Consider the following 144,179-nt stretch of genomic DNA (forward strand, 5'->3'; position numbering starts at 1 on the left):
CCTTCACGCAGCAGTAGATAAAGCATGGATGTGCGTCAACAGGGGCGTTCTCTATGTAGATAAATTAACTAATTATTCGAACGCACTGCCAAGTTTAGAAAATGCGTATTATGTTGATGTATAATTGTTGTCACAAATTGTCCACATAATATGTTCCTGTATTGTACAATACAAATCACATTGTGTACAATATTTCAACAGGAAGCTAAGCAGGATTTGCCTGGACAGCGCTTGGATGAGTGACCCTAATGCGTAATCGGTGTTATAGGCTGCTGTGCTACATGGTAACAGAAAGAGCAGTGCTGCAAAAATCCATTGTACTCTACCTCCAACCCGCATTGGCCAGCGTGGTGAAGTATGGTCAATCCCCATGATCCGTACAGCCTGAGTGAGGAAGCATCCGGCAGTGGATTGTTCAAAGGGCCGCTCATGTGCAGTGTATTGCATAAAAGGTGGCGTTTTCCCCCATCAAGCTGTAACATGGTTAGAGGACTTATTTCACACAGACGTGGAATTTCAATGGGGCTCTCACCTGGATTAAATAAAGGACTTGCAGTATTTTCAAAGGCATTGAGTGTTCATGGGCTCCCGTGTGGATCGAAGAAAGGACTTGCATGACACAGACGTCTTTGTTTATCAGGATGGTTCTCACTTTGCCTCGAACCTGGTGGGCCACCTGAGTGCAAATCCAGGTCATGCCCAACGTGGGTGACGTTTGACATCTGAACCGTCAACCTGGTCAAACACCCAACAATGGAATGTGTGTCAATGATCCTTGGCCCTCATTAAAGCCATAGTGTCTCATAGGCTCTCATTTGGATTAAAGGATATCATTGGCAAATAAATTATATCGCAATATGCTTTGGCTTAAATATAGTACTTAATTTACCGACACGATGCTTCTCAATGGGCTCCCACTTGGCCTAAATGCCTTGTGTTTAAGACAATGGTGTCAGTCGTGCCTCGTTTGCCTCTAAAATACCAGACACCACGTTATTGCAAGACGTTACTGTCTCCGTGGATACCTGAATTATACAGGACAATTATTTCATGAGATTGACAACATCCCAAACTGCCACTGGATAATAATATTAGCAGAACAGTGACTAGACGCTCGAGGGAGAATAAAAATCACTCGATACCATCACAGAAGACTGTATGGAACTCAAGACTCGCAGGTCCAGATGGGGATCGTCAAAAACTGGTTCCCAACATTTTTTTTGGACCTAAGAACCCCCCCCCCCTACGATGAAAACTAAAACTGCGAACCTACCATACGCAAAATAGTATTGTCTTATGAGGAGAGAAAAAAAACGTGCTTGCAACAGTTCCCGCTGACCACTTGCCACGAGGCCTTGCACAGAGCACCCACCAGGTTCCTCCACAGACCGACCATTGGTTAGGAGCCACTGGGCTCAAACGATTAGTCTGGAACTGAGAGAATTCGCAACTCCGCAGCATCAGATGGGCTATTGCCAGACGGACACAGTTGGAAGCTGGCCAATGGAAGCCTGCTTCGAGCTTGAGTGACCTTTTGATGTTTTGCGAGACCGCGGTTTTCGTTCCAAATAAATAAAAATTGGCAAATAAAAAATGTGTGCAGCGGGCACTGCCACTGCGCGCTGTCACCCTCCCCACATTGTTGCTCTCCCAGGCGCTCGGTCAGCCCCCATGTTGCACGACTCCTCGGTGCTTATTGCTTTCTGGAGTGACGTGATCGCGGGGTGACGTAATGCTTTGGGGGTGCGTCCCGCAGCCATGGTTAGGATTCTTAGATTCCGTTGGCAATGACGGTGGCTTAGAGCCAATGGGAACCATAACAAAACGCTGGTAGAGGGCACTGCACATCACAGTCAAACAGGACAACCGGCGCATAATAATGGAGGCAATGCCACCGATACAAACAACACAAGCTTCTGGCATGAATGCAAATTCGTTTCTATTTATAGCGTTATAATACGTACAGAAACTACCGTTGGGGTAACACACTATGAAAAAGTAGCATGCACCGGCAGCTAGAATTCCTAGCATCCCAAAACACCAAGGACAGAGTACTCTGTGCATTGCCAGCAATATTGATGCTGTTTCCACAACCAGCTTGAACTGGGATAGGTTATCAAGGTAAAGGGGCAATTGCAGGGGCAGCCCTGCATCTGCTGGATCATGCCACTAATGGAGAAAGTGTTCTAGAAAACCCTGTTCGAGGGTATGTTGGCCTCTCCCATGCTGGCCAGACATTTGGTGAGAGGTGAGAATACCCACTATTTACCACACGTATTGATGGTCTCAGCCGACGTGCCGAAGAAAGGAATAGGAATTGATTAAATTTGTTTGAGTAATTTGGTTCAATTCCAGCTCTTGGAATCAAATGGTTTATTATGATTACTGTCAGTGACAGAGCGGAGTGGGAAGGTGCTGTCCCCCCTACTCTGGACCAACACTCACTTGAAGGGATTTCAGAGGTAGCTCTGGGATATTTACTTCTGTGGGTCATTTTATGCTCTACAAAAACTCCGAATGTATTAGTTGTTTCATAACATGACGTCAGGAGCACAAATCAGAAAAAATATGGCTTTGGCCCCTTTAGAAATAGTACATGGAAACAACTTGTGCTTCGGGTGTCAGTATAGGGCCAGGTCTATTTTGATGTGGTTTGATTTGGTTGTCACGCAATTTTTATTATAAAGATGGAACGTCTCACTCACATATACAAATAAAAATATCCCAGTTAAATGAACTGCTGAAACAACGTAAGTGGTTTGTTACATTACAGGCTCGAGAGAGAGAGAGAGAGATCCCTACATATTTCAGACCACTTCATCCTGCAGATTATGGCTGATGATGATAATGCACCACAGATATGTTATTAATGAGTTCACTATTAGGTGTAAAACAACTTGTCAACGATCATCACTGCCATGAATATGAGGGCAAGGACATAACAGGTTGACAGTTCTATCTCGTGGTATATTTTTAAAGCTTATTTCCAGACTTGGCCACGCGTCTACACGGTCTATATATATATTTTTTTATATTTAATACCGAAATTGAAAATAACATGCTGGTTCAAGTACCAAATAACAACTAACCATCGTAAAATATAATGCACGTTGAAGTATTTTGTAATTGAATCTAGACTTTTAAAACAAGCTCAACACAGTGGCATGCAATGCAACATGATGCAATTTACAAATGACTGTGCAATTAAAAGCAGTCTGCAGCGGAAATGTGGTGGATGTTGGTTTGTTGTAAGTGCAGCACTATATTGCTAAATAGAAATACTATATTGCAGGACTATATTGTAATAAATAGCAGCCTAGCACCATGCCTTTGACATGTCCATATACAGTATCTAAATTCTAAGAAATATCAATTAATTCTAGATTTGAAGCTTTCGTGACTGCAAGGATTCATATTCTAAGGTTTTCGGTAAAGTCACGTAGGTAAAAAATTTTAATTAATAAAAGTAAAATTAAAATAAAATAAAAATCACGGCGTTTTTACCTACGTGACTTTACCGAAAACCTTAGAATATCAAAATATCAATTAGTTCGGATAATGTACTTGTTGTACGAAGTTTATTAACACCGATGCGGTTAGTGACACTTTGACGTTTACATACCTGTCAACCCCTTACCAGTGCCCTTCCTTACTACAGACCAATTCAGACCTTCTTGGTCACCCCGTGCCCTGAGAACTATCAACGTTCGTCCTACAAAGTTTCATCACAAGGGAGAAACACAAACAAATCGATACAAAAATGTGCCCGTATTTAAACGTCTGTATGCCGTATTAACACGAAAACTCACTTTCCTTGTACAAGAATACGGATACACCGTATGGGTTGACAGATATGCTTTTACCCGTGGTTGTTTCCATATTAGTACAATAGCCACCCTTTATAGTATTTATAATGTTTCTCTAACAATCACAATATGAACAGTTTTAAAAGTATTTGTCCCCGCCGACTTTTATTTATTTAATATTGGCATTATGTAAAATGTCCCCTGAAATACGGTTATTTTTGTCAGGATTTATATTTAGTGGTAGCTTTGATTACTAAATGCGTCACTGTAGTGTGTCATTCTATTGTTTTTGTCATTGATAACCCAAATCACTTGCAAATGAGACTCACCCTGGTCTCATGAGTTCCCACGTGGCTAATATACTTGAAATTGCTTCGATCTGCATCTGTCACTCTATTGACAGTGTATCCCACATTACACATTGAGGGTGAAGCTAAATGGGGATAGCATGCCCATATATGTATTTTTGATCTTTTTCTCAGCCCCCTCTAAATGGTGGAATTATATGTTTTTACTAGTACAGTGTTGTAGTCAACCCAGAAAAGTCCAAACGGTATCTGTTTAGTATCATTGGTAGGCGTACCGTGTTTCAAAATCACTTCCCAAAATATATTAACGTAATGCAAAGCTATATGCCTAACTTGTATTACCATCGGGGGAGTGGTGTTTTGTGCACTCATGAAGATGACAACCTTATTTAAATTACTGGCCACGTGGGGAGTGACATGTTAACCAACCCGGACTGACCAGCGTAGTGAAATATGGTGAAACAACCTCCATGACCAACACAGCATGGGGCAGCCTTCATCTCGCAGTGCATTTACAAAGGGCTGTGCATTATTTGAAGATTGTTATTTTGCTATCATATTTGCGCTCAGTTACATCCACCCCCCCCCCCCCCCAAGGATAAATGCAGCTGCTTGTAAGTTGTAAACAAAACTCAAAGCCCAGAAGACACATGCCAGCGGTCACATGGGACATGTCACGTATGTGAGACGTGTGATGGGTGGGAAATGTGTGATGGGTGGGAAATGTTTCAGAAGTAAACGTATCGATTGCCCCTGCTGACAACTACCAAATAGCGTATAAATAGCCGCGCTGGTGACAGGTCAGCCACATCTCATGTGCCTCCCAATGTCGTACTTTGTGACCATCCCTGATTACATGTTACGTTACACCAACAACAAGTCACCTTCATCATCATCATCAGCCATGCTCTAGCCACTGTTGCATGAGGCCTCCTCACATCGTCGCCATCCCTCGTCGCGTGATGATGCCATCGTTTATTACCGTAATGCTTCTCCGCACCAGCTGATCTCATCTCCACGACGGCCCTTCTGTCGGTTGGCGTGCTCTCTCCTTTGGCTTCCATTCCACCACCACTCTCGTCCTTCGATCATCCCTTCTCAGCAATGTGTCCTGCCCAAGCCCACTTAGGTTCCTTAACAGTTAACATGATGCCCTCCCACCCACCCCTCCTCGTTCCCTTTACCCCCTTACATAAGTTATCCCCCCCCCCATCCTTCCCTCCCCATATCAACTCTCATGTTCTCGCTCGGGGTCCTCACTTTGTGGGGCAGTGAGCCCAATGTCTCCCCCTTCCTGGAATTTTGTCCGCGGGGTCTCTGTGCCCCATCCCCTCCCTGCGACACGGGTTGTGCTCCGTACCATCCTCATGTTGAGTTACAATCAAAACAAGACAAGTTAACATGATGTAACAATTTGTATCAGAGAGTTCGTGCTCTCATCCAAATGTAAAGGCTTATAAGCTGTCACAAACTGAGGCCTTCAGAGTTAATTAGTAAAACTAAAATTAAACCCGGTAACAAAGTGCGAACAACTACACTCCGATTTTCAGCACTAGGAGCTTCCAAACACAGTCACGATTTCACATTATAGATTCTATTCATGAAAAAAAAATCGAGATGTTAGAGCTCATAGTTTAAGTGCATTAATTAAATACACAACACTATCCTAGCCCAAACATGCTTTGGCCAACTTACGCATCTACTACTTTGTTACACTGACGTAAAATATTAATCGCATCTCATCATTGAATAGTTTACATGTGGGCTGAACGAATGACAAATGAGTGGGAATTTGTATTTGTCTTACGTGGCATTACGCTTGTCCACGTAACAAAACTTTCTGTAACTTTCTTCTAAATGCCAAATGTTTAAAGCAGAAGGAATTAGGAACCTGTCAGTAGTGATAAAATCTGATTTAAAATTACGTTCGATTGTGTAGTCATAATGTACTTTTTTTCATAAATTGACAAATAGATAATGTAGATAAAATGGCATTTTTTAAAATTTAGCTTATGAATAATTTACATATCGACACGATCTATCTCAAAATAAACTCTTGAACAAAATATGGGTAGTGAAAGCCTACGTATACAATTGATGATAAAATAATTTTCAATCACCATTAAATAGCACGGAAAGATTGCGTGGTTCCGTGTCGATTGCGTTTGTAATGTCAATTAAAATAGCTGCACACAACTCTCGCGTTTCGCACACAGATCCATCCCATTCATCCAGCTTTTATGTTTTGCAATTGCACTGCTGAGCAAAAGTGTACTTAGCTCTCCGATGTTATCAGGTTGTACCGTGCGGTGTCCAACATCTCCTCGAACTGAATAGAATTTTAACTGAAAACAAAAATCACTTTCTGAAGATGCTCCCAGCATGCTTCGTGAAAACGTCTGCCATCGCGCGAAACAATCCACGGCAAATGACCCGAAAACACATCGGAGAACTGTAGGGCACAAACTATTAAAAATGATAATCTGATGTTTGATTTTCTATCGCGTTGTTAATGCAAATTGCATCTCATGATCAGTGAGGAGCCGGACAAGCTGGAAGGCTGCCAGACGGTGAGCCGGCGCCAACAATTGCTCTGCAGTTCTCTCTATATTAAGATGTTTCAGCCAATTAGTTTATATGTGTGGGAGGAAACCGGAGCACCCGGAGAAAATCCACACGAGTGCGAGGGGGCAACGCTTTATCGCATACAGAAGGGACATTATATGAGTCCGCCTATTGCTCTACTGCCCTCCCCTGGCGAGCCAGCGCATGGCACCTCATCGACAACCGCGGGAAGGGAGATTCACAAAGTGTGTGCGTCTCCACCAACCCTCGCCTCCACAGTGAATATGAGGCATCTCATGGCTGGTGTGAGGGTGGTGGCTTCATTCCACTTGCAAGAGGGGTTGGGGGGGGGTAGGCGATTGTGTTTAAGCCCCCACACTCCCCACCTTTTCTCGTGTCTAAAATGTTCTGCTCACCTCATGACTCTTGTCCTCATCTCGGTTGTCACAACCGCCCAGAGACCTCCAGAATGTTGAACTTCTTTCGCACCGTACGTAGCCAACCCGTGTTCATCGGGACGTGGGGAGAAATCTGCGAGTAACCTACCTCCTCCGGACCGGGGGTTGGGGGTGAAACAAACGGATGGAGGCGGACACTCGACGGCCGCGCAGTCCCAATGAGACAGAGCGCCACGTGGCAACCACGTGGCAACCAGCCAATTTAAATGCCCGACGTTGCAAGAATTGAGGGCGACACTCCAGCACACCGTTGCCCTGCCGTTGTCCATCCGGGCAAAGAGTGCATCAGGGCCGTCTCCGTCACGGCGCCGTTCGGAACGGCCAGTCGAAGGGGACACGTGTTGGTTCGTCTGGTCTGTCGCGACCCTGCAGGAGGAATTCGACAACTCGGTGGGACGTGGGCACTGTGGCTAGCGCAACGAGCACTTCTCCCGTCGGCTGCGTGTTTACAGATGATGATGATGAGTGTGACTTCGATTGTGACGAATATTGCGATATCCATGGGTTTTTTTTTTATCACAGACTGTCTTGTAAAAACATATTCACTGCAGTACTGTGATATATTTGAAGGGGAGTCAATGGCATTGTGTTCATCCTTTGCCATGTAAATAATACAGCGCGAATAAATATGGGCCAAAAACGATGTCTTTCTCCTTTATGCATTCACTCGCATCCGTATTGTCGGGAAATGCTACTTTACACCATGGACCAATTGTTCCATTGCAATATGCAACAGTACAGAACTAGGTGACGTATCCAACCCGCTGGGGGACAAGCTATAGGCGGACATGTGGACTCGGTGTTGCCCCATTATGTCAGAGGCTGGATAATGTTATGGTTTCATTACATTACATGAATGTCTGTGACCGTGTTTATTGACGGACTTTATTTAATTTATCTTATAGCACTTTGGGCTGTTTTGCAGGCAGTTCCGCCGTGGGGGCCTCGTGCGAATAACGCGTTGAGAGCTCTTGCTCGTGGGCACATTGCCATCGCCTGCAACTTTCGCCGCTCTCCACGTCCCTGGACCAGTCGTCGTCCTTGTGGGAGAGTTGGCCTTTCCGCTCGATCGTGGGCCTTCTCGGCCACAGCCGAAGTCCGTGTGGACAGGTCAGATGTGCGATCACTTGTGGCAAACGACGGCTGCCGTGCACGAAGCAAGCGACTTGGACGCAAAGGAAAAGCGCACGCGCACGCGTGACTGTTTGTGCGAATGTCAGATTTGAGAACGTCCATGGAAAGTGCGCAGCTGCTGAATAGTCCACTGGGCCGTGGCGGGCAATCGGTCAGGGCGGACGTGTGGCGTACGGTCTCGTGGTGGATTGAGCGAAATGGCATTGTGGTCGCTAAAATAGACTCACTTGTTCATACGAGCTCACTGCTGCTGCTGCTCCTGCTGATGTTGTTGTTGCTGCCGTGTGCTGTTTGAGCCGTACATTATTGCCCCTCATTGATGTTGCCCATGTGATGTGTTTGTAAAGAGGATCGTGGTGAATGACGACGTGGAAGACAGCTCAATGCTGGGTCTGTGACAATGCGCGTCTGGAGGCGCGCGGCTGCTCGTGTCCGAGTGCGCTACAGTAATTTAGTACGATGCCGTGTGCTATATTTGATCCATTTGAAGCTTGCGTGTGGGTGTGAAGACTCCATGATCTGCTATCAGATGTTTACCAAGTCACACAATGTCCCCCTGTTTGATGGATTAACCTTTCAGAGAACACTTTGCTCTCATAGGCTCTTTTTTTCTTTCCCCACGCTTGTTATAACCTTGATCAATTAAAGAAATGTTGTTAGCTCTTCACTCATAATCAACGTTTTGGGGTTTAGATCGCGTTATTTATAAATGTGTCATAACCCTCCACCACCCGACACGGCCAATCAGTAAAAAAAAGTGTCACGTTGACAAAAGACAAATAGTTCACTGCTTTAGCCCACCGGTGTTTTGAAGCGTGAAACCACAACATTTACAAAAGCGTGAAACCACAACATTTACAATTTTTGAGTACGACGTTTCGCTGGTTATTGCATCCAGCATCATCGGGCAATTCGCCAGAATTGCCCGATGATGCTGTTACAACATTTAAAGCGCTGCTTGTTGCTGGCTGATTGACATGTTGGGCCTATGTTCAGCAATTGTGTAAAACAAATACTATCCTAATCGTGGTCAGCACTCAAAGGCACAACCAAAAACTCATCAGGCAGACTAAAATTACATAAACTGTTGTAAACAATGCATCTTATATACTTGTAGAGGAGCGTCAACAAAATTAATTGTTATCAACTGCATACAATCTGCATTCTTGTGGAGACGTATGGGTGAAACATTCATAAGCAGTACACAGTTATGTGCTTCCACTTATAAATTAAATACATTTTTATTTTTTCCAGACCAGTTAATATGTGGAGGAACAGAACAGACTTCTACTTATAAAGAAATTACATTTACATGCATATTAATAGAGCTTTAAAAATGTTCACTATGATCAGGCACCAAAGAGAATATTGGGAGCAGATTCCCAGTAATGTAAAGTAAATGAAAGAATGTTTATTACATTTAACAGAAATGTGTAGTACTGTTCTACAACTGACAACATAACAGCATGTACACATCATGATGTCAACTTGAAACACACCGCACACTATCCGCTCACTCTCTTGGAGAGATAACGAGTTAGAGGCTCGAGGAAGATGTTATTGATCAATTAATGAATGCTTACATGCGGGAGGGAACCAGAGGCACATAGAGAAACACTATCCCAGACAGAGAGATGGAGTACATCTAAATACAATGACTCCTCTACTTACGAACATTCGACTTACGAGCGTTCAGAGATACGAACAAAACCTGTCCATATGCCCAGTTGCCTGTTCAGACCGTAAGTCGTAAGTTCAACCGCCGCGCAATAGATGGCGGTGGTGGCATCTACATCTGCAGAACGTGAAGAACCAGTGGCATCTACATCTACAGGAGATTATACAACTTTTAAAGCCACTCCCCGTGTTTAGTGTACACGCCGTACAACGCGTTTGGAATCGATAGGAGTAAAGTTGGACTTACGAACAATTCGACTTACACACAGACCTCTGCAACCTCGCCCGTTTGTCAGGAGACGAGTCCCTGTAGTCGTTCTACTGCCTTCTCCTGGCGAGCCAGGGTCATGGCTCCTTCCTCGAGGCCAACGGGCAGGGAGCTTCACGACATTTGTATGATCCACCAAGCCTCGCCGCTGCCTCCACAATGCTGGCATCACGAGAGTGTGCCACAGCAGGCCCTGGCTGCTCAGGAGTAAAAACATCGATGAGGAACTTGCAAACAACTGGCGTCACTGCCAAAAAACGGCACAGTGATTCCATTGGGTGTGTCCAGATGTCTTGTGACCCCCAATGCATTGACCCCGAACATTTTTTCCCTTTCATTATTTATATTTTAAATTAACCTTACTTTAACTGTCGAACATTAAATGGGGGACACGAGCTATCTGGACCACCCTGTAGAATATGAAGTAATAACGATCTGGTTTTCAAAGTGGACTGCCCCTTAACACACAGGTTTTTTTCACAGCCAATTTAACGATTCATAATCGATTTCTGGGTTAGGCCACGTAATGGGCCGGCCAAAATATTTATCGGAAGATCCTCCATCACTCGACGTAGCCAAACAAATAAAATTGTCACGTGCACAGTGTTTCAGCTCACTGTGAATAACACTTCTCAAAACCAACTTAAGCAATTAGAAACCATTTGAACGCGACTGTTTTATTTAAACTCTGAGCCCTAATTGCCTCACACTCAACGGAAGCCCCCTCGTTGCTGTATTACACTCTGGGCGAGGTTCGGGGCGTGTGTGCAGGTGTCCGTTGTGCCATGTTGTACAGCGATCTCGCTCAATTATCCATTATATTATACGCATTATTTTCAAATGGCCGGCCCAGTGGTTCACGCACTGTGCTACGAACCCAGAAGTCCGAGTTCGATTACCAACCACGACACACACCAGTGGCATCTGTCTCCACGCTGCCCTGTCCCCACGCTCTCCCTGTCTCCACGCTCTCCCTGTCTCCACGCTCTCCCTGTCTCCACGCTGCCCTGTCTCCACGCTCTCCCTGTCTCCACGCTGCCCTGTCTCCACGCTCTCCCTGTCTCCACGCTCTCCCTGTCTCCACGCTGCCCTGTCTCCACGCTGCCCCGTCCTGCGCCATCTCTCTTTCCCCTCCTCGTGCCACCGTGCCCGATCGCACCATATCGCCCCCTCTCTTCTTCTGCCTTCCTCTTGATCTCTGTCCTTCCACTTTCATCACTCGCCACCTTCTGACCCACGCAGTTTTCCTGTCGCCTCTCCACATCACCGAACCACACACAGAGGCCTTTCTCTCTCTCATCTTCTTTGTGTTTCTACCACCTTGAGTCTTCCTCTCACTTCTTCATTTCTTACCCCCCGTGTCCTTCCTTGTCATCTCTATGACTGCCATAGATTGGTCCTCCCTCTTTCTCGTGCCCCAGCAGCACTCGGCGCATACAACAGCAACGGCCTCACCACCGACATAAACTTGCACTCTTTGCGCAAATATGTAGGATGGACAGCAACAGGAACATTAAAAGTGTGTTGTTGTTCGGGAAAATGGAAGGAATCGGAAAGAGAGGAAGACCTCAGAGAATGGCTTGACAACGACGTAGGAGATTGGTGCTACAAAGATGTTGCGCTACTTGAGCATAGTGCCACAAGACAGTTGAAATTGGAAACAAATTATGAAATGTGCAGTGGACACCTACGGGATATCTGCCCATGGATCGTGAGCATGAATGGTTTTCTGTAAGTATATCTATTTTTAAAGTATATTTATGAATGCGTCATTGCATCAATAAATACAAAATACGACAATTCGCATTGCACTCTGCAGTTGTGAATGGGTGCAGGATGTATAGTTTTACAGCAGATGGCAGCAGAGATGTACGAAGTTTAATAACCAGTGCCACGTGCATGTGCGTACATTGAAGCGTCTTTACAACACGGTATTGTATGCCGCACAAACATAACATACCCCGTACGTCAATGAGCATAAACCATCACACAAACTCCGGTCATCCTCGCAGAGGCTTTTGGGTCGCCATCGAACAACGCTGGTCACTGCATCGCGCGCTTTCAGATGCGCTTCTGCGGCCGTCTGGAACGCTCTTCCTTCCGATATTAGGACGCCACTCTGGAGTTCGGCACTTTTAAATCATCATCTAGATTGACAAACTCTTGATTGTTCTTGCCCCGCCCCTCAGATTCGCACAGTTGGCTATGTACGGTGCGAAAGAAGTTCAACACACATACATGTGCTATGAAGAAGGCCACTTACCTGAAATATCACCTATGTTATATTTTCCCATTTAAGGCCACCACAGTATTATTGACCAATGTGTTGAATGTTTTTTTTCCGTTAAATATTGAGCATGGTTGACCCATATCCCTGGCAAATACATCGCGCACTGCTGTTGCTGCCTAATGCTGTGTACACTTGCTGTGCTCTATGGGCAGGGATCAGCACGAGTCTGCAGCTTGTTCGTGGTGGAAGAATGTCCTATTCGCTCACCGTAATGTACCTCGCAAAATCGCCTTCCGCTATCCCCACACAGCACACTTCTGTACTGTGCATTCATAACACAGGTATTAATTAACGCAACAGTGATAATTCAATTGGGGTGCACCAAAAAGCACTTTGAACTTCATGGCCAACTATCACATACTTAAATATTTGGCGTAATTTGAATGCAGAACCGAATAGCAATTTAATCAAAATTATTTCAATAAACTGTCAAGTTTCTGTGCTTTGCTTTGTCTCTGTCCACTCCTTGGCTGTGTCTCTCTGTCTTTTTGCGTCAAATTTTTACGTGTATTGCAGTGTCGTTGTCTCTGTATGTGTCTGTCTCATATATTCCTTCTATCTAATCTTTCTATAGATCCTCCTTTGTCTCCCTCTGTCTCTTCCCTTTATCAAGGCCCCTAATAATTGTCCTGGCCTAGGAACCCTAACTAACCCTAATTTTAATAAAAAAGTTTTACGCGAGTGTGGAATTGAGATAAAAAATGGTCCTTGAACAAGTAGCCTAAGAATGGCTTATCAGTACCAACCAGGGTGGCACGTGCTGCAAACGATTTTCATGACACATTTGATCTCTAGATCACAATTATTTATGATAGCAAGTGCACAGTGCAAGCTGTTTATGATCATTTTTGTCCTTAAAATAGTCGCATCGTGTGTGTTTACGCACAGTATTGTTTTGGAAGCTATACAACCGAATGTGATAGGACATCTACAGAATGCGAACATAAATATGAAGAGTGTCTTTGAAATGGACAGTATCTGTGCCAAGCCTTCTGCCCATGGTGGATACTATCCATGGCAGATGTTGCCCGTGGTGGACACTGGTGGCATTTACCATCCTAGGTAGTTACTGATCAACCCCCTTGGCTGATGGGCTAAAACACGCGCACACACATTAAATAAGGATGGAATGGGCTGCCATACCCTCTCGGCGCAAGCCATGCCCAAAATCGCGATTGAGATGAAGTTGTACAATGGAGAAGGTTTAGCATCGATGGGTTATCAACTTGGTTTTTGCCCTAATCCCACCCACTTTGAACCATTCTGCTGCATAAGTGTAAAGAGCGGCGGTGCAATTGGTTGCGTCAATATGCTATTCCGCAAAAGCGTGGTGGAATGAAGGCTGATGTAGTAGCTGCATGGAACAGTCTTCGCATGCTCCTGCAGAGTGGGATATGGCACGCAACTTCTTGAAGAGCATCACCCGGTGGCTCAAGCCCCTTCTCGAGCACTCCTCGCCAAGGTAAGAAAGCAACATTGTGGACACGAGCGTGCGGAGATGCCAAGTGCGAGGTGAACACACATTTACTGTCGGTAATTGTGGGGAATGATGCGATATTAATTTTGTATGCATGTATGTGGAACTTCTTTTGCGCCGTACATAGCCAACGGTGCTAATCAACGGTGCTAATTTTGCCAGTTGGTTGCGTCTGGTGACGGAAGTAGAGGCGTACGCTGTTTGGCAACATTGGGGGTGTTGAGTGAAAATGTTGGTGAGCAATTCTTGTGAAATACCTGTAAGTGACGTACTTTTTATATACATAGTTTAAACATGTGCTGTTAAAATAGCAGATGGGTTTGTGAATGGGCCAGTGTAGCTGCGACGCCTCTTGCTGCACACGTGTTATATACTTGGCTTTGTATCGGAACATTGCACGGAGTTCCTCAACCAAGTGACGGCCATCGTGAACAAACAGTAGCTACCAGTGGACGGCGGTATCGTCTAGACTCTAGACGAACACGTCTTCATCCAGGTACACCACTTTATTTGTTACTGCTGTGTCCAGTATTGAACAAACAAGAAACAAGGAATAACGAAGGCGGTGGTCAGACAGGTTGGCATGATTTAAAAAAAAATCTATGTTATGTGAGGTTCTTCTTTTATGGCTGGGATCCTGCGATAATGGAATAGAATAACAATGTAGAGCCCATCCTCAAGCTACGGCCCACTGTCAATTAAAATGCATCGCTGTATCATTATCTTAACAGGGTCTATCAGCAGGTTCTCATCTGAAAACTCGACACAAATTAAAGTCACAGTGCACGGCCCTCTTTGTCAATGCACTGCTGGATGAAGGGCCTCCCCGTGAGGATTGTTCGACCACAATCACCACGAGTGTCATTGCGAGTTTGGTGAGCCGGGTGGTTGTGGCCAAGACCAGTTCGAACAAAACAAAAAACCACACCTGTCACTGAAGTCAATCTCCCTGGCCAGGAGTCGAATTCGAGTTAACAGGGCCCACGGCGGGGTCGTGCTAACCTCTGCAATCTTCGCCGCCGCAACCACAGTAGGGATGTAGGTGTAGGGGGTGGGGTGGATTAAAGAGGACTTTTTTTTTCTTCAGAATATGACGCAGGCCGCTAATGTGCTGCAGAACACTTAAACGCGAGCGCTACAGTTCCCCCAATAAACATTAACTAAACGAGGCAATGTTCCCCAGCACAGAATTAGTCTCTGCACGCAAACAACGCGCATCACTGTGTCGCGAAGCCATAAGGTATAATAATATAACAATCTAGTCGCGCTGCTTGTGCTCCGAGCACACACAGATATTAAATAAATGCACATTTTCTGAACCACAAAATATGTGCAATGCATCTATTGTATATCCTGATGTATGACGATTGCTTGTAATAGTGCTTGGATAGTGTTGTGATGGGCGACCACCAGGCATTACATTGTGACATAGGTTGCAGGGCGACATGCCGGGCAGTTGCAGCAATTTCCACGATGTAGTTGTACTGCACTTCTATACTCCCACATCAATGCTCCCTACCTTCACCTACCCGCACTGCCCAGTGCGGTGGGATCCAGCCCAAATAACCCACTCAGGGAGGGGAGATTCACCAGCAGCGGATCGACTCAAGCGCTGCACTTGTAATGCCCGATGATGCTGGATGCAATTACCAGCAAAACGTCGTACTCAAATTGTAAATGTTGTGGTTTCGCGCTTCAACACACCGGTGGGCTAAAGCAGTGAACTAATTTGTCTTTTGTCAACGTGACACTTTTTTACTGATTGGCCGTGTCGGGTGGTGGAGGGTTACGACACATTTATAAATAACGCGATCTAAACCCAAAAACGTTGATTATGCTTAACTTAGTTGTTCAGCCGGAGGAGTCGTTAGATGCGCTCCCAATCCAATCGCATTTGGCTTCTTGTGCCTCGAGCTTTGCCCAATAGGAACGGAGCCAAGAATACCCCGCGACGTAAAATGAAAATCGGAAGCAGCGGGCCCGCGTGCAATTTGGCTCGGTGTTCCGCAGTCGCGCCGAGGAGTCTGTGTCCCGGATCGGCCGGGGGGGGGGGGGGTCCAGCCGCACACAACGAGGGTCGGCAGTAGCGGAGCTTTTGGAGTAAATGCGGCAGTGTGGCCAGGGCCGACTTAGCGAAGGGCGGGTTATTTGGACTGGATCCCACCACACTGGGCAGTGCGGGTAGGTGAAGGTAGGGAACATTGATGTGGGAATATAGAAGTGCAGTACAACTACATCGTGGAAATTGCTGCTTTAAGGCCCGGCAAACCCATGGCCTCGCATTTTGAGACCCTCCACCACCCCCACCACCCCCACCATTGTTTTTGTTTTATGCAGCTTTGTGAACGTTTGAATTTAAATACTATGCATTACTATTGCACTGCAACGAATTCTGTTGGTAATGTGATGGTGTTTGCTGCTATTAAGTCCCTCCTGATGAGCCACTTTGTTTAGGTATCATTTGTGGCCAGGCCGCTTCCATAAAATAAGTTAATAGCTCAGTGGACTTTACCTGGTAAGATAACAATATAGTTCAGTTGTATTTGTATATATTCTATACTTTGCACTCCGATATTGTGTTTCTGTGTTGTTTGTTGTTGTAACGTTCTGACCCGCCCCTACTGGACATCTGTGAAAAAGAGCTTCATAGCTCATCGGATTCTTCCTCCTGTCTAAATCAACATTCTGATTCTGATGTGCATTATCTTGGAAAATGCAAATCTCCTCGTGTGCATATAGACATCAAATCCCCAGCACCCTCTGGTCTGAAATCCAGACGGCCACTCTAGAAGGCACGGCTCGACTCTTCTGTCAGCCGAGCAGGACCCTTGAACCACCCAACGACAGGAGACGTGGGTGGGGGGGTTACGGTGGAGTTCCCAACAAGAACCGCACTGAAGACCTGGCGAAGGAGCAGCTCTGGGTCGTCTTTGCAGGCCTGACGACGGTGGGGACCTCTCCCAAGCGCGTCTCAACAACAATGACAGCACGTGGAGGAAGACGGTCTGCGGGATATTTATTCCATTGATGGAGGAGTGCAACCCATCAGGCGTATCTCGACGATGACTGCTCCAATACAAGGTACGTGCTCTGGTGGAGCGAGCGGTCTCCACTCAGCTACCCCAATACAACGAGCGGAGTTCACTCAGCTTCCACCTCGGATGCAGTGGATTGGCTTACAAAATCAAAATGACAATTATAGCCTGCTGATTTTTTTTTTCAAACGCCATATGAAAGAAGATCTGCGAGTGTATGAATTATATTGGCATCAAGCCACATCCATTTCACCTTAATATGTCCTCATGATACTCCTGCAAGTGGTGTGTTGGTATACAGGGGACGATAAGACAGGATTAGTATGGATGTGGGGTAGCTTGTAGTCTCGTGGAAGTGCCGAATGCTGATAATCCCTACACTAGGAACCGGCCCAGCAGCGTTATGAAAAATATCGAGTGAGACATTAAGCCCCTTTGACATTACAAGGGAGCTATGTGCTAAAGCGTATTTTTTTTACTTTAATGTTGAGTTACAATTCGTATCTCTTTTTAAAACCGGATCTGAAATGATCAAGGCATTTTAAAATGCATTGTTTGGCATCGGGCGTGCAATGGTGGTGGTGGTGGTGAAACATTAAAGGAAAAGTAAGTTAATATATTGTTGGTGATGTATATCTGTTGGGCTCCCTGGAGGTGCACTTGGAAGGAAAACGAACCCAATCAGGCAACTGGGTTGAAGATCCGCATCCTGACATGGTTCATGCACGGAGCCTCTTCCCTTCTGTGCTACGTTGGGCATTCAGACACGAGTGCAGTGGCTGAAGAAGCGCTGTGCCGTGTCGTGGTGGCTGTGTTGGTGGCCTCAAGGTGCACGTGGCCTGGCACAAGCGTCGTGGTAACGTCACCGCCACTTAATGGCGAACGGCGGTTGTTGTTGTGTGTGTGTGGTGCTGTGTGTGTGGGGAGCGGTTAGCGCTACGACCCGAGTTCGATTCCCGCTCAGGGCCACCAACACCATTGACGATTATCGGAACGGGTCCTGGGCCTCACCCTAGGTCGACTCAGCCTCAAATGAGTATCCGGTGCAGTGTGTAAACATCGCCACTCGGGAGACAAAGGCCGACTCGGTGTGATGCTGCCCACCCATTCCCTTGTGTGCCGTGCCAGCCTTCACAAGCGCTCATTAACAGCACTTACACCTACAGTATTTCAAGGCTATACGGGGAAATATTTGTCTTCGATGTGTGTTTGTATGAGTGTGTAAGCTGCGTGTGTGGACACCCTGGCAACCCTTGCAAACTAGATGTCCCATATATAAGAATAGGTTTTACCTTTTCTGTCAATAAAACAGGAGGTGTTAAGATGTTCAAACACCAAACAGAAACCTTTTACAAGGAATCATGTCCGCATTAGCCACACGTACTTCTGGCGAATATGCAAACAAAAACATGCTCTGGTAGTATATGCAGTCTTTGGAACTGATTGTTCTGCACCAGAGACAGCCTTCTTCAGGGCCTAGTCTCAACCAGTGTCAGCATGTTCACCACAAATACGCGTGGTTAAAGCAGACACGATTCATTGCAAAACAATTGTCTTGCCAGAAAGGGCAAAACCTATTCGTATACTTTGATACTGGCGAGAAAAGTCCCATGAGATGTTCCATATCCGATGGATAATTCCAGTAAAAAAAAATTACGAATACAAATTGGAGACAATTGGAAACCCCACGTCAAACTTCAACTGGCCCTCGTCTCCGCCAGTCACTCCGAGCCACGAGGGCCGCACTTGTTACCAATTGTAATCAGATGGCGGTGGAGAGTTGGAGATGACAAATTGGATGTTGACTGCCGGAGCTGAAACTTCAATTGCCAGTGCTGTGGAGTGCGTTGCCCTGTTTGCAGCGGCTAAGGCGCCGCCCACAGCAGGCAGCGTGAATCACGCTCGTACAAAATAAAACATAAAACACTCTCCCCCTGCTCAGGCAAGTGTTGGGTGGTGCTGCAAATCCATTACTGGTCCTGAACCAGCGGTGGAAATTCCACATTCCTATGGCAGGGCCCGCGGTTAGCTGCGGTGCTCTGGTTAAATGTGCTGCGCTATGAACCCTGCGACCTGGATTAGATTTGATTCGTACCGACGGCGTGTTCGCGAGCAGCTCTTGACAGCCATCTGCGCATGTCCAACGCGTCCATGGGACCTGCGCTACTTCGTCATTGTCATCATCAGCCGCGATCATCCACTGTTGGACGAATGTCTCCCCCCCCCCCCCCCCAAAACCATTGGCATCTTTTACGATGCCATCCTTCCCTCCATCCCTAGGTACCCACCGTAATTCCCGTACCCACCAAACCTCCCTCCCCATACCCTTGTCAAGTGCCTTGGATGAAATCGCTATGTAAATATGAGACGAGATCTAAAGAAACTTGCTCAGTTTCGATTTAAAGCTTTCGTGACTGCAGGGATTCATCTTCTTGGTTCTTTCGGTAAAGTCACGTAGAAGGGAAGTAATAAAATAATAAAAATGAAACATAATAAAAAAATTCTCACGACGTTTCGGCCACAACGCAAGCAGCCGTCCTCAGGTGAAGACCAGGTCTGTCGGGGAGACACCGTCTGAATGATACAACACCACGCTTGGAGCGTATACGCTCCAAGCGTGGTGTTGAAGATCAGGTTTCATTTTTAATTATTTTATTACTTCCCTTCTACGTGACTTTATCGAAAGAACCAAGAAAACTTTCTCAGTGTTTCAGCCGCCGTGCTGGTTGAGGAGCGAGTCAAATGTCCTCACCGCCGTGGCAGCATCCGCCCTCTGCGCAGGTGCCTCGATCTGATTGACGGGCGATGGGAACTCGGCGAAGACGTGACACTGACCTGCGCGTAAATAAATATTGTTTTTTGTTTACAACGGGAGGCGAAGGAAACAAATAATGCACACCGCGAAACGGTACCACGGATATCGCTGTTCAACCTTTACTGTCGCCCGGATGTAGTGACACACACACACACATCCAACTCATCGTCATATTCATGGTAATATCACGCCGGCGGATTCGCGACAGAGACGGCTTCAATAGCGCTCCCAACGACAGAGATAACCGCACGTCGAAACGAAACAACCCTTTTTATTAGAAGCCACTGACGTAAAAACCTCCGCACGCTGCATGGATATAATCGCGTTCCAATATCGGTGAGCGCTGCAGCTGGGATTTTTTAAAACGAGCACGAGAACGGACACTCGACGGGGTAACGCACTCGACGTTCCGGAGACACCCTACGACTCGCGTGTCCAGGAGCGACGTCTGCGCTTTGCTTGCGATTGCGGAGAGCGGCAAGCGGCAGCTGCGCTACGAACCGCCGGGGACCCGGGTTCTAATCCCGCTCGCGGCCAACGCCGGTGACGATTATCTGGACCGGTCGTGGGCCTCCCATCGGTCGACTCTGCCTCAAATGAGTAGCCGGTGCGATGCGTGACCATCGCCACTGGGGGAGACAAAGGCGGCCGGGCGTGGTTGCTGGCCACCGACCCCCTCGTGTGCCGTGCCGGCCTTCATAGTTGCTGCTCGCGAACAGCACTTGCCCCAACAGTCTGTTACAGGCTATACGGGGGATCTTTGTCTTTGTGAGGGCGTTTATATAGTTACGCATGGTTATGAACAGCAGACGTCGCATATACTCTACATCAATACACGTTCAATGAATAACCGTGCTCACTTATTGACTGGCTTAAGAAATATATATTATATATATATAAAAGCGTCAAGCTGTTCGCGATCAACGGCGGCTCGCGCTCGAGTGTCCGTGACCTGCGTTGGACGGCGACAATGAACATGGAACGCCGCGAGAAACGTGAAGTGCCGATGAGTGAACGTGAAGATTGAAGAAAATCTCCGCTGCACACCCCAGCACGCTCGTGCGTCTCAGCATTCGACGCCTCGCAGATGTGCGCGCAGGGAACGTTTCGTGCGAGTGCGTTGTGGCCCAGCGGCGCAGTGGGTGACAAGAGGGGGAGTGTGCAGGCGGTGTGACTGCGCCGTGAACCCGTGGGCTGGAAGAGGCCAGGTGACGGGTTATGAAGGGGAAAAGGGGAGGATGGGGTGGGCAAATTGCACAGAGGAGGCCCCATTTAATTCCCTGCGCCCTGGCCCATGCCAACCACACTACCCCACTGATGCTGCCATATACATTTGTGTTGCCCTAGATATGTTGAACGCGCAGGATTTCGCGAACAATACTATCCACAATGGAGGGGTTTTTTTTGGGGGGGGGGGGGGAGATCGCGTGAATATAAATGTAAACCCGCCACCAACTGACACAGCCAATCAGAAAGTTTGTCACGTGAACAAAACGTGCCAATTAGTTTCTAGTTCTTAAATAGACGAAACAGGAGGAGAATTTCTCCACAACTCTGGCTGGCGCCTGATGATGATGGTTGTAATTACCGGCAACCCGTCACGGTAACTGGAATGGTAAATGTTGCGCTTTTACTCTCCAACACACTGGTGTGCTGAACTAGTAACGATTTGGTCGCGGGTTTTACGATATTTATATTTACGCAATCTAACCCCAAAAAAACTCATCTATTATGCCCCATGTATACTCGGGAAAGCCTCACTTTAGACGATTTATCAGTAGTGTTCTGCTACACGTTTGGCCAATTGCGCTCGCGAGTGATTCCCTTCACATTGGAGGATTCCGGAGAAACCCCACCGCGTTCCCGAGGGGGTGACACTTGATTAAAGAGCCTGCACAGATGGATTCAATAATCCGCTATTGGCTATCTCGTGAGAATTTACGTTTTCTTCTCCTCCGGCGGGGGGGGGGGGGGCAATATCTAGTCTGTCATCATGTCTAGACATTTTTTTAAATCTTGAAAGCACGTAGCAAGTTTTCTCGCAACAAAAGTAAAGGCGACGCAAAAACAATAAATACGAACGCGATGTAAACATTCCACGCGACGGGGAACACGCGATCGTGTAATGTACAATAGCTGCTTGAAGTTCAACACCGCATTGGAGAGTTCACACCGTCGGTCTCTTTGTACATTTGGGATTTTAAAGAGGCAAAACAACGAAATGGCTTCCGTGTCGGACATCTATCCCTGCCGTCGGCTCGTTCGCAAGCAACGGGAACGAGCAAACGCTCGCCCTGGTTCTCTTTGACTCCAGCCAGACCGGCGGAGTCACTCAACCTCAACCCCTCCTCGTCTTGTTATCGATCTCGTACCGATACGTCTATCCGCCTGGTTTTCTAAACTAAAACTAAACTGTATTCTTGGGTCTTTTGGTGAAGTGACGGAGATAGGTTCAAAGAAAATCATCAAAAATAACAGAAACTTGTGACGTTTCGATCGCGACGCAAGCGGTCGTCTTCCTTTTCCTGAAGGCGATCGAAACGTCGTAGTTTTCTGTTATTTTTTATTGTTTTATCTTAACCTATATACGTGACTTTACCGAAAGACCCAAGAATATGAATTCCTGCAGTCACGAAAGCCTTAAGTTAAAACTAAACTATGCTTTCTTTTATTTGACCAGGTAAGGCCCACTGAGCTGTGTAGCTCTTTTACAGAATCGACCTGGCCACGCCAAATTACAGTTTAACAAAGCGGCTCACCACCTGGACATTTATCGCAGCCAACTACTATAGATTCAAGTTGATTCTAAATGTGGAGGGAAAAGCCGGAGGACCCGGAGAAAAATCCAAGCGACCACGGGGAGAGAGACACGCACACTCCAAATATACAGCAGGCGTCAGGGTCGGGATCGAAACCACGACCTCCTGCATACCTGGCGAGGTAGTGAACATCTCGCCACCGTGACACCCCTACGTATCTTGCACCTCCTCTCGTTCCCTTCTTTTCCTTGAGCCACGATTGCTGCTTCAGTCAGTCTCGACGCTTTCAGGATTGCGACCGAATGAAGCATTTGATAAAGTCGTTTAGTGCCAGGTGGCAGCGTTGAGACCTTTCCACGAACGTTAACTTCCAATATCCGCGTTGGGAGTTAACATGTTACAATTTCTTGATGATGAAAAATAATATTAATGATAATAATCTGCACGTGTAACTAAGCAGATGAAAGAGTAATACTGTAACAATAATAATAGCGTGATTGTATAAAAAATAAAGTATACATACATACACACAATCACTTGGCCTATCGAGTCACAACTTTTACGTTAAGAGCACAGGTGAACAATAACAACTGTATCACAATCCCGAAAGGGGCCAATAGACACACTTTGGTGCACACAACATTAAATTGACGTCGTCAAAGCCCCAGTCGGTAGGACCGGTGTCCTCTGATGTCTTTTTCGTGTTGCGCTGCAAAAACGCATTTTGACAGCCGCACAACACAAACGGGAACCCCCGTGCAGTTAAATCGAACAACACGGGTGCTCATTGAATATGTAGCATATTTGTGAGCAAATCATGTAAAAAATACATTTCTTGTCTTTTTCTGAACTATCACATATATATATATATATAATTGGGGTTAGGCCACGCAATCGTCTGGCAATATTTGTGTCACAAGACCCTCCACCACCCGACACAGCCAAACAAATTTGACTGCCACGTGCACAAGCGTAATTAACGTGCCAATTATTGTGATTTCCGCTCGCCGATGAGTCGCAAATACAATTTTGGCAGGCAAATTCAGCAATTAGATACCAGGAAGTTTCGCTAGAATCTGCATTCGGCATTTTCAAGGACCGAATCCAGCCATGGAATATACCATAAGTGACAAGCTCTGCTTTACATAAATAAACCATTTGTGGTTCTACGCTCTCTTCCCCAATATTAAGTTTGCCAATTGGTTTTACGCAGAGCAGGGGATCGATAATATAATTACATCGCTGGATCATTCGAGGCGACAGGCTGTGGCTTGGGGAAGCTTTAAGTCAGCAAGTGGATTGTGCATGGCTCATGATGATGGCAATGCAAACATAGCATTAAACTATTAACGTGTTGGGAAGATTCGCAAATATCCCCAGGACTTCCACCTCAAAAACGATCCTAAAACAGAAGATTAGTGCTGGATGCAATCACATTTGCTCACGTGATTTGCAACTTTGATCCTTATCCGTGTATTGTTAGTTAATTTTTAATGTTCCATTTTATTGATGGACTGTGCATTGTCTTGGTGTGGTCTGGGACTGTTTTTTTCTGTTGTTTTACTGCCTTGCCCAAGTTTGAGAATTTATGTACTTAGGAATTTAAACTGGTATACTTTAGTTGTTTATATTTATTTATATTCAGTGATTTTCTACACTTTGCACTCATATCGTGTTTTTTTGGCATTGTCTGTTGTTGTAACGTTCTAACCCGCGCCTACTGGACATCTGTGAGAAGAAAAAAAACAGCATCACAGCTCACCGGATTCCTCCACGATAAATACAGATTCTGATTCTGAAAAAAAGAAGAGGACATCTTGGGAACACCAAGACAGGTGGCAACCCTAGGTTCAAGACCCTTGACAAGCTTCTGTTTCAAGCCAAGTGCAATCACTCTCAGTGACAAGGGAGGAGGTACGACCCTTATAGAAACATGTTTTTTTTTCCGTCAACGTTTGTACTTGACCATGCTGTACGCAGCACGTGGGAGGAGTGGCCGTGCGGCGGTGAGCACACCGCACTTCGAAACAAACCCAGGGGGCAGCGGTTCGATTGCTCTTACTGCTGTAACCCAGAGGTCGACTGCTTTCCTTAGCGATGTTATTCCTCATCAACTTCATTGTTGACTTCGTTCACGTAACATCTCACACAGGGACCCCAACCGTCAATGGTCAACCATCAACCGAATCAGGACCGGGGGCCCATGTGGCCGATGCGGCCTTCCGATGCCACAAATGGCGCCGTCAAAAAGATTTGGCGGCCTGCGAGTGGTGCGGCCACAAATCCCAAAACCGTCGACCGCACGGTAAACACTCCGCCGCTGCCGCTGCTGCTGTCGTCTTCACTGCTTTAAACGAGGAACGGACGAGATCCACTCCGCGTCTGAACAATTGAGTGAGTGATACATCTAAAATCACGTCTTTCATCTGCCGCTATTAATCCATACGAAAGATAAAGACCGGTTTGATTCCTGGCGCGGCAGGCTCGAACAACGGGGCAAAGGTTTCAGCAAAAATGTCATCCACCCTCTGTCTCCGCCCGGAGCGGCCACACCACAGTTTGTCGCGGACGGTGCGGTCGAGTGCGGGCTACCCCCGCCTCTTCCAACACATCGTGATCAGGGTGGAAGATTAGACCAAACACCCTCTCAGAGCTCCCGATAGTGGAAGCCATTCCGCCAGCAGTTGCAGCGCAGCAAGCAACTGCAGGCCTGCACCTTTGCCTTTTAGCAAGCACGTGAAATATTTGGAACATTTTTTTTTTGCATCCACGGTCTGAGGATACCGCATTCACTCCGCCTAAATCACGTCATTGCCCAGGGGTAGCCGGCAAAAAAAAACCTGAAGCCCATGGCTGATAACAGTATAATGCAGAGAGGTTGACTCATTGGCTATTAATATATCGTCGTCCACACACCTTCAACGGACGGGGGAATATCCACAACAGAGTTTTTTGGGTTAGATCGCGTAAACATAAATGTGTCGTTAAACCCGCCAACACCCGCCACAGCCAATTGGTTAGGTGTGTCACGTAAACAGAACGTGCACATTGCGTCACTCGTTCAGCAAACCGGTGTGTTGGGGAGTAAACCCACAACAACATTTACAATTCTAGTACCGTGACTTTTCGCCGGCTATTACAACCAGCCTCACGAGGCGACAGCCAGAGTCGTGGAGAAATCCTCCTCCTGTTTCAGACTCAAGCAAGAGGGATACACGTGATGCCGTCGCTTTGCGAGCCAGTCAGGACCTCGACGTGGTCATTCAGCTCGTGCGCGTGTCGCTGCTGCTGCTGCTGCTGCCGTCACGCGCGATGGATTCAAATGCAATGAAACAATTGCTTGGGACAATAAAAAATGGTACGGGAAACTGTGAATGCATATTACGTAACTGCACACAGGAGATCAAGTGTGTTGGATATGATTTTTTTTTTCAAAAGCACGGCTTGTTTGATTGCTAGCAATGAAAAGATGGGACTTGTTGATTTGGAATGTCAATGAGGCAAGCGTGTTATTGTTGTTTAGTTTACATTGGCTGTAAAACGTGTATTTTTCGCCATGGCTGCAGACACACTCTTTAACCTACACATTGCATAACGTGTTTATGTCATACCCCGGTTCTGCCGTTATCCTGTGTAACCGGGTTGTTATTGAAAATATAAATGATGAAATAATCATAATTTAACGTCACGCATTTTACAGGGGGTTGCAGCTGGCGCTGCTGTAGATCACTGCCAAGGACTCTACAACAAACAATCAAGAGCACAATGTCTCTTTTTGATGGTCGGATGAGAAGAGTTATGGCTTTTGCGAATGTGGATTGATATAAGTTAAACTAAATATGATAATTGTTTTTTTACCCTTCTATCTGGCAACAAAACTGACACCTTGTTTTTACAAGGAGTCATGTTTACATAGACCACAATACCTGCAGTCATAATGCAAACAAAAAACATAACTCTGATAATGTGCACTGTCCTTGAAGTTGATTGGTCCACACCCGTAAAAACAAGGTGTCAGTTTTGTTGCCAGATAGAAGGGTAAAAAACCAATTATCATATTTTTACTGGCAAATGAGGTTCCAATGGGGTTAAACTAAATATCCAAAGTAATCTCTTTTTTTTTCATCACGTTGCACTCTGTCCACGGCCCGCGTTACGACAGCGTCGTCCAATGGTCGTGCTCCTCCGTACTACAGCTCGCGTCGCAGAAAAGCGTTTCTACACGCGTGTCTATTTCTACACACGCGTGTATATTTCTACACGCGTGTATATTTCTACACGCGTGTCTATTTCTACACACGCATGTATATTTCTACACGCGTGTCTATTTCTACACGCGTGTCTATTTCTACACGCATGTCTATTTCTACAGGCATGTCTATTTCTACACACGCATGTATATTTCTACACGCGTGTCTATTTCTACACGCATGTCTATTTCTACACACGCATGTATATTTCTACACGCATATCTATTTCTACACGCGTGCATATTTCTACACGTGTGTATATTTATCTCTATTGAAAGCATTTTGTGTATAATATAAATGCAGAAGAAACACAAACCGATAACAATTGAGCAAAATTCCATTTGTCACTGCAGCATTGTGATTCAAATGAATTGCCATCACAATGCTGAACATCTGTTTAACAGCCAGTGGTGGAAATTTACTATTCCAATAACAGGGGAGGGGAGAACCTCTCTATAAAACAATCACGTGACTAGCCCACAAAGTGGTACTTATTTTATCGACTGCTGGGGGATGATGGGCTGAGTCAAACCCCCCAAATCAGGATTTGAACTCTCAACCTTTCGACTGTGAGCCGTCTCACTCTGCTGCTGGATCCACTCGGTCGGGATTACGCTCAAGGATTCCCAACTGAAAATCCAGTGCGCCGTGAGCTGTATGACTGATGGCAGATTAATACATTGTAGGGCTTCCTTAGAAACAAAATCAGGCTCAGATCCAAAACGATGGCACCCTGTAGAGACCCACTGACAGACCGTGCCCTCGTATTCTCGATGGGACACGGATTACGGTGCCGAGGAAAATTAGAAAATTAGCATTTTGATTGGACAGAAAATGAGAATGACAAAATTTAAACGTGTAAAAGACAGGATGAAGAAGAAAAAATTATAACGAATAAGAAATGTTGAAAACACTTACAAAATTCCAAGTCAACATAACATGACAGCTTAGTTGCATTCATGCAAATTACTATCACCAAATAGTGCCGAAAGTTGAAAAACAATTCAAATACTCAGCCTCAACTTAGCCTCAAGTGTGTCACTGATGTAGACCCTACCTAGTACAAAGTTACCCTTGCTGACACAGCAATAGTTAAACATTTTCTAAGACTGCTCGAAGATCTTTGCCTTTTGGCGTCATCTGGTCCAACCCATGTGAGACTAGGCTCTAAGGAAAGCTATCTCGGGTGTGGACCAATCAACTTGAAGGACAGTGCACATTATCAGAGTTATGTCTTTTGTTTGTATTATGACTGCAGGTATTGCGGTCTATGCAAACATGACTCCTTGTAAAAAGGTGTCAGTTTTGTTGCCAGATAGAAGGGTAAAAAACAATTATCATCTTTGTCTTTGCTTATACAGGTTTCCCTCACATTATGCGGGTTTGGTTTCTGCAATTTCGCGAACATGCGGCTCATCCATTTCTCCCTAAAATTTGCGATACGCGGGTTGAATTCACTCGTGAACGGCTATGCGGTCAGATGTGGGACAACACCGTGTGTACTGTGTGCGCTACTCGGCAGGCAGCTGTCTAGTGCAATGCATTGTGGGTTAGGTGACTGTGGGGGTCTATGCTATGCGATTTCACATTGTGCACCATTTTCGTGGAATTCAACTACTGCATAAGGCCAGGGAAACCTGCACAAAGACCCACAAGTCTCTTTTAAAGCTCATAATTTAACGTTCAAACTATCCCCGTAGAATGTCTGCAGTCGTCTAGTACGAAGAGTTAATTCCATCCATCATAATCATGAGCCCTTGACACCTTTTGATCCACAGGGAGAGTGAGTGGGTGGAGGCAGAAGCGGGAGGATGATTGAGAGATTTTGTACCGAGCTGGGAATTCCCCCTCAGCAGCTGTAAGCATCAGAATCAGAATATTTATTTATAATGGAGGAATCCTATGAGCTATAAAGCTCTTTTTCACAGATGGGAGCGGCATGAACGATGCACGCAGTTGCACCGGGCAGGTGGCTCAGCTGCAGGAGTGCGGGCTCGCGAACGCAAGGCTGCGAGTTCAAATCCTGATTGTGGGTTGATGAAGCACAACATCACTCCGTGGTCGATCAATTATATACCGTCTTGCGTACCATGTTATGGGGGAGTCAAAAGTGGTTGTTCTAGTGGTAAACTTGCCCCTGCCATACCACTGTGGAATTTCCGCCACACGCTTTGGGCCGTAAATGCGAGACGAGCAATTGCCCCAATGCTCATTTGAGCAGGAAATTATTTCGTTTTTTTTTGTTACAAACCAGTGTGCCTTCTCCCTCTCCGCCTGTTAACCCCCGCCCCCTACCTGGGGATTTTTAAGAGTCCATGATTTTCCATGTCCGCTCCGTTACGATGGACTACTCGGCACTGCTGTCACATCCTATGGACGGTGATGCTCGCAGCCAACTCGCTGTCTCGGCAATCTTATTCCTCCACATCTGCGCATATTTTGGCGGTTTAAATAACAACGGGACTGCGTCGTTTTGAAAAGCGTGCCGAGATACATCGCTGCCAATGCAAAACATTGTGAAGGTGCAGCCCTCGCGATTGCTTACTCAATGCCACTGCTGACAGAACAGCCAGCTGGAGTAAGATCCAGAGACCCTCTCTAGAGGGCAGGCGGTTCATTATTCGATACCAGCCAGTCATCGTGGAAGTACCCACTCTTTACCCCACTGCACGCGACATGCCGATCGACTAATTGTGGTGCAGCCGTTTAGACCGCTGGGTGGACAGATGCACCGTTGTTTTGGCTGCCGCGCCGGGAGATAGAACCGGTCTAATGTGCTCACCACGATAACTTTCTTGTGCAACTCAGATCTTGTACTGGAAAACCTCTGTACGGCCGCCGCAGGACACTCATAACACAAAGGCCTAGCAGTTCATTGGGGCCCTTCCTGCTGGAAATAAATAAAATCTATAAAAAAATATATCCATCGCTGATGCACACGCCTCTTATTTCATGGCCTGTACAGAAGGTGGGATAAACTCATGAAACAAACGCAAACAGTTGGAGGCCACTAATTTCTTATTATCCAAGCAATGACGTTAGATCATTCGGATCGAGGGCATGGCACATTCCGCTTTTTCAATTCCTTCTGTCCTTCTTTCTACCTACTCCTCACTCCATCAGTTTTCAATCAATAAGTATTGTATGTTTCAGCCAGAATGCACAGGTGAGGAATAATATTTTTACACAGCGTGGTCTTAAATTATAACGGCATCGCCTGGGTTTGCTGTGTTGATGGGGTAGGGCTGTGCCCCACGTGGGAGGGGGTAATAGATGCACACAAATCTAAATTGAGACAATTTATTTGAGGCGAGTATGTCTGATCGTCTGCTGATGACAGTGATAGAGGAATGTCGCGTGCTTTCGCTGCTGGGTTTTTTTTGTAAGTTTTGTTTCATTGTCGAAATGTTTCTTTCTAGACCTGTATGTTAAGACCAGGCTGGAATTTGATTTTCATCTGCATAACCAGGTTTCTCCATTTATGTTTGGCAAACATGATTGAAAAATATGTTTAAGTAAACATATTTCTCTTTACTTGTTTAGTGGACGTGTATGTGGATTATATGAACCTCATGGCGGTACCCCGGGGTACCATAGTACCCCGGCTCTCGCTTAATGTCCGTGGTGCAATCATTTTTAGTCTGTTGATGGTCGGCCATGCGGCAATCAACTCATCTCGACGAGCTATACATGATGCACCACGACAGTGTGTACGAGCGTTCAGGGTTTAAGCGCAATCGTCCTCACTGCGTTTCGACTGATTCCGGATTGATTGGTACCCCAGTCGTGGAGTTAAGTACATTCCGAGAAAAAATGGTGTCCCAGAAATAAAATATTTAATTGCCTCGGCCATTTTGTATTATTTAGTACCCCAGGTTACCGCCATTAGGATCATATCATCGATCTCGCGGTTAAAAACACGCCAACCAAAAACATATTTATCACGTACATTCATCATTACCATCATCGGCCTTGATCCATGCACCGCTGGATGATGGCCTCCCCCAAGCCGCAAAGCTACTGCCACGATCCCGCCACGTGACAGCGCACGCGCACAGGCCGATTTCGACAACCGTATTTGTATCACATTTAAACAAAAACTGTATCCTGGTTATGCAGTGTCAGAATCATCTCTCGAAATGTCACAATCACACCGGGGCTTTAAGCACGGAGCTGGTCAGTCACTGATAGGGGAGAGGAGGGGCGGGGGAACGACAGGTAAATAAGGATCATGCCGCGGCGCTGCACTCATCAACGAACCAACACAGGCTGGACGCTCAGGCGAAAGGGAAGGTGTGTCGGTTGGGGGGGGGGGGGGGTGGCGGCCGCGCTCAGTACTCCTCCGTGGACGTGTGCGGGGATGAGTAGAAGCTCGACGAGCGGGAGCCCGGCACGGAGCAGGCCGCCTCCGCCGTGAGCGCCGCCATTTTGGGCGAGACGCTGTTGGGGTCCCGTGCGCCGCCACCGCCACTCGTGAGCGAGAATCGGCGGGCCGCGTTCCCGCGCCGCGCGCTCGGGCTCAGCCAGCCGTCCCTGTCGGCGGCCTGGAGCTTGAAAGGCCCCGCTCCTCCTCCTCCTCCACTCGCCGCTCCTACCGCGGCCGCCATCGCCGCGGCCGCGGGGCCGCCCTCCAGCTCCCCGGTCTCGGCCACCAGCGTGAGATTGGACTCGATGCGTGACACCGTGTAGGTGCTGCCGGCGCGCGCCTGGAGGCAGCGCGTCGACTTGAGCTCCAGCTCCTCGTAGCTCGACACGTCCACGAAGGGGCACCAGCGGAAGGCCCGCTTGAAGCCCACGCGGAACCTGCGGGGGCGGCGAGACGTCACGCGGGAATTGTCAACGCTCCGCTCCGCTTTTAAATTGGGGGCTTTTACCCCCCCAGCCCCACCTCCGGCCCCCCAAGCCTTCCCCCCGCCCCTCCCCAGCTCCCCCAGCCCACCCGCATGGTGACTTGATTTGTTTCGCTTTGTTGGGAGAGTGGAGGGTGATAGTTAACATGATTCGACATCATACCTACGTCGTCATCATCATCATCACCACGATCCATGGGCAGATAGCCGCGTAGGTGTCCACTGCACATTTCGTCATTTGTTTCCACATTCCTCTCTGTCTTGTGCCACTATGCTCAAGCAGTGCCACATCTTTCTGACACCAATCACCTACGTCGTCGTCAAGCCATTCTCGTTGAGGTCTTTCTCTCTTTCCAGTTCCTTTCATTTTCCCGAACAATACACTTTTAATGTTCCTGTTGCTGTCCATCCTACATGTGTGACCAAATAGCGGTAATTTATTTCTCATCACTGCCTGCATTAGGTCTTCTTCTATGTGCAACCTTTTTCTTCAATGTTGGTCATCACAACATAGATGTACCTACACCATTTGGTTTAGTTTGTTGTCCTTTCCCCGTACATACGATTAGCATGGTTGGCTACAAAAGGTGCCAAAGAAGTTCAGCAGACATACATTGAACCCAAAAGAAACCAATTGTGAATTAACAACCACTGTGTTTGCCGCACGGTGCATTCAAAAATAAATAAGAGGTTAAGAGCAGCTCAAAGTTGGATCACAAGACGCCCCGAGAGATTTGAATGTGTAGTTCGTTGTACATTGTAACGCTTGGACTGATGCTTGGGCACACTTGCGCTGGTGCCACATTAAACAATCCCCGTCTGTCGGGGAAATGTCACGACTCGGATTTCAAAGGAAGAAAAGAAAAAAAATCTAATTACATTTCACCCTTCAATGGGAAATCCCACCACGTGCCCTCATTCCCTTGCCACACAGCTCTTCCCCATTCCAACGTTCAATTCGAGTCTTCTCTGTCTAGAACGGTTGGCTACGTCCGGTGCGAAAGAAGTTCAACATACAACCCGTCCGAGTCACTCATTCTAAGTGCGGTCGAGTGTCAATTGGAATCCCTCGTTACCAATCATCGCCGCCTCCTGAAAAAATAGTCATGCCTGAGGCTTTCCTGGGTTAACAAGCATCGTAATAATAATAATGAATACTCCACTGGTGATGCACATGGAGACAATGCTGATGCGATAGCGAGACGAGGCTGGCAGCCAGGGCTGTTTTCATTCGTTAGGTAAAGAGCTCGCGATCGCATTTTGCCAAAAAAGTTTTAGTATTGACATTGATGGACTTCCTCAACTTGTGTAAGCATTTCTCCATTATATACCTGGGCACTAAGCTGTTGCAATACAGAATAACAATAGCCCCCTGTGTTGGCTCACTGCTGAATGAAGGCCTCCCCACAATCCTGTCCCTAATGGAGATTGCTTGACCACACAGCGCTACGCTGGTCTGTGTGGGCTGGTGTGTGGACAGCATAAACAGACCGTTTCAAATATCAAGCATCGCTCGCCAATGATGTTAGCCGTTCGCCTTGGTGGCCGGGGATCAAAGTCAGGTCCGCCCGAGTCATTGGCACAGTCGAGGCTAACCACTGTGCCACCGCCTTTTACATTCATGTCGTGCCTTTAAGGTCCAATACTTCACCCCGTTCTCTCAAACTCTGTGAGCTCAAGAGTCTGCGTGGGATGCTGGGTGAGCATTGCCCTCAGTGTGCGGCGATCACGAAGATTTCGGTCCAGCCCTGGGTCTTTCATCGTGAGGAACAATTTGGCCTTGAATCATGTGCCCCGCTATTGGTCACGCCAACATATTGACATCTGTGAAAAACAGCTTCACGGCTCGTTGGATTCCTCCAGTATAAATACATATTCTGGTTCCGAACGCGGTCCAATCGATCGTCTGGGTCTCGGTATAGCCAAGGGATCGGTAAACGTGACTCTTGCAAAACTCAGCATCGTCGTCATCGCCATTAATTGCCAGGAATCATAATGCAACACCCTCTTCAAAGCTGCTGCCGCTGCTGAATCATGCTACATCAATGAGCATAATCACCAAGCTATGGTTACAGGCAGCCCAAAAAATGTACACATTTGCATGTCAAACGGTAGCAAGAGGCAATTGTGCATTCTCACATTCAACGTTTTTAAACGTGAAAGTGATTTCCTGCCCAAATGAGCGTAGAGGCGTTGTCCATCTCCCATTTGCAGCCATGAGCCAGCGGTGGAAATTCTACATTCCCATGCTGGGAGCAAACTTCATCCACAGGACAACCACTGTTGACTTCCCCATAAAGTGGTAATTGGTATATCATTAAACACTCCGATTAGCACGGTTGGGTATGTACAGTGCTAATAAAGTTCAACATACATACATGAACGCCAGGGGGATGATTGGCTGGGTCAACGCGCAACCAGGCTTTGAACTCGGAAACTTTCGATCGCGAGCCGCTTGCTCAACCGCTGAGCCACTTGCAATGCCGCTATGCCAGCGGACTCGGGTCACTCTTTGCGAATGAGGCCCTGTCCTTGTCTCTCAACTTCTCGCCCTGGCCAAGCGAAATGACTTGAAACGTACATTGCAGATCATTTGGCTGGGGTGCGCTTGTAGAGAAGACAGCGTCTTAGAGAACATTGGGGCAATGATATGTAAAGAATATGAATAATAATGAGAATCAACATAGCAATGTGACTTAACAATAACGTATTCAGTCGGTTCATATCACCTGTTACGGGACGTGGATTGGACTCGAATGAGAAGTAGCTGCAAAGTGTCCCAAGTAGAAGAAGAATAATTATCTCAGTATTTGCCAATTCTCGATGAGAGGGAACTTATGAGAAGCCCGAGGAAGAACGGCAGACAAGCGGGAAGGCAGCCAGTTGGTGAGCCGGTGCTACCAAGCTCTGCGCTCCGCTGTATGTTCAGATGCGAGCACACGGCACGTTAGCCAACTGCCGTAGTCGGAGGTGCGGGGGAAAGGACAACAACAAACTTGACACAAAAAGCAGTTCCGAAGGAAAATCAAAAATGAGCATTCGCATGGAGGGATACGTGCCGGAAATCACGATGGGAGGCAGAAAGGGGGAAGACGTGGATCGGCTCGTGAGTGCAAATGTGGAGACATGAAATTCACCAATAACGAAAACAAAGCGGGCTCTGATGGGACACATCACGAGTGGTGCCGCTGAGGTGGCATTGAACAACATCGATTGACTCTCCACTTCAAAAAAACACGATCAACATTTCGACGCGTTCATCTGACGTTGCTCGCCGCGCGTTGATTTGACAACGGTGCAATGAGACATTTAAAATTCCGATTGTAAATTGTACGGTAAATCAGAGCCTCTCACGTGAGTGTGTTTCTTCTGCCTTGTGGGCAGCGGTGGAGTCGAGGTTGGCATGGTGTGCTACAAGCCCGGCCACCCGAGTTCGATTCCCGCTCATGGCCAACACCAGTGACGATTACCTGAACCGGTCATTGGCCTCCCCTAGGTCGACTCAGCCTCAAACGAGTACCTGGTGTGGTGTGTACACATCGCCACTGGGGAGACAAAGGCGGCCTGGCGGGGTACTGGCCACCCACCCCCTTGTGTGCTGTGCTGGCCTTCATAAGTACTCGCTAACAGCACTTGCCCCAACAGTCTGTTGAGGCTATATGGGGGATCTTTGTTTTGTTTCTTCTGACACCGTTCTGTGGAGGCATGCTGAGCACTCTTACATAACTTCGAGGTAAATTCTACACGTGTACCACACATTTACCAATGCAGTAGTCCCTCGGTTAAGGGTTTTAATCCGTTCCACGGAAACTACTGTGAAACCGAAATTACTGATGATCGAATTCACTTATAATTTGAAAAGTAAGTAAGTCTGCAAGAGAGCTGCTTCCACTGCCAAGACAGAAAACGCAATGTCAATTAAGCCAGTCGATGTGTAAACCCTCATAAATGGACTTCGCTTGTTGGCTGAGGGCATACCTCAGCTCCATTTACAAGCACTGTGATTGGCCGAAATTGGTGCCACGCGTATATAACTTAAACATACCGTTAAACAAAATTTTTTGACGTTAGTCGAAAACCATGGGGTGCTATGAGAGGCAAAACGTTAGCCTAAAACCCGTTAACCCAATGTCACTGTTAACCGAGGGACTACTGTATCAATGCAAAGGTTATGCAGGCGCCCATTCTATATAGGAGAGACTGGCTCCCACCGGAGCAATGCGCAATTCTCCAACATTCACTCCGAGCCTGTCGTGATGGGGTGAGCGCGCAAACCCTCTGGCGCCTTGTTCCCACCTCGACGAGAAAGCCGACACATTGGGGTTGTGTTGTTCCTTTCTCCTCCCCCGTCCACCCATTGCTGGTAATAGAGACATCGGACGTTCACGGAAAACGCTTCGCAAGTGAACGCTCGTCAAAGGTGAGGTGGCTTGGGTCGCCAGGCAGCTCCTCAGAGGTCAGAGCGCTCAGCCGGCACAGCTGAGGGCCCTGGGTTAGAATCCATATCTCAGCTGCGTGCGACTAAAACTGGTTTCATCAAAGTGTAGGGAGTTGATGGTTTTATTCCCCGGTCAACATTGGCTGACATTGAGGCCCGTCGAGACCCATAGACTTGCACAGAAACCCATTGATTCAAATAGACTGAGTTGTGGTTAAAATGGATTCTCAAGCATAGTGAGTTGGTGATCTCAGCTGGGTCAACAATGGCTCGCATAGAGGTCCATCGAGACACATAGACTCACACAGAGACCCGTAGACTCACACAGAGACCCATATATTCACATAGACTTAGTTGTGATTAAACTGGGTTCTCACGCATAATGAGCTGGTGGTCACTGATGACTTTGTTCCGCACTTAATTGGACACAAGTTCTGAGAATAAAAAAATCAGCATAGTAATACTGCACGGTTCAATTCTGAAGATCAATAAACAAGAGCTCCACGTACGCTCCAATTAATCTGCGAATATTAAACTTTAAAAATTCGCCCGTACGGTAATGAGCAAGGGCTTCAAGGACTTGTGGCCATGATGTTTGCGCCGTAACATGGCGCACGGCAATGTGATCCGAGTGAATACTAATTACATAAAAAATATGAAATTTATAACGGACGGCTGTTAATCCACCAAAAAACGGCAATATCCACGGGAGGTACAAAATTACAATTGCAGATCCGCAGATTTGGAGTGGTGCTGCCGTGCGTTTACTTTGCTTGTATAATTTTCGCTCGCTCGCGCACCGATGCGATTTTGAGAGCGCGTTTACGGGCGCGAGGCCCCCCGCGTAGCCAACTTATTTCTGCTGAGATTCTCCGAGGAAGCGTATTCTGTGTTCGTTCCACCAGCTCTCGAGAGGGCAGATGCAACGTGCAAGCAACTCCCCACCCCGTTCGGTCCTCTAACCCCTTCAGTGCAGAATACCACTGAATGCAATGCACACAAACATACGCTTTGTATGTTTCATTTTAATATTTGACCAGGTAATGTCCACTGCTCTTTTTTTTTATTAGTTTAATTATGGGTAGTGTTAGGATAGATATGCGATGAAATGAAAGAATCATAGGAAGTGCAGAGCATATGTACTGCGATACGATATGGCTCGCGATAGAAAAAAGGCAGCGTGATACAGTACTGAGAGAAAACGGTAGGGGAGGCACAGCTATTGCCGGCAATGGGATTTTACGTTGATTTTGGGGCAACATTTTTCAGTTTCCGACATACGGAAAATTTGGGTTACGAATCGTTCTCGGGAACTGTAACCCCTTCCGTAACCCGGGGACTGCCTGTATAGCAAAATAATGTGGACTCCACCTGTTCCATCTGGATGGGATAGGGGTGGTCCCCCTCGCACACTGGGTTTTCTCCGGGTGCTCTGGCATTCTTGCCACATGTGAACACTCATTAAATGACCGATAACACCTGAACACACATAGAGGCCCGCAGAGCTTGGACAATTGTTGGTGCTGGCTCATTGGTTGGCTCCCTTCCCGCTTCCCTGTAGCTCCTCGCTCGCCTGAGTCACACACTCTCTCTAGGGTAGTGAGCAACTGCTGCGAGTGTTGAAAGGTTACAATTATTGTAATTACGTCACCATCTCAGCGTGGATGAAAACGTCAGTTGGTCAGAACACATCTGATACCGTGGCATTGCATGAGCATGTATCCCTTATTAAGAAAAGTGGATGAATGATTTCTTCTATGTGAATGACACAACTCATTATCGGTTGACACGCTTTGCTCGAGTCAGAAGCCACTTCATGATCACATTAATATTGTCCGCGCCTCTAAAGTGTTGCAATGCACATCCACAAGTTATGGTAACTACCTTGCTTATTTTCCAAAATGTGCTAGTCCTGCGGCAAACCCGAGGTAATTGAATTTGTCAGCTCAAACCTTCGTGACAAGAATCGTAACGTTGGTGAAATAAATGGGCAGCCCGATCATCTCCGTGTGTGGGGTGTCGACAATTCTCAACTGGATAAAAAAAAAAGTGACATTCACGTTACTTTCACAACCATACGGAGAATGTTTAATCGTAACCAACGGAGTTATAATTTCCACAGGCAACAGTGAAGTATGGCTGTGCACTGTTAATAGCATTTGCTTTTTAATTTGACATTTTGGATACAATGCAAGTGAAGTAATTGTGAAATTAGTCAAATCCTGCTTGGAGCCGCAGGCACGCGTATTAAATCCACTGTGACCGCCATGAATCGGCAGGAGTGGATTAGGTTCTTCCTCGACCATAATCCAGTGCCGCACATCGCACTCTCTAGGATGCCTTTGAATCTGCGACCATAAGGCCCAATTTAGAACCCCAGGGGCTTGTAACAACATCCGGCTTTGGCTGCTGGTTAATCAGTCCCCTCGCAAGCGAGGCTTACGATCGAGGGGTTGCTGCCACCTGCCCTCGTTTTCCCAGCGTCGTCCCCCTTTTCTTTTAAAGTAGCCGTCCTGGGAAATCTACATTTTCCTTAGTTTTGTTTTCAGTTGCGTAATGTCTCTCGCTCTCTCTCCCATGTGTGTAATGTCCTGTCTCGGAGACAATCGGTGATCATGGCCTTTCTCCCATTTAGCCCTGTCCATGATATATATAACTTTGCAGTATATATTCCCAGCTGTATTCAATTGTCAAAATGCCTTATGTAACATAACGGGTTACATAATACTGTGATAATGCACCATCATGGGACCTCCCTTGCCAGTATCAAAATATAAGAGTAGGTTTTATTGCCCGAAAGGGTAAAACCTATTCTTATATTTTGATACGGCCAAGGAAGGTCCCATGATGTAGCTGCTTAACCAAGAGCTATAAATGCCCTGATAGTAGCATTGTCTTTGTGGGGTTCGCCTTTTGGCGTCTCTGGTGTGGACCAATCAGTTTCAAAGACCATGCATATACTACCAGAGCATGTTTTTTTGTTTGCATGTTCACCACAAAGTATATGTGGTTAATGCAGCCATGATTCCTTGCAAAAGATTTCTGTTTGGTGTTTTAACATCTTCACACCTGTTTTATTGCCAGTAAGGGTAAAACCTATTCTTATATAATGCACCACTCAAGACAACGCGTTTGCACACAGTCCTCTTCCATCACTGTGAGATATCCTTCATGCAACGATATCTCAGGGGGTTTTATTTTTTTTGCATTTCAGCGTTCGGCAAGCGGACATGCAGGCATCTCTCTTTCACCGCGGGATCGCCGATCGTCGTGAGAGGCGTGCGAGCGACGAACCGCATTGCTGCGGATTCCGCAGAGTCAAACCGGGCTCCTCTGTGCGACGCAAAAAACCTGACACCACGAATCATCCAGGTCGTAGCATCCGGATAAGGAAGTGCCCGTGGCCAAGTAGCGCATCGTAACGACGGGAGTTGCCACGCAGGAGGAAGCTAAATCCTGCCGTTACCGTACTACAGTGGGAGCGAACGATTGCAATAAACACACCCTTGTACTGTGGCGTCGCCTCGTTCTGTATCACCAAGAGAGAAAGTTTTCACGCAATAGATTATAACAGTACGCGACAGTGCAAATAACTTGTAAGATAATAATAATCCAGATTAACACCGTTCCCTTAACATAATAAAATGACGATGACCATGACAACGATAGTAATTTTCTGTCGTTGTTTAAACTGCCACTGGATGAAGGCGTCCCCAGATGTCGCGTCAGGCATGGGAGGAATTGTTCCACCAATACATCACCACGCTGGTCACTGCGGAATGGCGCAGGGGTGGCCCAGCATCGCTGAAGATATCACTCGCCACCGACGTTGACCGCGGCCAGGAATCAAACTCCTGTCAACGGGCTCGTCAATATCATGCGCCCCATACCCACTGTTTCTGCTGCTCCCCAAACTGTTTACATATGCTGTGCATTAATGTATCAAGCAACTCCTTTCAAAGATGCGGCGTCTCATCCTATAATCTATAATGTAGCGTATCAAATATTGATTGGTGTGGATTAAATAAAGATTGATTGATAATGGTGGCTTCAGTTGCTCAGGGGTCTGCAGCCTCTGCTTAAGAGCCCTCCGCATCAGAGTACATTGGTGCATGGAACTGATGTAACCACATAATCAGCTGTCTGGGAATGAGAGCGTCAAAGGCAGAGAGGATTTTCCCCTCAAAGCATAAACATGCGCAGAGTGTCCCTATTTGTATTGCCTTCTGTCGAAACGAAACCGGATTAAAAGCAAAAGGCCCGTGTGAGTACACATTGGGAAGGATGCGTATTCACACCCCCGAGATCACCGCGCGCTCTGTCGAACGGCAACGCGTCAGATCGAACGCGGTGAGCGGCGTTAAAATGTCTTGCGGAACTAGCGATGGGAGGTTTTTGTCAACGAAGCATTTATAATTTTTTTCCGACGTTGACCCGCGAGTGGATTGAAATCGTCAAAGCCATGGTGACTGCAACGTGCGGCCCAATCGCAGACCGAAGCAGTGGACTGAATATTTGACTCTCCCAAGACGATTAGATGATTAGACTAAGAAAACGACATTATTCTTCCCACGGTTAATATTAATGCACAGCAACAATTCCAATTTTGCAGAGGTCCCACAGTCGGGCGCCACAGTGACGAGATGTTAACTACCTCTCCTGGTATACAGGAGGTCGTGGGTTCGATCCCGACCCTGACACCTGTTGTATATTTGGAGTTTGCATGCTATTCCCGCGGTCGCAATGATTTTGCTCCGGGTCCTCCGGTTTTTCCCTCCCCATGATAGAAACATGTTGTTGAGAGTATTTGGCTGCTCTAAATGTCCACATGATGATGAGCCACTTCTATCAGCTGTCATTGGTGGCCAGGTCACTTCTGCAAAAGAGCTCTATAGACCAGTAGGTCTTACCTGGTAAAATAAAACAAATTTTAGTTTAGGTAATAGCATCAGCAGCAGTGGAGTGTATCATCACTGTGCGCATGCCTCCTCTCTATTTGTGAATTGGGCATTGTGGTCGTTATATGTTTCTCGGGTCCGTGTGACCACAGTCACACAACTGACCGGAGAGCGTTTTAATATTTCCGTTTGTGTGTCATCAAGTAAACGCATCTGCCGCTGACATGGTTTGTGCAGTGGATGCCGTCTGACGGCCGTGGCCCCCGCCAGCATCGCGGGAGAGCGAAGGCCAAGGAACAGGGACAATGAAACCCGCGGCGCTAAGCGTCGACTCGAGCTCCGCAGGTCGCCTACGAATAGACGCAGGCGATGACTCAACACGCAGACGATGTAAACACGGGCAAAAGGCAATTTGTGTAATACAATTTGAATAACGTATTAATTACTTGGCCCGTGGCAAAAAACCCAACGGCACAGCGTTTCCCTTCTCAATGTGAACTCCCCCCGTGGTTTCACACAACGAGCGATCTAATTTGCAGGAGCGTAGAGGAAGCGGCGTCCACTTAACTATGAAACAAAATATTTTTTTACTTTACCAGGTAAGGCCTGTTGAGCTACAGAGGTCTTTTTCGGAAGCGACCTGCCTGTCACAAATGAGAGCTCAATGAAGTGCCTTATGTGGATATTATTTCTTCATAGCAGCCAAATATCCCCAAACGCATGTTGATTCTTAATGTGGGAGGAAAAAACCGGAAGACAATTCACGCGACCACGGGCAGAACGTGCAAAGTCCAAACACACAGGCACCAGGTCGGGATCGAACCCACGACCTCTTGTGTACCAGGCGAGGTAGTTAACATCGGCGTGTTCTACTCCCGTGAGCCGCATAACAGCCGCACGCTGGCATGGCGCGACTTCACTGCGAAGTGCTCCAGTGCGCGGTGTCCCGAGCAGTTGTTCCACAATGTTAATCAGGGAAAAGGGACGAGCAAGGCATCGGCGAAATCCGCTCCCGAGCCGCGTGCGGCACGTTTAAGGGCTGCTTCGTGACGTTATTCACATGCGTTGCGCTTCTTATTTTGGTTGCCGACGCGTGGCAAAGTAACAACCCGATTTAGGTCTCCCGCCCCTTTTGCGTCGTGTCACAAGTACGCCGCCACTTCATGATGAACACCGCCACCCGATTTGCGTCGTCTCAACCCGCACACTCGTGTCGCTGACAGCATCGTCCGTCCATGATCGTTATCTGTCGCCTCCACCACCTACCCCGTGAATCGCTTTGATTGACGTCGTTTCGATATTCGTCGTCGCATGCCTGTCAACCCCTTATCAGTGCCCTACCGTATTACAGACCAATTCAGACCTTATTGATCACCCTGTGCTCTTAGAAATCGCAACGTTCATCCTACAAAGTAAATTCACAAGGGAGAAACACAAACAAATAGACAAAAAAAAATTGCCAATATTGAAACGGCTGTATGACGTATGGACCTGAAAACGGAATTTGCCTGTACAAGAATACGGGTAAAGCGTATGGGTTGACAGCTACGTCGTCACACCTTTCAGGAACGCACAGTCCCTGCAAGGATGTGGTCACACCACTGCCTGGCGGAAGGAAGGAAAAGGGCTTCAACGAGACCAGGGGTTGGCAACCCAAAACAACAAGAAGAGCCATGTCCTCTTCGAATCCGGTAAAAGACTAAATTAGAGAGCCGTGGTGTATGTGAATACGAGACGGCACTAACATCAAAGCACAATTTTTGTAAGCACCATTTTAAGAACAGCACATGCACACAGTGATTTGCAATTACTGCATCACAATGATTTGTAATTTCCGCATTGCAATTATTTGCTATGCGACATTACAAAGCATTGTCGGTCTCTTAGACGTTCACCATTTATTGAAAATAATTCGGAGGGTTTCTTTTTACTTTGCAATTACCGTGTCGGGAGCCGCGAAGCAGTCCTTGAAGAGCTCGCACGCGGCTCCGGATCCGCAAGATTGCCGACAACTGAACTTGAGGGAGCTCTTGAAGAGGCCCTCGAGGGTGAGGTCATTTGGCCGTTCTCTACCACGCCGGCCACAGGCGTCTCGGACGAGGCGGGGGAGTATCCAGGCTTTACGCCACCAAACGCAGGCCTGCCGATCGATCGGTAGCCGCTGCACTGTGGCGCACCCATTTGTATTGCTGGGTGGACAGAGAGCACCAGGGAAGGCATTGAAGAAACCTGCCCCACTGTTTAAACTGTGACCTCTGGCTTGCAGGTCCGGTGTACTAGCCGCTGCGACATCGGTCACTCGGGTACAAAGCGAGTTGATCACGAGCAGTACAACGCCCCGAGAGCGTTTGTTTGCATGTGAGTGAGAAAGAAGCTTATTTAAACTAAAAAGTATTTTTACTTCACCAGGTACGGCCCACTGCGCTGTGTAGCTCTTTTTCATAAACGATCTGGCCAAAAACGATAGCTCAATGAAGTGGCTTATCACGTGGAAATATATAGCAGCCAACTACGCTAAACGCACGTCGATTCTAACTGTGGAGATAAAAACCAGAGGACCCAGAGAAAAATCCACGCGATCACGAGGGGAACATGCAAACTCCAAATATACAGCAGCCGGCGTCAGGGAAGCAATCGAACCCACGACCTCCTGTATACCAGGTGAGGCAGTCAACATTGCGCCACCGTAACACTCGGGGCATCCGCTCAGAAACCGCATCGTTCATGGTAACGGCAACTACGCACGAACCTTCGCGCACTTGAATTCTCTGAAATGACTCAATACGCGCCAACAAATTGCTGGCAAATATAATCACCCCCGACCGACAAGAAAAATCGTTTTCATCAGTGCGCGAGAAAGGAGTTGCGTTTCACAACGGGTATGAGTGTGGCGGTTTGTTATTGCCAGCGATTTGGGTTTTGAAATTCTGGGCAAAGTGTTATTATTATTATCATTGTGGTGTGTACCGGGGAAATCAAATCTGCCAGACTAATACCGGACTGTTATTGCTAATGCAGCAGGTGGCGTTGACCCACGAGTTACCAAGAGACTCGTACATAATGAAACAAAAAAAGACAGAGACTCTTTCTCGCCTTCGGTATTGAAATGCAACGTTGGGGAGCGACCCCTGGATCTAACGCTGCACTGTGGAAGCCATCGCCCACCCGCCTCCTCTCATCGTCGCTGTGGACACTGAACGTACGTCTGAAGCAGAGGTCGCAATCGGGTACCCGATACCCGTACCCTACCCGATACCCGTACCCTCCCCGATACCCGCACCCTACCCGATACCCGGCTACCCGTACCCGGCCGGGTATCAGGTATGGGTACGGGTAACCCGTACCCTACCCGGCCGGGTACGGGTACCCGTTTGCGACCCTGGTGCGGCCGGATACGGGTACGGGTAAGGAATCAAAACCCCTTTGCCACCTCTGCTCTGAAGGTAGCAGCTGGTCCAAACAGCTGATCTCTTTAGCATCATCATCACCCCCTTGTTGCGTCGGGGGTTTGTTACAAGTCTGAGTTTTGGTTTGGGGGTTGACACAACCTATCATACTTCTTGGGACCATAAAATAGGTACTACTTTGTGAGTAAACTTAACGGTGCTTGTGAAATAGATTCTCCAGTACCTGCCATAGGAATGTGGAGTTTACACCACTGGTACAGGGCTGTGATCAAGAATTGATCACTACCTCCATGCCTTGTTTGAGCAGGACATCATTTCGATTTTTGTCCTACCCATTCACAGATTTTAAATTATTGCTGATCACCCCGGCCTCTGCAGAACACCTCCAAATAGCACCTATGCATGGTGCGAAATCAGCTATACATACGTGCATACAACACAGCATCGTCACTACGACAACAACAATAATACAAAACTAACACTGAAAGAAAGAACTTGCCTTGTACTGCATTGCATGTCACCGTTTTTTCCCCACCTTGTTTCCATTTACGACAAAAAAAAAACCACGACAACAGTGACTTGGAATAAGAATACGCTGACGTGATGATGATGATGACGACGACGAATTGTGAAGCAATGAGAGAGGCAAACACGCAAAATTGATGAGGATGAATGGCAGCAGCAGCACTGCATATTGGACTCGGACGTAATGAAGTCAAGCGAGGTGATGGAAAGTCACAACATTTACAATCTGAGTAAATGTTGTGGCTTTGCTCTCCAACACACACCGGTGTGCTGTACTAGTTACGAATTGGCCACGTTCTGTTTACGTGACAAACCCCTTACTAATTCGCTGTGTCGGGTGGTTGCGAGTTTAACGACACATTTATAAATCACCAGCGAAACGTCGAATTCGAATTGTAAATGCTGTGGGTTTTACTCTCCAACAAACCAGTGTGTGCTGAAGCATCAACCGATCGGTGGAGTTTTGATCACATGACAAACCTGACCAATTGCCTGCGTCGGGCGGTGGCGGCGGGTTTTAATGACACACATTTTATATTTGCACGATCCAACCCCCCAAAAAAAACACACTTCGTCATGGCATCGAGATAGAGAGAGAGGGAGGCAGGCGGGGGGGGGGGTACCTCACCTGTTGTTGAGGCAGCAGTAGATGATGGGGTTGTACATGGAGCAGCTCATTGCGAGCCAGAACACGGCCAGGTACACCTGCTGAATGTACTTCCACTGGAAGAGTTCACTGTCGATCCCGTAGACCAGAAAGTAGACGTGGTAGGGCAGCCAGCAGATGGCGAACGTGCACACGACCACGATCATCATCTTCACCACCTGTAAACAAAGCAGCGCGGTGACGGCAAGCGCAGCACACGCAGCCATGGAGTGTTACGTAAAAATATAAATACACACACGCATAATTGGGAGTGATGTTTTGTTGCTCAAATGATGAGGATTGAGGCATCGGTGTTTCCCCATTCGTTGCCCTTAGCAATGGTGGAAGTTCTGTAATCACATAGCGAGGGGCAGTCCACGAATAGGGCATCTGCTGTTGATTTCCCCCACAAATTGGTACTTAATTTTATAGATGCCAGATGAGATGATGGGTTGAGTCCCCCCAACCCCCAATCCCCAAACAGGATGTAAACACGCAACGTTCTGATTGTGAGCCACTCGCTCGATCGATGTACCAAGCTTGACGGTTCAATATCAATTTGGATAATTATAAGTTGAAAGCAAAAATAGGCAGAACACCATTCTCTATCTCCACAATATGAGTAGAATTATATATCAATCCATCTGTCAGCCTATACCATTGGTCTTGAAAGCCAAGAGGCTGATGAACGAAACAATATTTTGTATATTTATACGTGGAAGACAAGAAGGACATCACGTTGCTTGCATCATCGTGGCATTTAGAATGCACAATGTCCCAAACAGCATCAGCCAAATACAGAATGCATTATGTTCATTGTAAGTTCCATCGTTATCATCAGCTTTGATCTATCCACCACTGGATGAAGACATCTTAAGGACATTGTCATCTCTCACGACCTTTGCAATATAATCCACTTTGCTCCGGCGCACGAGCTCCATTCATTGCTCCACATTCAGAGTGAAAATCGTGTCGAGAATGTGCCCTTCCATTCCATTGTAAGTCTCGACCCACTGGCCATCGCCATCATCCCTTCTAGCAACGTGTTCTGCACAAACCCAATTCACCTTTCCTAACTTTCAAGTCGATGTCTGCGATGTCTCAAACTTGCGTTTGTTCTTACCCTAATTTAAATTTCGATTTAAAGCTTTCGTGACTGCAGAAGTTCATATTCTGAGAAGAGCTATATAGCTCTGTGGGCCTTACCTCGTCAAATATCTAGTTAGTTAGTTTTCACGCAGAGGTGCGCGGTGGTGGGGGGGTGGAGGTGAACCATAAAGCGGAATAGGCAGCGAGAACTGGCAGCGCTAGCAACAAATTGCCCAAGCTCTGGGGTCCAATATCGGGATGGTTGTTCCCCTCGTCCCCCCCCCCTCGCCCCAACTCCATCACCTTGCGCTTGGCCCGCAGCTGCTCGTGGTACTTGTCCCCCGTGTCGCCGGGGATCTCGCTGCCCCACAGGGTGATGCCCACGATCGTGTACGCCACCGCCATGGCCACGAGCGGCAGCAGGTACACCAACACAACCACCACGATCTGGTTCCTGGGGGGTGGTGGGTGGAGGGGGGGGGGGCAGCGCCAACATCGCCACCGACAAATGCACAGCAGCAGCAGCAACAATAATAAGGCATCAATTCCTCACGGTGATGTTTAACGCGAAAAAAATCGCTGGTGTCGTTGCGGGGAACACGAGCGACTCAATCAATGAAACGCAAAAAAAATGGTCCAGAGGAAGTTTTTCTTTTTCTTTGCTGGACCCCACTGCTGCTGAAATGATGCACTCTCAGAAGGCCCTGTGGCTGATGGGATGTGTCAAAATAATGAGATTTCTTTTGGTGTGGAGGGACACGGAGTTGGAGGGGGTGTATCGCTTGCTTATTTATTTAGTGAGGCGATGTTTTGCACGTGGAGCTGAGCTATCTAATTAGGCCAGTGATGTCCTGCTCACATGAGCTTTGAGGCATTGGTGCTCATACCCTGTTTACAGCCCTGAGTCACAGTGATGGAAATGCCACATTCCTATGGCGGCGGGAAGGGGAGGGGCATGCCTACCCATACAACTACTTGTTGACTACCTCGCCACAAGGTGACGCTCTTAATCAAATTACTTGACCGGTCATCGGTACAATGACTCAACTGGACGACCAACCTGTGCGAAGTGGGAAGTTTTTGTGTTTAGTTTTTCGTTCCTCTACCCTCCGCACCTCCGATGAGCAAGGTTGGCTACGTACGTTCACCATACACACATAAAATACGAAGTTACAGCTGGCTGAAAACGACAATTAAAGACGCCCAGCTCCTACATAGTTATGCTAATTTATGTTCAACAGCGATGGTAAGCGCCCAATTGGACCCCCGATCCTACTCGTCGATGTATATTGAATAATATTAATGTATAATAATATGATTCGAACTTGTAATGTGCCGCGCGGTATCCGCTCACTCTCGTAGTGAGAGAATGACTCGGAGGTGCGATGAACCGCAGACAAGCGGGGAAAGCAGTCTCCGCCGTGAGCCGGCGCAAACAATTGCCCAACCTCTGCGGTCCTCTACGTATAAAGGTGTTATTGGTTCATTCATGTGTGTTCACGTGTGGGAAGAAAGCGGAGTGCCCGGAGAAACCCAACGCATGCGAGGGGGAAACGCTCTATCCCATACAAACAAAACAGGGGGAGTCCACATTTTTTCTGCACTGCCAGGGTATGACACCTCCTCGAGGCCTACGGGAAGGGAGGTTCACAACATCTATGCGAGGCACCAACCCTCGCCGCTCCACGGTGCTGGATTACAGGCCACGTGCATAAGCCACCACCACCGCCCGGCTATTGCTTCAAGTTGTGCCCCAGCTGCCAAATTCATGCTGCCGCTCAAGACAGCTTGTTGGAGGCCGGACTGGTCACTCGATATAAGCAGAGAATCTGGACACGCGTCGAAGTAATGATGACGTGAAATGTGATCAATTCAAATGTTACGAATCTATAGCAAGTTATGGTGGCCAGAGGATAGTTATTCTAGCAGGTGGAGTTAACAGCCTTTTTTTAAGGTCATTTTCTCAATTTATTATTAACGAGATGCAATATCCTTCGTAAGGGAGACTTACGTGATTATAATAGGTGAGACTATGATGTGTGCTTCTCTTTTGAGTTATGACATTCATACAAATTTGGCACCTCTTGGGAAAGGAAATAACAGTGCTTTTAACATACAATTCCCAGCAAATGCCATATTTACTAAGCATCTATAGTGCTTGTGTACCATAGTGGCAATGTGTTAACTACCTCGCCTGGTATACAGGAGGTTGTGGGTTAAATCCTGACCCTGACGCCTATATATATGGAGTTTTTGCTTGTTTTCCCCGTGATTGTGTGGATTTTTTTCCAGGTCTTCCGGTTATTCCCTCCACATTTAGAAACATGCGTCGAGAGTATTTGGCTGTTATACATTTACACGTGATAAGCCACTTCGTTGAGCTATAATTCGTGGCCAGGTCTCTTCTGAAAAAGAGATATAGCTCAGTGGGCTTTACCTGGTTAACAAATACATAATTAAATCGTAAAAAATATTGAAAAAAATAGGTTGATTGTTAAATTTTAGCCACAATTTCTGTACAACAGGCACCGGTCACCAACCAATAAATCAACTTGAAATGATTATTTTGGAATATGTCATTTAAACGGTCTCGTGATCTCCTGGATGCTACCGTGGTGTCATGATCGGCACACTGGGTTTTGAATCCAGAGGTCACTGGCTCAATATGCCGGCTGCCTCGGTCCACTCAACACACAAATGTGTTCCCCACGCGTGTGATGGTGGGGTAATGTGTCGGTGCTCCCAATTCTTCGTAGGCATATAGTTACCGTTTAAGAGTAGGCCAAATATAATCGCTGTTGGAGTCCCTTCTATTTTCAGTCGTGTGAGCAAGAGATGTAAGGGCTGCAATGGGCTCTCGTAAAACTTGGACTGAAAAGTCTGATCTCACAGTACATAGAGTAAGAAGGTGACGACTTCTCTATCCTAATACCATAAAACAAATATAATCCACTCGTGAGACTTTGAACGTGCATCCTTCCAGTTTAATTGGTGCAAGGAATAACATTTTGGGGTGGCACAATGGTGAACGCAATTCGCCATCAACTTGGTGCCATGCGTTTGATTGCTGACCATGGTTAACACCAGCGGCGAGTGATATCCGAATAAGTCCACAATCAGTCCTCCTTCACCATCCCCGGACAAACCAGGTTGGAGAAGTATGGTCAACCCCCCGCCCACGCAACATGAATTACAAGGCATGGGGGATATCTTCATCCAACAGAGATTGCACAAAGGGATGCAATTTTTTTGTTTATGATTAGTATCATGTATATCTGCCATTTAGAGGCATTAAATATCATCACGGCTGTGTTATTTTCTGTGGGGTGTAGTGAAACGATCACGGGAAATTGCTGTCTAGAATTGTGCAGCGATTTCATACATGTTTGGCAAGTGGTTATTGCATCTTCCTGAGCTCCCCCACAATTTCGAGGTCAATTTATGCTCTGAAAATGTCCTTTAATTTAAATTCGAAGGAAATTAACGCCGGAAAGGGGGGAAGCGAGAATTTAACCGGTGGCATCAACACACAGCGGTGTGTGTCCCACGTTGCCAAATCAGCGATTCTGCCATCGCCAGACCTAGCGACCTTTTGGGTTTCCCTAGCAACAACATTTTGTGAAAGTGGACAAATCTGGCCACTGTCTGGGATGAGGACAAGATGCGGATGTAGAAGCGATTTCAGGTCTGCATTAAGGGTCCTTTATCATTTTCTTGGTTCTTTCGGTAAAGTCACGTCGAAGGGAAGTAATAAAATAATAAAAATAAAACATAATAAAATAATTCTCACGACGTTTCGGCCACAACTCAAGCAGCCGTCCGGTTATTCCCTCCACAGGTGAGGACGTCTGCTTGCGTTGTGGCCGAAACGTCGTGAGAATTATTTTATTATGTTTTATTTGTAATATTTTATTACTTCCGTTCTACGTGACTTTACTGAAAGAACCAAGAAGATGAATCCCTGCAGTCACAAAAGCTTTAAATGGTCCTTTATCAGTTCGCTCTTTGTGACACTTGGTAAAGTGTCTAGTTACACGATGTCAGGTTTTTATTTAGGATTCTGCATCAATCAGTTTATGCTGTGTAGCACTGCGTAAAGTGTCTAGTGGAATGTTTGAAGGTCTTTCTAGAGCGTTTGGTGGCTCTCCGCTCTAAGGAGTTGGAAACTATGTCGTGTGTGCCTTGTGGTTCATAGTCATGTGAACATTGCGGCTCATAGGCTCAGGAAGTTTGTTAAGGGAAAGCTGGTAAATGGTGCAGCCCTGCAATTTCTTGCTCACGTCACTGCTGGCGAAAGAGCCTCTACTAGGCGGGAGCTCGAGAGAGTCTCTCACGGGCATTTGGCCTCCTCTTGCAGGCTGGCCAGACGTCTTGGCTCGAGGTAGTAGCAACCATACCTTACCCCACCACCACACACGACCTGCCGATTAACTAACTGTGCTGCACCCACGTGTACTGTAGGGTGGACAGAGGCGGCAGCGGTGGGTGGCTTTAAGAAACTTGCGACGTGGTTTTCACTACCACGCCGGGAGATCGAATCGAACCTCTGCATCGCGAGTCCAGGAGAGCGCCGCTAACCATTGCACCACGGCAGCATCCGTGCGCACGCGTGTACCTACGCACGTACGCGCGTACGTGCGTAGGTACACGCGTGCACACGTACGCGCGTACGTGCGTACGCGTGCGGTGCGTCAGTAAGCAGGAGGAGAGAAAAAGGAACGGACACAAGTTTGAGGTTCACGTGATCGTCTTTGGGGAAGGAGATGTAGCAGATAAAGCGGCCATGGCTGTCAGCCACCTCCGAGTAGTAAAAGAAGGGAAATGCGAGCACCACGGCCAGCAGCCAGATGATGCCGATCAGGACCTTGGTGGCGAAGGCCGAGAGTCGTGGCCGCAGCGGGTGGATTATCGCCATGTACCTGGGGAGAGAGAGAGGGAAAAGCTTTCAGTCTGTCCTCCTTGGACGCGAGGTGTTTTCAGAACGCGAAATTGACCCAGCGCGATTAATGTATTAGGGAACACATTTCTTATAACGCGCATGCGAATTGGACACAACGCGATTGAGTGAACAGAACTGCGTCGTGTGAGTAGGAGTAAGTGGTCGTATGGCTGCCTCGGCGTAGCATCACACAAGGCGGGATACTGCTTGATACTTCTAGATGCTACCCACGCGCTTCAGTCTTTGTCCAGCCTGCATACACATCTCACGTGTTATCACAGACTGTGCTTTACCCTATATTATTTATTATAACGCGATTTTTCCACAACGCGCCATTCTTCAGGAAGGCAGCTACCGCGTTATAGGAGAAGAGACTGTACAAGGTAAAGGTGCAACCTTGCAATTGCTGGCTCATGCTACTGCGAGCAGAAGGCCCTCAACGAGAGTGCATTCTGACCATCCAGCAGTTTGTCACGTGTGTACATTGCTGCTGTCAGGAATGGGGAAGCATCATCGTCAGAAAAAAATTGAACGTTAATGTACGGATGCTGTCACAGAGGGTGCAACGGTTAGCAGCACACTGAACTTGCTTCCCAGAGGTCGCCGGTTCGATTCCATCTCCCGTAGAGGCAGTTGAAACGTTGGTTGCAAGTTTCTTAAATCCCCACCGCCTCTGATCAACCCAGCAGTGCGAATGGGTTCCACCACAGTTGAGTCAGTCGGCAAGTTGCGTGCGGTTGGGGTAAAGTGTGGGCACTCCCACCTCTTCCTTGACGTGTGGATAGCTTGGAAGAGAAGGCTAAACACCCTCTAGGGGTTTCTCTAGAGTGTGTGTCTTGCTCACACACACAAAGACACACCGAGTGTGTGTCTCGCTCGGCGTGTCTTTGTGTGTCTCTCTCTGCATGTGTCTGCTTATGCTGTTCCTGTGTCTGTGTTTTATCATTCATTCTTACCTGATGATGGTTGCTTGTGTTGCCACCAAAACGTCGTATTCTATTATTTTTTTTATTTTCTGCGTGACTTTACCGAAATAACCAAAGAGTAGTTTGTGAAAGTCCTTATGTGCTGTGCAGTACATCAATGCACGTATGTACACCAGCATGTGATACTGAGTCGGGCCTGTAGGTGGCTGGCAGGGTTATTGAGTAACCTGACCTGTACACCAGTCACGTGGTTAATGGCGACTCGGTTGAAAATGGCTGTGTGTGACACACGTGCTGTTGCATTTTACAGATTACCACAATAAATGTGCTTGCCCTCGATTTGGAGCACCTGCCCACGTCCTTCATTTCGAGTGTGCAACAAAAACAACAACAAAAATCTCGGGAAATCGCGGGGGTGCCAATCGACACGGCCCACGGCACGTGCGTCATTCGTTGACACGACTTCGGGCTCCAGACGTGGCGAGCGGAAAGCGCCACTCGAGGAACATAATTCCACGCTAGTCTGTGACCACAACGGATTTTCATCAATCAGGGGGGAGAGCGTTCAAACCTGGGGCCAAAACAAATCAGCGGGAGCTGTTGGCGCTCTCCGCAACGCTCAGTTAACCGCCCTGCGCAGCAACAAATGGTCCCATGGTAAATTTTAGTTAATTAACCTTGCATGCAAAATATTTGTGCGGCTCAGCTTTGTTTGTGCACCCGTATAATGAAGCCAGTCTCGGGGTGGAGCGGTGGTGCAGTGGTTAGCTCGATGCGCTATGAACCATCAGTGGCGAGTGAAATCTAAGCTGTACCTTGGTCTCTCAGCTCTCGACCAGCACTGACCAGCCCGGTGAAGTATAGTCAAACAACCGCCATGGTTGGCGTGGGATGGCCTTCCTCAAGTAACGGATTGATTAATGGCCATAAATTATTTTGTAAAAGGAGGAAATATTTTTAGTTGTCGTCTCTGTAGGATGGAATGCACGTGCATCATAACGCCACATATGTAGCATATTCACAAACACACAAGAGAGAGTAGCCATTCGTTATTTAATGGTGGTGACAGTCAAAGTGGTGGACACACAGACGAGAGAAAATGCGCAGTGGGGCTTGGGTAGGGCCACGTCATGGCTAGAGGGGGCCGATGGTCAAGAAAAGTGACGGAGCGGCAGGCCAAGGATCGGAACGTGTCCGAGAGAGTACGTCTTCTGGGGGGAGATGGAGCGATAAAATCAGCTCGTGTGCAGGTGCTAGGTGAATTTCGATATTTGCAGCGCTTGGAGTGGCCTTCATCCAGCAGCGGGTTGACAACGGTTGATGATCATAATAATAATGATGGAGCATCTAGCATTCGTGGCAAGTGTGTTGCTTGCATTCCATCCAACGGCACTGTTATTCTTTGGCCGAATCTAATGCAAATATCCGGTGAAAATTGAGAGTTTGGATGTCTGCGTGTGCATTCATGGCTTGTAGTTGCTGACGCTATTACCTCCCAGTTCCATGCACCCGCAATTGATCTCTCTCCTGAGTTGGGATTGTCTCGTGCTCCTAATTCTGGAAGTTCATCGATTGCCATTTTGGGTTTGTAAATGGCACGGTCCCGCAAAGCCATCGCTCACTCTGATTTCAGAGCTGGATGCTGAGCGCCGCAGCACACAATTTCCTGAGAGTTCCCCTATCGTCTGTAATGGCACTGAACTATGCGTGTCACACATACGGAATGACACCAAACGATTAAAAGTGTGGGAAATTTCATGGTGTGCTTGCCACAAAGCGAACCACAATACTTTGCTGCTGATCTCGTCGAGGAGAAAAAACCACCATCAAGCAAACTCCTGGTCATTCTCACAGCAACTTTTGGCGGGCCGTTGAACAAAGACAGTCAACTGCATCGTGGCGCTTTTAGACGCACTTCTGCGGCTGTCTGGAACGCTCTTCCTTCCCACATTAGGAAGCCACTGGAGCGATGCGCTTTAAAATCTAGTTTGAAAACTTATTTCTGCTTTTTTTTGTTTAGTTTGTTGTCCTTCCCGATTACAACGGTTGGCTACCTGCGGTGCGAATGAAGTTCAACATACACACGTACCTACAGCACTGGATGCTATACACTGCCGCACACAATGTTCCGAAGAGTTTCCCCCGTCGTCTGCAATGGCACTAACTATGTGTGTCACATACATAATGGCATAAAATGATTCAAGGGTGGGGAAACCGCCCGATGGCATTTCGGAGTGGTAAGTGTCACTCAGGGTTAGGATGTCACGAGGCGTGTGTTAAAAAAAATATATATATATCCAATCACCCCACCAAATTAGATTTTTCTCTTCATATCCATCACAATTCATACGCGTGTGCGGAAAAGCATTCGTCCCATGACACCCACCGATCGCTGCAATGCCAGAGCCGCCGCATCATCTCGCTGGGAGATAAATCGCAAGCGACATCGTAGCAGGCACTGCATGACATCCTTCACGGTTGCCTCTTTACGCGTGCGCGTTACGCTGCCTCCCCTTGAAGGATCCCTCACCCGCTTTGTTTCCCGTCACATTCTGGTGGGTAATGGGCAGCACACTTGGACTTCCCAGAGGTCTCCGGTTCGCCTCAATCTCCTGGTGCGGCAGTTTGAAGCAATGGCTGCGAGTTGATTGAAGACTTCCCTGTTGAACTTCTTTCGCACCGCATGTATGTTGAATTTCTTTTGCACCGTACGTAGCCAACCGTGCTAATGAGAGGTGCGGGTGAGGACAGCATACAAACTAAACACAAAAAAGTAGTTCTAAAGAAATTAGTTTTTAGTTTAGATTTAAAAGTGCATAACACATTCAGCATTAATGTGTACACCACAATTTGTGGATTGGCAGGCAGTGTGTGGGGCAAAGTGTGTGGGACTTTCCACGTTTTCCCCGGCCAATGTGGAAGAGTAGGCCAAATTCCCTCGAGGGGGGTGGGGCCCTCTAAAGCTCCCGCGAGTGGAGACTCTTCCGGCAGCAGTGGGGTGAGCAAGCAATTGCAGGGCAGCACCTTTACCTTTTTTACACAAATAATAAAATTCAGTTGTCAGTCACGGGGGTTGTTAGAGACCATACATCACCCTTTTGGTCATTGTGGGTTGGTGAAGGGGGTGGGTGACCAGGATGTTTGTCCTTGATTGGAATACAACTCGCCATCTCCTGTGCCACCACTCCAAACCTTTTGCCATCATACACTGCAGTGCAATACACTGCAGTATATTTCACTGACCCTGTAGTATCGAGGAAAACAGTCGCCTTCCCATTCATCAGGAGCTCAATAACGTCCTTCGTCATTGCGTGAAGTAACGCTAGCCCTTTTGGACCCATCAATGTGAATTCAACCCACGATGAAGCTTGTAAAGCTGAATGGAGTTCCAAAGAACTCACAAACAAGCACCTTGTGAAAGACCCAACGCAGAAGATCCATAAAAGTTTGATCTTCTACGAAGCTCATGGTCCACTCTAAACCGCATCTGCACAAACCATGGCAGCAGATGTGGATACCTGATGTATAAATGGAAAATAAAAAATTATCTTGTGCGACTGTGGTCATCCAGAACAGACAAATACGAAAGAAACATCACAGCGATACACCCCACTGCTCCTGACGCCTACTGTAGATTTGGAGTTTGCGTGTCTCTCTCCGTGTTCGTGGGGATTTTTTTCCGGGCCCTCCAGTCTTCCCCTCTACATTTAGAAACATGCGTTTAGAGCATTTGGCTGCTATACATTTCCACGTAATAAGCTACTTCGTTGAGCTATCATTTGTGACCAGGTCGCTTCTGAAATAGAGATATATTGCTCAGTGGGTCTTACCTGGTAAAACATTTTTATTAAAAGTTTATGAATCAGAAGTCCATAGTTTTTAGAATGTGAAATGAGCCACACAGAAGAAAACCCTGTAGTAAGTAAGCCAGGGCTGATATTCTCTCCACAGAATTCTAATTAAGGCTTCCAGCATGTTCAAGTCATGGGCCAGGTTTACTCCTTGGGCAAATAGCCTAAACAAATCACATTGCCAATTTTGCTATTGATGGTTAAGGGAGGCTCTGGGACACTTTGCCCAAAACAACGATGAAAAGGAACATATGGCACCGCGTGCAATCACACACCCTTATATGTAAATCTATACAACAAAAAGGGCCACGGTTCTAAGAGTCCATGCCCAATACTCTACAGACGATTGTGTCAAAGCTACTTAATAGACCGAGCCGACGTGATTAGCCAGCGGCACGAGATGGCACTCACACAATTAGCATTTGTTACTGATATAATGACAGTGCCACGTGTGTACTCCATACGTCTCGAGAGAGCCGGCTCGGAATTAAATGTCCCATTCAGGAGCAAAGCAACATCTTAATTCTCCGATATCTTCCACTTGATTAGGAGCGCGACGGTTAACACGGCCACACGTGCAGTACGATGTGTTACAACAAGGCGTGCTGCATTCAGCAAACGTGATTGTTCAGAGAAAGGGGCTTTAGCAATCAGCCGGCCTTATCCAATGGCCTTCCACCTTACGACCAGTGGCATCTTGCCACTCTAGTGGCCAGTGACAAAGGAGAAAACCTTAGCAACACCCCATCGTCAGCCGTACTCAATCTACTGCTGGATGAAGATATTGCCAAGCCTCCACCGCCACCTCTCACGATCCTTGCCAAGTGGCAATCCACCCAACACTAACAGTGCTCACCTGCTCACTATAAAAACCGTCAAGTGGTGATACTGCAGTGTGTGTCGACATTCTTTCGCATCGTACACAGCCGACCGTGCCAATTGGCAATGGTGTGCAAGCACCAGACACGTGATCTATGTGCCAGTGAAGAAGGGACATTGCCCGAAACGTCGCCTATGAAATATTTGTTGGCCCTTTGAAGTCCACGGTGTTATTGACGAATGTGAGATTGTACTCATTGTGAAGAGGATCAAATGACAAAGTGTGCAGTGGACACCAACTGGCTATCTTCCCATGGATAGTCTGTTAAGGCTATACAGGGGATTTGTGTTTTTGTCTAGGTGTGTGAGTCTGTGTGATGGTCAGTCAATAAGAATTTGAGTGTGTGCAGGTGAAGACTGTGGATGTGAGTGGCTGCGAGTGTGTAAGTGTCACCGGTAGTGTCGTTGTTAGCGCACTGCAACCAATGCCCATGGCGAATATTTCAACCGGTCCTGGGCCTCCCCTAGGTCGAATCCTAACAGTGGCACCTGGAGCAATGTGAACACATCAGCACTGGTGTTGGCCACCAACCGCCCTCGTGTGCAGTGTTGGCCTTCATAGGCACTCGCTAACAGCACATGCCCCAAAAAAGTATGTTAAGGATACACGGGGGACCCGTGTCTTGTCTTTGTGACCGTAGTCTGCAGGATGAAGACATTTCATGCCGACACATTTACGTTCAGGCACACACGGGCACTGACCATGAGTATCGGCGTCTTGTTCCCAGGCTCAGCAGAGAGACAGGGGGTGGCGGAGTGATCCGCGCCAAAGTATGAAGGCGAGGCTCGGTGATGGGCAGTGAAATTTGGCCCGACGCGAGAGAGGGTGCAAATTAGGGCGAGTTCACCGGGGGTCAGCGGAAACTCGCGGTAACTAACAGCGAGGTGGGGTAGTGGGGGTACCAAAACATCTGATTGCTCGGGGAGGGGGGGGGGGGTTCAGTGTGCTCGGTGAGGCTTGCTTCCGTAACCTGGTCGACTCAAAGGCGGCATCGCATCCCAGAAGGGCGTCGTTCAAGTATAGTCCTACCTCAGGCAGAACAATCGTAGAATGAGAGAAATAAAAATTCGGCCAAGGTGGAGAGCAATTTGGGTGTGCAGGTGGCCAACTGTTGACATACAGGGATGAGAAGAAGAAATACATGCCAAGGGAGACTCGGGTTTCGTCTGAAGCTAGAAACTAAACTAAACACTTTTTTTTACCAGGTAAGGCCCACTGACCTGACTATCACAAATGATAGCTCAACGATGTGGCTCATCAAGTGAGAATATTGAGCAGCTGGTAAATATTCTAAAGGCACGTTTCTAAATGTAACCCGAACCATTGTCTGTCTTCTCATCGCACGGCAAAGCTCACGGAACAGAAATCACAACACCAACTGTCGCGTGCCAATGCCGCGGTGTTACCGTGAGCACGGCGGAGTTGAGACCCAGGGGTTCGATCTCATTCTGTGGCAGTTTCAACAGCGGGGGGCCGAGCTGTTTCTTTTCTTTTAAATCCCATTGCCTAGAGACACCCCTTGCGGTGCTGGCTCTGGTTGACACAATCTGCGACGTGAAAGGTTCACGATGAACAAAGTCGAACAAAGCAGCACAGATGGATCGAAGTGATTTGCCGTTTGTAAGATCCCAATTTTCTCCAGTGGTAAATTTCCTTTGTAATTGGAAACTCTCATTAAAATAATTTAGCCCCAACAAAGCCACTCTGAAAGTCTTGACACTGCAGGGCTTCCTTGGATCAAAATGCAATATTTCAACGTACGTAGGTACTGTAATACGCCATCTCTCGCAAATGCATTAATAAATTATGCATAGCAACAGGCAACAGGATTTTGTAAAGTGTGCATCTGATGTTTTAAATATGGACACATAAACGCGACACATTAAACGTATTTGTGATCTCGACTTGCGTTTATTTGATGTTTTCGCAATTTTCACGAGCTTATGCGATGCAACTCTATCCTAATCGCACCAGAGGTGCCTGTTTGTTTGCTAAGGAATTTGTTTTCATGAAATCGCTTAAAAGCCACCAGAAACTCCGAAGCAGAAAATCACAAACACTTCAGGGGCAATACATATGAGGAAAAGATAGCAGGAAAAAAAACATATAATCGAAAAGAAACAAAAATAATTTGAGTTAAATCCTGAAATATTTTCGATTTTTACTCACCAAGATTCCTGATGATATTGCAAAAATAAAATGTTCTTATTCAATTCGGTCAAATGCCATGAAAAAGTGTCTTTGCAGTTTTGCTCATCTTTCGTAAAGTATTTTAGTGGAAGGTATCATCATCATCGTCATCGTCACGATCCTCGGCCTTGGTCTATCCACCGCTGAGTGAAAGCTCTCCCCAGGTCGTTGCCGCCTCTCACAATCCCGCAATGCCACGATCCGCACACAACACCTGCACGCGTGCAGATCCCATTGTTCCCTCTCCCTTGTTGACGAGGGCACGACAGATGACGTCCTCACAATAGCGCACTTAAATCTGAAGGGCCATAAAAAAAAACATTAGAGGCTGTTCAGCAAATAACCTTTGCCCCCCATCTCCCCCCCCCCCCCGCAAGAGTAAATATATATAAAGATGCAAAATTGTATTCAACAATATTTACATTTCAATTCTACAGCAAAGTACCTTTTTTTATGATGATCAGCAGATCCGCCATAGCTTACTATGTGAGCACGAACGCATCCACACTGCAATTGATCAACACTGCAGACGTTCCATCCCACCGACTTCTTCAGAAGAATTGGGCTACGGCCTTAAAATACCTCTACGCGAGCCTCATTGCTTGCGGTTCCGCAATTACTCAGTCACGCTCAGTGCTCGCAGAAGCACTTGCCACTTGAGGAAGCCATAGAGGCAGCATTTGGTTTTACGTTTGGGACCAGATGTCTTGGAGGGTATGTGCGCACACCCGCACCTTAACTCATCACGTGCTGTGTACCCTGGTGGCGGGGGCGGGGGTGGATTTAAGCGGATTTTTGAAACTTTGCAACCCGTTGTTTCAACTGCTGAGCTCGGAAGATTGAGCCGGTGACCTCTGAATTGAAAAACCCAGCGCGCTGAGCATGACACCGTGGTGGCATCCAGGAAATCACGAGACCGTTTAAATTACATATTCCACAAAATTACTGGTTTTGGGTTTATTTCTCGGCTCTTGGTTGGTGACTGGTGCCTGTTAGTTTCGAGGCACAGCGAGGCTGCAATTCAGCACACAAGCACTTACAGGTGCTCAGTAGTTTGGGCGTCTGCTGGGAATTGTGTTTCAAAAGCCGCACGAATTCCTTAACCCAAGATTTACCAAATTTGTATGACTGTCATAACCCAAGCGGCAAGCACGCGTCAACGCCTCACCCGTCATCGTCAACCCAAGTCCCCCTCGCAAAAGGACATTGCGCCTCGCGAATTATGAAGCATTGCAATTGATAAATGAGCTGTAAAAAGAGAAACCAACCTCATTGTTTTGAAACTTCCACACCGGAAGATGGACCCTGACTTGCGGGCCTCGTGCGCCACTGTGGTAGCTCCCCTAAGCTTTACAGGGTTTTTGGAATGTTGCGCAACGCTCGTGTCTCCTTGCATGCCCTCCGCGCCAGTGCCGGATTATCACAGTAGCAAGAGTAGCTACATATGTAGCAAGAGTAGCTACATATGTAGCCACGGGCCCCGCACTTTTAAGGGTCCCACGCTAAATGCTTTCAAGCTATGAATTCCGGTTCAGTGATTCTGCACTTGCTCTATAACTATAGTACTATACCGCGTTCAACTTTTACGAACGACTGGGTTTTTAAGGTTCGCGATTTGTCGTATTATCCGGCTGTATAGCAAACAAAAAAATACAAATTACTTTACTATGCAAGTTCAATATTTGTATTTCATATATTTATGTAGGGCCCCTTTATAACATAAGCTACAGGCCCCGCACTAGCTTAATCCGGCACTGCACCAATCGTGCTCGCCCGTCGGTTTGTTACGTACAGAACCACACGCGCCAAGCGCTCAGCTCCTTTGTCCAGACCGTGGTGAACGAGGCCATGGCTTGTCACAGCCAACACACGCAACTATGCACCTACTACTTTGCCGAAAGTTAATTTCACGTTGAAATTAATGTGCGGGATTAATATGCAGGCCAATCGCCTGATGAGGCTGGTTGTAATCACGTCGTACTCAAATTGCAAATGTTGTGGGTTTACTCTCCAACACACCGGCGTGCTTGGCGCATCTTATTTACGTGACAAACCTTACTAATTGGCTGCGTCGAGTGGTGGTGGTGGGTTTAATGACACGTTTACATTGACGCGATCTAACCCAAAAAAAAACTTTATTCCGAATAATATTGGTCGCGAAAGCCCACGACGTTTTAATTTGTTGTACTTCCGTTAAATCAGGTGGGGGTCGGAGTGGTGGAGCAAGCGGTGAGCGTAACCACGCTACAAACTCGGCAACGTGTGAGCCCAATTCCCGTCCGTGGCTCTCCATCAGTCGGTGGAGCGATGTCAGGATCGCTCCTGGACAAGCCCCCTTCTCCACAAAATCGCACCGACCAGCGTGGTGAAGTGTGGTCAAACAACCCCGAACTTAAATTTGTAATTGTACAGCGAGCAGCCCTAGGGGACAATCAGCCCGAGCCGACTTGCGCTACAGGGAGTTTGTTATTTTTGGCATCGGTTTGTTTCTGTTTCGTGTGCGGTGTTTTCAGCTCTGATTTATATTTGTTTCCTGGCTGCACTTTACGTTATCGCCTGTTTTTGCTTTTTGTCATTCTAGTGACCCCCGAGGTCACGCTTGCAAAAAATGAGAACTCTATCCTGGAACACTCCTGAGATCTCGCCCTGGTTAAACAAAATGAAACTTGAATCTTGGATTAAGTTATTGGTGTAAGGCACTACCACTCGCATACAAGATATGGCCATCCATAATAATCCTACAATAGTCTACCCTATATGCCTATGAACATGTTTGTAGGAATATGGGGTGCGTGAAATTAGGATAAAGTCAGGCAAGATGGATGTGGCTGGGTGCCAAAATAATTCCTGGAAGAGCGTTCCGGACTGTTCCGGATGACATTAAGCACTGGTTGAACCCTGATGATTGACACACTACCTGGGGGTAGAGTTGGGGCTAATCCGGCAGTACATTGACAAAGGGCTGTCGGTTCGCATTGATACCCACGCTCAACGTCGTGAGCCCTGCATTCGAAAAACATGGAACATATATTTTTTTTAAAGAACCTGGCCGGCACGTCTAAGGCGCCACTGGCCTTTATTTTATCAGATTGCTGTATTCGGGGGCATAGAGAAAACAGCGATAAGATCACAGCCGGCTTCCCCACATTGCTCTGGCAGTTTCTGCTTCACGGCACGGTATGCGGCACAGTTCAGCGTGAGCAGCCGCAAGGGAGATTTCTATTTCGCAAACTTTGGTGACCTACTCGAAAGTGATTTGGTAAATCGATGTAATCCCTATGTCATGGGACTTTTATGCCAGTATCAAAGTGTGAAAAATAAGAAAAGGTTCTACCATTTCTGTCAATAAAACAGGTGTTAAGATGTTCAAACAGCAATTAGATTGTAAATGTTGTGGCTTTGATCTCCAACACACCGGTGCTGCTGTACAAGTGACGAATTGGCACGTTCTGTTCACGTGACAAACCTTACTAACTGGCTGTTTCGGGTGGTGGTGGGTTTAACGACACATTTATAGATTTGAAGCTTTCGTGACTGCAAGGATTCATACTCTTAGGTTTTTTTTCGGTAAAGTCACGTAGGTAAAACATTTTTTTTTTAATAAAAGTAAAATAAAAATCACGACGTTTCGGAGGCAAAACAAGCTTCCGTCTTCAGGAAGCTTGTGTTGCCTCTGAAACGTCGTGATTTTTATTTAACTTTTATTTAAAAAAAAAAATTACCTACGTGACTTTACCGAAAAAACCTAAGAGTATGAATCCTTGCAGTCACGAAAGCTTCAAATCTAGAATCATGACAACGTTTGTTAAAACCTTTTGTTTTGGAGATGAATTCATATTTTCACTTATGATATTTAACTTGATCAAACTACCCTAACCCTAAGATCTAAATGCTCTCCGTAAGCAACAACAAAACCCCTTTAACTGCATTAAAACAATAAAATATGTTCCGGCAATATGAATCACTTCGTATTGCTGGTACTTAGAGAGAGAAGTGAATGCCGAGCGGTCCGCGGGCAAAAAGGTTTGAGAAACGCCGCTGTGGAGCAACAACGACCATTTCATCTGACCCAGCACTGCTGTAGGGTGACGACTATCGTCTCACGTTGGGTAGCCGAGCCAAATCATTGCCTCAGGAGTAGCTGAGTGGTGCACCGGTGCTGTGACGCCTCCTACTTTGCATTTGTTCATCATCATCATCATCGTCGTTGGGTATCCACATCTACTGCTGCTGCTGCCGCCATGGTTTAGCAGGGGATGCGGTCTAGGGGTTGTGACACCAGAAGCTTCGTGAACGATCTCGTTGCGGCGAGGGAGCCTTCCTTTGTGAGTGAGAGGGGGAAAGAAAGCACGCTCCTTGAAGCGACACCCTGCGACACGGGTCGTGGTATACCCGCGATGTTCACTGTCGCCTCTTGCTTAATCCCGACTGATGGAGCAAGCCGAGGCTCCGTCGTCAGCTTAAGACGCTGACAGAGGCTGCAGCGAATCCGCGCGCATCCACCGGCGTCGCTACCTCTGGGGTACGCTGCCTTCAAATGCCGCAGTCCTTGTGGATTAGATCTAATTTTTTATATAATTGTCCCGTACCTGGAGGCCCATTGCAGCCGGTGCTAAGGCATGCAATTAACACTTGCATTGAAGCTTATGGGCCCTCTGATATATCAAAGTGTGGCACCTGCAGCATCAACACGGCACACGGACACGGCTGCAAGTACGTACGTGCAATTATGAGTGTGAAAATTTTATTTTGGGCAGCTTGAAAATTTTTCTGGGGTTGATGATGTGATTTTTTTTAATTTTACGAGTAAATGCAACATTATCTTTATATAAACGAGATCTTTTATTTAGTTTGCTATGAAGTAGGCCCATTTCCCGAAACGTAATCTATTATACGTGTCCAGTTTTAAGCCCACAGTGTTATTGACGAAAGTTTTTTCCTTCAGAAATCATCTAAATAAAATAAATATATATACAAAGTCCGAAACTGAGAGGACGCAAGGTTGCCACTCAGCAGAACCCGTGGTAGATCTCGTCTTATATTTACATAGCGCTTTCATCCAAGGACCTTGACAAGGGTTATGAGTGGTACAACGAGGAGGGTAGCTGAAAGTGATGCGGTGAATAGGGATGGGGTACGGGGAGGGAGGTTTGGTGGGTACGGGAATTACGGTGGGTACCTAGGGATGGAGGGAAGGATGGGCCAGGGAGAAGGGGTGTGGGTCTTGAGGCAGGAGCGGAGACTCGACAGTGAGGGTGCTCGTTGCTTCGTGCGGCGGGGAAGTTTGTTCCAGTGTAAGGGGGCAAGTAGGGGAACGGAGCGGAAACGGTGATTGTGCGCAAGGAGAGTGGGGGAACGGTGAGGAGTAGGAGGGATTGAGAGCGGAGCGGGCGGGAGGAGACATGAAACGAGACGAGAGATGTTGAGGTAAGGTGGGGCCAGGCCGTGAAGAGATTTAAATACCAGCGTAAGGAGCTTGAACAGACACCAGTAGTAAATGGGGAGCCCGGGGCATTTCTATCAGGAGGGCGGAGGTGCGGGAGCAGTGTGGTTGGTCTTGAAAGGGCACGCGGGTTCACCGATCGGCGTCGGGTTGCCACGTGCCCTGCTCGCGGTGACTTTGTGCCCTCTCGTTGAGTCCAGGCATCCGGAGGTGTTACTGCCGAGGCTGCGTGTGAAGGCTAGGAGTTGGTGAATAGGGTTATGTATGTATGTTGAACTTCTGTTGCACCGTACGTAGCCAATCGTGATAACCAGAGGTGCGGGGAATCCAAGTTGCCCAATCTAATGTTTAGGCTTGAATTAAACCACCAATCATACTGTCATCATCATAAATCCCCCCAAGCTGGTGCTATTTCACGTAGCGCCTGCACATGAGCCGACTTCATCGCTCCATCTCCTTGGTCGACGTCATTTCAGATGTGTCCCACTGAGCACAGGACCTAAAACACTAAAACGTCAAGCTTCCAGCAACAAACAGCACAATTCAAGTTGTAATATAAAATAGTGCTGCATGCTTGTTGCATGTATGCTTGTTCAACTTCATTTGCACCATACGTTGACAACCAGGATTATCGGATGTGCGGGGGAAGAACACCAAGCTGAACACAAAAAGCAGTTCTAAAGAAATTCGTTTTCAATTTAGATTTAGAAATGCATAGCTCCAGTGGCTTCCTAATATCAGAAGGAAGAGCATTCCAGACGGCCGCAGAAGCACATCTGAAGGCGCGCGCTGCAGCGACCGTCTTTGTGCGATGGCTGTGCCAAAAGCCGCCGCTGCGGAGATGAGCGGAGTTCGCGCGATGGTTTATGCTCCTTGACGAGATGAGCGAGGGTTAGGGGTAGTGAGGCCCCGTTTATCCATACGCCTGTCACCATGATGTCATTTCTCCCGGAGACAGCACGAGTGCAAAGGCGATCGCAGCTGTGCACTGCGTCCTACTGCAGCGCACCTCCATCGTGCGGGGACGCTGCCAAGGTGCGTGCGGTGAGCACGCTGGAATTGCAAGGCACGGAGGTCACCGGTTCAATCTCCCGTTGCGAAGATGTGAGTTTCTATAAGAGCCCCCCTTGCCCCCAACCCACCACGCCCCCAGCACCTCTGTGTAGCCAGCAGTATAAGTGGCTGCACCAGAGTTAGTGAATCACAGCTCGCTCTGTGGGTGGGGTAAAGTGTGGGGACGCCCACCTCTTCCAAGGCCAATACTCTATGCGCTCCCTCAAGCTGGGAGACTCTTGTATTCTACCAGTAGTGGAGCGAGAAAGCCATTGCATGGCTGCACTTGTAGCTTCTATATATAGATTTGAGATAATACAAAGGCGGAGTAGTTATTACAGAGTTTTTACCTGAAATGGCCATTGTGATGCAAATCTGGGCTGGCATAACGAGCCGTGTGCAAATGTCAGAGGTTGCAGTGTCAGCTATGGTCAGTGGAGATCACTTAAAAAAGCGGATGTCCAAATCTATCATTCGCAGTGACATCGCAGATCTGGCGGAGGAAATTCTCAAACCCTCCAGTGGCCTCAATCATCCCTCACGCCTGGAGTAACCTGCTATGACATACGGTTCAGAATCAAAATGTGGATCCATTGTAAAGTGTGCAAAGAAGCGTTGAGAGACGGCGTATTTGGAACTTCATTGCAATACAGAACGAGGAGCACATGCATTAGAGAACATCGGCAGGTGAGTGGCATCGTCCAAACGGTGAAGAAAAGTTGAGTGGGGCTTAGGCAGCACACGTCACGGCTCGAAGGGATTATGGACGACGGTCAACAACGATGGAGCGACAGACAAGGAATGGAACGTGCAAGAGAGGACGCCCAAAGTGGAGGAGACGGAGCGGTGAAATGCAGTGCGCCAGGTGGATCGTGACATCGCAAGATTGCGCCAGAGGTGGTGGTGGTGGTGGTGCCAGCTTGGGTTAGGCCTTCTTGCAGCAGTGGATTGATCATGACCGATGATCATGATGACATAATCATATACAGTGTACCAACGCGTTTATATTCCGACAAGAGTCACATATCACAGTGATTAAACGAACGCTAATGTGGTACTAATTGCAATGCACAAGGCAGCTTTTAGCAATGCAAAGGAAAACAAAGACACGTCTCTTGTTCCTTTGTGGAATATTTTAAGCGCTTGATTCTTGTTTTAATTAAAGTGATTATATATATGTACACGGCTTGCGCATTAAATTCTTGCTAATACTCCAAGAGGGGTCTTATTCATTATTTTGAAGGCCAAGCAAATCCGATGCATTGTTGTTTTAATGATATTTTTTTATTTTTGCTAACAACAAGATCGCACAGTGTTTGTAATGGTAAACGCTTAGTTGGCTCGATGGTGATTTATTTCAATCATTGCATTATTTCTGACGAGCACAGTATTTCATTATTCAGTACAATTCCAATTGTGATGCTGAGGTATTTAAATTAATCGGCAATTTGAGTCTCTCGCAACAACAACAAAACCCTGTCATGCAACGAAACGAAATTAAGTGAATGAGTAGTCGTAACTGATTATTGAATGCATCACGTGAACTTTATATTAGCACACAGTGTCACGTAAACATATCTTCCTCCTGGTTACACCAGCCCACAGGGGATTATTGTGTCCGTCCGTCCAGGGAGGGGCTGGGTGGGGAGGGAGGGGCTGGGTGGGGAGGGGAGGGTGGGGAGGGGCTGGGTGGGGAGGGTGGGGATAGGCTGGGTGGGGAGGGTGGGGCTAGGTGGGGGGTGGGAGGGGTGGGGCTGGGTGGGGAGGGGCTGGTCACCCCGTGGTGCCCTTATAAAACTCAACGTTTAACCTACTCACGCCGGCTTGTGCCCGCCCTCACAGTCGGGCATATTTGCGGAATACACCATGCCGCCGTTGACCCTGGCCATTGACCGAGCAACCTAATTTGAGTGAACATGGGTTAGGGTCACAGGAAAATGCAGGGACACAATTGTCCACGAGGGGGGGCCCGACACAAAGTGTCACAATATTGGCACGCTTAAGTGGCACTTCATTCCATGCGAGAAGTCTTCGTCGTCAGTTTACCACGTAGGCTTTCGTTGTGGGTTTACTCTCTAACACACGGTTGTGCTGTACTAGTAACGAATTGGCACGTTTTGTTTACGCGACAACACTTACTAATTGGCCGTGTCGGGTGGTGGCGGGTTTAACGACTCATTTATATTTATGCGATCTAACTAAAAAAACTCTATTATGGGAACTTCTTCGTGTTTGTTATTCAGTTCGTTAACACTTTCCAACCGAGGATGAAAGCGTTAATACATTAGCGCTGTCTAACCCCTGTGTCTGTCTGTAATGGAGGAATCATGATAACACTCCTACAGATGATCCCATATGAACAACACTTTAGTTTATCGTTGTGTAGCCGTTCGGGACTTTGCCCGATTTATAATCCGGCCAAATTTATCAAGCAGGTTGCCCCAAAAACTTGGGAGATACAAGCCCCGAGCAAAAATAACCGTTTGAAAATGTGTGCATGCTTGTTTTGCCATGACAGTTACTGTCTGTCGGCTTCCATAAGGCTAGTGTAATACTTCCCAAGACAAACACGCTCGTTGTTGTAAATGCAAGTGTGGTTTTGTGCGGTCGGGCTGCTCGTTGGGAATTTCTTTTTCTCAAGCTGTTGCCACGCACCACTTTACTCCGGGCATCGTCAGGATTTTCGGGTCGTCATCATGGGGCGCGGATTTGAGTGGGCGCCGTGAACTGCGGTTGTCCCGTCCGTGACAATGACACCCTGCCTTCACGAGAGACTGGTCCTCTTTTGATTATTCACCACAGCAAACATGTTTCAACATCATCGGCCAGGATCTGTCCACTGGTGGATGAAATGGTGATGGCTTTGGGGAGGTGTATACATTTACGCGTCCTTATTTTCTAGCAGATTCCCTTTTCCAGACCTGTGACCCAGACACCCATTGCCACTATTTCCCCTGCTAACAAATGCTGTCCCCTACTTATTTTATGCGATCTAACTACGTTTAAATCATCTCCGTTTATTTTGAAAGCCCATTTTGGACTGACCCTAGGCTGAGCAGGTGTGCAAATGGATCTAGTTTTTAAGGCCCACCAATGGAGATGGGCACAACCTGACACGTGTTTGATCAGCGATGCACTGGACTTTTGGCTTCCAGGAATGTGGAAATCCATCCCACTGGCTTGGTGCCAGCAAGGGAGATGGCGTGAAGATATTTCTCGCTTTCAGATAGTCGTCTTCATTTGTGTCCGCTGTGGTTGGAGTTACATGCCGTTTGTTGCAGTTGTAGGTCATGTGTTTGCTTATAGTTGTGGGTAATTTATGAGCAACGGTCATTGAGAAATTGTAAACACACTGAACATTTTGCAAAAATCTACAGAAGAGATGGATACTTTCACAATGAGCCACGGAGAGACACGCGGATTAGAGAACACACGCAGGTCGATGCCGACATGAAAACTTAAAATAAAAATGAGTGAGGCTTGGGCAGTGTCACGTCACGGCTGGAAGGGATGGAGTGATGAGATGGGGTGATGAGATGGAGTGATGAGATGGGGTGATGAGATGGGGTGATGAGATGGAGTGATGAGATGGGGTGATGAGATGGGGTGATGAGATGGGGTGATGAGATGGGGTGATGAGATGGGGTGATGAGATGGAGTGATGAGATGGGGTGATGAGATGGGGTGATGAGATGGGGAGATGAGATGGGGTGATGAGATGGGGTGATGAGATGGAGTGATGAGATGGGGTGATGAGATGGGGTGATGAGATGGAGCCATGGGATGGAGTGATGAGATGGGTTGATGGGATGGAGTGATGAGATGGGGTGATGAGATGGAGTGATGAGATGGAGTGATGAGATGGGGTGATGAGATGGGGTGATGAGATGGGGTGATGAGATGGGGTGATGAGATGGGGTGATGAGACTGAGTGATGAGGTTAAGTGATGAGATGGAGTGATGAGATGGAGTGATGAGATGGAGTGATGAGATGGAGTGATGAGATGGAGTGATGAGATGGAGTGATGAGATGGGGTGATGAGATGGGGTGATGAGATGGGGTGATGAGATGGGGTGATGAGATGGGGTGATGAGACTGAGTGATGAGGTTAAGTGATGAGATGGAGTGATGAGATGGAGTGATGAGATGGAGTGATGAGATGGAGTGATGAGATGGGGTGATGAGATGGGGTGATGAGATGGGGTGATGAGATGGGGTGATGAGATGGAGTGATGAGATGGGGTGATGAGATGGGGTGATGAGATGGAGTGATGAGATGGGGTGATGAGATGGGGTGATGAGATGGGGTGATGAGATGGGGTGATGAGATGGGGTGATGAGATGGAGCGATGAGATGGGGTGATGAGATGGGGTGATGAGATGGGGTGATGAGACTGAGTGATGAGACTGAGTGATGAGGCTGAGTGATAAGGCTGAGTGATAAGGTTGAGTGATAAGGTTGAGTGATAAGGTTGAGTGATAAGGTTGAGTGATAAGGTTGAGTGATAAGGTTGAGTGATAAGGTTGAGTGATAAGGTTGAGTGATAAGGTTGAGTGATAAGGTTGAGTGATAAGGTTGAGTGATGAGATGGAGTTATGAGATCGGCACGGGTGCAGGTCTTGGACGGATCGATTATCGCGTCACAGGGATGGTGAGAGGTGGCTTTCATCCAGCAGTGGACTGATCATGGATGACTGATTGTGATAGTCAAGTGAAATAAATTTACTTTTTGGTGAAAATTTGGCACGTTGTTTGGCACAAATCTACCAACCAAAGCGCCATCACGTAATTAATTGTAAAACTAAACAATTCTATACCATTTCTAACAAATGAATGAATGAAAAGCCAGTTGTTGCTGTAAGTTATGTGTTGTATGCAATGATACATTTTTAAACCTGGACTGGATATCTCTGTGGAGTCTTAACATTGCGAGTGCCCACGGATTCGGTGTGCATCCTACCCTGCTGCTCATTGAATGTGTGCACAAAAGGCCAAAAAATCATAATGCATTAAATATTTGAATAGCCCACAGTTGGCATTTAGATTCATGTTATCAGCACTCTCCACGCACACACACCACAGCCAATAATACAAAAAAAGTTACGATAAAAATCAACCATGGCTCCAACTTTGGAACAAAAATGCAAATTATTTTGCAGTAATACATTGGTTTTTCCGGCAGATTTAATGTAAATAATTTCCTCTTGTCAATTGTTTTTTGTCATAACAATAACACGGAGATAATCAGTGTGCAAAGTAAACTTCGGGCTACGTGAAGGGAGGACGATAGCCATACGTGGGAAGAAATTAATTGGGTCTGCTCCGTAGAATTTTCGGTTTCTCGGGATCAACGATGAAACCGGGTCTAAAAATCGGCCTGGGAATTCTGTAAAACACGCCGGATCCAAATTGCCGTGCGATCTCATTGGCCCATTTGAGCTGGCAAATTGCAAACACAGGCAGCTCTCGACTTACGAACATTCCCCGCTTACAAACGAGCTTCCACAAGATGTCTATTTTTCTTAACAGTCCGACTTGCAAACGTGAACTCGCACTCGTGAACCGAACGGCAAAACTATTTACAGCATTGCACGCGAAGGTACAATCTTTCTTATTTAAAAATTTAATCCAGCATCCCTTTTTTTGTTAAACCTTATCACACTTGATAACTTTGACCGTATGTGCATTTAAATGTGGTGCATTGTGTTCCGACTTCGTAAGCCGGGGACTGCCCATAGTATACTGTATATATGTATTTCTTTACTCTGATCACATTTGCAATTTCCCCACACAGACCGGCCCACTTTCCCTTGGAATGCCCAAAAAGGGCATTTGCCGAGACTGCTGTCGTAAGGCCAGTCCGGGCCTGCTCGGGACTTGGCCAGGGGCGGTTTCTTCATTAGGGCGATTGGGCGACGCACCACCAATGTCATTCAACCACAGAGTCACGCTAGCCGTCACTGTCAGCCTCTGGATATAGTCCAATCAGCGTCATGCTACGTTCTGTGGAGTACCGCCTCTTTTTGGGCGATTTCCCTCCGGCTGAGAATCGCCCCGAGTGGCCCCATAGACTTGCATTCAAAGATGTTTTTTTTCGAACGGGGGCGCTGCAATGCATTCTCTATGGCTTCCGGGAGAGCTCGCCCTAACGTGCTTACGTCATCATACGTGCTTACGTCATCATACGTAAGCACGTTTCATCCAACAATATAATTTTTCGCCACCTAGTGGAATCTTTAATAAAATAAACTTGAGTGGTTTGTTTTAATAGTGAGTATAGAAACAAACAAGATGTATTGTAAGAGTCACTTTATTTTTCATTAATATTAAAGAAGTGATTTATCCATTGCATGGGTGGACCTTATCTTTATCAATCATCCAGACATTTGCCCCCCCTGAGAGATTTTGCAGTAGCCGCCACTGGACTTGGCGACAGTATTTCATGTTCAATGTCATATTTTGAAAGTCCATTGCTCAGCGCAATCACGAGTAGAGTCATCTTAAAATGGCGGGCTCGTCGGCCAAATGTCACAATTTGCAAGAGACGCGAACACAACAAGAGCGTATGCGTATCTGTTGTATGATTTTGAAACGAGACTGGGGATCGCGTACATTGTGCACCGGGATATGATAGAGTATATAAGCAGGGCCTGGATCAATTAGACAAATTGTTTGGTGAAAGATCAATGCTTTTTTCGTTTCCCCCATGCTCAAATAACTGCACCTCACAAGCTGGATAATCATCACCTCATTCATTGAAATTGGAAAATTAGTCTGGGAGTTCTCCAGAAAAATATACAGACACACGTGCAGATTATTAATAATTTACAGCCCTCTGTGAAGTTAGTGATGGATGCAGGCATTCCCATGCTGTGCCGGTCGTGGGGTGTTATTTGACCATACTTCACCACTTTGGCCGGTGTAGGTTGATGTTGGGAGGGGCACAGATCTGGCAGAGATATCGCGTGCCCTTGATGACAGCTGTGGTTGGGAATCGAACTCGGATAGTCGTGTTTTGGTGTGCAGTGTGCTAACCACTGCGCCAATACTCGAGCCCTCACATACAGAGTCGCCCCTGATTATATAACACAAACAAATGACTAGCGGTGTTATGGGGGAATATATAAGTAATTACATTTTGAAAAATCCAAGTATTTTGTTTTTTTATACTTCCCATCAACAACATTGCGTTCTGGGAGTGCATCATATCAGCTCCATAGCAAGCAAACTCTGGACCGATTTCAACATTCAATTGTCTCGTCAGCAGAGACTTGCTCGAACAAATGTTGGTTAACTGCCAGGTGTGTATCAGCAAGGACCCTCTCGGTTAGATAGGGGTTCTGTTTTTGCATCGAACTGGGATCCATGTCGAAGAGAGACGGCCCCTTGTCTAAAAACATCTGGCAGTTCACCACCACTGATACGCGCAAGCCTGAGCACTGTTGATGAGACACTGAATGTCGAAACTGATCCAGAGTTGGCTTGTGCCGAGCAAAATGCCGCATATTGGCATAGGTCGCCGCATCGCGCCCTCTCTGGTGAACTTCTGCGGTCGTCTGGAACGCTCTTCCTTCCAATGTTAGGAAGCCAATGGATCAATGCAATTTGAAATCACCTACGTTGAAAACTCATTTCTTTACAACTGCTTTTTTGTGTTTAGTTCGTTGTCCTTCCCACGCACCTCGGATTAGCGCGCTTGTCTACGTACGGTGCGAAAGAAGTTCAACATACGTGCGTTAAATATGTTACATATGAGCCCAAAAAGAAACGCCACCACTGCCACACTTCCTCAATGCTGGCCACAGTGCTGTAGAGCACACTTGAAGCTCCTGAGGCCAGACCCGCGTGATTGATGGCATTAATTGCAATGCAGCTCATATGCCAGAGAAATTCACCTTTAAGCGGCCATATCAATCACGCTGAAGCGGCGACAGAGGAGAGTGAATTTGCAGGGCCCTTCCTTCTTTTTCACATTGTTACACAACGAATAACAGCGTATGCGTTTAACTATTCAAAGTGTGTGCTTTGTAAAGTACGAATGTTTCGTATGTTGATATTCTCTCGCACCATACATAGTCAACTGTGCTAATCGGAGGTTGGAGGACAACAAACTAAAACAAACTAAATACTCCTTTCTGTACTTCTAAAATGAAAGACATTATTTGGTGACGCTTCTGCGTTGGTCGCGGTGCGCAAACAACGAAACAAACTTCAACAATGTGGCCTCAAAAGGGATGAAAAACATCATACAACGGGGGACCTTTCGGGCAATGGATCGCAGCAAATGTTGTTCCACCACACGCACGAAGTTACGTTATTTTACGATGAAGGAAGGACCATTGCTCGGAAGCGTCATCCATCATCTCGTGTCCTTTTAAGGCCCCCTACACACACAGAACAGTGTTTGTCAGTAACGAGTGTTGCAGATTTGGTAGAGCTGCCCCTGTTGGCTAAGCTCAATGCGCCACGAACCCGGCAATCCCGGAATTTGATTCGGAATTCGAATTTTTTGTTTCGTTCTGGAGGAATCCCATGAGCTACAGAGAGCTATTTTTGCACGGATGTCCAGTAATTTTCACTGATGCTCACGGCCAGGGCTGACACTTCTTTTTCCACAGTCGACCAAACCCGGACACATCTCTCCGTCAGCCTCGGTCTATCGTGAAACCTGTCCAGTGTACACTGTAACAAAGAGCTCAACACACAATACCTGCGCCAGATCTTGGTGCGAATGAATTCCCTGCCACCTGAACACAGAACACAATTTCCAGAATGTCCGGGTCAAACCCCTGGTCAAACACAGACGGTCGGAAGCCACTTTTGCGGCACAAACATTAGTTGTGAGTGATATGCGAACTCCCCTAGGCATCAAATAAGTATCTGGGGCAGTGTGTAAACATCAGCACCGAGGATTCAAAAGCGACCGCACGTGGGGCCGGACACACGGCTCCCTCGTTGATGTAGCAGCGGCCTTCGTAACTGCTCGCTCATAGCACTTGCCCCAATAGTCTATAAATCCATATGGTGGTTCTTTGTCTTTTTTTCTCTGTCGGTCTGATTTCCGCTGGATGTTTTATTCCATCACATCTTACTCCTCCAAACCACCACACCACCTGTCTACGCGATTTCTTTTGATTGGCATATATTTGCCTAAGAATAAATGTTTAATTCTCATCTCACCTTCATTATCTGCGAACCCACCATTGATTTATAGCATCTAGAGCACCTGTGCAGAGAGCATTCTAACCGGAACAACATGCATCGCTCGTTTACAAGGCTTTTGTGGATAAACAAAGAACAAATTACAAATAAACAAATTATATTTATAATATAAAAATAATATTTATTGTGGATGAAAGTTATTTGAAATAACTCTTTGGTTCTTTCGGTAAAGTCACATAGAAAGAAAATAAATTAAATAATAGAATACGACGTTTCGATTGCAACACAAGCAATCGTCATCAGGTAGAACTAAGTTTGAGAGAGAGACAAAACACAGACACGGAGCCACAAACACAGACACACAAGCAGAGAGAGGCAACACAGTGACACACAGAAAGAGACACATAACATAGACACACATTTTTACTTAAAACAACCCTTCATCCAGTAGTGGATAGATCACGGCTGATAGCAATCAAGGAATATATCGCTGAGTTTATTATAAAAGTGTACAATCTGTGCTATATTTTGTCTTGGGTTACATCACGTGATATCCACACCTACAAATCTGGCTGCCACCTGATGATGATGCCGGTTGTAATTACTGGCGATCATCATCAGGTGTGAAATCCACCTGATGACGATTGCTTGTGTTGCAGTCGAAACGTCGTGAGAATTTGTATTGTTTTATATTAATATTATTTTATTATTTCCCTTCTACGTGACTTTACCGAAAGAACCAAGAATACAGATGTATGCTGTGGACATTTACATTTGAATGAACCGTGCTGGTAAACATACGGCGAGGAGTCGCGTGGAGGTGGGGACGCTGCAGAGTGTTCACCGCACTGCTGTCAACGGAATATGAATGCAAGCTCCTTAGGGTGACTGGCATAAAACCCCTTATTTATGTCGAACTGAGAAGTAGTGACTGACTCAGATACACTAAGACTAGGAGGCACTCTGTTTATTAAACGGCCTTAACAGTTCACACTTGGTCACTACGGTTCCCAGTCAGGGCAGCCGGCAGACTGCCTGACTGGCGACGCCGAGACGGTGAAGACTGCAGCAGCAGCAGGAGGAGGAGATCACACTCCACACGACAGCCCCGAGATCCCCTCCCGGGGCCCCTTTTATACTGCCAGCTGTGTCACCGATTCTACGTCACTACACTTCTGTAACAGCTTAAACCTATAGTATAAAAATGGGGAAAATGAGACGTGGCAGCTAGCACGCTGCACTTGGGACCCAGCGAGCCGAGTTAGATTCCAGCCACGGTGGCGAGTGATATCTGAAATCTGAATCAGTCCTGGGCCCCGCCTTCACCAACACCAACCCGCACTGACCAGCACGGTGAAGTATGGTGAGAACAACCCCCACAACTGACATGGCCGTGGCGGGGAGGGGGGGGCCTTAACTCAACAGTGGATTGGCACAGGGCTATGAGCAAACAATCGAATGGAAATAATAAGCAAGCAACGTAACAAACACATCCGTGTTCATTTCTCAAACAAGTGTTGGACAAAGCAGGAGTGGAATTTACATTTTAATGCTGTTGATGCAGATCTCTTTATGAGACGATTGCGATTGACATCCCCACACACAGTTGATCACAACGTGGAACTCGTTTTAAACGTCCTGAAGGGAATATGATGATGGTCGCCTGAGTAGTTGACCCCCCGCCCATAATATGAGCCCAGATTCTGAGCGAAAGATCTGGAAAAAGAAACGAGTGACTGTGTATCCGAGCCGTAAACCTCCCCGTTCCTTGGAATCCCAACAGTGATGAATTGGGAGGGGAACTTTTTTTCTGGAGCTCAGCCCCGGACAGCTGCAGCTGAAATTAAACGTCGCCGAGCTGATACGACTGTTGCAGCAGTTGTTCGTGCGTCCGTGTGCTCGTGTCACCCACTTGCACCGAGAGCAGAGGGAGAATGGGGCAAGCGGAGCGGAGGGATGCTCGATAGAATCAACCGCGTGCAAACACGGAAGGCGCATTGTGTGCCTTCAGCACTTGCGTGTGAACAGTGGCAGTGCATCCAAGCAGGCAGAGAACCTGCCCAGGCACGGCAACCTGCAGAGGAAAGGGGGTCAAAGGCCTGCATTGCGGAGTGCTGTGCACGGGTAAACTTAAACTATTAAACTAAAACTTTTTTGATTTTACCAGGTTAAGGCCCACTGAGCTATATCGTTGCTCTTTTTCAAAAGCGACTTGGCCACAAATGATCACTCAACGTGGAAATACATTTCAGCAGCCAAGAACTCTAAACGCGTGTTGATGCTAAACGTGGAGAGGAAAACTGGAGGACCTGGAGAAAAACCCACGCGGCCACAGGGAGAACAAGCAAACTCCAAATATACAGGCGCCGGGGTCGGGATCAAATCCACGACCACCTACATCCCAGGCAAAGGTAATTAACATCTTGTCAGGTGGGATTGGAGTGTTTGCTCGTGAATATTGCCTGGCCTGGATTGGATTGAAGGTAGAAAGGATAAATGATCGTGTTGGTTGAGCAGGTCATATGCCGTGGGACATCATAATCGTGAAGTGGTGATAAACGGAGTCACAGTGGGTAGGGATACTGCGCTTTGAACCCAGCAAACCTGAATTTGATTCCCAACCACGGCCAACATCAGTGGCCACCCTTCCAAGGTGACCCCCTTCACCAACCTTCGTGGTCAAGTATGGTCAAACAACCCCCAAGACCCACACAGGCAGAGGGCTATAAATTATTAATGCATGTATATATGAATATATATATTTTTAAGAACTCCCAAACTGGTTCATAAATTTAATGAACGAGGTGGTTATTTGAAAGCTCATTAAATGTGGTTATGTCAGCAAGGTCTATATTATAAAGGGAACTAAAACATTGATATTAGGACCCAATAAAATTGGCCTAATGGTCCTGGCCCGTGTGCATAGGTCTTCATCAAGCTATGTGTTGACACTGGGCTCTACGTTAGAATTACATTTACGTGAAGTTCCAACGAAGTGTAACATTCTTTGGGGGGGGGCAGGGGGGTCAAGGTGAAGGGCAGGTGGGTTTTTGCCGCATCAATGAAGCTAAATGCTGCAATTTTTACCATACACCGGCTACGAATACGATAACGATGGCCAACTATAACTCTTGTGCTGCTGCCATTGTACCGAGAGCACGTTGTCAGTGTGTGGGTGGTGAGCTAATTACGAACAACCCCCCCCCCCGGGGCACCGAGATGCCAGCAGTTGTACACTGTGCATGCGTACACTGTGCATGCGTACACCGAGCATGTGTACAAGTTGGTTGACCGTTCGTTCACCATTTAACTGATTTAAATTCCAGCTCCTGCGGAGGGCTTCTTGTCGTTTCGCCCCCACTGATGTCCCCCCCCTCCCAACGTGTGTAGATTGACTCTATCGTATGTAGGGTGTGTTAGCATATATGCCTACAAAATGAATTTCATTTATTTATTGGGGGCGCGCAATTGTTGGAAACCTGTTGGATAAACTTTTCACCCCCACATCTGGCGGGGGTGGGGGGGGGGTCCACTTTCTATAACTTGTTGATTAAGGCCTTCGGAAAGGCTCTCGTAATTTATTTGATGGACAAATGGACAAATGCAACGCCAGGCTTTTATAATAGATGGTGGTGAGCGTAATTCAATTAATTACACGTACACAATCAGAATATGTATTTATACTGGGGGAATCCGATGAGCTATAAAGCTCTTTTTCACAGATGTCCAGTCGGAGGTGGGTAGGAAAGTTACAACAACAAACAAGGCAGAAACACGATAGGAGTGCAAAGTACAATAAAGCTAAACAAAGCACCCAAACACACACAAATACAACCAAAGCATCCCAATCCTATCTGACAAAGCTCACTCACAATTTACACAATCTGTTTATCGACACATGTGCTATGAAGAAGAGCCATTGCCCGTATCGTCGCCTATTCTATACTTTTCATTTCAAGTATCTGCAATGCAGACGGAAAGGAATATATGTATATTTTACAGGAAGGAACAACAGCTCCACTCTGCCCACCAGGGATTATTTGTCTGTCTGTCGTGCATAGCCACGCCCTCGAATTGTATTTCATAGAGCACTTCGGGCGGGCTCAGCACCACGTGACGCGCCGCCCCACGCAGCTTGCGCCGCGTGACACGGATCACACGAATGCGCTGTCCAACCAAGTTCCTACCTGCCCACTCCGAAGGAACGTGTTCTAAATGTGGACCTAGGCCCAGACATCGCCAGACACTGCTCTGCTCCTGTGAATTGGTGTCACGTGGCAGCGGGAGGGGGGTCCCGCAGGTGTAAAGTCACAGGGGCGTATAATAGAACCCCGCCTCTTAACGACGATAATTGGTTCCACGAAACCGGTCGTTCAGTGATGTGGTCGTTTAGCGAGTATAGGAAATCCATGTTAAAGGCTTAATTCGTTCCGATAGCATCGAAGGTTACCCCTTTCTCACCCACAAAACGTGCTTTATAATATATAATCAATGGATATTGATGCACAAAGATACTAACATTATAAACACATGTTGAAAGAAACATGGTTAATCAATGCACTACTTAGTATTTACTGGACCTACAACAGCCCGTTGTTAACAGGGGAATGGTCGGTAAGCGAACGGATTGGACTCTATGGAAGCACTACACTCTAAAATACACTATACACTACACTATATACAACTATACACTACTATACACTACACTATAAACTACTATACACTACACATTGGGCTCTATGGAGGCCCAACGTTAAGCAATTAGTCGTTGACAGGGGTGGTCATTAAGAGGGTTTCTAGTGTATAAGCAGACCCATAATTCTCCACAACAACACTGTAGCGATGAACAGGGTCCCGTTGTTTAGACAGAGTGCTCCCGCCAATGACGTCTGACAAATCGGCTGCGTTTGTGTTGAACGAGCTTCACTCTGCCGATGATGCGACCGAGGAGATCGACAATGGTCCAGAGTTCACTTCGCTTAAGCAAATGCTGCTTGGATAATTATTGGGCCGGAAAGCGAATAGGCCAATGGATTAGAAACACATGTCATTGTGTGAGTTGGGACACACAGTGGATCTCTGCTTATATATGATCATTGTCCCTATATTCTCCATTGCGCAACTCTCTTCTGCGGAAACGCCAATAACTCTCCTCCATACCCCAAAATACAAAGATCCCCCGTATAGCCTTAACAGACTTTCAGGGCAAGCGGAGTTAGCGAGCACCTATGAAGACCCGCACGGCACACGAAGGGGTGGGTGACCAGCGCTGCAGCCGACCACCTTTGTCTCCCCAGTGGCGATATTTACACACAGTACAAGGTTGGCCTTTGAGGCTGAGTCGACCTAGGGGAGACCCAGGACCGGTTCAATTAATCACCACCGGTGTTGACCGCGAGCACGATTCGAACTCGAGTTCCGTAGCACTTCACGCTAACCACTTCGCTGCCACTCCACAACCCACGGACACACGGACGGACGCGCACCCCACCAATCTCCTGCGTGATGGAAGCTCCCAGATCGTGCCGAGCCGCTTCCACGTAGCCCCCTGCGGCCTTGCCCATCTGCCTCTCGGATCTCGAAACAACAGGGCTCAATATCTTTTCCATTGCAAATGATTGATTTTGTTTAATCTTCCTTCAGCCTGCATGTCCATTGCACATTTATATACGAGATAAAATAAAAAACTGTGCAAATAAAGTCCTGTATATCCATCACTTGGGGGCAGCTAAAGAGCCTCCTGGTCCACGTCGCTAGCCGCGAGGTCAGCTTGCAATCTGAGTTTCGGCTTTGTTACCACAGCCACTCCACTGCTGGTGAAATGACCAACCTCAAGAGGAATGTTGGCCTATGCCAGGGGTCGGCAACCTACGGCTCCGGAGCCGCATGCGGCTCTTTACGGGCTGCTTCTTGACAATATGTACGTATGTACATAGATGCATTGCGGCTCTTGAAATACTGAATTTTGTACCGAATTGGAAAGAAATGGCTCTTCTTGTTATTTTGGTTGCCGACCCCTGGCCTATGCCTATCACACTGGCCACACGTCTTGTTCGAGGTGGGGGCGTACCCACAGTTCATCCCACCACCACACATGGCCTGTTCATCCACTGACTCCGGTTCACCCATTTAGACTGACAGCTGGATGCACTTGCACCATTGTTTAAACTTCTGCGCCTGGAGACTGAATCGATTGCAAGTCGACTGTGCTATTAATTACACCACGGTTGGACCATGTCATACATTTCACGGTAATACCCCCGATTTACGTCTCCTCCTTTTGCGTCATTTCGCAAACACGTCGTCACCGCGTCATCAACACCGCTACCGGATTTGCGTCGCCTCAGCCCCACAACATCGTCCTGCCTTTCTCGTTTCCATCGCCTCTCAGCCTTCGCCACCACCGACGACCCTGTGAATCGCTTTGATTGACGTCGTTTCGATATTCGTCGTCACAACTTTCAATTCACCCGACGTAAACCCGGGTATTGATGTGTGCATATGTATATATACCATATGGTCAACTCATATTGCTTTTGGACATTCCAGCAGTACCGCACGCATTATATCTCGAGGCACCTGTGTACACCACTCACGTTGGAACGGTGAACATTTCTTGGCCATACCGCCCACGGGCCTGAGTGGGCCTGCGTGTGACTCGGGAGGTTATGGGCAGTGGACTGGACATGTAGTGGTTGTGGCGTGAAAGTCATGCCCCCACACCGTGTAGCCTTAACAGACTGTCCTGGAATGGGCTGTTAGCGAACACCTATGAAGGCCGACACCGTACCAGGTACACATTTTAAAGGCTGAGTCTACCTAGGGGAGGTCCAGGACTGGTTCAGATATTCGTCACCGATTTTGGTAATGAGCTAGGATCGAACTCGAGTTGCAAGGTTCGTAACGCAGTGCGCTGCCCACTACACCACTGCCCCCACACCACATACGACCATATTCAGCGCACAAAACACTACATATCAACCACGCCCATTAACATCACAGATGCCCGTATACACGTACATCACAAATTGTCCTTACCTACACGAAACACACACACATCACACACCCCCAATGTATATCGCACGCCGACGCACACCACAAACACTCGCTTGTATGTGTAATGGGTTACTGCTTCACGAGTCTGATTAAATAGAGGTGTTGGGCATCGACACAGCCCATTGCCACCGTGCGTTACTTTGCTTGCACGTGCGTGGAGGAGCAGAGGCAATCCATCCTCACTAGCCGCTCCGAGTCTGCGGTTTGTAAATTCCGTGTCGTTTTCGCGGGGCCACGTGTTTCCGTGACAGCCATCCGTTGAAGAACTGTGCTCATTTGTCGACCCTCGAAGGGACGAGCGGATTGAGTAGAAACCCGCGACGGTTGAGTTTTTAACGCTCTTGCCAGCAGCGACGCATGGGGCTGTCGGAATATTCAGCGGCGCGTTGCGTGGTTCAACCTCGTGGGTCTTTCTGGTAAATTAGCCAAGCGGCGGTGGCTACTCACGCGGCCTGTAAACCGTGGGCATCGGGGAGGAGCCGTGCCCTGGCTCACCAGGAGAAGGCAATACAGGTTTTTTTGGGAGGGTTAGATCGCGTAAGTATATACATGTGTCGATAAACCTGCCACCAACCGGCACAGGCAATTAGTAAGGGTTGTCACGTAAACAGAACGTGCCAATTCGTCACTAGTACAGCACACCGGTGTGTTGGAGAGCAAAGCCACAACATTTACACTCTGAGTACGACGTTTCGCCAGTAATTACAACCAGCTTCATCAGGCGACAGCGAGATTTGGTGGCGGATTTAACGACACATCTATATATTTACGCGATCTAACCCCAAAAAAAACACCTGTATTGTGGATGATATTGGTCGCGAAAGCACTAGCACGTGTCAAATCCACCTGTTCCATCTGCATGGGATAGAGCGTTGCCACCTTGCACTCGTGGGATTTTTTTGGGTGCTCCAGTTCTTCTCACGTGTAAACCATCACTCATCGGCCGATAACACCTTCATATGTTGACAGGGTGCTACAGTGGCGAGATGTTAACTCCCTTGCCTGGTATTCAGGAAGTTGTGGGTTATATCCCGATCCCGACCCTGTCGCCTGCACATTCGGAGTTTGCGTGTTTCTTCCCCCGTGGTCACGTGGATTTTTCTCCGGGTCCTTCGGTTTTTCCCTCCACATTCTGAATCAACGCTCATTTAGAGTATTTGGCTGCTATACATTTCCACATGGAGACATAAGCCACTTCGTTGAGCTATCGTTTGTGAGAGCCAGGTTGCTTCTAACAACAGAGCCGTATAGCTCAGTGGGCCTTGCCTGGTTAAGTAAAAATAGTAAAATAAAAACATATATATTGGGCAGTTGTTGGCGCCTGATGACCACATCACCACATGCCCACTCGTCTATGGTTCCTGCTCGTGCCTCCGAGTCCTTGTCTCTCTGTCTTGATGAGAGCGAGCGAATACTGCGTGATGTGTTACAAGATTATTATTGCCATGTGATTATTAACTCAGACGCCCCATCATTATCATTCCTAAACCCGCGTCCGCACAAACCGTGGCAGCAGATGCGGTTACTTGATGCACAAGTTGAACTTTTGCAAGCTCTTTGTGAGCTTGCGACAGTGGTGACCCCAGAACAGACCATGGACACGGATAGCAACTCAATGCCAGAATCACGAATACGACAGAGGCATCATCACAGCGATAATGCACAGCGCCGCTGCGAACGCGATACTTTGACTCAACCACGATAATATAAAACTATAGTTGTTGCTCTATATCATCAGACATATGAAAATCACAATCATCAGATCATAATCAACATCATCATCATCATCGTGTAAAATACCTAAGATTACAATTACAGAAATGAATTAGTCATGCGCTCAGTCACACGATTGCTAAACATATCCACAGCAGCCCCTGTGAGCTCTTTAGATCGCAACACTCATTACTTTGAGCAGCAAATGGGAAACGGTTGTGGAGGCTTTTGGGACGTTTGTGACCAGGCTGCCGTGTTACGTTACGAGCAAATATTAAATATTACGATTCGTTTCTCTTGGGTTCGATCGTGTGGTGTTTCATGCCAGTTTTGTTTTGTTTAACCCTCCACCACCCGACAGAAACAATCAAATGAAGTTGTCACGTGGACAAATATGTGCCACGTGATGGCACATATGCGACATGTTGTGAATTGTGTTCGACGTTTCGCTGGAGACCACTGTGTATCCAGCATCATCGGGCATTAACAAAGCACTCCAATTGGGGTTGTTTGACCATGCTTCACCACGCTGGTCAGTACGGGTTAATTAAAGAATGGAGTCGCGATCCAGTACTGCTTCAAACCAAAAATACACTTTTTTTATTTGCCAGGTAAAGCCCACTGAGTTATATATCTCTATTTCAGGAGCGACCTATCTATCGCAAATGATAGCTCAACTAAGTGGATTATCACGTGGACATCTATAGCAGCCAAATGCTCTTAACACGTGTTTCTAAATGTGGAGGGAAACCCGGAGGACCCGGAGAAAAATCCATGGAACCACGGGGAGAACGTGCAAACTCTAAATATACAGCAGGCGTCAGGTCGGGATTGAGCCCACGACCTCCGGTATACCAGGCGAGGTAGTTAACATCTCACCACCGTGGCTTCTGATATCACTCACCACTGACATTACCCTCAGCCGGGAATCGAACTCAGCTCAGCCTATATTATTCACAGCAATAAGAACTCAAAGTAAAGTTGGACACAGAAGCGTCGAGCATCAAAGGCTTGGGTGTTGTGTGATGAACAATCGTTCTCCATTGATCGCACGAATGGCTTGTGGCCACCGATGGCAATGTTTAGGGATTGTATGCACAGTAAATTTAAATCGTGTGTGTGTGTTTGTGTATCTGCACGCTGGTTTAATTGATTGCCATATGGATGAGATGTGTGGAATTCCACCTCGTTTTTATTACTTGGGAAGCATATATGTGTCGCCATTGGCACGTGAGACAAATGGGCAATTTGGATAATCGATTACCTGCCTCCTCATATATCACAGCCCCCGTTTCTATAAGGGCTGACAATGCCCCGCCTCCTAGCCCTGACTCTAATAGACGGAGGTAATGGCGTTCATTTCACGGAAGCAGGGAATGGTTTAATAGACTCGGGGCTCGCACGCCCCTCTACTCTGTACCTCTCAATTATCGAATGCTGATATCTACAAGGACATGATTAAAAAAGGTGTCAGAAAGAGGAGGATGTAAATGTTCCGCACACACCTAATTTCATGTTCAGTGAGTCTCCCCATTTAAAAATACGACAGTTTTTACCAATTGTATCCGGATTCTGCAATTGGCGTCAGGTTAGACGAGATGTCGTTTCCATCGGGGTTTCTTCCAAGAAACAGTGCATCTCGGTTGAGAGAATGGCCAAGGGAAGTGGATATCACAGAGCTACTTCTTTAAACCTTTCTAGAGACCTCTGATCTACGTATTCGATGGAGCACAATTCACACTCAATTTGCACATGAAAGTAAAATTCATCGGGTGCCAGTGGCATTGATATTTCAATTCCCAGAGCTGTAATTGTTTGCCAATTAAGTGCAGAACAGAATTTAACGTGATGGGTTTTATTTTGGGTGCAGTCATTGGTGACCATGCTGAGACCATCAACCCACTGTTCTTGACAACCCATTTTCACGTCAATAGCCACTTCGTTGAGCTATTATTTGTGGTTAGGTCGCTTCTAAAAGAAAAAAACAACATATACTGAGTGGGCCTTAGCTGGTACATTTTAAACATTGTTTAATAGTTTAGTAATAATCACGGGCAGCTGAATCCTGGATTTGAATCCAGGGGCTCAGCGGTGGTGGCTCAGCTTCTCTGACCTCTGAGTCACCCGGCCACTTTGTCATTCCACTGCTGGATGAAGGCCTCCCCATGCCAAGCCGGTCATGGGAGTTGTTGTTTGACCATACTTTACCACCTGCCACTCATGTAATGTTCACTGAACACTCTTCACTAAATATGCGACTGTTGGCATTCCTACAGAGAGAGATAGAGTGCAGGCCGGAACACCATGAGTTTCAGAAAACACGCGGAAATGTGTACACAACGCGCTCGGCATTTTGGGTACTATGAAAAAAAAATCGTCAATTTCTGACGGAGTGCATTGTGGTCCTCGTGTCTTAACATCACCACGAGAATAATTTCGAGCGAAAGTAACACCGACGAACAACAGGCAGCAACGATGCAGTGAGGGACATCCGTGGAGCGGTCTCGTCATTGTTCGGACTCATCATCACGGTGCAGTCGCCAATGCTCGCCGCTGCACCAGGGCTCAACGTTTGTGTTCGTTTGACCACGCGGTTCGTTGCAATTGATGCAGCCAGGAGAACCGAGATTGACGAAGGAGCACACGAACGCCCTGTGCGTCCGCACATGCAGAACCGTCCCTAGACCTTTGGGGGCCCTAAGCAAAATTTGGTTGGAGGCCCCTTTGATGTATGATTTTTTTGACCCACTAGCTAGCAGTGATTCTAGGGGGCCCTCTGCTGGCCACGGGGCCCTTTGCAATTGCAAGGGTCGCTTAGTGGCTGGGCCGGCTCTGCGCACATGTTTACATGTTCGATTCATGTCCTTTTGAATCGCTTGGCGAGAAAATTCCCCATCGGGATGCATTCACTTCTGTCCGGCGAGTCGTGAGTGGCCGCATTCCAATGGGCAAATACGCCGTTTTAAATTGGCAAACAAACTCAGCACATTCTTCGGTAGCATTGCATCTAAAGGAAAAGTGCAGGGCTGTATATCATAGCCAAGGTTCCAAGCGATAGTAGTTTGTTTTTATCTATTGATCAATCTCTCTACCCTCTCTCCCCTTAAGAAGCACCACTGCCATAAATGTAATTATTTTATACGGAAGACTTATTTATGAATTTGCTTCCGGTGTTCTTTTTGCATTGAAGTCTGATGTTCAATCCCATTTGGTTGTCACTCACGCAAGACGAGCCGGTCGGTTATGTTAGACGCGCGCGCGTGTGCGTGTGTGTGTGTGCGCGCGCGTGTGCGTGTGTGTGTGTGCGCGCGCGTGTGCGTGTGTGTGTGTGCGCGCGCGTGTGCGTGTGTGTGTGTGCGCGCGCGTGTGTGCGCGTGTGTGTGTGGCGCCTTCTCGTATGTGTGGCAAGTCGCTTGCACCTCTGCCGCCCCAAGTGAAATCGTTATCAATATTGGCCAGCCACCCCTGGTCAACGACGAATCGCTTAAAGACGGGCCTCCATAGAGCCCAATGTGTAGTGTATAGTGCAGTGTATAGTAGTGTATAGTGTAGTGTATAGTAGTGTATAGTAGTTTATAGTGTAGTGTATAGTAGTGTATAGTGTAGTGTATAGTAGTGTATAGTATAGTGTATAGTGTAGTGTATAGTGTAGTGTATAGTAGTGTATAGTGTAGTGTATAGTGTAGTGTATAGTAGTGCATAGTATAGTGTAGTGTATAGTGTAGTGTATAGTGTAGTGTATAGTGTAGTGTATAGTGTATTGTATAGTAGTGTGTAGTGTAGTGTATAGTGTAGTGTATAGTGTAGTGTATAGTGTAGTGTATAGTGTAGTGTACAGTAGTGCATAGTATAGTTTATAGTAGTGTATAGTGTAGTGTATAGTGTAGTGTATAGTGTAGTGTATAGTGTAGTGTATAGTGTAGTGTATAGTAGTGTATAGTAGTGTATAGTGTAGTGTATAGTGTAGTGTATAGTAGTGTATAGTGTAGTGTATAGTAGTGTATAGTATAGTGTATAGTAGTGTATAGTATAGTGTATAGTAGTGTATAGTGTAGTGTATATTAGTGTATAGTAGTGTATAGTATAGTGTATAGTAGTGTATAGTGTAGTGTATAGTAGTGTATAGTGTAGTGTATAGTGTAGTGTATAGTGTAGTGTATAGTGTAGTGTATAGTAGTGTGTAGTGTAGTGTATAGTGTAGTGTATAGTGTAGTGTATAGTATAGTGTATAGTGTCGTGTATAGTGTAGTGTATAGTGTAGTGTATAGTATAGTGTATAGTAGTGTATAGTGTAGTGTATAGTGTAGTGTATAGTGTAGTGTATAGTAGTGTATACTATAATGTATAGTGTAGTGTATAGTGTAATGTATAGTAGCGTATAGTGTAGTGTATAGTGGAGTGTATAGTGTAGTGTATAGTAGTGTATAGTAGTGTATAGTGTAGTGTATAGTGTAGTGTATAGTGTAGTGTATAGTATAGTGCATAGTAGTGTATAGTGTAGTGTATAGTGTAGTGTATAGTGTAGTGTATAGTGTATAGTATAGTGTAGTGTATAGTGTAGTGTATAGTAGTGTATAGTGTAGTGTATAGTGTAGTGTATAGTGTAGTGTATAGAAGTGTATAGTAGTGTATAGTGTAGTGTATAGTGTAGTGTATAGTGTAGTGTATAGTAGTGTATAGTAGTGTATAGTGTAGTGTATAGTGTAGTGTATAGTAGTGTATAGTAGTGTATAGTGTAGTGTATAGTAGTGTATAGTATAGTGTATAGTAGTGTATAGTATAGTGTATAGTAGTGTATAGTGTAGTGTATAGTAGTGTATAGTAGCGTATAGTATAGTGTATAGTAGTGTATAGTGTAGTGTATAGTAGTGTATAGTAGTGTATAGTGTAGTGTATAGTGTAGTGTATAGTGTAGTGTATAGTAGTGTGTAGTGTAGTGTATAGTGTAGTGTATAGTGTAGTGTATAGTATAGTGTATAGTAGTGTATAGTGTCGTGTATAGTGTAGTGTATAGTGTAGTGTATAGTATAGTGTATAGTAGTGTATAGTGTAGTGTATAGTGTAGTGTATAGTGTAGTGTATAGTAGTGTATAGTATAGTGTATAGTGTAGTGTATAGTGTAGTGTATAGTAGTGTATAGTGTAGTGTATAGTGTAGTGTATAGTGTAGTGTATAGTAGTGTATAGTATAGTGTATAGTAGTGTATAGTGTAGTGTATAGTGTAGTGTATAGTATAGTGTATAGTATAGTGTATAGTAGTGTATAGTGTAGTGTATAGTGTAGTGTATAGTGTAGTGTATAGTGTATAGTATAGTGTAGTGTATAGTGTAGTGTATAGTAGTGTATAGTGTAGTGTATAGTGTAGTGTATAGTGTAGTGTATAGTAGTGTATAGTCGTGTATAGTGTAGTGTATAGTGTAGTGTATAGTAGTGTATAGTGTAGTGTATAGTGTAGTGTATAGTAGTGTATAGTAGTGTATAGTGTAGTGTATAGTGTAGTGTATAGTAGTGTATAGTAGTGTATAGTGTAGTGTATAGTGTAGTGTATAGTAGTGTATAGTGTAGTGTATAGTGTAGTGTATAGTGTAGTGTATAGTAGTGTATAGTGTAGTGTATAGTAGTGTATAGTGTAGTGTATAGTAGTGTATAATGTAGTGTATAGTGTAGTGTATAGTGTAGTGTATAGTAGTGTATAGTATAGTGTATAGTAGTGTATAGTATAGTGTATAGTAGTGTATAGTGTAGTTTATAGTAGTGTATAGTGTAGTGTATAGTAGTGTATAGTAGTGTATAGTGTAGTGTATAGTAGTGTATAGTGTAGTGTATAGTATAGTAGTGTATAGTAGTGTATAGTATAGTGTATAGTGTAGTGTATAGTAGTGTATAGTAGTGTATAGTAGTGTATAGTATAGTGTATAGTAGTGTATAGTATAGTGTATAGTGTAGTGTATAGTAGTGTATAGTGTAGTGTATAGTGTAGTGTATAGTAATGTATAGTGTAGTGTATAGTAGTGTATAGTATAGTGTATAGTAGTGTATAGTATAGTGTATAGTGTAGTGTATAGTAGTGTATAGTGTAGTGCATAGTAGTGTATAGTAGTGTATAGTGTAGTGTATAGTGTAGTGTATAGTAGTGTATAGTGTAATGTATAGTGTAGTGTATAGTGTAGTGTATAGTGTAGTGTATAGTGTAGTGTATAGTAGTGTATAGTGTAGTGTATAGTGTAGTGTATAGTAGTGTATAGTGTAGTGTATAGTAGTGTATAGTGTAGTGCATAGTAGTGTATAGTAGTGTATAGTGTAGTGTATAGTAGTGTATAGTGTAGTGTATAGTAGTGTATAGTGTAGTGTATAGTGTAGTGTGTAGTGTATAGTAGTGTATAGTGTATAGTGTAGTGTATAGTGTAGTGTATAGTGTATAGTGTAGTGTATAGTGTAGTGTATAGTAGTGTATAGTGTAGTGTATAGTGTAGTGTAGTATATAGTAGTGTATAGTGTAGTGTATAGTATCGTGTAGTATATAGTAGTGTGTAGTATATAGTAGTGTATAGTGTAGTGTATAGTGTAGTGTAGTGTATAGTGTAGTGTATAGTGTAGTGTATAGTGTAGTGTATAGTAGTGTATAGTATCGTGTATAGTAGTGTATAGTGTAGTGTATAGTGTAGTGCCTCCATAGAGCCCAATCTGTTCGCTGACCATTCCCCTATTAACGACGGGGCTGTTTTAGGTACCATAAATATTAATTAATGCATTGATCAACAGTGTTTTATTAAATGTTACGTGTTAACAATGTTGTTAGCATCTTTGTGTATTAATATCCATTGTTTAAATATTCTAAAGTACGTTTTTTTGGGGGGGTGAAAAATGGTAACTTTCGATGCTCAGCCTTGAACATGAATTTCCTCGACTCGCTTAACGACCAAATCACCGAACGACCGGTTTCGTTGAACCAATTATCGTCGTTAAGAGGAGGAGGGGTTCTATTGAACTCACCTGTGCCTTTACACCTGTCGGACCTCCCCTCCGCCCCCACGTGACACCAATTCACAAGAGCAGAGCAGTGTCTGGCGATGTCTAGGCTCAAGTCCACATTTAAAAATATATATTCCTTTCGCCTGCATTGCAGATACTTCAAATTAAAAGTATAGAATAGGCGACGCTACGAGCAATGGCTCTTCTTCATAGCACATGTGTCGATAAACAGATTGTGGAAATTAAGTAACGATACACTTACATATAATAATGTACAGCCCTTTGTTAATCCACTGCTGAATGAGGGCCTACTCACACCTTGCGTTACGTGGGGGTTATTTGACCATACCTCACCACGCTGGCCAGCGCAGCTTGGAACGGGTGCGGAGCAGAGACGAGGGAGCATAGAAGTGCAGTAGAACAACGTTTTGTTAATTATGCACTGCCCTCTGCTACCCACCATGTATATCCACACGACATAACGTCTCTAATTAATGACGTGTGTATGTATAACTTGTGTCGCAGCGTACTTAGCCAACTGCGCTAATCGCAGCAGCATCCTGTGTTGACCTTTGTCAATCCACTGATGGACAAAAGAATTCCCCACAATGTGTCGGCCATATGGGGGTTATTTGACCATACTTCACCATGCTGGTTAGTGCGAGCTTGTAAGGGGGGGGCGGGGGGGGGCGGGGGGGGGGACCCAGTAGGAACGGTTTAAATGTCACTCGCCCACTGATTTTAGCCGTGAGTGGGAATCTAACTGCCAGGTTGCTGGGTTTTAGAGAATGCAGTGCGCTAACCACTGCACCACCGCTCCACACTGATGTTGCCATCCTGAGGAATTCCCGCCGGTTGCTATACAACACAATGCCCAGGCTGCGCCACCAGTCTCCGCCTCGAAATGCAAATACAAACTTGTCCATCGGCCTTTGGGATGTCCAGACCAAATATTATCAAGCATAAATGTGTTCATGGCACCTTTTCGCCAGTATAAAAACAAAAGTTAAAACATCAAATAGATACATTCTGCAAGTCATCAAGTCTGCATCAACCACACGTATGCAAACAAACAAGCTCTGATAATACAGGCAGACTTGATGCTTTTGAAAAAGGTATCTATTTGATGTTTCTACATCTTAACACCTCTTTCATAACCTATTCTTATTTTACATCAACGGTTTCGACCTTCTGGGTCTCATCAGCAGCGTCATGGATAATTAAATAAATCTTGATGGATGACCAGATGTTATTGGTAAGGGTGGTACATGTAAAACTCAATGGGACCTCGTTCAATATTGATGGGCGGACACTTTTTTTTAAACTCTGATCAGGCGCAATATACATTCCACTCCTGACTCGGCGGGCATTATGGGCGAGCGCTCCGCGGTTGCCCACGGAATATCAATGCGTCGCCTCCGCCACGTGGAACGTGTTAATAACCTCTCTCTCGCTGCGCTCCCATCGATCGGGCTGCACTTATTTAAATACTGTCCAGAGGTGCCCGGCGCTGATTGCCACAGACAGCGAAACTGATAGCGGGAGCCTGGCTCTCTACCGTCGCTGCATTCCCCGTCCCCCCACCTCCTCTTTTTTTAAATCCAAATAAAGTGTTCAGATGCAGCAGACCAGACTGCACAGCAATTGGAATTAAGTCGCGCAGTTGATTGATTCCACACCCGCCGGCCACCCGTGTTGTCCCGCACGCGTGCGTCGAAGAGGAGCCCAAAACACCCCCCAGAGGCCTTCCCGTCGACTCAGGGCCCCCTCTTGCAGGGCCCTTCCACCAGCAGTGGCTCGAGCAAAGCAACTGTGCAGGGCTTGCACCTTTCACTTGTATCGTTGAGGTATTCAGCATCGTAGACTGCTGGGGAAATGCGACGTGACGTACATCCGTTGTGCATAACAGTAAGTATATATTTCGATTTAAAGCTTTCGTGACTGCAGGGATTCATCTTCTTGGTTCTTTCGGTAAAGTCACGTAGAATGGAAATAATAAAATAATAAAAATACAAATAAAACATAATAAAATAATTCTAACTAATTATTTATTTTATTATGTTTTATTTTTATTATTTTATTTTATTATTTCCATTCTACGTGACTTTACCGAAAGAACCAAGAAGAGTAAGTATATACTTAATTAACAAAATGTATCGCCGTGCGTCAATCGATTGCCGAACGACTGCTTTACCACGCCGTGTCGGTCGTCATGGAAGTTGTTTGAACCATACTTCACCACACTGCCCAGTGGGTGTTGGATCGTCAAAGCAGATTTGCCCACGAACGGTTCAGATATCAGTCGCCAGTGACGCTCGCCGTGGCCGGGAGTGGAACTTGGCGTGCCTGGTTCGTCACGCGGTGGCCCCTAGTAGGGGCCGGCACGGCACACGAGGTTGTGGGTGTCCAGCACCACGCCGGGCCACCTTTGTCTCCCCAGTGCTGATGTTTTATAAACACCGCACGCCCCCTGGTATTCATTCATGGGCCGCTTCGACCTATGGGAGGCCCAGTACCGCTTCAATTATATCCGCCATTGTTATTGATCGTGAACGGAAATCGAAACTCGGTTGGTCGGCTTCGCGAGCACAGTGCGCTAGCCACTGCGCCACCGCTCCCCACGCCACTCTTAACGCGCGTGCTGATTTGCCATGGGCGTGCATGTGCGTGGATAGCGAACACGTCTTGCTGCTTCTGCTGCCCATCGCCTCCGAGTGACAAACGCCGCAGTCTGCTCAAACAAGCACTGGCAGATGTGGGCCAGTGGTGGGAATTCCACGCGCACACCGTTCGGCGTTTCACACAGGAGGAGAAGCGACTCTACCTTCCCGTGATCAAGTGTCTGTACGTTGGGCGTCAGGTGAAGTATGAAGGGACTGGGTGTCATGCGGTGATTCAGTGGTTTGGGGTAATGCCCCGAGCTGCAGCTGTCAACCCAGAGACCTGAGTTTGATTCCCGACCACGGCTAGCATACATCAGTGGCGAGTGATATTGGAACATGTCATGCCCCCCCCATCCTACCTTCCTCCGCCAGTCTGCACTGACCAGAGCGGTGAAGTATGGTCAAACAGTACCCATCAGGAACGCGGCGTGGGGAGGCTTTAATCCAGCAGTGTATTGACAAGCGATTGTAACCCGCTGTGTTGGCAGTGATGTGCAGCCGCGCTAATAATTCACACTGCCTCATATCTGAATATATAGTGGTAGGCTGACGTTTTGGAAAACCACCCTTTTTCAGAGTAGATTTTTGTTCCGAGATGAATAACAGCAAGAGTTTTAGACGTGTCCAGTAAAGTGAAATCGAATTATCAATGCTTCCTTGAGTTATTTTTACAACTCCTCTGTGCGTTAATGTCATCCCGCAGTGGGTTGATCTTGGCTTGTTTGGTAATAGCGAATGCGAAACGCCGTAAATCACCTCAAACACGAGTTAGCAATTTTTCTTAACACTTCACTAATTTTCAGAGAAGGGGGGGGGGACTTTTGCCGATGAGACATCGTGAGTGTGAGTGCCGCCGCACCACGTGAAGCCACTGTGGGGTTTGACAGCACGACGATGATGATGACGATGATACGATGACGACGATGATGATGACGACGACGATGATACGATGATACGATGATGACGATGATGACGATGACGGAGGTTAACAAGGGTCCGCTAGTGGCCCGCGGGCCTTGCGACGAAGAACACCGCTCGACCGAAGCGCTTCCTCCAGCGTCTCACCTGGAACTGGAGACGATTCATCTTTGGGGGGGTGGCGGGGTGGCGCAACTGCATAAGGGCCCGTTTTGCCTCCGGGGTGACTACAGCGGAGCAATCGTTCAAGCAGCCTGTGCAGAATGCAGCACATATCATCGTCTGGCTGTGCTTGGGGCAATCACTCCTTTTAGGCAAGCAGCCAATTCGGTGCGGGCAGCGTGATCTTATCGTCAGGGACGTCCGCCGGCTTTTGGCGAGCCATCAAACAACGACGGTCACGACATCGCCCGCTCGAGCCGATATTAGGAAGCCGCTCCAACTGTGCACGTTTAAAATTGCCTCGATTGAAGACCACATATCTTCTTCAACTGCTTTTTGTGCTTAGTTGTTATGCCCTACCCACCTTCAATTAGCACGGTTGGCTACGTACGGTGCGAAAGAAGTTCAACATACACACGGTACATGCATAAACCGGAAGTATTGCATCTGACACCATGGCGTCGAAGCGCCCCCCCCCCAAAGTGCAGGGCCCGGGGCGTTCTGCCCGTTTCGCCCTCCCCTAGGGACTGCTCTGACTCTAGTTACATAAATCGTGTTGAGCGGTGGGAGGCTTTGTCTGTGGCATCATCCAAGGGACTGAACGCGAGAGAACGTCAAGTGATGAGTTGGAGCAATTCAATCAACCCGTGTGCCAGTCTACTCGGTGGATTTCTTTTCATTTCGCTATTATGGGATGGGGCGGCTGCTTTTGGCGAGGCCATCACCCAGCAGTAGATTGGCCATGGCTGCTGCTGATGAGTATTTACACATTCATACTGTATGTACTATACACATATGAGAGGCATGAAGCGTACACTGCATACAAATTAATTTAACATATTGATGATGTTCGTTATTCAATTGGGTTAGACTGCATTGACATCAATTATATCTTCCGATTCATTATGCCCGTAAACCTTACGCACGTTGAACCCTCAGCGTGGTTTGCATGTGGTTAACCCATTCCTTTATCCAATACCTGTGAGCAAATCACACCACCCAGAAGCTAAGCGGGCTTTCAGCCTGGATAGCGCTTGGATGAGTGACCCCAGCACACATGAAACATGCCCTACGTAGGATGCTGTGGGCGCCCGGTGATCAGCAGAGGGTGGCAGTGCAGCAAAAAGCAATTGTTGTACTGCACTATGCTTCTGTGATCCCACGTCTTCTATGCTCCCACCCGCTTTCACTAAAACCCGCCACTGACCGGCGTACGTCAGCTATGGTCAAAATAAAATCACCACCCCCCCCCGCCCCACGACCAGCACGGCGTGGGGAGGCCCTCATCCAGCAGTGGATTGACACACAACGGTGCGATTGCAAATGCAGAACTCTGCCGGGCCATGAGAGAGTTCAAACGCTCACATTCTCATGGGGGGTAGTGCATTTCTCGTTGATGTAAAGATGGAAATTCCACATTCATATGTCCATGAGATACCTACTGCAGTGTTAACTATAAAAGTACATTACATATTTCAAATTCGCGTGGAGGTACACGATGCGGATTGTTACGTACAACGTAACAGCGGTTAGCGCACTCCGCTACGGTCCCGGCGAGCCGAGTTCGACATCGGTGACGATTATCTGAACCGTTCCTGAAGCCTCCCGTAAGTCGACTCAGCCTTAAATCGAGTAGCTGCTGCGCTGTATAAACATCGGCACTGGGGAGGCAAAGACGGCCGGCCGGCCGTGGTGTTGGCCACCGACGCCTTCAAACTTTCAAACTAAACCGGGAGCATTACATCTGACGCCGTGACGATCGTTCCGATTCGCCGTACCCTAGGGACGGCTCTGTTGACCACCCTACCCCTTCGCGTACCGTTCCGGCCTTCACATCTACTCTGTTAACAGCACTTGCCCAGCTGTCTGTTTAGGCTATAGGGGGGAGGAGGAGGAGGGGGGTTATATAGAGATGGTAACGACTTGATGGGAGCCTTCATCCATTGGTGGCTAGAGAATGACTACCATGTTTTATTCCAGTCACGCATGATGCGGTAGGGCTCTGTGGCTATTGAATCGCGGTCTGCTTTGCACACCTGATGACGGGTGCCCGCACCCTCATCTCCCCCCATGGCATCTCCAGCTCATCTCCCCCCATCTCCTCCTCTGGGCCGTGTGTGCAGGCTAGCGAGAGCTTCGTAAACCTACGTGCCGATAAGTTACGGCCCGTTATCAATCACGCGTTCGCCAATAATGTGTCTTAATTGTGGGGGGGGGGGGGGGGGAGACTTTCATCCAGCAGTGGAACAGCTCCTGGTGATCGCGGTGGAATTGTAGCGGTCACGCGATGGGACTATCGGTCATGCGTTCTCTGTTGTCGCTCGCGGGGAGAGTTTGACCATAGGGGCCGTCCATAAATGACATCACGCGATTTTGGACGATTTTTGACCACCCCCCGTCGTCACACGGCGTCACAAAAAGTCAGACCCCCCTCAAATATGACGTCATAAAGCTCCCCCCCCCCCCCAAATAAAACATGCTTCAAATCGCTTTAAGCTATTGTCATTGTAGTGCGTAATTAATGTGGCGCTGCACTCTGATGTTGTAGGAGAAAACATGTATTAAAAAGTATATTTAATCAAGTAGAACGTGTTGTCTATATTTATTTAAAGTTGCGTATTTTTACTTGACATCACATTTCTCACTCAACCCCCCCCCCCCTCGTCACACATCGTCACAAATGTCTAACCCCCCCCCCCCAGGTGCGTGACGTCATTTATGGACGGCCCCATACTTTTCCACAACGTCCACTTGCACGGAGGGAGACATTGCTTCGGGTGGCTTCAGGCGACACTCGCCGCTGAGGTTGTCCGTTGCCGGCAATCGAACTCTTGATTGGCGGATTTCACAGCACGGCACGCTAATCACTACAGCAAATACTGCAGACAAAGATCCCCCATAGAGCCTTCACAGGCTGCTGGGGAAAGTGCTGTTAGCGAACGCTTATGGAGGCAGGCGCTGTGTGGGTGGCCAACACCACGCCCGGCCGCCTTTGTCTCCCTCGTGGCGATATTTACTACACGTCGCACCAGGTACTCATTTGAGGCTGAGTCGACCTAGGCGTGGCCCAGGACCGGTTCAGATAATCGTCACCGGTGTTGGCCGTGAGCGGGAATCGAACCCGGGTCGCCAGGTTCGTAGAGCAGTGTAGCGCTAACCGCTGCACCACCGCTCCCCACTGCACCAAAGCTCATACATTCAGGTGCTGTGCGCGCGAGGGTATTGCATAAGCCGAACACATTTCACGTCATTTAGTTCAATCTGCTCAATAATATCGCGACGCGTATTAAGTGCCACTTAGCAGGCACATTGATCAGCAGACCACGTTTACTACAAACGGTGCACTGGACCGCACCAATGGGTATTGCTGCGCCTGCAGATACAGTCCTTGGTGGTATACTGGTGGCGGGCAGCTTACCCACCCTCGCAGAGACACGGCGAGAATCAATGTTTATTTAGACTGGAGGAATCCGATGAGTTATGAAGCTCTTTGTTTCCCCCCTCCCCCCACAGACGGACTTGACTGGGCTGGCTCGGGTATCCGCTGTCCTCAGCAAGATCGTCCAATGCAGTGGCAAGTCAGAGAATGATCTCCTGCAGGAATCAAACCAAGTCGCTGGCGATGCTGCTGCTGCTGCTTTTTACGTTGGCAGTGATGCACAAGCACAATTAACAGAAGACAACTCAACGCATTTGTCAATAACGCTGTGTGGCCTTGGACGCAAAACTGCTATAATAATAGGCGACGTTTCGGGCAACGTCCCTTCGTCGCAAATAAAAGGGTGCATGTGCTATGAAGAAGGGCCATTACCCGAAACGTCGCCTATTGACGATTATGTTGAGTCATTCAGGCTGTGCTCATCTCCCGTTTATAGTCCTGAGCGAGTGGAAGAAAGTCCACATTGCTATGGCAGGCACGAGTCTATCCATGGGACAACCACTGTTGACTTCCCCAGAATGTGGCACTCGTTTATTTTTTTTGTATCAACCTCGGAGTGACGATGAGCTGAGTTCACTCCCCAACCGTATCGTAGCACTCGCCAATCTTCTGCTTGAGAGCCACCAGTTCATTGCTCGGCATCCAAAATAACAAGTCGAGGCTTTTTTGTTGGTTGCGATTTTGGTAAAAAAAAAAACTTCAATATTTAAAGAGCCGCAATGCGTATAAATACGAGACCATGGTAATTAACAAGACCCCAGGGCCGGCGCAGGACACGCTGCTGCTGTCGGCAGGACGATGTCGCTCGGCTGGCCTGGGAACGCCTGGGGGAGTCTGTGTATAGTAGTGTATAGTGTAGTGTAGTAGTATATAGTAATGTAGAGCTGGAGTCTGTCGCCAGGGAAAGCGAGATCTGGACCGCCACGACTCAACACGCTGCCGCTGCGACCCTCGCCAGGACGAGCGGACTGAGAAGCGAAGGAACGAAGCGAAGGAACGAAGCGAAGGAGACATTTTAAAAAGCCGCGTGCGGCTCCGAACCCGCAAGGCTGCCAACCCCCGTGAGCTCTCACCGCTGAGCCACGAGGCCGGTTGATGCAGCAGCGCGAGTCACTGGGAATTTTGCGTGCTCCCCCATCCGCTGATTCGGGGCGCTCGTTAAAACGGAGACAAACAAACAGCACCGACACGCACGCCAAACAATGTAGCTTGCACGCACGCGCGCACCAACTCCTATCTGCCCACATCTGATCTGCTGGTGAGACCCACAAGCGGTCAAAACTGGCATGGAATGCCGATAGCCTCGTAGATGTGTGTGTGTGTGTTTTGTTTCTTTCGTGTGGATGTCCTTTTATGCACGTGCGGATTACTGTCGCAGTGTGACGGTTAGCGCAAACGGACTTGCTCATTCCGTGGTCGCCCGTTCGATCTCCCGGCGCGGCAGTGGAAGCAATTTTCTAAAATCCCTCCCCGCCCCCACCCAACGATCGCCTTTGTCCACCCAGCAGTACACATTGGTGCTTCGCAGTCGACGGACAGGTGGCGTGTGGTGGGGTGAAGTGTGGGTACTCAGACCTCGTCCAAGGCGTCTGGCCAGCACTGAAGAGTAGGCCGACATACCCTCTTGGTGGGGGGGCTTTCTATAATGAAAGAGCTCCGTCTAGTGGAGGCCATTCCAAGAAATTGCAGGGCTGCGCCTTTATATGTTTTACGTGCATCTAAATGGGGAGGGGGGTGGGTGCCGGATTATTCTACAGGCACAAGTAGCTACAAATGCTACGGGCCCCGCACTTTCAAGGGCCCCGCGCTCAATGCTTTCAAGCTATCAAGTCCGGTTCAGTGATTCTGCACTTGCTCTACAACTATAGTACTATACCGCCTTTCAACTTTTATGAACGACTGGGTATTTAAGGTTAACGATTTGTCGTATTATCTGGCTGTATATCAAATAAAAAAATACAATTAATTCGCTATGCAAGTTAAACATTTGTTTTTTATATTTATGCTTTATTAATTTTTATTTAGGGCCCCTTTATAACATCATATGCTACAGGCCCCGCACGAGCTTAATCCGGCACTGCGTAGAACAATCGTTGTTCACGGAGGAGGAGGAGTGTGGAGAATTGCCGTTTGAGGTACCCTGCAGAAATGCGCCTTCAACAGATCGCGCCACCTCGCTGCGCGGCCTCCCCGTGGCACTGAGTGCATCGCGACGAGAGGAAAGCCACGCGGCTTGTCCCTGACGCCGAATCTCCTCCGATGTGTGTTTCTGGTTTTGTTTTCTGGTTGTACCGCGTGTTGTTCGGCGCGATGTCCGACGTTTCGCTCCACGTGCTGGGAGCTCCTTCGCTTTTTTTTCTTCTTCTGCAGGAATTGCATTTCAGCGGCTGAGTGAGCTTTACTAATTTCAGCTTGAGCCGGTTCGCGAAGTAGAAGATGAAGAAGCTTGAGAAAGCGAAACGTGCAAACATCAATCCGAACGACAATCAGAACCGTGCATTGGTTACCCCTTAAAATGGGCGGAGCGAACAGATTTACAAAAGCCGCAAGTTTGAACCGCAGAACTGAACGATGACAACTGTCCTGGAATAATAATGATGATGATGATAGGGCAAGTGGCGCAGTGGTCAGGGCACTGCAGAGGATGTGTCACGGAATTAGGCGTCACATCAACAGTGCCTCTTGTCGATCCACCGCTGGATGCGAGCCTCCCCATGATGTGTTGTCGCCCCTTGGCCATAATTCACCACAAAACTGGGGATCCCAAGTCACTTCAACGGGTGTCGTGGTGCAGTGCACCGACCACTACGCCACTGCGTCATGCCCCACACCGCTACAACCCACGTCGATGTGAGGCCTCCTCTCCACGCCGTGTCGGTCGTGAGGATGGGGAGAGTGGGGGGCAAGAGGAATGTTGACCATACTTCACCATGCTGGTCAGTGCCCCGCGGCGTTGGTGGCTGAGGTTCGTTGAGTACAAAGACCCCCCCCCCCACCCCGTATAGCCTTCACAGACTGCTGGGGCAAGTGCTGTTAGCGAGTAGCACCGATGAAGGCTACCGGCACGGCACACGAGGGGGTGTGGGTGGCCAGCAACACGCAGGTCCGCGATGTTGACGGCACCGTACTAGGTGCATCATCTGAGGCTGAGTCGACCTCGTGGTGGGCCAAGGACCGGTTCACGAGAATCGTCACAGGTGTTAACCGTCATCGGAAATCGATGCTCGGATGGCCGGGCACGTAGCGTAGCGCGCTCACCGCGACTACACCACCGCTCCCCATCACACGTGTGCGCGTGCGCGTGTGTGTTGGTGTCGGCGTTCAGTCTTACCTGTCGCCGGCAATGGCTGTCATCGAGTAGATGCTGGCGAACATCGCGGCCAGCGGGAAAAAGTTTTGGAAGCGGCAGTAGGCGGCCCCGTAGTACCACTCATTGTTGATGGCGTACGTGAAGTTGATGAGGGTGTTGAAGGCGGCCGTGGACGCGTCCGAGAAGGCCAGATTGACCAGGAAGTAATTGGTCACCGTGCGCATCTGCTTGTGCGCCAGGATGATCCAGATGACCACGAGGTTGCCCAGTACGGCCACCACCACCTCGGCCGTGTAGGCCAGCGACCAGGCGGCCACCTGCCAGCCCGCCTGCTCGAACTGATTGTCCGTTTCGTTCGAGATGTCATCGTCCATGGTGGAGCCGTTGGCCGCCAAGTGGGGAAACTGGTTCGCGTACGGGCTCGGCGTTGCCGTGCTGTAGTGATGTTGGGAGGTCATGCCGCATGGATTTTGGGGGGTTGACCCGAGGTCACGGCAGATCTTCGACGGCCGAGCGGAGAGACGACGACGCTGGCGTTCTCCGTCGTTAAATCGGCGACAGCTGCAGCAGCGTACGCGACCCGTCGGTTGCCATCTTCCTCGACACGGCTGCGGAGTCTTTTTTTCTGTTCAGAGCAAATGCGCGACGAACGGCAGAGGCCGTGATAGTGGTAAAGTTTTGAATTGCCCTATGTTCTTCCTCGGGCGATGCCGTTAACAAACATCTATGATGGGTGTCCAAGCCCCTTTTCACAGCCCTATTCGAATTCATGCAGCGTGGGACACACAACCTCGTGACAGCTCCTTTTCTCTTCCTCCGCCAAATGGAGCAGAATTCCCTCTCTCTCTCTGTGTGTGTCGAAGATCTAAATCATTGCCCTGGCACTGCGCTGCCCACAGCGACAAACGCACGCAAAACGCTCCGGAGTAAAATCAAAACAGCTCTTTAACTCTCTGCTCTTTGTGATTTTGTTTGTTTGTTTTACCTTGAAAAGGTTGCGAGCGTCTTGCCACGCGGGTGCAGTGTCCACACGGCCACTAACGTCCACACACAGAGGCAAAGATCCCCCGTCTAGCCTTCACAGAATGCTGCGGCAAGTGCTGGGAGCGAGCACACGCGCGCGCACACAATCCCGGCCCTCGAGATGCCCCAGGACTTGCACGGGACACGGCAGGAGCTGACTCGGCACAGGAGGGATGATGATGATGGGGGGGGGAGAGATGAGTTCTCGGCGCGATGTCTCTCTCGATCTCATGTAGCGAGTGCGTTGGCTGCAAGCACGCGTCGACTCACGCACGGAGCGAGCGGCGAGAGGAGACTCGCGCTTTATTCTCTACAGCGCCCCGCCTCCTCCCACCCCCCCGCCCGCCCCACGTCCACACAGACCACCATCACCACCAGCAGTACAGCAGCGGTAGGACGCGTACCCCTCTCTCTCGCTCTCCCTCTCACCACCACCTCCACCCCCGCAGCTCGCCCACTCTTTCCATAAACCACCCCACCCGCTCCCACTTGGGTCTCCGGTTCGTCTCCACCGCGTCCCCCCCACCCACCCTAGGCACGCGAGCGCATTCGTCACCACAGCGCGAGAGAGAGAGGGGCAGTCTCCACGCTTGTTGCTGGCACGGTCGAGCGATTCCCACTAAATATTTGTTTTATTTGTTAAAACCCGAAAGTTTATTTAGGTCGCACGCTTTGATGATAATGCTGCTGCTGCTGTACACCGACCACGGGAATGAAATAATTCTGACTCGACACAAACGAGCGAAGATGAACGATGCGTTGGTTGGTATTGTAAGAATTGTAGTCATCGTCATCAACAGCAGCAATTCATGTCTATCCACTGCTGGATCTAAGGCCCTTTCCACGCCGTCGACATTCCATCACGGCCCAGTGCTGCTACAACATCCATCTCAGTTCCGAGGAAATACGAGATTATATCCAAGCTCCATCTCCTGCGGTGGCGCAATTCCGTCACCAACTCTTGTCCCCGGACCGCCGTCATCTTGTAGCGATGGACCCCACTCCGAAGCTCCCAAATGACAGTACTCCCACACGGTGAACGGCTTCGATGTGCGTTCTTAGCCCCGATGTCCGTGTGTGCCTCCTTCTAGCGCTCATCGCAATTCTCAACACCCCTCCCCTCCACCCACCAACATGCATCGTTGCGTTCCACTGCACTGCGTTCGTCCCATCGCACTGGCCAGTTTGGTATCGAGGTTGTGAATGAACGCGTCGATTGCTGCGTGCGCTCCAGCAACCAACCCCGCAGATGACGGCTAAACCTACAGCTAAATCCACGCGCAAGTTAAACAAAAAACTAAACAAGTGGCCGTACTTTGCACATTCACCTTCGTCACAACAACACGATACATTATCCACAAATTATTTACTTGGGAGTGTAAGTAGAAATCATCGCCCCCCCCACCCACCACCACCACTTGTGTAAAACTTATCATGACCCTCATGAAAAAGAAGTATTGAAAATAGAAATGAACTTGGTGAATTAAATGGTTTGGACATGTCGACCCGTCATATGTGCACACATGTTAACGACGTGCCAACAGTTACACTCGCAGGGCCGTTGAGCGCGCGAGCGCTTTAATGCGAATTCTGGGATGTTGGCGCGGGTAGATGTGGGCTTCAAGCTAGGGCTCTTTTGAACAGGAAGATGATAAGGGGGTGAGTGGGGAGAAGGGGTGGGTTGCGTTATAATTGAATTGTCAGTGGCAGGCGCGGCCAGAAACTGTAGGAAATTGAGAGAGAGAGAGAGGGTGAACCGCAATGTGTAAAGCGATATTCATTCATAATCTCACCGCGCCGTACGAGTGCTGTTCTTTTATACTGCGCTGCCAGATACGTCGAACTCTTTTCAGCACCGTATTTTAAACTAATTATCCGGTGGTGCCGCTGGTGGTGGTGGCGGTGCGTTGGCAGTGGTATGAAGAAGCACAGATAAAAATAAAAACAAATCAGCACAATACGTACGAAACAATATATTTGGTGGCTTTTAGGGAAATGGACCTTATTCATAGCACATGCGATTTTCATTTTTGTCCTTCGCCAAAGAGAACGTCGTAACGATACCATTACATTAAGAATACTGTTATTTTTTATATTTATAAAATAATGCCATCATGACCATCATCAACCATGGTCCATCCACTGCTGCATGAAGACATCTCCAAGCCGCCGCCGTCTATCACGATTCTGCACTTAGCACCTGCACACGCGATCTGATCTCATCGCTCCGTCTCCGCGCTCGACGCCCTCGCTCAGACACGCCCTCGCTCAGACACATTCCATCGCCTGGCCGGCACTCCGTCACCAGTCTTGACTGTCGGCCACCATCCGTTCGAGCAACGTGTTCTGCCCGAGCCACTTCACTTTGAGAAACAATGCCAATGTTGCATTTCATTAACCAACTCTTACGATTTATTTGCACCAAACCGGGATGTTTGGGGTTTGGCAGTGGGGCCCGCAACCCATGGTGGCGGATTTGGCGCAGACACACCGATGACTCGGGGTAGCTGGGCTCGAACGGTGGCGAGATGTTCACTACCTCGCCTGGTATACAGGAGGTCGTGGGTTCGACCCCGACCCTGACGCCTGCTGCTGCTGTATATTTTGAGGTTGCATGTGTCTCTCTCTCTCTCTCGCGTGGATTTTCTCCGGGTTTTTTTTCTTCCACATTTGAAATCAACATCACGCGTTTAGAGTATGTGGCTGCTATAAATGCCCACGTGATAAGCCACTTAATTGAGAAATCATTTGCGACCAGGTCGCTTCTGAAAAAAAGAGATATACAGCACATTGGTCCTTAGCTGGTAATATACAAATAGTTTCGTTTAGAACCTTGACTTTGCAAAACTGGACGGCAAGAGTGATGACCACTGGGTTACGAAGACTCCGGGATTGTTTTTGCCATGTGGCATTGAACTAAAATACATGGCCATTGCTGGTTGCTGTCAAGGAACCAATCCGCAAGATTTGTAACGCGCCCCATATCCATCAAAAAGCTCAGACGGCAGCGAGGATGGCACCGAGAAAATTGATCTCTAACGCGAGGAGCAGAAAATAAAATAAACGTGTTTTTTTCAGGTCCGGTCTTGAAGGCACCGATTGTCACGGCTGAACGAACTTCCATTTGGCAGACCGCTCCAGACCACCGTGGCTGCAGATTCAAAAGTTCCGTTCTTCCTGTCTTACCGCCAAGTAGACCTAACGCAGGTGTTTATATGTTCAAAACACCAAATAGATACCTCTTGCAAGGAATCAAGTCTGCATTAAACAAACAAAATATGCTCTGATAACAGTGTAACCATTTTTTGTGTTCCTGGGTTGTAAGTTTAGTTTCTAATTGCTTATGCCTCAAAAGTACAGAAAATGGCTATTATTCCCCACAAACTTTGCTTTTGTGACCAGGACTTATAGTACATTCTAGAACTTCCCAGTAATATAAATAGTAGTATAAATACAGGGGCCTTAAGCCCACCAGATCAGCTTAGTTCCAGCTGCCTAAGTGGATAAATATCTGCATTTTTTTGAGATGGCATCATGAGGCTGCAAGCATCCGGTAGACGCATTTTTCTATGTCTGCGACCAATTTATCAAGACAAGAGCGAAAATGTACTCTGTGGACACATCTGCTAAGATGTGTGAGGCCTACAAGGCATATTTCAGCATGCCTGTCGGAGATCAAGACAAATCCTGGGCACCTCATTTCACCTGCGAGCAATGCAAAAACACTCTGGAAGGTAAGATGAACAGTTGTTGCTCAGAATTTTATGTTATAAAATTTGTTACAATTAAAAAAACCTGTAAAAGTTTTAAATAAAAAATGTTTTACAATTTTCAATGTTATTGAAAAATATATCATAAATGAAAAATGTTGCGAGATTCTCTTACACATTAGCCATGGGTTAAATTTATTTTTGTAGGATGGTACAGAGGGGAAAAGAGAGCCATGAAGTTCGCTATCCCAATAATTTGGCGGGAACCCACTGACCACTCAAGCAACTGCTACTTCTGCATGGTGGACCCTTCCAAACGTCGGACTGGCAAGAATGCACCTGTTATCACGTATCCAGACCTTCCTTCATCCATCATACTGCCATGAGCTCCCCGTATCCACTCCCATGGAGAGAGAGCAGCCATCTTTAGAAGAGAGCAGCAAGTCAGAGAGCGAGGAAGACGTTGTAGATCCAGATGACAATTTCAGAAGTTGAGATGAGGAGATATACCCATACTACCCCAACCAAAAATACCTCAACAACTTGATCAGAGAACTTTGTCTCACCAAGTCCAATGCCGAGCTTTTGACATCTAGGTTCAAGCAGTGGAACTTGTTGGATGACAACATCAAGTAGGAGCCACTGGTGGACCCCCGGAAGGTGCTGATGCCACCACCGGACATCAAATTGGGCCTCATGAAACAATTTGTCAGAGCTGTACATAAGGTCGGCAGCCTTCAAGTACCTTTAATAGTTCTTCCCTAAGCTGTCTGAGGCAAAGGTCAAAGCCGGTGTCTTTGTTGGACCTCAGATGAAGAAGATCCTGGAGTGCAATTAATTCCTCAAGAAGCTCACTAGTAAGGAGAAAGCGGCTTGGAACAGCTTTGTCGCAGTGGTTCGTGACTTACTGGGCAATCACAAGGTCGAAAACTATGTGGAGCTGGTTGAGACTCTGGTGAAGAACTACGGCACAATGGGCTACAGGATGTCCCTCAAAGTCCAATTGCTTGATGCTCATCTTGATAAATTAAAGAACATGGGAGCGTACTCGCAGGAGCAAGGCGTGCGCTTCTACCAGGATATACTGGACTTTGAATGCCACTACCAAGGACCGTAAAACGAGAACATAATGGCAGACTACATTTGGGGACTGATTCGTGATTTACAGTATAGTAATTGTAAATCTCGAAAAACTACACACTTCTAAATCTTTTGTAGTCATTTTTGTATTACTTTAGTATATATACATGTTAATTTGGATTAATTTGTTTTTTGTGACTTTATGTGAACGCAAAGACACGAATTCGCCAGTTTTCTCATTGAGAATAGGTAAACTTCTAAATATCACTGTCCTGGTAACAAAAGCAAAGTTTGTGGGGAATAATAGCCATTTTCTATACTTTTTAGGCATAAGCAATTACGAAATAACTCTTACTACCCAGGAAAAGAAAGTTGTGTTACATAGTGTAATATATCCATTGTCTTTGAAAAGGATTGGCCTACATCAGACATCCTTCTTCATAGCCTAGTCTCACCAATGTCAGACCAGAGAACGCCAACAGGCGAACAGTACAAAGCCAATGCCACACGTATCAGAGCATTTCTAGCTCGAGGTGAGCAGATAATTTTCTTACTTTGATCCTGGCAAAAAAAGGTCCCATGATATGGCTCTTATGCATCCGGTGATGCAACAGATAGGTGGTTGGCATCGCTCAGCTAAGTTGTTTTTTGCTAGAATAGTTGAGTGCTGCGACCTCGAACCGTGCGTGTGTAGAACTTCTTTCGCTCCGTACGTAGTCAACCGCCCTAATCGGAGGTGAACTTGAAACAGTGGCGGCTTCTTTACAAGGCGAGGGGGAGGGGCATGCAAGTGGTGCTGGCTATGGGGGGTGTTTTTGAAGGCACCGGAGATGTTTGCTGAGGCCATCGTTTAACAGGGTTGGCTACGTACGGTGCGAAAAAAGTTCAGCAAAGCACGCACACACACGTGCATCGTTTAACTGAGAGAGTCGCAACAGTCAAGGCGTGTGGCAAACGAGAACTCGAGCACAATGGTGTTTGCGACATCCTTATCTGTGCAAACTCCCGTGTGATGTCGAGCTCGGGTGTGCTAAGTGCACGGCCGGACTGAAGCCGAGATGATTGTCGAGTGTCATCGCCTGCAACTGCTTCGTTGCTGCGTGTGTTATGCCCTTGTCCGACCGAGAGGAAGTGTCAAGTTGTCTCCCTGCACGAATGAGGCTATCGTCATCCCCGCTGGCGACCTGCGTCATTGGTGGAAAGTGCGCATTGCTTTGGAGGGAGTCCAGTGTTGGACCCTTATGTAATCGTCGGCTTCGTCTTCATAATCACGACCACCCCCAGTAGCATGGCGTGGCCCAATCCACTGCTGGGTGAAGGCCTAACGAAATCCGCCGCCATCTCTCAACCAAACCTGCGATGCAATTGGCGTCTGCTGCGACTGAGGCCATTGCGCAATAGCTGATTTCATTGCTCCATCTCCTCGGGAGTCGTACTCTTAGACGCGTCAACATTCTTGGCTTATTCTTGACCATCCGCCCGTCGGTCCTCATAACAGTTTGCACGAGAGGTCGTTGACCTGTGAATTGATCTCCAACGTGTCCATTCTCGACGAATCGTTTTTATTCAAGACCAAGAGTCTCGAGTGTTGGCGCACCGCGCTATGAAGTCAGCAGCCAACTCGAGTCGTCGTGGCCCACCCATGCGAGACATTTCACTGTATATGAACGTACGCGTCACACCGCATTAACGATACGCAATTATTGCACGCGATTCATTGTAGCCAAACTAGCAGATCATATTTGGTACGCGTTGTATACAAATTGAGATTATGGCGAAATGTTTTTTTTTTAATATCTCAACTGCATTGTTGTGAATAGGTGCAGCAGCATTTGAATCGTTAAGTCAACTGTTCCTCTGAGCTGAGAGATGACTTTTTCAGCCGGGCCGGTAGTGGTGGCTACTACGCACGTGGCTACGTACGGTGCGAAAGAAGTTCACCGTGCATGCCTCCACTGTCGAGGTAGCAGCGAGGTTTGTGGGATCGGACAGATATTGTGCAACTCCCCGTCGGCGTCGAGGAGGAGCTGAACCCTGCGCTCGCCAGATTGGCGCCACAACAAATGTGGATTCCCATCTGCGGATGTTATGGTTTTCTCTCACATGTAAAACACTCGGTCATTTGTATGCCTGGATGTTGAACTTTTGCCCCACGTACGTAGCCAACTGTGCGAACAGGAAGAGCGGGGAAAGGACAACAAACTAAACACACAAAAAAGCAGTTCCAAAGCAATGCTTTTTTCAATCTAGATGATGATTTCAAAGTGCATAGCTCCAGTGGCTTCCGAATATCGAAAGCAAGAGCGTTCCAGACGGCCGCAGAAGCGCACCTGAAAGCGCGCGATGATGCGGTGACCACCGTCTTTGCTTGAAGGCCGCTGTGAGGATGACCCGGAGTTGGCGTGGTGGGTCATCCTCCTTGTTGCGGTTAATTTGTGGCAAGCACTTTGCGTGTAATGAGTGCGACCTTATGATGTAGAATGTGCCGATAATGCCTTCACATATAGTGGACCGCGGAGCTTGGGGGAGGAGGGATGATTGGCGCGAGCTCACCACGTGACTGCTGCCTTGTCTGCTTGTCCTGTGGGATCCTCCTCCAGGCTCTGAGTCTGTCCTCTCTCTTCGAGAAAGACCTGAGCGAGCATCCGTGCGATGATGCTTCACAAGTTGACAATGTTTGTTGTTGTTGTTAGTATTAAGTCGCACGTGTTTGTAAGGGTGATACCGTGAGAGACGGTGGGCGGAACGGGGGGGATTTCATCCAGCAGTGGATTCACCATGGCTCACGATGATGATGAGTAAAGGATTCAGTAAATGTTGGCCTCTTCCAAAGTGATACAGTCGTTAAGTGGATGTTCTGCAGTGGGGGAACGTCAACTCTTGTTCTGTGCAAATAACTCCACGGCTGCTGCTGCTGCTACACGGATTCGCCAATAGGTGTCGTTACCGGAGGGTTTGCAAACACAGACCGTGGGTTGTTTCTGTGCATCATGTGTCGTTATAAAGTACGGCCCTTTGTCCACTGCTGGATGAAGGCCTGATTACGGCCGCGTTGGTCATGAGAGTCGTTAAGCATACTTCGCCACGCTGGTGAGAGCGGCTTGGTTGGTGATAAGAGAGAGATGCCCCATGGATCCCTTCAGATGACACTCGGCGCTGATGTTGGCCGTGGGCGGGATTCGAGCTCCGGTCGCCACGGTTTAAAGGCGCAGTGCTTCTCACCACTGCGCCACCGCCACTCTACAACCCTCGTATCATTGATAATAATCGTGTTATAATTGCCAATTTAATTGATTATCGCGTGTTCGTTACATGCTTTTCAATATTGCTGTATTGATCATGTAAACGGTATAGACGTAATGCTTAGCGAGTTTACAACCATCTATAAACTATTTTTATTTTACCAATTAAGGTCCACTGAGCTGTATAGATATTTTTTTTATTTTAGAAGCGACCTGTCCATAAATGATCGCACAACGAAGTGGCTTATCATGTGGACATTTTATAGCAGCCAAAAACTTTGAACGCTTGTTTCTAAATATGGGGGGGGGGGGGAAACAGGAGGACCCTGAGAGCATGCAAACTCCAAATACAGCGGACGTCAGGGTCGGGATCGAACCAACGACCAGACGAGGTAGTTAACATCTCGCCACCGTGGCGCCGTCAATCAATCGTGCCCTGTTCAATGTCTATCTATGAATATCGACCTCCTGTCCCTGCTCAGCAATCATAGCACGTGGCTTATGTTTTTTTTTGACAAGACAAAACAAAACGTTAAATGAACACCCCCATCGCCACTCGGACTCTGGGAACGGCGCAGAGTGTTTTGTTGGACAGAATCCACGTGTTCTTTTAAAATCACAGTTAATTAACATTTTTATTGACGAAAACGATTGCATTTCATACGTAGTCCTTCGCAACCAATATTAATATAGATTCATAATTGGTGTCTGTAGGGGCTATATGGTGTGGGTTTAATGTCAAGTATATCAATGTACCCTCCACCCCCCGACATAGCTCAAACAACAAATAAAGTCGTCACTTGGGCAAATGCGTCCCAATAGATTTGTTTTATTAAAACAAAACATCAGTTATTATGCTCAAAAGTTAAGATAACATTGACAAACGTGTACGACGTTTCGCTGTCCATTACAGCGAGCATCATCAGGTGCTGTGCTAGTTATTGTTAACTCACTCCTGATGCTGCTGGTTTTCTGAAAAAAAAAACATAATTGGGGCACGTGATTTCTTTAAGCTGTGTCACGTGGTGGAGGGTGCATAGCTCTAATGGTCAGTATAAACAATCAACTATTTTTTTTTATTTCACCGAGTAAGATCCACTGAGCTAGGTAACTCTTTATTCAGAAGCGACCTGGCCACAACAATAGCCCGATGAAGTGGCCTATCATGTGCAAATGTATCGCAGCCAAAAACTCTGAACTCGCCAATTCCCACACCGATCAGCCCCCAACAGAAACCAATCGAGAATCAAAACAATCGATGCTGAAACAAGATTCGCACATTTCTACTGAACGCTTAAATTCCCAATCTCAATTCTTACGGCAACACTACAGCAGTTGTATCAATGTAAAGCCTTTCACATTATAGGTGGGTTCTCACGCTACACGCGCCTGATAGTTACAAACACGTCACACTTAACGCGTAAGAATCCTGATTAAGGTAAATCACAGCTCTCCGCGGCTAATGCAATATTTTGCTCACATTATTATCCTATGGTTAATTCATGATATTCCTATGTTATTGCTATTATCCTATTCTTGCAATATCAGTACAGTGTATCCATAATCCTTACATAGTATTGTTACAGATATGATTCAACTTTGTTATATATTATCATTATTATGGTTATTTTAGGGGCAGAGCCAGTGTTACCATAGTCTCTGGATGCTAAAACGCTCCGGAAAGTAATAGGCATCCCCAAACTTGTGCCCCGTGTCAAGAGAATCATTCGGATCTGATCGCATTCACACACACACACACACGTCTACCGCACCCCTAACGTTAAAACACGATTGGACAACAGTGTATTGATCAAAAAACATCGTCCGCTGATATCGGGAGCACCCAATTGAACTCTGTCGGTTCGTATCTGATCCTGCGATCGTTTCAGATCGCAAATGATTTGATGATAACGTGTTGACGGCATTGGTGCACAAGTGCAAAAAACAAAACATATAAGTTGTTTAACACATTCGTCAATAGAGTAGAACCCCTTTAAACGACCACCCCTGTTAACGTCGAATCGCTTAACGACGGGCCTCCATAGAGCCCAATGTGTAGTGTATAGTGTAGTGTATAGTGTAGTGTATAGTGTAGTGTATAGTGTAGTGTATAGTAGTGTATAGTGTAGTGTATAGTGTCGTGTATAGTGTAGTGTGTAGTGTAGTGTATAGTGACGTGTATAGTGTAGTGTGTAGTATAGTGTATAGTGTAGTGTATAGTAGTGTATAGTGTAGTGTATAGTGTAGTGTATAGTGTAGTGTATAGTAGTGTATAGTGTAGTGTATAGTGTAGTATAGTGTAGTGTATAGTGTAGTGTATAGTGTAGTGTATAGTAGTGTATAGTGTAGTGTATAGTGTAGTGTATAGTGTAGTGTGTAGTGTAGTGTATAGTGTAGTGTATAGTAGTGTATAGTGTAGTGTATAGTGTAGTGTATAGTGTAGTGTATAGTGTAGTGTGTAGTGTAGTGTATAGTGTAGTGTATAGTAGTGTATAGTGTAGTGTATAGTGTAGTGTATAGTGTAGTGTGTAGTGTAGTGTATAGTGTAGTGTATAGTAGTGTATAGTGTAGTGTATAGTGTAGTGTATAGTAGTGTATAGTGTAGTGTATAGTAGTGTATAGTAGTGTATAGCAGTGTATAGTGTAGTGTATAGTAGTGTATAGTGTAGTGTATACTGTATAGTGTATTGTATAGTAGTGTATAGTGTAGTGTATAGTAGTGTATAGCAGTGTATAGTGTATTGTATAGTAAGTAGTGTATAGTGTAGTGTATAGTGTAGTGTATAGTGTAGTGTATAGTAGTGTATAGTGTAGTGCCTCCATAGAGCCTAATCCGTTCGCTTACCGACCATTCCCCTGTCAACGACGGGCTGTTGAAGGTCCAGTAAATACTAAGTAAGGCATTGATCAACAATGTGTCTTTCAATATGTGTTCATAATTTTATTAGTATCTTTGTGTATCGATATCCATTGTTTACATATTATAAAGTACGTTATTTTGGGTGATAAATGGTAGCTTCCGATGCCTTGAAGGTGTATTTCCTATACTCACTTAACGACCAAATCACTAAACGATCGGTTTCGTGAAAAACAATCGCCGCCGTCGCTAGGAGGAGGGGTTCGACTTACTGTGACGCTGCCTTAAACGTAAAGGAGTTTGCAATCGGTGACGATTTGTGGAACGAATCCTTCTTCACCCGTGTGCAACGAAGGGCCATTGCCCGAAACGTCAACCTTTCACGCGCTCCTTCACACCCCTTTGTTTAGAGGCAGTCTTGTGACACGAGTCTTTCAGACGGCGTATCAATGATGCAAGTGCGACAATTTGAGCCGGTGGTGTCAAGAAACACCCGCCCACCCTCTTGCCAATGTTGTTCATTCCCGCGTGGTGTGATTATTGCCCGAGCCCCCTCGTTGTTTTTGAAGATCGCGTTTGGTCCGCACTCGCTCCCTTCGCGAGCGATCCATCTCAAATGCCCATTGCGCCCTGACGCCTCGAGAATGTACCGCGTGGCAGGCGCGATCTCAACAATCAGCAATGATGGGTTCTCTCTGCTGCACCGATGACAGCGCAGACCGCTCCTCACGTGAAACACGTGTACACAAAAGACAAAGCACCCCCCCCCCCCCCCGAAAGACATAACGTGGGTGGGTAGCGAGGACTGGTGTTTGGGAAACACTAGCAGACCTGTCGACCACTTATTGGTGCCGAACTTATTGCGGACCAATTCAGACCTTATTGGTCACCCTGTGCTCTTTTCCATCTCAACGTTCATCCTACAACGTCCCATCACAAGGTAGAAACACAAACCAATAGATCTTTTTTTTCGCCTGTATTTTAACGGCTGTACGCCGTATGGACCTGAAAACTCAATATCCTTGTGCAAGAATACGGGGTAAACCGTATGGGTTGACAGGTATGCACTGGCTTAAGATATGGAGAGGATTACATTTACCTGTCAAGTACGTATATTAGCCACACCTGCAGATGTGGGCCCTGTAAAAGAACATCGATTTTGGTTATGTTTGCACCCGGTGCCTGCACCGTGAGATTGCGTCTAGATCATTATACATCAGCCGTGCACAGGAGCGAGACACGGCTCTTCTTCATATTTGAAAGGCAAAAGCGAGTTGAGAGAAACGTGTGGCGGTGTGCAGCGTGTGGGTCGTGTCACCTCTGAATTTTTGACGCTGCCTGGCGCCTTTTCTTGAAGTTCAGATTTCCGTAGTTGTGTTTTAATACATTGGAGATATCAACGAATGTATGTATATCGATTAGAAACTGATGCTACGCCAGTTCTGAGCTCCCAACGTGAGTCTACGGGTCTCAATGATGTATATATGTATGTTGAACTTCGAAAGAAATTAGTTTACATTCAAGATTTAAAAGTGCATAGCTCCAGTGGCTTCCTAATATCGGAAGGAAGAGCGTTCCAGACGGCCGCGGAAGCGCATCTGAAAGCGCCACGCGATGGGGGACCTGTCTTTGTTCGATGGCGAGCCAAAAGTCGCTGCAGGGAGGATGAGCGGAGTTCGTGTGATGGTTTTTGTTTCTCCTTGACGTGATCAGCGAGGTATTGTGGTTTGTTTGTGGCAAGCACTTTGTGTGTAATGAGTGAGGCCTCGTGACAATTACAATACAAAGGCAACAATGGCATGGTAGTGATGAAGATGCTCCACCAGCGCTGGGCACCCTGTACGAGTCTCTAGGTCTCAGTGATAGTTGCAACACAAAGGGAACAATGGGATGGTGATGACGACGATGATGATGCTGCACCAGTGCTGAACCTCAACCCAGGCCAGTTCCTCTGGGAGGCTGCGTGAGTTTCGGCCGCTCGTCTGCCGGAGAAAGCGCCGATGGTGAAGCCATCGTCAGCGCGTTCCAGTTGCAGTGTGTCTGTGAATTCACGTGGTCAGACAAACCGTGTCCTGAATACCCGGGGAAAAAGATGAACACGAAAAAATATGGGGCTCACCAAAGCTCAAAATGGAACGTCGTGCAAAGCAATCGTGAGCCGTCGTTGTTTGTTGTTCGTTGAATTTCCACGTCGTGCAAAAACAAAAACATCATGCGCCAGAGGCCGTCTCAGTTCAGCATTGTAGAGTAATTAATTATTGTAGCGCCGTGGATTGTGCATTCCAGAATGTATGCTTTGTTTATGTGGTGGTTTCAGTGGTATGGGGTATTTTTCTCCTTTTTTAAGATTTAGCTTTTTATTTAATAACAATACCATTTTTTTAAAAGTAACACGGAGGAGGAAGCCCTCACGAACCAAGTAAGATCTTACAATGTTTTTTTTGTAAGAGTACACGTTAAAATTATATACCACAGTATTCGTGTTTTATTATAATAATACAATGCATTTTGTTACGCTCCTTTCATATCGACATATCTCATAGTGCTGTATATAAACAAAAACACTTATTTCAAAAGTATAGATAAGTCCAATCGAAATACGGTAAAAGCTGACGCTAATAATGACGACGACTACATCATGATATCAATTGTCGATCAACAAAAAATTGCATCACAAGCGGTACAGACACACGGGCTAACTTTGGTCTTCGTCGAAATAACGGCGGGGTTACGTATCTCTTCCGCGGGGGGCACCCCGATCCCGACGTTGTTTCAGCAAGTCGAGAACATATTCTTAGGTTTTTTCGGTAAAGTCACGTAGGTAAAAACATTTAAATTTAAATTAATAAAAGTAAAATAAAAATAAAATAAAAATAAAAATCACGACGTTTCGGAGGCAACACAAGCTTCCGAAATGTCGTGATTTTTATTTTTATTTTATTTTTATTTTACTTTTATTGATTTTAATAAAAAAAATGTACCTACGTGACTTTACCGAAAAAACCTAAGAATACGAATCCTTGCAGTCACGAAAGCTTCAAATCTAGAAGTCGAGAACACACAGAGCGCGCCCTTCACGTGCAGGTGCGTCCTCAGCCTTCAAGAAAGCAACCGGCAGTCTTAAGTCGGTAGGGCGGCGGAGTGGTAACGCAGCTGGGTGGACGTCAAGGATCCCTGGAGGTGTTGAGAATGTGAGATGAAACCGGGTGTAGTAGTTCTAGATATGAAGCTTTCGTGACTGCAAGGATTCATATTCTTAGTTTTTTTCGGTAAAGTCACGTAGATTAAAAAAATAAAAATTAAATTAATAAAAGTAAAATCAAAATAAAATAAAAAAAATATTTTTTATTTTACTTTTATTAATTTTAATTTTACTTTTTTAAATTAATAAAAGTTAAATAAAAATAAAATAATATTTTATTTTGATTTTACTTTTATTAATTTTAATTTTTTTATCTACGTGACTTTACCTAAAAAAAACAAAGAATACGGGTGTAGAAAGTTCCTTGGTGTCACGGCCTTGGGGGGAAGAACACGAACGTGCTGAGAGCTTTCTCGTTGGCACATAACGTTTGGTATGAGTGAGCTGTGCCCAAAGTGAATGGCTCATTCACCTGTACGGCTGGTTGAGGGCCTCTGTTCTTTGGCTGTGTGAAGGTCTCAAGTGGGGACAAGAATCCCCCCAAATTGATGTCATTGATGGATTGTTCCAAAAGGAGATACGTGGCTGTGTTTTCACATGGATTTGTTTTGCTTTGTACCTAAATATCAAGGGAGGCAGAGCTTATGTCAAAAACAAAGTGCATGAACTGAAACTGGTATTCAGTGTATAACTATATATCATCATCAGCCATGATCACTCCACTGCTGGATGAAGGGCTCCCTGCCCAAGTCGTCGCCATCATTGGCGGTCACGCGATGCAACAATGCAGCCAGCACCTGCAAACGAGCCGATCCCATCGCTCCATCAACGTGGTCGCTCCACCGTGGCGAGATGTCAACTCCCTCGCCTGGTATGCAGGAGGCCGTGGGTTAGATTCCGATCCTGGCGCCTGCTGCTGTGTATTTGGAGTTTGCGTGTCTCTCTCCCTGTGGTCGCGTGGATTTTTCTCCGAGTCCTCCGGGTTTTTCCTCCCCATTTAGAAACATCCGAGAGTATTGAGTTGCTATGAATGTCCACGTGATAAGCCACTTTGCTGAGCTGTCAAATGTGGCCAGGTTGCTTCTGGAAATATTACATAGCTCCGTGGGCCTGATCTGGTAAAAATAAAAAAAAGGTTTAGGTTTATTTTATCATCATTGGTGTATTTTTTTCATGAGGAAATAAATTAAGTTTCACAAACATTCCAAAATCATATGATATTTTATGTCCTTGATGTAATACATTAAGAGTGCCATTTGGGGCATTGTAATGCATTGTTCTGAGCCTCAAGGCGATGCAGGAACAGTTACTCCGGTGTGGAATTGATAGCGACGCTAAGCATCGCCGATCATTTGGATCGCTCTTCACCAGTGATGGATCTTGTGGGGAAAATGGGGGGAGGGGAGTGATGGGAGAAATCTCCCCACTCCTCCACCCCCTTGAGACCCCAAATATTTTGGTGTTTTATTCATATTTATTTAGGTTTTTTTGGCTGATCAACAATTTTTCTTGAAATTTCTATGAAAGGAATGAGAAACCACAATAACGCAATTATATTTACCAGAAAAAATAGAGTATTTATTATTCTAATTATTATTCATAAACGGCCATATTTAAAAGGCTAAAAATTTCAGGATGGCTTTTTACTCTTCATTTGGAAGGTGCAGAATAGGCCTCTGCTCTTCACCATGGAATGATGACAATGACAGCATGGATGTAACCTTGATGATTTCCCCTGGAAGAAGAAAAAAAAATAAAGCATTGGAAGTAAATAAAGTATTGCATTGATGCATAGAACTCTCAAATTACGCGGAAACTGGCACAAGATCAGCTTCCTCTCCCCAAACACGTTTTGAATGCAAATACTTTATCTTCCATTTGTCGTATAAACCGGGGACATAATGCGATATTTTTTTTTATGAAGAAGTTGTTCGCATTGGAAGCCTATTACAATAAAACGTTATTGCGATAAAAAAAACTATATGAAAATTTCATTATGAGGGAAGAAAAATATATTGCATCACAAACTCCGACATCCATCGTTTGACACCAACATATAGAGTACAGCAAGTCACTTTTTGTCTATCAGTTACTTTCTGTAGGCCAAAACACGAAAAACCTTGTGAAAACTGCAAAAATGAGTGGCACAAAAAGCTTTAGGAATTGTATTATGCAGTTTGTAAGCCTGAGTTTGGGAATGAAATTCAGGTTGCCAGGTTCGTCGCGCAGTGTGTAAGTAATCGCGGTGGTAGAGTTGCCACCTGTCCCGGGTTTCACCAGGACAGTCTGGGAAAGTGGCGTCTGTGCGTCGCGTGCCCGCAATTGATTTGTACCGAGATCTGGTACCGGTGCAGTCAGTGATTGTCCCGCTTGATCCCTGGGACAGAGCAATCAAGAAGACTGTGAAACAAACACTCCACGCTCTGATTGGTTATGGCACGGGGAGCAAGAGGATTGGCCGCAACATTCAAAAGGGAAAAGATCTGGGTTGGGTGAGCGTCAGGTGGGACGGTTGGGCCAGGTGAGGGTGAGAGAGAGGCGACGATTGGTGGAGACGGAGTGCGACGACGGGAGGAGCCAGGAAGAGGTTAAACTACGGAGAGAGTTTGGGGCGTTGAGGGAGAGAGCGAGGGTGAATGTGTGGGCCTGTGCCGCACAATAAAGACATTATTATAACTTTCTTGATTTGAAGCTTTCGTGACTGCAGGAATCCATACTCTTTGGTTCTTTCGGTAAAGTCATGTAGGTAGAAATAAAATCAAATAAATCACGACGTTTCGAACGCAACACAAGCGTTCGTCTTCAGCACGATGTCTGCTCCCTTGCTGCTCGCAGCAGACATCGCAGCTATGGCGATTTTCACCTGAAGACGAACGCTGCTTGTGTTGCGTTCGAAACGTCGTGATTTATTTTATTATAACTTCTTGACAAAGAAAAAGGGCAGAATCTTCTTTCACCGGTATTGTGTTGGACTCCACTACAAAATACCGCACAGTGTTGACGACTGACTGAGGAAGCATTTCTGTGTTCGGTCGAGAGCGTGGAAATGTGGTAATCCTACCCAGTGGCAACATTATCTGCCGTTTAACACTTCGAAAGTGATACAGTACATTGCCGTGTGAAGCGATGTAAAACTGTTGCTGAATGGTTTTTTTTGTTTTACAACTGCTGCAGTCAAGCTGATTCACCAAACTTCACAATTACCCCTTGGGCTGATGACTGATCGAATCAGATTTGTGCCAAGAAGGGAGAGGGGAGAAGGGCAAATAGAATAGAGTAATTTATTTAGGCTCCATTGAAGTGTGAGGCTGTGGGGGCAGTGGTGGGGAGCCTGTTCATTGCTGAGGACCAGAAGGGACCTTCAAAAAGCCTTTGGTAGGCCAATAACAACGACAGTCATTTGACACCTAAGGGGCCGTCCATAAATGACGTCACGCACCTGTGGGGGGGGCGGTCAGAAATTTGTGACAATGTGTGACGAGGGGGGGGGGGGGGTTGAGAAATGTGACGTCACATCAAAATGCGCAACAGGAGGAATTAACGGTGCATCGCATCTCATCTGTTAAATATCAGCAGGTAATTGGATTGTCGTCGATTGATCCTGGCTGCAGAACATTGGTAGGTCACAAATAATAATGACGAGAGCGGTTTCACTGTATTATGCAGACCGTGATGACAAATAAAGGACTTAAGTCGTGTAGGCAGTTTGAGCAGCTTTGGATAAGACTTATGATCCTGCCCATACCCGAGCATGGAGTGCATTCGCTTGTTCAGCTCTTCTACGCATTCATCCTCGCCGCTGCGCTTGGACACGACAACAGAACAATCCGTGCCAGGTGGGTTGCGGCGTTTGTGTGCGCGGTGGGACGGAGTCGTCAAAAATAAATTCATTAATTACGATTTTGACTTCCGTTTATTCGGGACCCCGGGGTCCTGCCATAAGGTTAATATATCCCACGGGCCATAGGTGTCCCACCTATGCTGACCGCTATGAAATGGTCAGAAGAATTCAGGAAGCTCTAAAATTATTTGACTCAACAATATGTGAGCTGGCCACATTATACGAGCATGCATTGCAGGTTCGTGAAATGCCAACAGCTGGAGGGAAGCCTTAATCCAGCAGTGGAATGATCATCACTGATGATGCCTGCATTATCAGCGTAGTGTGCAGTTGCCAGGGATTGTTCAATGGCAAAACTGGACTCCGTCATGAGAATGTGTAATTTATTCTGCTGACGCAGTGTGTCTGGATAGAAAATTAGTGATAATAATATAATTTGAGGAATGATTTGATATGTTTTTTCCCGTTTACTATTATGTTTGTTTTACCTCAAAATAGGGATAAAAATTTTTCTCACGAAATATATTTTGTGGCCGTCTAACAACCACATTTTCGGATCCCAGGAAGAGGGTGTGGTCATATTTTCTGGAGCTCAGCCCCAAGCAGCTCCAGCTGAGATTAACCCCCGCACATAATGCTTGGATGACAGTGCACGAGGAGCAGCCCAAATTGTGATTGTGGCCATCCAAGTCAGACAATTGCCCACATACAGAACTCATGCCCTGAGAGATCCATTACCGGTGGCATCACGACCATTCACTCTGCCTCACCTGAGGCCGTTGAATGGATTTCTAAGCTCAACATCAAACTATACCTGCTTTCCCAGCCATACGAAGAAGAATCAGAATATTTATTTATCCTGGAGAAATCCGATGAGCTATGAAGCGCACTCTTTGGTTCTTTCGGTAAAGTCAAGTAGGTGAAAAAATGAAGCGCTCTTTAACAGATGTCCAGCAGTGCGTGGTGGGCAACGTCCTACTAAATACAACTCCTCTGATGCCCCCACGCCTCGTGGGGTTGGCCCACGCCAATGAAGTTCAACCCGCTCTCTATCAACGAGGTCAATGGGTGCCGTTGTTGGATGAGATGGAACAAATTCACCCGAGATGGAGTTGGCGAGGGCAGCTGAAAAATTGTCCGCCCCGACACCGCCGATCTACGCGCGCGACACGCCCGCGGCATCGCCGCCTGCCGCGTTCACGTCGATTTGGTGCGTCTGCTGCGTGCGACGGGAGCCACACGATGGCAGAGGTCGCAACCGGGTACCCGATACCCGTACCCTACCCGATACCCGGCTACCCGTACCCGGCCGGGTACGGGTACCCGTTTGCGACCCTGGTGCGGCCGGGTACGGGTACGGGTAGATCGTGAGTCACTGGTGAGTAACTGTTTGTCACTCATTTCCCAACGTCTTGTCTCTTCTCACAATTCAAGTTTCTAGAATCAACCCACCCGCGCCTGCAACATGGCTTCATCCCAGAGGTCGCAATCAGGTACCCGTTTGCGACCCTGGTGCGGCCGGGTACGGGTACGGGTAAGGAATCAAAACCCGTTTGCCACCTCTGCACGAGGGTCTGACCGTCGCGACGTGACCAACCGCTGATTCTCACCCCCCATGGTTTGAACGACTCGCCACTAAGACCACGCCGCCGCTGGCTTCGGGGAAGCTGAGCGTTGTTACCGATCGCCGCTGTCTATGAAAGCAAAGCGTTGTGTGTCGTACACACGTCCCACAAGACGACCCTTCTGAAGGTAACATTTATATTCCAGAGGTGGTCTTACATATATATATATGTCAGCCAAGGCAATGGCCTCTTTGAATGACAACCCGGGAAATCCAAGTGCATGCTATGATGGATGATGTAATGGATCAGTGTTCCATTTCTGAACGTGACTTGGAGCAACAAAAACTCACGACACGTGCATGAGGAAAGGTCAAATTGGTAAAAAAAAAAAGGCCGAATAAACTATAACACCCTCGAATTCTTTCGTCACATTGTTTTCTGATTTTCATCCCGCTGCAAGAATGATGTCATTGTTGAGGTGTTCTATTGTTCTATTGGAGGTTCTGATGCATTGGTGGAAATTCCCATGTCTATGCCCGACTCGCAATATGAACTAAACTAAAACCGAACTAATTTTTAAAACTAAACAATTTTTTTATTTTACCAGGTACGGCCCATGAAAAGCAACCTGGCCACATATGATAGCTCAACGAAGTGGCTTATATGGAAGAAAATTGATATCAGCCAAACAACCTAAACGCATGTTTATAAATGTGGAGAGAAAAACCGGAGGACCCGGAGAAAAAATCCACGCGACCACGGGAAGAAACATGCAAACTCCAAATATACAGGACTCAGAGTCGGGATCAAGCGCACGACCGCCTGCATACCAGGCGAGGTAGTTAATCGCGTCACCGCGAAGCCCGATCATGAACACTTCGGCCATGCTGAATGCACCGATCTGTGAAGGCCTCCCGATGCATTGGTGGCTTTTTGAGCGTGTGTCTATGTTGTGTGTCTCTCTGTGTGTGTCTCTGTTGTCTCTCTCTGCCTGTGTGTCTGTCTGTGTGTCTCCGTCTCTGTGTTTTGTCTCTCTCTCAAATTTAGTTCTACCTGATGACGACTGCTTGTGTTGCAACCAAAACGTCGTATTATATTATTACATTTATTTTCTTTCTACGTGACTTTTTACCGAAAGACGCAGTGGGCACAAGGTTACACATACACGGGTGTGAGACTTATTTTTCATAGTTATTTTGCTGCCATACATTTCCACGTGATAAGCCACTTCGCTGAGCTATCATTTGTGATGACCTGAGTCGCTTCTGAAAAATAATATAATAGCTCAGTGGGCTTCACCTGGTAAGTTTTATTAGCATATTTCTTTACTTATTTGTTTACATTTCCTGTACCGTGCAGTCCTATCGTGTTGTTGTGTTGTTTGTTGTTGTAACATTCTGACCAGCCCATACTGGACATCTGTGAATAACATCGTCATAGCTCATCCAATTCCTCCAGTATAGATACGTATTCTGATTCTGATGTGATTTTTTTCATGACTGAACGAAATTTCTATGCAGGCAGTTGGGAGAATGGAGTCATCATAGACCCTGAGAGCAGCATACCAGAACGTGTGACCCATATAGCAATGCCTGATATGGGGGATAAGGTGGAAAGCGACTTGGGCAGAAAGGATGGGGGATGAATTAAGGACAAATAAGGTCAGAGTTAGGATGTCTGAAATACAGGGGATTTTGAAAACATGAAAATTGATTTGCGTCGTGACATCTGTAGGAGCATTATCCATCAGCCGAGGGGTCTGATGGATCGTGTTGACGTGAGCTGTTGTGCCGGTTCAAGTGAGGATCCTGGCAACTTCATGTTCAAACATCTCGGGGACCTGTCCGTGTGGTTTGACAGTGATGCAAAGAGCACAACAATAGCTGGCGTGTTTCCGGGAGTTAATCGCCAGCCGTCATCTGCGAGGAATCATCCACGGAAATGAAGCTTCACAGGATTTCGCAGCTCCCGCAAAATTGTGAGCCAATAGTTTGCAAACGAGCTGAGCCTTTAGGGTCACGGCTCTGTCTCGAGTCTGTGTCACATTTCTGAGCTCTGAATCGAATGCCTCACACTTCTGCCTCAATGCTTGATGATCGTTGTGGCCACACATGGTGTGACGTGTTTTAATATCGAGTGTTTCATTACAGTTAGCGGGATACCGGGTTTGGAAACTCTGGGTGACCTTGCTGTTCTCGTCAAGGAGTATAAACCATCACCGGAACTCCGATAATATTCACCGTTGACTTTGGCTGGCAATCGAACAAAGATGGCAACTGCATCGTGCGCTTTCAGATTCTCTTCTGCGGCCGTCTGGAATGCTCTTCCGATATTAGGAAGCCACTTGGACCTATTTCACTTTTAAATAATCGACATTGAAAACTCATTAGAACGGCTTTTTTGTGTTTAGTTTGTTGTCCTTCCCCCGCACCTCCGATTAGCACGGTTGGCTACGCACGGTGCGAACGAAGTTCTACATTCGTACATACTAGGCATAACACATGCCCAACGTAACCCATATTTTTTTACTGGGAGTTCCCCTTGTTATTTGGCGTATTATAAAAAATGTACCCATGAAATCCTCAGTGAGTTAGAGGACTCGTTATCCGGAGATTGCTGCTACTGCTACGTTTGGGACGTTGGGTAGATACCAAAAACAAGGCGTTTATTTTTTTTCTCTCTGCATGAGGAAACTGGAGGGTCCATTAGGAAACCCGTCTGAAACAGGTGGAGGACATACACACTTCAGCAGACAAGGGTCTTCTTCCTGTGTGGCCACCTGCCATTCAGAGGAGCAATGCAGCAAAACGAGAAAGTTTAATCACGAAACACTCGTGGATTCTGTGGCGCTTTCCAAGTCTGTCGTTGCCCAGTATTTGATTTAAAAAAATGTTTAGTGAACATACGAAGGTTAAAGAATTTGACGCTTTTTAAAACGTCGGCTTGTGCAGGGCACGTCGCCAGACCGATGTGCAACAACGACGGTGGGAGTGCCTGCCAAGAGCACGTCTACCCATGAGATGGAGCGCTGATATCTGCTCCTGCGAAGGCACGTGCTAAGTGCATTAATTCAAACCAGTTAGTGATGAGAAAACCCATCGCTACATAAAAAAAAATTACGCAGGCTTGGTGGTGGTGGGGGGGGTAGATTGTTAGATCGCATCCTCTTGAAATCCACAATGTAAAGTTGCGATGTCCCTGTTTAAATCCACGACAAACGTGTGCACACAAGTGGCACGCGAACGTTGAAAAGACGAATTGAATGACTCTCAATGACTCTCTCCGCCAAATTGTCGCTCTCGCCCGCCCGCGTGTGTCGGCAAACTGGACAAAGGAGGGGGGTTGGAGGGGGGAGAGTGGGGGGGGGGTGCTTTTCTGAACGTGAAATTGCTAGAAACATTCCCTTGAGCCAGGAGTTTAATTCATGACCACGCTTTGTGTGCGTGCGTGTGGCACAATATAAAGGTTCTCTCAAAGGACAATCGACTGCCGCGTGGCCTCTGCGTGGCCCGGCTATTACTTCGCACCACACGTCCCACTCCACACCGATCATCTCAAGTGGAAAAATGAAAAAAATATTTTTAAAAATCCATCTGCGGAATCATCAACATCATTTCACTCTTGGCAAAAAAGGGAAAGGTCAGTTTGGCAGATATGAATTTGGAGAGAAGTGTGAGATTTTTTTTTATTTGCCTCGTGTTTTGCCCTGTTAGCAAAATATATATTGGGAGGACAGCATGGTGTGCGGTGGTAACTCCCCCTGTGCCTCGCAGCAACACGCACCCGAGATCGACTCCTGACTCGGGTACCTTTGTGCGTGCTTCTCGGACGTTCTCCAACTGTTCCAAGTGCGTTTTCCCCCAGGTTCTCCGGATTCCTGCCATAACTACAAACAAACATGCAATTGCAACTGGTATTGGCCAAACATTCCAAATGTTGAATATGTACCTCCAAATTACTCAATTGGGATTACGTACCCAGCAACAATCGCCCATTACTGTGAAAACTTGGTCGGACATGAAAAAAGTCTTGAGACACAGCTTTTATTTCTGGGTAAACAAGCATAATAAATAAATAATTGAATTTCTTTCAATATTTAATCAATCTCCTGTGTCATTCTGCTGGGAGGCAGTTCGCTACCCTTTCAGTGATTCTGAAATATCAAGCGCTCTTTCGTTCGGTGTTTCCCAAGAATGTGCACCCTTCGCTTCGCACTATAGTTCCACGCGGCGACGATGCGAACACGCGTTGATCACGCCTCGGCCGCGACATCTCGCTCAATGGTAATTACTTGTCACGGCCACTTTCGCGGATTGTTGCCAGACCGCCTCTTAACTGTGGACCACGGCGACCGTCCCCTTCGCCCGGCAGCAGTGATTGGCTGTTTCTCTCGGTCACGCGGCAGCCAATCACACGGAGGGTCGCACGTGGTGTGGACCTTAAGCCGGGATGGTCCACCGCTGAGCGATTGGTCGGCACCATCAAGTCGCTGCCATAATCGCCGCAACCCGTTCGCCTGCAGCCGCTTTGTCCACGAGCCGAGCGAGCAGTTGGGCAAATGAGGCCGACGAAACGGCGTTAACTATTCGGGATCGGAACGGCCAACCGCAGTTTGCGAGCATGCCGGGCGCCTGATGAAAATGGGTCACGACAAAACTTCGCTGGGCAGATTGACGCTTGAATGTCGACAACTCATTTGGTGATGTCGCGTCGGCAGCGTCGCACAAGCGCACGTACGAATTGCGTGCTGCGAAGAACGGGCCACGGCCACCAATACGTCGCATACTATTATCTTTTTTCTTTTATGGCCACGGTGGTATTGACGGACGTGTCTGAAAACGAGGTCGTGTGCTGTTAAGCTAACCGGGCTGTGCAGCTGCTCGCAACTGGTTGGCAGAGACATCTGCAGAGCGGCGATGCGGTTGCACACGACCGAGTTGCTCAACCGATCTCTCATCCGGCGTGACCCGGCTGGACGCGGTGCGCTGGTGACGTGATGACGCCAGGATCGCCCCCGGTGTATGATGCCAGGCACGATGGGACAATGCTTCCTATGGTCACCATTGCACCTTCTGCTGTGGCAAAAAATAATCGACTGTATTGAATGCGCGTGTTGGCGCCGTTAATTACAGCGTGCGCACACTTATCTGTCTGACGAGTGCGTCATCATTTGCGTGTTGCGTTAGAATTGGTTAACATCATGAATTGTTTTTACTTTTGAACCTTTTTTTCCCGTAAGCAAATGAGAACATTTGTATCATGTAACGATTCTGAATTCCTCCAACCACTCAAGTGAGGGTCAGCTAGTGCTCCTCTCTATTGGTGGCCACGTGCCAGTGGTGGAAACTCCACTTTATCATCACAGGGCGCCAGTCCCTTGATAGAACAGCCAGTGCTAAGCTCTGACAAGAGTAATATCCATGTAAAACTCTCCCGTTCCGAGATGTCTGCAAGTTTGCAGGGCGTGGGTCCCGTTCACCACTGAATCTCGGAACACGCGAGCGATTCGGCGGAAATTTTATTTCGAGGGGCGTATCGCCGTAGTTTTTTTAAAAGAAATTGTACTCACCGCAGAGAACTGTAGTGACACGACCGCACTCTATGATAGCTGGCGGAAAACTGTGCCACACGCCCTCCAGAATGGCCTTGTGGGAGCCTCAATACCGATAAAGTAATTTTATTAAAAAATGTCTTCCGATTCTGTTCCGATGACATCCGTTTTAATTTACACTAAGTCAGACGCAGACCAGGATTGCCCACTGTACTACCTGAGATCAGACACTATCTGAACGCTAAAACAACGTTTTCCTATAGCTGTGGGGGTGGGTACTGAGCAGTCAGCTCCTGTGTAGGTTTAGCGGTTGTGCTGTAGAGCCCCAATATGTTTTTAGGTTGTACCACGCCAAGTTATTGGCACGACCTCCGACGTTTCGCTCCACATGCTGGAAGCTTCTTCAGAAACCGCGTTGGTCAACTCACCACACAGCCGCTCATTTACGTTCTCGGAAGGAGCTCCCGGCGCGTGGAGTGAAACGTCGGGTGTCGCGCCGATGAAAAACACGGAGTATAACCCGAAAAACACATCGGAGAGCTGCACAGGTAGCTTCGTGGAAGGATGGAGAGAAAAGAAAAAAAAGGGGGCCGTTGGTGATTCATGCAGACGTTAGTTTTGATTATCTTCTGGGTTCCCATGGGCAATTTGCCTTTCCATCGCATGGCACAAATATTAATTATTGCTGCTCCACTGGGTATTGACGCACGTGAAATGCCTCCCGCCGCTTGCAGAGATGAGCCTTCTTCCCAACGCCACGGGAAGCGGCTCTTGAATTTCCTCCCATTTCATGCTTCCCCCATGGGCCGCCGCTTTTTTTACGCGGTGAGAAATTAGTTCAGATTTTTTTTTTCGATAACCGCTCTTAAGGCTCCACAAGAAAACCTCACACACAACAGACAAAGGTTCCCCGTGTAGTATTTAACAGACTGTTGGGCAAGTGTTGTTAGCGAGCGCCTATGAGGGTCAGAATTCCACACGAGGGGGGTGAGTGTCCAGCACCACGCCCAGCCGCGTTTATCTCCCTAGTGCTTTACCAGGTACTCGTTTGAGGTTGAGTCGACCTAGGGGAGGCCCAGGACAGGTTCAGATAATCGTCACTGGTGTTGGCCACGAGCGGGAATCAAACTCGGGTGGCCAGGTTCGTAGCGCAGCGTAGCGCTAACCGCTACACTAGCATGGAGGACGACAAAACGACAACTCACTCTGTCACTGATCCCCTTGACCAGTGCAGGACCCCAGCCACCCATGCGCCCCTGGTGGAGTTTCACGACTGAAACTCCACAAGAGGCGAGTCTTCGGGTAAGGCCCTTCATTCAAAAACAATCGCTCGCGCTCCCAACGTAGGACGCTGTCTGGCGCAAGACCTCTCCATCACCTGGCATCGCCAAATAAATGACATCGTCCCGTGTACATCAAATTATTGTTTGAAGGATTCTCGCAAGCAAATGTTTAATTTCGATACGACGTTCTACTTGAAATTAAGTCGATCACCTTCAGGACAATGCAGGGAGTAGGACGAACCACTTCGCCTCAGCCGGATTCTTAAACAGTACACGTACAGCCCTTTGCGTATGTATGTATGTTGAACTTCTTTCGCACCGTACGTAGCCGACCGTGCTAATCCAATGCTGTATTATGGGCCTTCCTAAGCCGTGTGGGACGTAGTGAATATTTGACCATACTTCACCATGCTACTCAGTGCAGGTTGATTAAAGGTGGGCATCATAGACGTGGGGGCATAGAAGTGGAAATTGGTAGGTAACTTGGTGAATGAATGCCAATGTTGAGGTTTGAATCCAGTGATAACCATCACGAGCTGACCACAAATATCACATCTCTGAATACAAGATCTGTGCCGAGCCGAAACCGAGCCTTTACATGTATCTATACTTACGTGGGCACCTTTTAGATTGTCTGCGTTTGAGTCCAACAGGGGCTCAAGCTTGCACGCCTCGTTGGTGATGTGACCTCTACTCTCAGGCGCCCGGATTGGTGGCATCTCGCCACAGACGGTGACAACAGCGGCCTCAAAGTACAAACGTCCAGCATCCGCAATGTCCGCCAAAAAATGCCCGCCAAAATAAACACGTTAAAGATTTGTTCATTCATTTCCAGAGTCACGTTTTATAACATTTCAGAGTACCATGTAATATGTGAACATAATCAGTTAATTAATCAAAGAAAGAAATATTACAAGTTAAAACATTGTGCTTTACACACTTAGAATACAGTATAGTAGATGTCAACTTCCATATCCATTTTAAGAATCCACCATTAGAGTCCACCATTGGCTACGTACAGTGTGAAAGAAGCTCAACGTACATTCATAAGTTACTAAATTATTTCCCTGTGCCTAATACGCCCCAACGTGACCCTCAATATTTTCAGCCACCCCGATATCCCATGCGGACATCGGCCATCAGGTAATTGTGATCTTAGTCTCTGTGGAAATCATTGCATCCTTTGTAACGGCCCCCCATACGCACGCTCATTAATAGCATTGCCATTCAAGCAACAGACAGATATTTCCCATACAACGCAATTGGGAAATCTGCGTGAAGAACGCATGCCGTTTGCTCTTTGGCATTGGGTGGGCATACACCAGAATCAATGGGCGGAGTTTGGCGGGGTGGGGGCACGGGGGCAGGCAATGCCCCCGCAAACTGGACACCTTCATAAATTTACTTTCAGTAGTTTACAATAAAGATTAGTAAAACAAAATTGGATCCACCCGCAATTCCTAATGTGATGGACAAAGCGAACACTGCCCCCCCCCTCCCCTCCAATATATAAGTCAACTCTGCCTATGCCTCTCATGCTGTGTTTATCAAGCTTTGTTTGTGCCCAGTTCAACACGCAATATCATCCATAAGAGGTTTTGTGGGGAGGTTGGATCGCGTTGTTTGGCCTACGGACCACCCAGCCAGCCAGCCGCATCCCTGGTGACAAAACGCATTCACGTCTGTCTCTCGATCTCTCTAAACATCAGCGATACTAAATTATTAACATTACCGGAACATAAAAACATTCAAATTTTTTAATCACAGCTGTAAGGTATTTTTCAGGTGGTAGGGGGCATGGGGGCATTTAGATCTTAGGCTTAAGGCAGTTTAACCAGGGTGTGTTTTAAAATTGTATTTAATATCATCAGTTAAATCTTAATTAATTTCCGAAAACAAAAGGTATAAACGTCGTATTATTATTTCTGGATCAAGCTGCATTTGCATGACAGCACCGCGGATCACGTGGAGGACCTCCAGCGGTGTGACCGGCGACCGCACTCTCGAAAACCACCGCTCTCACGTCTCATCGGATGGGGGACGTCGCTTCACAGCCACGTTGCTGCTCGCCACGCAACCCACGACTCTTCGCTGAAAAACATGTATGACGGCACCTTCCGGCAAGCTCGAGCATTCTGGGCCCTGCCCTTTACACGTCCGATTTCACACAACGCCAAGCGCGCTGGTCATTACACCTGTGCAAATAACTTGACGTCGGTCAAATTCAAAGAGTCGGGGCGACTTTTTTTTTGCCTCGCGTAAGCGTTGAGGAGGTTGCTCGTCTTCTGCTTACAGCCCTGGGCCCGTGGAGGAGATTCCACGCTTCTATTGTTACTACGACGACGTTTGTTCACCTAGTACAACTTTAATTGAGTCTCCTAACTCTTTTTTCTCAGGAGGTGTCTGCAGTAGGGGGGTAATGATCATTATGTATAATCCCAACTGAGTAATTTGCGGTACGATTTTTCAATTTAAAAAAAAGTGAGCAATAACACCGCCACACTAATGGCCTCCTCTTATGTATGAGTAGGGCGGCTGCTGTGATTCGAACCACAAACTTCTGCAAGAAGTAGTGAACGCGCCAATGCTAGGCCACGTCATGGCGCTATGACATGGGAAAGTCAAATGTCGATTTCCCCACGAAGTGGTACCTAATTTTATTGACCCCAGAGTGATGATGGGCTTAGTCAATCACCAACATTGATTTGAACTCGCAATCTTATGCTTGCGAGTCGCGCTATACTGCCGAGCCACCTGGACTGGTGGTATCAAGTCGGTGGTGCCGTGTTGGTGAGATGTTAACTACCTCGTCTGGTATACAGGAGGTCGTTGGTTCAATCTCAACCCTGATGCCTGTATATTTGGAGTTTGCATATGCTCCCCGTGGTCACATGGATTATTCTCCCGGTCCTCTGGTTTTTCCCTCCATATTCAGAAACATCCTTTCAGAGTATTTGGCTGCTATAAATATCCATGTGCTAAGCCACTTTGTTGAGCTATCATTAGTAGCCAGATCGCTTCTGAAATACAGCTATATAGCTGAGTGTGCCATTCCTGGTAAAATAAAAAGAGTTTAGTTTTCAGTGCGCACGTTCATTGAGTGATTTAGGTCTATGATGGTGTAATTACTTCAGCTGGACCAGACTCGTTAATAAAACACGAGCTTAACAGCGCCAATGAATGACGTAGTTTTGGACGCGACGTTAAAATAGCCGTAACAACGTAACGCAAAACTTGCGTCGAATTGAACATTGGGAGAAATGTCCGTGACCACAGCTCAAGGGTGGGACGCGCCTGTGAGGTTGCCCACCGTGGAGATGAAGTGATGAGTTCAGCTCATGGGCAGGTGCGAGATGGACCGTCCAGTTATAGGACTTCGGGGAAAAGGTGACGGTTTGATTAATGGATGGTGGTGACAGCCTGGTGGGAAGGCCTTCATCGAGCAGTGGACAGATCGCGACTGATTAAGATGACGTTTACTTTAAAATGATGCTACAGGAAAACATGGAAATAAAAGCATTTTTGTATTAATAATATAGTAACGCATTATAATAACATGAGAAAATGTGCCTTATAAAGCCGGCTCAGAGTTCAAGGACTGTTTGATAAATGGTCACAATCTAAACTGTGATTTTAATGTTCGCTCATAAAACTAAATGCATTAAAGTACATGAAGGTCATCATTATTAATGATATGGTGGTTACAGACTCGCATACTACCCACGTCTTATTTGTATGGCAAACATTGATTTTGATTACTCTCGTTTATCAGCACATTTTCGTGCAGAGCTGCGAGTGCGTCGGGAGCTCTTTTAAACATTGCCGAGCGCGATAAATCAGACGCTGAAATAACGACGTGAAGGTTCGGTCATTTATTTCGACTTGTAAGGTGCCGTGCCAGGGCACAGCATTCGCTCGCTCTGGAACAAGAGCGAAGAACGACTCGAGAGGCGACAGGAACCACAGGCAAAGTGGGAAGGCACGAGCACTCAAGGGGTGCGAGTCGGGAAGCCAGCCGTACAGCGAGCCGGCACAAACAATTGCCCAAGCTCTGCAGTCCTCTGTATATTGAAGGCGTTTACATGGAGGAAACCGGACCACCTGGAGAAAGCCCACGCATGCGAGGGGGAAACGCTCTATCCCATACAGACGCGACATGGTGAGTCCACATCGGAGCGGCACTGCCTCCTGGAAAGTCAGGGTATGGCACCTCGATGCCCGTGTAACGCTCAGCATGGCTAATGGGGAGTAACAGGCGAAGTTACGGGCTATGTTGAACATGGAACTAGCGACTGACTCAAGATAGCACGTTACCGTATTTGTATTGGCAGGGGTAGGTGGAGGAGATGGATGCCGAGAGAAATACGGCAAGCAAGAAAATACTTAGCAGTCAGAAACCTGGAGGGTCAGGATAGAAAATAATGGCAGGAAAACATAAGCGGATTGAATCAGGTAGCGGAGGTTTCGGTGGGTACAACATGTTTAGGATGGAGGAGGGCAGGTAGTGTGGCATTAACCGCGGCGAACCGAGTTAGATTCCCGCTCACGACCAATAACAGTGGTGAATACCTGAACATGTCCGAAACCTTGCTTAGGTCGACTCAGCATAAATTGGGTACTCGGAGTGGTGTGTCAGTATCGGGGAGACAAAGGCGGCCCACCCCAGCCGCGCGCCGTGCCGGTCTTCCTATGTGCTGGCTAACAGCACTTGCCCCAACAGTCCAATAAGGCTATAAGGGGGATCTTTGTCTTTGGAGGGCGGATGACTTGGGGTTTGTAGTGGCACCCAGAGGTCAGTGACTCATAGAAATGCTGTTGCCTGATGATGCTCGTTGTAATTACTGGCAAAACGTCCTACTAGAATAGTAAAAGTTGTGGGTTTACTCTCCAACACGCCGGTGTGCTGTACTAGTAACGAATTGTCATGTGTTGTTTACGTGACAACCCTTACTAATTGGTTGTGTCGGGTGAGCGCGGGTTTAACGACCCGTTTACATTTACGTGATCTAACCCAAAAACATATTTTAAGGAATGCCTAAATCCGTGTTTTTTGTGACAGTGTAATAATTCACATTGTTGGTTCAATTCCTGCAGAGCATCACATAGAGAATATGGTGATGGTGAGGTGCTGCGGTATTGGTGACATCGATAACCATTTGACTTGATCATCGTGAAAACAAAACATTGCTTTCTCCTACCAAATTTGTACTTCAATGACCACCCACGTACTGAAAATGTGCCCAGCAATTGTGGGTGACCCTCCTATTTTTTATAATCGGTTCTCAATCTAAAATCAAACCCACGTTCCACCACCAAAGAGAGCTGCGATGGAATGAACTTCACGGGCACGACTTACGTTTAACCTGGGCAACAACGTGCTCTGATCGTCAATGATCGTTGCCAAAGTCACCCCCTGTACAAAAGCAAAAGCTCGCATAATCCTCAATTCTCACGGGGACATGTTCATTCATATCCTCATCTAGTACTGGCCACGTAGCGCACACTCACTCACTCACACGTGTGACCTTTTCGCATTATGTTATCAACCCGGTGTCCTCCGTCACAGCTAGGAACAAGCCATCGGGATGAGGAAGGTTCCCGTCAGCCTGGGGGGGCACGGATACCCCAATCCGCGAACTACGCATCAGCTGTGCGAGTAATAATTCGTGATCAACGCAGCACGGAGCGAAGATGGTTTCAATCGCGGGACACCCACCTCCCCCACCCCTACGCAGAGAAGTTTCAATTGCAATTGTGAGTTGTTGTTTAACAAGGTAAACACTGTAAACAATACATGCGCTTAGTCTCATCTGCTCCAGTGATCTGCATAATTAGATCGCATTTTCATGCGTGGCTATTTGGATGCCACAGTAGCTATGCACTTTTAAATCTGTATTGGAAACGCACTCGATTTTTATAATGCTGTGTGGAAAACTAGTTACCATTGGCCAAGACTAATTAGAGGATCTATTGAAATTGATAGAAAAATAATAACTGTAATCGTTCCTATAGCTACAGGTATAGTGGTACTTGGAATCGTATTGTGATAATTATTAAGTAATTCGCTGATTAACTGCATCCCTATACAGGTTACCATACGTCGATGGTGACTAGTTGTGAGCGGCCATTAACAGGGATGTTTGCACCCACAAACGGAGGAACGTACATACATAATATGTATGCATACTATGCACGCGTGATCAACATACATTATGTATGTTGAGTAAACTCTGAAAAACCCAACCAATAACACTGGTCAACACACTTTTTCTGGCATGAGGTATTCCAACGGTTTTAATGTAATTTTGGGGTGCTGATTCCAAATCTGGCATCAGTTTTTGTCTATCAAATCAGGTTTTTGAGATATCAAATATTGCATTTTCAATAAAAAGTGCAGAAGAAAAATATTAAATAAATGTGGATATCTACATAAAATGATATTATAAACACACTATCCTAAAAATACAGCACCATATTTTAACACTAAAGCAGTCACTGACTCGCAACAACTTGCAATCATAAGTAACAGAGCTAATTTCGGGTAAAATCAATGAAAATGGGGTATGCCGATAGCATAAAATGAGATGTGATAGAGCAAATCTGAGATCAGATTTGGAATCAACACCCTGAAATTAGTCTAAAACAGCTGCAAAAATCCAGGCCAGAATTTTTTTTTAGTTGACCAGTGTAATAGATAACCATTGTAATTTACATGAATACATTAACCCCCCCCACCCCGCCTTCGCACTTGATTGGCTCACAAGTGACGACATCACATCTATCCCTCTATTGAGGCCGCAACAAGAAGATTTCTCTCTCCACAACTGTCGTCTGATGAAGCTAGTTGTAATTATATTGCCAGCGAAACGTCGTACTCGATTTGTAAATGTTGTCTTGAACTAGTAATTAATTGGCATGTTTTGTTTACGTGACAAACCTTACTAATTGGCCGTGTCGGGTGGTGGCGGTTTCAACGACACATATTTACGGGATCTAACCCAAAAAACCTCTATTATGGTTTTTGGATGTTGATCTTCTTTCGCACCGTACGTAACCAACCGCTCTAATCGGAGGTGTGGAGAATGACAACAAAGCAAACACCAAGAGCAGTTCTAAAGGAAAGAGTTTTCAATCTAGACGATTTAAAAGTGCATCGCTCCAATGGCATCCGAATATCGGAAGGAAGAGCATTCCAGACGGCCGCAGAAGTGCATCTGAAAGTGCACGATGCAGTGGCTGTCTTTGTGCGATGGCCGGCCAAACGCCGTGGCAAGGATGACCAGGGTTGGCGTGATGGTTTATGCTCTTTGACTAGATCAGCAAGGCGGGCAGTGACCTCGCAACAGGCGTGACATGGAATTTTTTATTTTTAAGGATGTTTATTTTCTCTGGGCGTCTTTCGACATTTGGAGTGCCGCCCCGTGTTGGGTTGTTTCACAAATTGCATTGCACGATACAGCTCCCCCTTGTACCGTATGTTATGCGGTGCGATGTCTGACGTTTCGCTCCACGTGCTAGAGAACAACTCCCAAAGCCAGCCAGATGGCTCAGCAGTAGAACAAGCGACTGGCGAATCGGTAAGTTTCGAGTTCAAATCCTGGCTGTGGGTTCACTCATCCCATAATCCCTCCGGGGTTGATTATGGAGTGTATTGATCCAATTGGCAATGTTGAATTTATGTCTCTGGCTGTACTAAATGTTCTCTTTTATTTATCAGGTGAAGCCCACTGAGCTCTCTTCCAGAGGCGACTTGGCCACACGTGATAGCTTATCAAAGTGGATTATATCGTACGTGGGAAGTTACAGAAACCAAAGAATATAAAAGCACCTTTCGAAACGTGGAGGGTAAACCCGGAGGGTCCGGAGAAAAATCCATGTGACCACGGGGAGAGAGAGAAAACGTGCAAACTCCAAAAATGCAGCAGGCGTCAAGGTCGAGGATCGAACCCACGACCTCATCCTACCAGGTGAGGGATGCAACATCTGGCCACCGCGGAACCCCTTTGTTTCTAAAATAAAATATCATCATTAAATAGATTTTGAGTGTTTTGCTGTCGCGTGTGTTATAGGGTACTCTTTGGTTCTTTCGATAAAGTCACGTAGGTACGAAATAAAATGAATCACGAAGTTTCGGGCGCAACACAAGCGTCCGTCATCAGGTACATTTTGTTTTGCCTCCGAAACGTGATTTATTTTATTTTCTACCTACGTGACTTTACCGAAATAACCAAAGAGTATGGATTCCTGCAGTCACGAAAGCTTCAAATCAAGATTGTTATAGGGTAGCAAAGCCAAGCAAAAGTGTGCAGTGGCATTTGTGTGTGTGTGTGTGTTAGCGTAACACTGCTTGGGAGCAATTAGCTCCCCACACGATGTTCTCTTGTGCGTGTGGCTTTTATATTCCCAGCCCGGTCACTGATGACTGGACACAATGTAGCTGGCTGTAACTAATAGGTCACAACCGGCCTCTTCTCTGTGCTTGCAGACAAGCCTGGTGGGTGGAAAGTTTCCACATGAAAACTAACGTTTGCATAGCTGACATTCACCCTACTCGAAGGGCCAATTAGTGCATTAATTTGGGAAAATGGACAGGGTTGGCCTTCCCGCCACAAACTGCAGAGAAAGTTTAACAAATCTTAAAGAATATACTTTTGACATGTTTAAATTGGACTTGAATGGGACAGTATTTTTCTTCTTCATGAAGTTGCTATTAAAATGAACGGGAAGGCAACCTAATTAAGCAAGATTCTAAAAAGAAAGCGTTTGCTATATACTCTTAGATCTTTCGGTAAAGTCACGTAGGTAAAAAATGAAATTAAAATTAATAAAAAATAAAATAATAAAATCACGACGTTTCGGAGGCAACACAAGTCTCCGTCATCAGGTGGGACCGTCACAGCCAGATTTGCTGCATCAAGCGTTTGCTGGCTGGCCCTTGCTGGAAAGTGTGCGGTGGTGACGTCACCGACACGTCTGCGTGATGACGTCACCCCTCCCCACCCCCGGTGACCTAACCTCCACTCCAGCCGTGTATCCCACGCAATCACGTGGGCAGTGCTCTTTGAGAATCAACATCGTTCCCCTGGTCCGTTTGAACATATATTTAACGAAGCTTCCCATTATGCTGGGTTGCATTCAATGAAAGATTTTGTTTTTTAAACGTACAGCCCCTTGTGAATTCATTTCTGGACGATGGCCTACCCACGCCGAATCATTCATCGTGGTTGTTGGGACCGCACTTCACCCCTCGTTGAAGTGTGGGGGCTTCGACAGGTCCTGGTTGTCACGTGTCACTGATGCTAGCCATGGCCAGGAATGAAACTCAGATCAGCAGATTCACGAGTCGAGCTCCTTATTTTAAAACGAACAACACGGTTATTCTATGGAACAAATAATAAGAAGAGGTTTTACCCTTTCTGGCAATCAAACAGGCGTTAAAAAGTTAAAACACCAAAGTAAAACCTTTTGCAAGGAATCATGTCTGCATTAACCACACGTACTTGTGGTGAACATGCAAAAAACACTATGCTCCGATCATATACGCATTGTCTTTGAGACTGATCGGTCCACACCAGAGACGGCTTTCTTTAGGGCCCAGGCTCACCATTGTCTCACCAGAGACCGCCAAAAGGCGAACAGTGGAGGAGGGATGGCACGTGATGGAGAGAAGGATAAAAGGGGTAACGAGTTCGAGGTTTCTATTTGGTGTTTGAGCATCTTAACACCTGCTATGTTGCCAGAAAGGGTAAAACCTCTTCTTATATATTTTGATGACGAGCAAGTGTACATTTTGAGGAATGACAGGGCACGTTGTGCCGTATTTCTTTCCGGCTAAAATTAAGTTACGGCCCTTCTTCGAAGCGACACGCACAAACTGGTGGCGCACGGCTGTAGACCAGCGCTGTGTGGGCGAAGTGCGTCGAGGAGATGGCCAGGAGAAGGTGGTTGACACAATAAGGTGTGGACCAATGTTATCTGTCCCATCGGTATGGATAGAGCGTTACCCTTCACACACGTGGGCTTTCTCAGGGCGCTCCGGTTCCTTCGGCAGGTAACGTCAACACGGCGCCTGTGCCAGGCCAGGTGCACTTTGAGGCCACGTGAAGTGTCGAAGGCTCGCTGACAGGAGGTCCTCGGGACAGACCCAGCAGGTGCCATAAGTTGGTTGAGATGACTGGTAGATGCACCAACTGTGCCCCCTTCTGCGCCAGGCTAGGTGCAGGAGGTCACGGGACAGACCTAGTAGGTACCATGGGTTGGTTGAGATGACTGGTAGATGCACCGGGTGTGCCCCCTTCTGTGCCAGGCTAGGTGCAGGAGGTAACGGGACAGACCCAGCAGGTGCCATGGGTTGGTTGAGATGACTGGTAGATGCACCGGGTGTGCCCCCTTCTGTGCCAGGCTAGGTGCAGGAGGTCACGGGACATACCTAGTAGGTGCCATGGGTTGGTTGACTGAGATGACCGGTAGATGCACCAGCTGTGTCCCTTACTGTGTCAGGCTAGGTGCAGGAGGTAACGGGACAAACCCAGCAGGTGCCATGGGTTTGTTGAGATGACTGGTAGATGCACCGGCTGTGCCCCCTACTGTGCCAGGCTAGGTGCAGGAGGTCACGGGACATACCTAGTAGGTGCCATGGGTTGGTTGACTGAGATGACTGATAGATGCACCAGCTGTGTCCCCTACTGTGCCAGGCTAGGTGCAGGAGGTCACGGGACAGACCCAGCAGGTGCCATGGGTTGGCTGATTGAGATGACTGGCAGATGCACCAGTTGCGTTTGCGAATGTGATTTGTAACTTTGATCATTTACCTGTGGTTGTATCGATAGTTCAATATTAATGTGCCATTTTATTGAGGGACGAATGCTGGGTGGTGTTATCTTGGTATGGTATGGGACTGTTGTTGTTGTTGTTTTTGCTGCCTTGCCGAATCTTGATAAATCGGACTTATATAATTAAACAAAAGTTGTAATTATATTTAGTGAATTGTTTACCATTTTCTCTCTTTTACACCACCTATCTATTTTTGTTGCATCGTTTGCTGTTTTAACTTGCTGACCCACCCCTGGATAGAAATCTGTGAAAAAGAGCTTCATAGCTCATCGGATTTCTCCACGATAAATACATATTCTTCTTTCTATGGCTGGGGAAGCATGTATAGCTTGATGTTGAGGTTAGCAATCCATTCAACGGCTTCAGGTGAGGCAGAGTGAATGGTCGTGAAGCCACCGTGAATAGATCTCTCAGGGCAAGAGTTCTGATTCTGATTACATTGCAACCTGTGTATATTTCAGTTTTGAATCTTACGGCGCGTTATGGAATTTACCGGCTGCAATGTATATGCGTATTTTTATTAATTTATTACCAAAAACAAACATCAAACCCGGCCAAAGCTGCGCGATTAATGCATCCGCTTGCGTGCGACTGTGAAGCGCAACTCTAACGCATCGTCGGCATTCACCGCAAGCAAAATACCACTGCATCGTGGTGTGCCACGGAAACCTGCGGTGAGCATTGCTGACTGACGGCTGCTGCTTCTGCTGCTTCTGCTGCTGCTGGGACGTGAATCAATGCCGGCGCTCGCATGTGCACGAGGCGTGAACGCGCCGCGTGGGGCTCTGCGGTGGGGTTTTCGGAGGCGCGCTTTCAATCGTCCGTCATCCGCAAGAGTTTGAGGAGCCGCGCGCGATCCGCGCTCGCGCTGAGAAAATAATCAAGAAGATCCATCGGAATGAGAGCGCCGATCTCGATCGCTGCCTCTCTCGCGTGGCTTTAGGCGACGATGCATCCAGCCGGTTGGCTCACAAATGGCTTACATTTCACATTTGGCAGAATGCGTGAACAGTTGGTTCTGGGTTTCGCCCTGCTTTGTCGTGGCATGGCAGGAATCAATCTGAAGCGACATTGTCAGTGGAATTGTATGATGCCAACCGGCATTGCTCTCGAGAAATATTTTTTCCACACGGTCTAGTTTTTGGATTAACGCACAAAGTCATCTGTGGCAATTTATACAATTAGCACGTTTTTTTTAAATCCCTTCCCCCGGTAGCAAAAGTTGAAATACCTCGCCTGGTATACAGGAGGTCGTGGGTTCAATCACGACCCTGACGCCTGCTGCTGTATATTTGGAGTCCTCTTCCCCGATGTCTCATTGTCACCGTCTCCTCATCTGGGTTGAAAAATGAGTGCGGTCTCAACGATTTGTAACCGGCCGTCTCTCCAATGCCTCCTTTGTACCTCGTATCCCCACATCTCTTTTCGACTCCATCTCAACTCTCTTTATTGCCTTCTCTGCGCGCGTCTTTCGTGCGACCTCAGGGGCTCCTGTGGTTGCCCTGTTGCACCGTCTCTGTGCATCTGTCTCTTCTGTGGCCATCTAATGTTTGTCTCCGTTTGCACATCTCCGTCACACTGCCCATCTCTCTTCACGCCTGTGTCTCTGGATTAACACAACATTACCAAGCTATTACCATACATTTGCATCTACTCTGCATAACCAACGACTGTCTGGTTTCTTGTGATTTGTGCTTCTAGAAAACTGGAAAATGGAATTACTCTTTGGTTCTTTCGGTAAAGTCACGAAGAAATAAATTAAATTAAATAATAATAGAATACGACGTCTAAATTTGAGAGAGAGACACAACATAGACACGGAGACACACAGATAAACACAAGCAGAGAGAGAGACTCACACAGAGACAAACAGAGAGAGACACACACACATAGGAAAATGAAAGTTTGTAATTGGCACGGTGCAGGGGTCTGTAATTCTGACCTTTTAAAATGCGCTCTTGCCTGTGCATATCAACCCAGCAAGCACTTAACAAGTGGGATTGATACATGATCAAGAGTACTCAAACGCCTTTGTGCAGCTGTGTAACTGATGTTATCCTGACGTTTATTGTGGATGTGTCGGCCAAATACCCTATAGATGGGCTCTCTCCAGCTCACGATAGGGAAAACCCAACACATTGCCTTCAAAGGAAAAGTATACAACATCCAACGTTTAGGGTCATAGCCCTTCTTCATAGCACCCATTATAAAGGCCAGCGAGGAACCTAATTCTGTTACTTTTTACGTGTGCGACACTGCCAAAACATCTTCTTGGTTCTTTCGGTAAAGTCACGTAGAAGGGAAGTAATAAAATATTATATTATTTTATTTTATTATATTATTTTAGTATGTTTTATCTTCATTTTTATTATTTTATTACTTCCCTTCTACGTGACTTTACCGAAAGAACCAAGAAGATGAATCCCTGCAGTCACGAAAGCTTTAAATCGAAACTGCCAAAACAGTATCGCCAGTAGATAATCCCTCCAGAGAAGGTTAATTTGCCAGCAGTAGCTTGAGCAAGCAATTGCAGGACTGCACCTTGTTTTAAAATGTAATAGCTGTTGACTGTGAGGCGTGCGTTTGAGTTTACCAGAAGGGATGCGAGCGGCTGTTTTGTCGGGAAATCTGCATTTAGACCGCTGTAGGAATCATTGTGAACGTGATTCATCAAAGGAAAGAACGCAAATCAGAGGCATGGTATTGGCAGTTATGAAGATTAAATGGGTTTGGGCAGGACATGTCACTCGAAGGGAAAAGGGCCAATTGACAAGGCCGGTGACAGATGGCATCCAAAGGAGTGAACTTGCGCTACCGTGGCACTTTCAGGAGCAATGTGGAGGTACGTCGATACGGACCATATCACACGTTTGGCAGCACCGTGACAGACACAATATATATACCACGTGTGCAGTGGTTAGCACGCTGTGCTTTGGACACGGCAGCCCGAGTTCGATTCCCGGCCACAGCTTTGATGTACATACTCTACCACGCGTGCACTCATATCGTGGGTCCATGTAAAGCAGAGGAGTAAATATTCATGAATGTACCCCAATTCCCCATCCTATGATAATGAAGTGGCTTTTGAGTCTGGCAGTGTGATATGCAAATGTGTCATGTTTTCCATTTAAAAGCAGGCTGGTGACCTACATATCATTGAATATATTTCTACACACCCTGTGCCTTTAATTTCACGTGAATTTTGTGCCACGTTAACGTAAGCAAAGCGGTGGCCCGAGCAAATAATTGCAGGATTGCATCTTCATATTTTCCTCTTTGCAGGCTCAGGACGGCTTATGGAAGGTGTGCACTGCCCCAAAGCTCCTAGAGACGCTGTAACATTTTAATTTAGGGTAATGCGCCACCTGACCTAAGTACTTGGGCTCTTGATAGAACAATGATTACTTGGTTTGCATCAGCTTTCCTTAAGCCACTATCACTGGCTGATTTGTCTGCGTGCTCCCTCTAAAGCTGGTCTGCCTGCAAAATTCCGAAAGACCTAAATTGTGATGTTACTCAACTGCTGAAGATTGGCTGTTAAGTTTCTTTTATTCACCCAGGTGATGAAGAAACTGGGATAGGAGTCTCATTTGCAAGAGTGATCTGGGAGCTCGCCGATTGGACTGTGTTCAGATCTTTCAAGAATTTGTGAGCTCGTCACACAATCCCGCCTGATTAAACCCAGGATGGATCGTAGTCAGACTAGCTTGAATGTTTCTAATGGGCGAAGATGATCTATTAGGGGGAGTCCACGTTTCGCAAGCATAGAGAATGGAAGGAATGACTGTGGTTGAGAAGACCTGAAGCTTCATGTGGAGCGACAGATCAGGTAACTTCCACACAACATTACACAGCCGATGAAAAGATAATGCCACTCGACTGATTCCGAGTGAGACCCCTGCTGTCAAATCGGTGCTGGTCACAAGTACGCTGCCCAGGTATAGAAACATCTTCACTATCTCCACACAAAACACCCAGGCAAGTGCTAAGTGTTGGAGGGGCTGATGCTAAATCCCCACCTCTGAGTAGCACACTCCAGGTCACGCAAGAGCGCATTCAACTCCTTCTCTGAGTGAGCAGCAATTACCAGATCATCAGCATACATAACATGGTTGACCAATCGGGAGCCATCCTTACCACACCCAGGCATCCATCAGGCTCGCATTGTATCTGTACCAGATGGAGATTCCTCTGGTACAGCCATGGAAACCTTCGCGAACTACAGGGTTGAAAAATATGTTAATGTATGCGCCAGAGGAAATCCCTGACACACCCCAAGGTAAAGAGGGAATGGCTCTGATTTTCGGCCACGTAGCTTTACCTGGGCCTCCCCACCATCATGAAGGTCCTTAATCATTGTGAGCAGAGAGTCGGGAACTCCGTAAGCACGAAGAACAACCTAGAGCCCAGGCCTATTGATGGCATCATAGGCCTTGACCAGGTCAATAAAACAGAGATGTAGGTCCTGTTGGAATTCTCTACACCTCTGCTATAGCAGACGGACATAGAATATGGCATCTCTGCAGGACCGTCCTGGCCTGAAACCATATTGGGGCTCTGCAAACCTCTCCTCAGCGTACCTGGCAAGGCCATGCTGAATAAACCTCGCCAGGACTTTTCCCGGCACGCTGAGGAGGGAGATGCCCCTGCAGTTGTGTGCGGCCCCCCTTAAAGAGGG

The 144,179-nt window shown here is 46.9% G+C and overlaps 1 protein-coding gene across 2 annotated transcripts; it reads right to left on the reverse strand.

Moving 5' to 3' along the window:
- Positions 1-21,786: 21,786 nt before the first annotated feature.
- LOC144946427 (substance-P receptor-like) lies at positions 21,787-102,707 on the reverse strand. Of its 2 annotated transcripts, XM_078875263.1 has the most exons (6): positions 102,360-102,707; positions 101,396-101,999; positions 51,420-51,614; positions 46,999-47,149; positions 45,589-45,785; positions 21,787-31,645 (listed from the first exon to the last, which is right to left on the reverse strand). In XM_078875263.1, the coding sequence occupies exons 2-6, from the start codon at positions 101,830-101,832 to the stop codon at positions 31,174-31,176; spliced, it is 1,452 nt and encodes a 483-aa protein (XP_078731389.1). In that variant the 5' UTR covers positions 101,833-101,999; positions 102,360-102,707; the 3' UTR covers positions 21,787-31,173. The 2 variants fall into 2 exon arrangements, with proteins under 2 accessions (XP_078731389.1, XP_078731388.1); XM_078875262.1 differs by having other exon boundaries at positions 101,396-102,707.
- Positions 102,708-144,179: the final 41,472 nt, after the last annotated feature.

Source organism: Lampetra fluviatilis, chromosome 41 (genome assembly GCF_964198595.1).
Source record: "Lampetra fluviatilis chromosome 41, kcLamFluv1.1, whole genome shotgun sequence".
NCBI lineage: Eukaryota > Metazoa > Chordata > Hyperoartia > Petromyzontiformes > Petromyzontidae > Lampetra > Lampetra fluviatilis.

Bases quoted from the DNA above. Each gene is read 5' to 3' on its own strand.
- LOC144946427 (XM_078875263.1), bottom strand. From the start codon at position 101,832: ATGACCTCCCAACATCACTACAGCACGGCAACGCCGAGCCCGTACGCG. The intron at 47,150-51,419 runs GTCCGTTCCTTT...ACCACCCCCCAG, and splicing joins CACGTGAACCTCAAACTTGT to GAACCAGATCGTGGTGGTTG. The intron at 31,646-45,588 runs GTGAGGTACCCC...CCGCCCCCGCAG, and splicing joins TACTGCTGCCTCAACAACAG to GTTCCGCGTGGGCTTCAAGC.